At 46.0% G+C, this 120,876-nt stretch overlaps 1 protein-coding gene across 3 annotated transcripts; it reads right to left on the reverse strand.

Moving 5' to 3' along the window:
• Positions 1 to 33,444: 33,444 nt before the first annotated feature.
• nr1h3 (nuclear receptor subfamily 1, group H, member 3) lies at positions 33,445 to 109,993 on the reverse strand. Of its 3 annotated transcripts, none has more exons than XM_087996832.1 (11): positions 109,850 to 109,993; positions 96,310 to 96,508; positions 76,133 to 76,211; positions 73,758 to 73,971; positions 63,868 to 64,137; positions 60,345 to 60,400; positions 45,333 to 45,512; positions 42,166 to 42,265; positions 39,603 to 39,716; positions 37,782 to 37,876; positions 33,445 to 35,936 (listed from the first exon to the last, which is right to left on the reverse strand). In XM_087996832.1, exons 3-11 carry the CDS (start codon positions 76,142 to 76,144, stop codon positions 35,790 to 35,792), a joined length of 1,188 nt encoding a protein of 395 aa, XP_087852958.1. In that variant the 5' UTR covers positions 76,145 to 76,211; positions 96,310 to 96,508; positions 109,850 to 109,993; the 3' UTR covers positions 33,445 to 35,789. The 3 variants fall into 3 exon arrangements, with proteins under 3 accessions (XP_087852958.1, XP_043562251.2, XP_043562254.2); XM_043706316.2 differs by having other exon boundaries at positions 60,195 to 60,400; XM_043706319.2 differs by lacking the exon at positions 96,310 to 96,508 and having other exon boundaries at positions 60,195 to 60,400.
• Positions 109,994 to 120,876: the final 10,883 nt, after the last annotated feature.

Here is a 120,876-nt window from a genome sequence, read left to right on the forward strand (position 1 = left end):
TACCAGACACTGTGGAGTGAAACACCCTCACTCCCAAATACCAGGCACTGTGGAGTGAAACTCCCTCATTCCCAAACACCAGGCACTGTGGAGTGAAACTCCCTCACTCCCAAATATCAGGCACTGTGGAGTGAAACTCCCTCACTCCCAAATATCAGGCACTGTGGAGTAAAACTCCCTCATTCCCAAATACCAGGCACTGTGGAGTGAAACACTGTCACTCCCAAATACCAGGCACTGTGGAGTGAAACTCCCTCATTCCCAAACACCAGGCACTGTGGAGTGAAACACCCTCACTCCCAAATTCCAGGCACTGTGGAGTGAAACTCCCTCACTCCCAAATACCAGGCACTGTGGAGTGAAACACTGTCACTCCCAAACACCAGGCACTGTGGAGTGAAACTCCCTCATTCCCAAATATCAGGCACTGTGGAGTGGAACTCCCTCACTCCCAAATACCAGGCACTGTGGAGTGAAACTCCCTCACTCCCAAATATCAGGCACTGTGGAGTGAAACACTGTCACTCCCAAATACCAGGCACTGTGGAGTGAAACTCCCTCATTCCCAAACACCAGGCACTGTGGAGTGAAACACTGTCACTCCCAAATACCAGGCACTTTGGAGTGAAACTCCCTCACTCCCAAATACCAGGCACTGTGGAGTGAAACTCCCTCATTCCCAAACACCAGGCACTGTGGAGTGAAACTCCCTCATTCCCAAATACCAGACACTGTGGAGTAAACACTGTCACTCCCAAATACCAGGCACTGTGGAGTGAAACTCCCTCATTCCCAAATTCCAGGCACTGTGGAGTGAAACTCCCTCATTCCCAAATACCAGGCACTGTGCAGTGAAACTCCCTCACTCCCAAATACCAGGCACTGTGGAGTGAAACACCCTCGCTCCCAAATACCAGGGACTGTGGAGTGAAACTCCCTCATTCCCAAACACCAGGCACTGTGGAGTGAAACACCCTCGCTCCCAAATACCAGGGACTGTGGAGTGAAACGCTCTCATTCCCAAATACCAGACACTGTGGAGTGAAACATCCTCATTCCCAAATACCAGACACTGTGGAGTGAAACTCCCTCATTCCCAAATACAAGGGACTGTGGAGTGAAACACACTCATTCCCAAATACAAGGGACTGTGGAGTGAAACACACTCATTCCCAAATACAAGGGACTGTGGAGTGAAACACACTCATTCCCAAATACAAGGGACTGTGGAGTGAACCACCGTCACTCCCAAATACCAGGGACTGTGGAATGAAACTCCCTCACTCCCAAATACCAGGGACTGTGAAATGAAACACCCTCATTCCCAAATACCAGGGACTGTGGATTGAACCACCGTCACTCCCAAATACCAGGCACTGTGGATTGCAATGCGCTCTTTCCCAAATACCAGGCACTGTGGCGTGAAACGCCCTCGCTCCCAAATACCAGGCACTGTGGAGTGAAACGTCCTCATTCCCAAATACCAGGCACTGTGGAGTGAAACGTCCTCATTCCCAAATACCAGACACTGTGAGTGAAACACTCTCACTCCCAAATACCAGGCACTGTGGAGTGCAACGCGCTCTTTCCCAAATACTAGGCACTGTGGAGTGAAACGCCCTCGCTCCCAAATACCAGGCATTGCGGAGTGAAACGTCCTCATTCCCAAATACCAGACACTGTGAGTGAAACACTCTCACTCCCAAATACCAGGCACCGTGGAGTGCAACGTGCTCTTTCCCAAATACTAGGCACTGTGGCGTGAAACGCCCTCACTCCCAAATACCAGGGACTGTGGAGTGAAACGCCCTCATTCCCAAACACCAGGGACTGTGGAGTGAAACTCCCTCACTCCCAAATACCAGGCACTGCGGAGTGAAACTCCCTCACTCCCAAATATCAGGGACTGTGGAGTGAAACACCGTCACTCCCAAATACCAGGGACTGTGGAGTGAAACGCCCTCATTCCCAAACACCAGGGACTGTGGAGTGAAATGCCCTCATTCCCAAACACCAGGGACTGTGGAGTGAAATGCCCTCATTCCCAAACACCAGGGACTGTGGAGTGAAACATCATCGCTCCCAAATACCAGGCACTGTGGAGTGAAACTCCCTCGCTCCCAAATACCAGACACTGTGGAGTGAAACTCCCTCATTCCCAAACACCAGGGACTGTGGAGTGAAATGCCCTCATTCCCAAATACCAGGCACTGTGGAGTGAAACTCCCTCGCTCCCAAATACCAGGCACTGTGGAGTGTAACACTCTCACTCCCAAATTCCATGCACTGTGTAGTGAAACTCCCTCACTCCCAAATACCAGGGACTGTGGAGTGAAACATCCTCATTCCCAAATACCAGGCACCTTGGAGTGAAACATCGTCGCTTCCAAATTCCAGGCACTGTGGAGTGAAGCGTCATCACTCCCAAATACCAGGGACTGTGGAGTGAAACACTGTCACTCCCAAATACCAGGCAATGTGGAATGGAATACCCTCACTCCCAAATACCAGGCACTGAGGAGTGGAACGCCCTCACTCCCAAATACCAGGGACTGCGGAGTGAAACACCCTTGCTCCCAAATACCAGGAGAAAGTGAGGACTGCAGATGCTGGAGATCAGAGCTGAAAATGTGTTGCTGGAAAAGCACAGGTCAGGCAGCATCCAAGCAACAGGAGAATCGACGTTTCGGGCATGAGCCCTTCAATCGATGTTTCGGGCATGAGCCCTTCAATCGATGTTTCGGGCATGAGCCCTTCAATCGACGCGGGCTCATGCCCTCAACATCAATTCCCAATTACCAGGCACTGTGGAGCAAAACATCCTCACTCCCAAATACCTGGCACTGTGGAGTGAAACGCCCTAATCCCCAAATACCAGGTGGTGCTCCCTCAGTGCTGACCCTGTGACAGTGTGGTGCTCCCTCAGTGCTGACCCTCCGGCAGTGTGGTGCTCCCTCAGTGCTGACCCTGTGACAGTGTGGTGCTCCCTCAGTGCTGACCCTGTGACAGTGTGGTGCTCCCTCAGTGCTGACCCTGTGTCAGTGTGGTGCTCCCTCAGTGCTGACCCTGTGACAGTGTGGTGCTCCCTCAGTGCTGACCCTGTGACAGTGTGGTACTCCCTCAGTGCTGACCTTGTGATAGTGTGGTGCTCCCTCAGTGCTGACCCTGTGACAGTGTGGTACTCCCTCAGTGCTGACCCTGTGACAGTGTGGTGCTCCCTCAGTGCTGACCCTCTGACAGTGTGGCACTCCGCCAACTTCATATTGTTAGGCTGTGTCTCTTGGTTCTGGACACACCGGTCATTGGAACATCCTTCCCATGTTTACCCTATCTAATCCTTTTAGAACTTGAGTATATCACTGAACCGGCAGAGGATGAAACAAAGTGGAAGGACTGTTGTAGAGAGTAGGCATCCATCCTGCAAACCGAGAGCTCCTTCAAAAACACTAACATGCCCCCCTTTCCAAAGGGGAATAACATCCATGTACTTGCAAAACACAGAAGACTAGTAACAGCAGCAGGGGCATGGCCACCCAGCCCCTAGACCTCCTTCGTTTCCTCTTGGACTGTGTGGATGTCTCTAGTGTTGGACAAACATTTAGTAAGTTGCACAATGCTGACTAATGAGCTTCACCACCTTCAAGCTGTTCTGAAAGCTGAAGGTCATACACAAGCAGTCCCCTGTGCACAACTCTGCATCAGAAGGCTCCACAATGACCCAAAACTACATCTGCTTACAGCTCCCTTTTGTTTTGATGCAATAGTGCTCCCCAGTTCAATTCTTACATCTATATCCAGCTCTAACCCAGGATGAAAAGCTTTCAGCTTTGCTTTTTTTTTAAAATGTCACCTACACAAAAACCTATCCAGAGGGTACATCACACACAGTAGTGCATGGCTCCAATAACTGAGGGCATTGTAATATTCAAAGGACAGTGCAGTATTCTCCCCAATGACTGAGGCGGTAGTAATATTGAAAGGACAGTGCACATCCTGTTACAGGAATGCCCCTTAATGCAGCTGCAGTGTTCTTAGTTGAATTTCTGCAGACAGACGACAGGTAAACAGGACTGAGCCCAGCGATTGTGGAGTTGACCACCAGCAAATGTAGTGCCCTGGGCAGTAAAGAGAAAAGTGAGAAATCTTGGTAATGCTACATCATCTACACCCAGAGCAAACACTCTGAAGGGTATGACATATTTTCTTAATGTAAACCTCAGATCTTGTCTGGATCTGAACAGCGACATGCTGAAGTGGGAGGTCAGGCCGATCCACTGGCAGAGCCTCACTGGGCAGGTCCCTCTCACACCCTATCCACGAGAATCCACAACAATCAAACTGTCAGTCTTCTCTGCATAATTTAAACATAGCCCTACCTCTCGCAGAGAAATTGCCACCCTGAGTCTGTGCATCACTGTACACACGAGCTTCCCAAATAACTTCCCTCTCCAACAGTGCTGTCCTCCCCAGACCCAGAAAACCCCTTGATATGCACTCAGTCATCCTGCACTCCCCAACAATCCCTTTCAGTATGGTGTGAAATACATCCGTCAGGGTTCTGCCAGCCCAGAACATGCTTGCACACTACCACCCAGCAGAAACTAAATGCCCTCGAGTGTCAGTGGTCTGGACAGTGTCAGTCACTTCTCCTTCTCCCTCCTGTGTACTTCCAATTATCCAACTGTATAGTCCTTGTGTTACAGGCTCAAAAGGATGCTCAACTCTTAACTTGGAGATGCCGGTGTTGGACTGGGGTGTACAAAGTTAAAAATCACACAACACCAGGTTATAGTCCAACAGGTTTATTTGGAAGCACTAGCTTTTGAAGCACCGTTCCTTCATCAGCTGGTTGTGATGAAGGAGCGGCACTCCAAAAGCTAGTGCTTCCAAATAAACCTGGTGTTGTGTGATTTTCAACTCTTGATGAGATGTGTGGTTGACACAGATCTATTGGAGGCAGTCCAGAAAAGGTTCACTCCCCTGATCCCAGGTATAAAAGCAACTGTCTTCCAAAGAGAGGTTGGTAACGTACTCATTGGAATTTAGAAGAGAGAGAGAGATGACGTTATTGAAACATATACTAAGATTGTTGGGGGACTTTGCAGGGCTTCACAGAATCCCTACACCGTAGAAAGAGGCCATTTAGTCCATCGAGTCCACGCCTATCTTCTCAAGGACATTCAACCCAGACCCAAAATGGCTCCCTATCCCTATAATGCTGCATTTCCCATTGCTAATCCACATAGGGTAGCCATCCCTGGACGCTATGGACAATTTAGCCTGGCCAATCCACATAACATGCACATCTTCGGATTCTGGGAGGAAATCAGAGAACCCTGAGGAAACCCATGCAGAAACAGGGGGAATGTGCAAACTGCACACAGAGAGTCGCCCGAGGCTGGAATCAAACCCAGGTCGCTGGTGCAGTGAGGCAGCAGTGCTCGCCACTGAGCCAGCGTACCACCCAAGATGGATGCAGAGAGGTCCTCTCCACATGTGGGAAAATTTAGCATGTGAGGGCACAATCACAGAAAAAGGAATCGCACATTGAAGTCAGACATGAGAAGGAATTTCTCATCTCTGAAGGTTCAGACAAACAGATTTTCTTTCTTAATCAGTGAGCGAATCATAGGTTATGATGCAAAGTGGCAGAGCATTCTCAACAGGCTGAATGGCATAATTCTGCTCCTATGTCTTATATCTATCGGAAAGATGTTGTGAAACTTGAAAGGGTTCAGAAAATAGTTACAAGGATGTTGCCAGGGTTGGAGGATTTGAGCTATAGGGAGAGGCTGAACAGGCTGGGGCTGTTTACCCTGGAGCATTGGAGGCTGAGGGGTGACCTTATAGAGGTTTATAAAATCATGAGGGGCATGGAGAAGGTAAATAGACACAGTCTTTTCCCCGGGGTGGGGGAGTCCAGAACTAGAGGGCATAATTTTGGCATGAGGGGAAAAATTTAAAAGGGACCTAAGGGGTAACTTTTTCACACAGAAGGTGATACATGCATGGAATGAGGTGCTTGAGGGAGTGGTGGAGGCTGGTACAATTACAACATTTAAAAGGCATCTGGATGGGTATATGAATAGGAAGGTTTTGGAGGAATATGTACAAAACTCTGGTGTGGCCGCACTTGGAGTACTGTGTACAGATCTGGTTACAGGAAGGACGTAGAAGCATTAGAAAGTGTGCAGAGAAGATTCACCAGGATATTGTCTGGTATGGAGGGAAGGTCTTATGAGCAGAGGCTGAGGGATGTGAGGCTGATTTCGTTGGAGAGAAGAAAGTTAAGAGGTGACTTAATAGAGACATGCAAGATGATCAGTGGATTAGATAGGGTAGTCAGTGAGAGCCTTTTTCCTCGGATGGTGATAGCTAGCATGAGGGGACATAGCTTTAAACTGAGGGGTGATAGATGTAGGACAGATGTCAGAGGTAGTTTCTTTAGAGAGTAGTAGGGACGTGGAATGCCCTGCCTGCATCAGTAGTAGTAGTACAGGTAAAAGATCCTTTATCCAAACATCAAAAAACCAAAAAGCTCCAAAATCCGAAGGTTTTGTTGTGAAGTTTTTTTTCTCATTAACCCAAGTCAACACCCACTCGAGGGGTCAGTCAGATGTGACATGGGGGGAGTGTGGCCAAGCACCGACAGGCCTGGAGTTTCTCTGTGAACGACTCCAAGTCGACACCCATTTGATCCGTGTCACTTAGATGCAACATGCGGGGCGTGGCCAAGCACATTCTTAGTTAGAAGTCTACTTCGCCGATAAGATTTTTAAAAATCTTACCATTCAACTGTCACTATTCTGAAAGCCGAAAAATTCCGAATTCCGACATACAGCTGGGCCTGAGCATTTCAGATAAAGGATCTTCAACCTGTAGCAGGTTTCCATGTTACTTCAAGGGCATTGGATAAATATATGGATGATAATAGAATGAGGTTAAAAATCACACAACACCAGGTTATAGTCCAACAGGTTTAATTGGAAGCACTAGCTTTCGGAGCGTCGCTCCTTCATCAGGTGGTTGTGGAGTGAACAATTGTAAAATTGTAAGGTATTAAAATACCTTAATTGTCTGTTGTTGACAATCAAGGTATTGTTCAATGAATAATTTCAGTTACATCACACTGTAAACTTTTGCTATAAATTCTGTGTCTTACAATTGTGTACTCCACTACCACCTGATGAAGGAGTGACACTCCGAAAGCTAGTGCTTCCAATTAAACCTGTTGGACTATAACCTGGTGTTGTGTGATTATTAACTTTGTACACCCCAGTCTAACACTGGCATCTCTAGGTAATGGAATAGTGTAGGTTAGATGGGTTTCGGATTGGTTTCACAGGTCGGTGCAACATCAAGGGCCAAAGGGCCTGTACTGCATTTTATTGGGCTATGTTCTAAGTGCTGGCAAATGGGACTAGATTAGGTTAGGATATCTGGTCAGCATGGAAGGGTTGGACCAAAGGGTCTGTTTCTGTGCTGTACATCTCTATAGCTCTATAAGGTCTGAAGGCCCTGACACAGCCCTGAAGGCCTTGGCCAGTAACTCGGAAACCTGGTTGATATGAAAAATCATAGACCACAGTCTCCTACCCATTCGCAGTTCCATCTGCCCATCAAATCTACTCTGCCATTTGACCATGGCTGATATGTCCCTTGCTTCTTCCCCTAACCCTTGATCCCCTTACTAATCTCTGTCTTAAATACTCTGGGCCTCCACAGCCCTCTCCAGCAATGAGTTCGACAGATTAACCACTCTTTGAATGAAGAAACTCCTCCTCCCCATCTCAGTTCCAAAGGATCATCTTTTCACTCTGAGTCTGTGCCCTCAGGTCTAGTTTCTCCTTCAAATGGAAACATCTTTTCTACGACCACTCTATCAATGGCTCTCAGTAAGTTTCAGTCAGATTCTCCTCATCCTTCTGAACTCCAAGTAATCAACTGAGAATACAATCCTCATCAGGATACAAAATCCTGTAACCTGCCATTTAGCAGACACGTTTGCTGAGTCATCTTCCAATCAAACCCCAGTGTATCATCAGTGTCTGACTCAGTGACAAATACCATCACCTTCAGTCTTCGCCTTCAAGCTAAACATTTGGGAGCTGCTCTACAGAATGCCTACAGAAAGAGGCCATTTGCCCCATCCACATCAATCCTCTAAAGGGCATTCAACCCAGACCCAAACCTCCCGCTATCCTTGTCACCCAACATTTTCAATGGCTAACCCACCTAACCTACACATTCCTGCTAGAATGGGCAATTTAACATAGCTAACTCACCGAACCTGCACATCTTGGGATTGTGGGAGGAAACTCATGCAGACGCAGGGAGAATGTGCCAACTCCACACAGATTGTCACCCGAGGCTGGAATTGAACAGAGGCCCCTGGTGCTATGGGGCAGCAGTGCTAACCACTGAGCCACTATGCCACCCCAATAGCTGGAAGATGACCTGGTGATATGTGGAAGCTGTTCACAGCTCTCATGTCAAGGCTCTAACTAATGATGCAGCTGCAATATCTGACAAATTTAGGGCTCAATGTTAAAAATGACAGCTCATGATTAGAGCACAGCTCCTCACTGCCAGGCCTGTAATTCTGAGCAATGGTTACATCCTTCCTCCTACATCCAGAGCTCATCAAAAACAAAGGGTAAAGGCCGGCCTACTGCAAAGCCTGCAAGACCGCAGCACCTAGATCTCCCTGGTCGAATACTCTCCCTCCTTCGCTTGAATGGCGAGGGGCCTGATTCTACATGTTGTAGAGTGAATTCAGGCCACTGTCACCAAACACTGATGCAGGGGAGGACAGAAAGCAAAGTCCAACCGAGGGCAACTATCCAGATTATTGTTTGGGTGGGGGGTGATCAGAAACGTAGTGATCATTGCCTCCATCCCAAAGTTACACTATCAAAAATATATATTTGTTTTTAAAGGTCAAATTTAAGTGAGACACTCATTGTACTTAATCTACATCAATATATCTTATACTGTACTCACTGATATGAGATCCCCATAATTTATCCAAGGTACAATTTCAAATTGAAGCCAGTGAACAGCAATCAACACAAGGTCAAGTGAATTGTATTTATGCAGCCTCTTTACTGTTCTTTGAAAATCTCTACTTAGCCTCCAGAGTACAGACAGACTCCTTAGTGCAAGCATCTGCTGACAAAGCTGTTAATCTATTCTACAACAAAAACAGCTTAGCTTGCACAGAGGGAGTAAGAAGAAAATTGTCATCAGAACAGCAATTTACAGACTCCAACTACACCAGGAGGCAGAGACAAACTGGGTCAGCTATTGTTCATGTTCACGATACGACAGGCCCAGGCTTTATGTAAACAAAATCATTGTAATAAAGTAGATGTTCCATTTTCAATAGTTCTCAGTCAGCACATCCAAAGAGACACTGCCTGGAACCAGAGATACAGGGGTCAGGGGCCCATGGGACTCGTACAGAGGAAGTAAAGGTATCCTTACAGATATTTCCCTAATCAATCTGTTATTGCACACCTCTGAATTTGAAACCAGGCCAGCAGGCCCAGAGGCAGGGACATTACAACTGCCCCAGAACAGCATAACTCCATAATCAGGCATGGGACTCGGTTGAAGAGAAAATTAGTCATCCAGGATTTGGAGCAATGATGAGGGAAGAGTTTGTGGGTCATGATTTCAGCATCACAACTTCCCAGACCAGAACAGCTGGTCTCTCCCATTTCACCCCTCAAACTCACTCACAACTTGCCCACTTCTCACTCCATTTTCTCAAATACCCTCACTCTTTTGCTATCTCCTCTATATCACATTCACTTCCCTCATTTAATCACTCACTCCCACATTCAGTGCCCCACTGCCTCCCTCCCACACCAACCCATCCCTCGCTGTCTTCCCCATTTCCCTGCTAACTCTCATAAACCGTCTCTCATCCCCTACTACATTCCACCCTCTTCCCCCAACCGTGCCTGTCTCATCCACTCCCTCATTATACCACTCTCTATCTCAGAACTCACCCACTTATCTATCTCCTCCTTCCCTCTCTCAATTTCGCTACCCTGACCCTCCCCGACCCCCCTCCTCCCCCACCCTCCCTAATCCAGCCCCTCCTCCCCCATCCAGCCCGATCCCCCTCCTCCCCAATCCACCCCGACCCCCCTCCTCCCCCGCTCTCCCCAATCCACCCCGACCCCCCCTCCTCCCCAATCCACCCCGACTCCCCCACCCTCCCCAATCCACCCCGACTCCCCCACCCTCCCCAATCCACCCCGACTCCCCCACCCTCCCCAATCCACCCCGACCCCCTCCCCAATCCACCCCGACCCCCTCCCCCACCATCCCCCCTCCCTCACCGTCCCCCTCCTTCACCGTCCCCCCTCACCGTCCCCCTCCTTCACCGTCCCCCCTCACCGTCCCCCTCCTTCACCGTCCCCCCTCACCGTCCCCCTCCTTCACCGTCCCCCCTCCTCCTCCCCCTCCTTCACCGTCCCCCCTCCTCCTCCCCCTCCTTCACCGTCCCCCCTCCTCCTCCCCCTCCTTCACCGTCCCCCCTCCTCCTCCCCCTCCTTCACCGTCCCCCCTCCTCCTCCCCCTCCTTCACCGTCCCCCCTCCTCCTCCCCCTCCTTCACCGTCCCCCCTCCTCCTCCCCCTCCTTCACCGTCCCCCCTCCTCCTCCCCCTCCTTCACCGTCTCCCTCCTCCTCCCTACTCGCCATTCCCCCTCCTCTCCCTCCCTCACCGTCCCCCCCTCCTCTCCCTCCCTCACCGTCCCTCCCCTGCTCCCCCTCCTTCACCGTCCCCCCTCCTCCTCCCCCTCCTTCACCGTCCCCCCTCCTCCTCCCCCTCCTTCACCGTCCCCCCTCCTCCTCCCCCTCCTTCACCGTCCCCCCTCCTCCTCCCCCTCCTTCACCGTCTCCCTCCTCCTCCCTACTCGCCATTCCCCCTCCTCTCCCTCCCTCACCGTCCCCCCCCTCCTCTCCCTCCCTTACCGTCCCCCCCCTCCTCTCCCTCCCTCCCTCACCGTCCCCCCCCTCCTCTCCCTCCCTTACCGTCCCCCCCCTCCTCTCCCTCCCTCACCGTTCCCCCCCTCCTCTCCCTCCCTCACCGTCCCCCCCCTCCTCTACCTCCCTCCCTCACCGTTCCCCCCCTCCTCTCCCTCCCTCACCGTCCCCCCCCATCCACTCCCTCCCTCACCGTCCCCCCACCTCTCCCTCCCTCACCGTCCCCCCCCATCCACTCCCTCCCTCACCGTCCCCCCACCTCTCCCGCCCTCACCGTCCCCCCCACCTCTCCCTCACCGTCCCCTCTCCCCCTCCCCTCCCTCACCGTCCCCCCCCTCCCCCTCCCCCCCCTCACCGTCCCCCGTCCCCCCTCCCCCTCCCTCACCGTTCCCCCCTCCCCCTCCTCCACCGTCTCCCCCTCCCCCTCCCCCTCCCTCACCGTCTCCCCCTCCCCCTCCCCCTCCCTCACCATTCCCCCTCCCTCCCCCTCCCCCTCCCTCACCGTCTCCCCCTCCCTCACCGTCCCCCCTCCCCCTCCCCCTCCCCCTCCCCCTCCGTCCCCCCTCCCCCACCGTCCCCCCTCCCCCTCCGTCCCCCGTCCCCCCTCCCCCACCGTCCCCCCTCCCCCACCCCCTCCCCCACCGTCCCCCGTCCCCCCTCCCCCACCCCCACCCCCTCCCCCGTCCCCCCTCCCCCACCCCCACCCCCTCCCCCGTCCCCCCTCCCCCTCACCGTCCCCCACCCCCTCCCCCTCCCCCTCCCCCACCGTCCCCCCTCCCCCTCCCCCACCGTCCCCCCTCCCCCTCCCCCACCGTCCCCCCTCCCCCTCCCCCACCGTCCCCCCTCCCCCTCCCCCTCCCCCACCCCCTCCCCCTCCCCCACCGTTCCCCCTCCCCCACCGTCCCCCCTCCCCCACCCCCTCCACCTCCCCCACCGTCCCCCCACCCCCCCCTCCCCCACCGTCCCCCCTCCCCCTCCCCCACCGTCCCCCCTCCCCCCCTCCCCCACCGTCCCCCCTCCCCCTCCCCCACCGTCCCCCCTCCCCCCCTCCCCCTCCCCCACCGTCCCCCCACCGTCCCCCCTCCCCCTCCCCCACCGTCCCCCCTCCCCCCCCTCCCCCTCCCCCACCGTCCCCCCTCCCCCACCGTCCCCCCTCCCCTTCCCCCTCCCCCTCCCCCACCCTCCCCCACCGTCCCCCCTCCCCACCCTCCCCCACCCTCCACCCTCCCCCACCCTCCCCCACCCTCCACCCTCCCCCACCCCCCCCCACCCTCCCCCCTCCCCCACCCCCCCCACCCTCCCCCCTCCCCCACCCCCCCCTCCCCCACCCCCTCCCCCCTCCTCACCGTCCCCCCTCCCTCACCGTCCCCCCTCCCCCACCGTTCCCCCTCCCCCACCGTCCCCCCACCCCCTCCCCCACCGTTCCCCCACCGTCGCCCCCTCCCCCACCCTCCCCCCTCCCCCACCGTCCCCCCTCCCCCCCCTCCCCCACCGTCCCCCCCCTCCCCCACCGTCCCCCCTCCCCCACCCTCCCCCCCCCTCCCCCACCGTCCCCCCTCCCCCTCCCCCACCGTCCCCCCACCCCCTCCCCCACCGTCCCCCCACCCCCTCCCCCACCGTCCCCCCTCCCCCTCCCCCACCGTCCCCCCTCCCCCTCCCCCACCGTCCCCCCTCCCCCTCCCCCACCGTCCCCCCTCCCCCCCCTCCCCCACCGTCCCCCCTCCCCCCCCTCCCCCTCCCCCACCGTCCCCCCTCCCCCCCCCTCACCGTCCCCCCTCCCCCTCCCCCACCGTCCCCCCTCCCCCCTCCCCCACCCCCTCCCCTTCCCCCTCCCCCACCGTCGACCCTCCCCCACCCTCCCCCCTCACCGTCCCCCCCCCTCCCCCACCCCCTCCCCCACCCTCCCCCCTCCCCCACCCCCCTCCCCCACCCTCACCGTCCCCCCTCCCTCACCGTCCCCCCACCCCCTCACCCACCGTCCCCCCTCCCCCACCCTCCCCCCTCCCCCCCCCTCACCGTCCCCCCCTCCCCTCCCCCACCGTCCCCCCTCCCCCACCCTCCCCCCTCACCGTCCCCCCCCCTCCCCCTCCCCCACCCTTCCCCCTCACCGTCCCCCCCCTCCCCTCCCCCACCGTCCCCCCTCACCGTCCCCCCCTCCCCCTCACCCACCGTCCCCCCTCCCCCACCCTCCCCCCACCCCCTCCCCCACCGTCCCCCCTCACCGTCCCCCCCTCCCCCTCCCCCTCTCCCCCTCCCCCTCACCCTCCCCCTCTCCCCCTCCCCCTCACCGTCCCCCCCTCCCCCTCCCTCACCGTCCCCCCCTCCCCCTCCCCCACCGTCCCCCCTCACCGTCCCCCCCTCCCCCTCCCCCACCGTCCCCCCTCACCGTCCCCCCCTCCCCCACCGTCCCCCCTCACCGTCCCCCCCTCCCCCTCCCCCACCGTCCCCCCTCCCCGTCCCCCCCTCCCCCTCCCCCACCGTCCCCCCCTCCCCCTCCCCCACCGTCCCCCCTCACCGTCCCCCCCTCCCCCTCCCCCACCGTCCCCCCCTCACCGTCTCCCCCTCCCCCACCGTCCCCATCCTCCCTCACCGCCCGCCCCATCTCTCCTCCTCTTCTCCCCCTTTTTTCCCTTCCCTTCTGTGTGTCTGTGTGTGTATGTATATGTATATATGTGTGTGTCTCGGTCTGTGTCGGTGTGTGTCTCCCTGTTACTCACCGACATGTCCTCTTCACTCCAGTCCGGTTTGCGCAGCCGCAGTACAACTTCCGCACACACCCACAGTGCGCACGCGCGCCTCTGTTCACTGGTACGCATGCGTCAGTTTTCCAGCCCTTTCCCCCAGCCCTCCCTGTTCAGTGTATGTGCTCTCTCTCAGTGATGTTGGTGAGTGCATCACCATGACCTGTCAGGGAGATTGAGCACTTGGGTATAATTTGAACAGGGTTTCAGAAAATCAGGAATGAGGAGTGGGGGGCATGAATGAGTTGCAGGATTTTGATCCAGTGAAAGAAAAGAACTCATATATTTCCAAGTGTGTATTGAATGGCTTGGAAGGGAAGTGTTTCCATGTTTCTGCTGCTCCTGTCCTTCAAGATGGAAGTGGTCACAGGTTTGGAAGGTGCGAAGATTCTTTGGTGCATTTCTGCAGTGCATCATGTGGATGGTACACACAGCTGCCACTGAATGTCACTGAAGGGGCACCCATCCAGGCAAGTGTATAATATTCCAGCACACTCCTGACTTGTGCCTTGCACATACCAAAAAGGAAATTGCTGGGAAAACTCAGCAGATCTGACAGCATCTGTGGAGAGAAAGCAGAGTTAACGTTTTAGGTCCAGAGAGTAGTGAATCCATGGAATTCTCTGCTCAAGGAAGTAAGAGAGGCAGCTTCATTAAATATATTCAAGACACAGTTGGATGGATTTTTGCGTGGAAGGGCAATTAAGGGTTATGGGGATAATGCAGGGAGAAGGAGATGAGACAATGGATAGATCAGCGGTGATCTTAATGAATGGTGGAGCAGGCTCGACAGGCCAGATGGCCACATCAGTTTCTATTATTATAATACTATGGCCTCTCTTCTGCATTCTGCTTTCTCTCCACATTTGCTGCAGAGTTTTCCCAGCAATTTCTGTTTTTGTTTCTGATTTCCAGCATTCAGGTTCTTTGGTTTTTTTTTGTTTTATATCTTGAAGATGTTGGACAGGCTTTGGGGAATCAGTACCTGAATTAGACATTTCAGGATTCCTCTTCTCTGACCTGCTCTTGCATTCACTGTATTTGTCCGGCAAGTCCATATACAAAGAACAAAGAAAATTATAGCACAAAAACAGGTCCTTCGGCCCTCCAAGTCTACACCGATCCAAATCCTGTATCTAAACCTGTCACCTATATTATACGGATATGTACCCTCTGTTCCCTGCCCATTCATATATCGGACTAGATACTTCTTAAAAGATGCTATCATGCCCACCTCTACCACCTTCGCTGGCAACGTGTTCCAGGCACACATCACCCTCTTCATAAGGAACCTTCCATGCATATCTCCCTTAAATGTTTCCCCTCTCACCTTGAACTTGTGACCACTAATAATTGAGTCCCCCACTCTGGGAAAAAGCTTCTTTCTATCCACCCTGTCTATACCGCTTATGATTTTGTAGACCTCAATCGGGTCTTTCTAATGAAAATAATCCTAATCTACTCAACCTCTCTTCATAGCTCGTGCCCGCCATACCAGGCAACATCCTGGTAAACCTCCTCTGCACCCTCTCCAAAGCATCTGCATCCTTTTGGTAATGTGGTGGCCAGAACGGTGTGCAGTATTCCAAATGTGGCTGCACCAAAGTCCTGTACAACTGTAACACGACCTACCAACCCTTGCACTCAATACCCCGTCCGATGAAGGAAAGCATGCCATATACGTTTTTGACCACTCTATTGACCTACATTGCCACCGTCAGGGTACAATTGACCAAAACACCCAGATCTTTCTGTACATCAATTTTCCCCAGGGCTTTTCCATTTACTGTATAGTTTGCTCTTGAATTGGATCTTCCAAAATGCATCACCTTGCTTTTGCCCGGATTGAATTCCATCTGCCATTTCTCTATCTATATTCTGCTGCATTCTCTGACAGTCCCCGTCACTATGTTACTCCACCAATCTTAGTGTCATCTGCAAACTTGCTAATCAGACCACCTATACCTTCCTAAAGATCATTTATGTATATCACAAACAACAGTGGTCCTAACACAAATCCCTGAGGAACACCACTGGCCGCAGTTCTCCATTTTGAGAAACTCCCTTCCACTACTACTCTCTGTCTCTTGTTGCCCAGCCATTTTCTCTCGCCATCTAGCTCATACACCCAGACCCCATGCAACTTCACTTTCTCCATCAGCCTAGCATGGGAAACCTTATCAAATGCTTTACTGAAATCCATGTCACTTCCTCAACAAACTCTATTAAATTGGTAAGACATGATCTTCCCTGCACAAAACCACGCTGCTTTTCACTGATAAGCCCATTTTCTTTTAAATGTAAATAGATCCTATCCTTCAGTATCTTCTCCAGCAGCTTCCCTATCACCATCAGGCTCACCGGTCTGTAATTAGTTGGATTATCCCTGCTACCCTTTTTAAACAAGGGGACAACATTAGCAATTCTCCAGTCCTCCAGGACCTCACCCGTGTTCAAGGATGCTGCAAAGATATCTGTTAAAGCCCCAGTTATTTCCTCCCACCCTTCCCTCATTAACCTGGGATAAATCCCATTCGGACCTGGGGACTTGTCCACCTTAATGCCTTTCAGCATACCCAACATTTTCTCCCTCCTTATGCTGACTTGACCGATAGTAATCAAACATCTATCCCTAACCTCAAAGAATCAGCTCAGACACATTGTACTGAATGGCCAGTGTGATGTAATCAAGGGTTTGTGTGGGATATACTTACAGTTACAGCACCTGGAAGTGAACACAGTGAACCTCAGGAGATGGGAGAGATATTAACTGAATATTTTGCATTAGTTTATACTGTGGGAAAAGAAATAGAGGCTGGAGAACTCAGAAATAAATATTGGATGTTTTTAAAACAATTCACATTACAGAAGAGGAAATGCTGGAGGTCTTAGAAAATATAAAGGTCGAGAGGTCATGCTTTCGAAGTGAGAGGTGGAAAGTTTAAGGTGGATACACGTGGTATTTCACACAGAGGGTGGTGAGCGTTTGGAAAGCGTTGCCAGCAGTGGTGGCAGTGGCAGGCACGGTAGATTCATTTAAGATGCGTCTGGACAGATGCATGAGTAGATGGGGAGCAGAGGGATACAGATGCTTAGGAATTGACCGACAGGTTTACACAATACATTTGAATTGGCTCAGGCTTGGAGGGCCGAAGGGCCTGTTTCTGGGCTGTAAATTTTCTTTGTTCTTTGTTCTATAAATCTCTTGGACCTGAGGTAGTGTATCCCAAGACTTTGTGAGAATTTAGGAAGGAAATTGTGGGACCTTTTGCAGAAATATTTCTATCATCTATCAGTACGGTCCAGGTGCAGAATGAATGAAGAGTGGCAAATGTTGTGCGTTTGCTCAAGAAGGGATATAAGGAGAAACGTGGGAACTATAGACCTGTGAGTGCAACTTCGGTGGTGGGCAAGGTGTTGGAAGTGATTCTGATAGATAGGATTTATATGCATTTGGAGAGGCAAGGAATGATTAAGGATAGTCAGCATGGTTTTATGCGAGATAAATTGTGTCTCAAAAACTTGATTGGATTTTTTGACGAAGTAACCAAGAAGATTGATGAGGGCAGAGACATTGTTTACTTGGACTTTAGTAAAGCCTCTCACAAGATTCCACTTGGTAGACTAATTAGTAAAGTTAGATCACATTAGAATCAGGCTAAGCTTGCCAAGTGGTTACAAAATTGGCTTAACAGCAGAAGATAGAGAGTGATGGTGAAGTGTTATTTTTCAGACTGGACAACTGTGATCAGCAGTGTTCCACAATGATCGGTGCTGGGTCCAGTTTTGTTTGTCATTTTTATAAATAATTTGGATGAGCTTATAGAAGACATGGTTAGTAAGCTTGCAGATGATACCAAGATTGGTGATATAGTGAACAGTGAAGAAGGTTATCTAAGATTAGAAAGAGATCTTGATCAATTGAGTCAATGGGCTGAAGAATGGCAAATGGAGTTTAATTTGGATAAATGCAAGGTTTTGCATTTTGGTAAAACAAACAGAAACAAGACTTCTACAATTAAAAGTAAGGCATTAGGCAGTGTTGTAGAACAGAGAGGTCTAGGGGTCCAGGTCCATAATTCTTTTAAGTTTGCATTACATATAGATAGGGTAGTTTAAAAGGCTTTTAGCATGTTTGCTTTCATTGTTCAGACCTTTGAGTATAGGAATTGGGATATTATGTTGAGGTTGTAAAGGACATTGATGAAGACCTCTTTTGCAGGATTATGTCTAGTTCTGGTCATCCTGTTATAGAAGGATATTATTAAGCTGGAGAGTGTTCAGAAGAGACTTACCAGGATGCTACTGGGAATGGAGTATTTGAGTCATCGGGAGAGGCTGGATCGGGTGGGACGTTTCTCACTGGAGTACGAGGTTGAAGGGTGATCTCATAAAGTCCTGCAGCATGGAGACAGGCCCTTTGGCCCAAACAGATCCATGCTGACCAGAGTGTTCCTCCATGCTAACCCCATTTCCCTGCACTTGCTCATACCCTTCTAAACCTTTCCTCCCCATATCTTTGTCCAAATGCTTTTTGAATGATGTCAATATACCTGCCTCAACTGTTTCCTCTGGCAGCTCATTCCATATGTGCACCACCCTTTGTGTAAAAAAGTTGCTCCTCAGGTTCCTTTTTATTCTTTCCCCTCTAACCTTAAACTGATGCCCACTAGTCCTCGATTCCCCAACCCTGAGAAAAAGACTGAGTGCTTTCACCCTATCCATGCCTCTCAGGATCTTCTACACTCCTATAAGATCCCCCCTCAGTCTCCTACACTCGAAAGAAAGAAGTCCTAGCTTGTCCGACTTCTCCCAATAACTCAGTCCTTTGAGTCCTGGCAACATCCCTGTAAATTTCTTCTGCACTTTTTCCAGTTTAATAACATCCTTCCCATAGCAAGGTGACCAAAGCTGAACACAATATCCCAGTGTAGCCTCACCAACGTCCTGTACAACTGCAACATAACTTCCCAACTTGTATACTCAACACCCTGACTAATGAAGGGCAGTGTGTCAAAAGCCTTCTTCACAAACCCTGTCTACCTGTGACTCTCCTTTCAGAGAATGGTGCACTTGAACTCTAAGGGTCTCTCTGTTCCTTAAGGCCTTACCATTCACCATGACACTCCTGTTTTGATTTGATTTTCCAAAATGCAAGACCTCACACTTACCTACATTAAACTCTACTTGCCATTGCTCGGCCCAGCTGATCAAGGTCCTGCTGCAATTTCTGATAACCTTGCTCACTGCCCACGATACTGCCTATTTTAGTATCATCTGCAAACTTACTAACCATGCCTTGTACTTTCTCATCCAAATCATTGATATAGATTACTATCAGCAATGGGCCCAGCACCAACCCCTGAGGTACACCAGTAGCCACAGGCCTCCAGTCTGACAAGTATCCTTCCACTATTCCCCTCTGCTTCCTGCCATCAAACCAATCGTGTATCCAGTTTGCCAGCTCCCCCGGATTCCATGCAATCTAACCTTCTAGAACAGCCAATCATGTGGAACCTTATCAAGGAACTTACTGAAATCCATATAGACTACATTTACCTCCCTGCCCTTATCAAACCTCCTCATCACTTCATCAAAGAGCTCTAACAAATTTGTAAGGCATGATCTCCCATGCTGACTACTCCTAATCAAACCCTGCCTTTCAAAATGCAACCAAATCTTATGCATCAGAATCTTCTCAAGTAACTTACCCACCACAGATGTTGGGCTTACTGGTCTACAGTTGCCAGGTTTTTCTTTGCAGCCCTTTTTAAATAATGGCACAACATTCGCTACCCTCCAGTCCTCTGGGACCTCACCGTGGCTAATGATGCACATATATCAGCCAGGGACTCCACAATTTCTTCTCTAGCTTCTTGCAAGGCTCTTGGATATATCTGGTCATGACCAGGAGATTTACCCACCTTCATACATTCTAATACACCCAACACCTCCTCCACTGTGATATGGACTGCTCCCAAAATATCACCACTGACTCCCAAGTTCACATCTATCTCCACGATAAACACAGAAGAGAAATTTTCATTGAGGACCTTGCCCAACTCCTCCGGTTCCACACATACATGTCCGCTTTGGTCTTTGAGGGGTCCTATTCTCTCTCTCTCGTTATACTTTTGCCTTTAATATACATGAAGAATCCCTTCATAAAATAATGATGGGTATGGGTAAGGTGAATGGCAGTGTCTTTTTCCTAGAGTGGAGGATATGAAGACTGGGGCGTATTTTTAAGGTGAGAGGAGAAAGAATTTAAAAAGATATGAGAGGATTTTTTTTTTTACAGAGTGGTTCATGTGTGGGATGAACTTCCAAAGCAAGTGGTGGACTCAGCTAGTTACAACATTTAAAAGACATTTAGATAAGCAGATGAATAAGAAAGGTTTGGAGGGAGATGGGCCAAGTGCAGGCAGTTGGGACTAGTTTTGAGATTATGGTCAACAAGGACTCATTGGACTGAAGGGTATGTTTCCACACTGTGTGACTCTATGACATGATTCAAATGGAATAGTGGCTCTCATAGTTAATATAGAGAGCATACAGCTGGGAAACAACCACAGACTGATATATGATGCCAAGTGTCCTGCACCTTTATAGAACATAGAACATAGAAGAATACAGCGCAGTACAGGCCCTTTGGCCCTCGATGTTGCGCCGATCCAAGCCCACCTAACCTATACGAACCCACTATCCTCCATATACCTATCCAATGCCCGCTTAAATGCCCATAAAGAGGGAGAGTCCACCACTGCTGCTGGCAGGGCATTCCATGAACTTACGACTCGCTGAGTGAAGAACCTACCCCTAACTTCAGTCCTATATCTACCCCCCCCTTAATTTAAAGCTATGCCCCCTTGTAATACCCGACTCCATACGCGGGAAAAGGTTCACACTGTCAACCCTATCTAACCCCCTAATTATCTTGTACACCTCAATCAAGTCACCCCTAAACCTTCTTTTCTCTAATGAAAACAGCCCCAAGTGTCTCAGTCTATCCTCATACGATCTTCCTTCCATACCAGGCAACATCCTGGTAAACCTCCTCTGCACCCGTTCCAGTGCCTCCACATCCTTCCTATAGTATGGCGACCAAAACTGCACACAATATTCCAGATGCGGCCGCACCAGAGTTTTATACAACTGCATCATGACCTCAGGACTCCGGAACTCAATTCCTCTACCAATAAAAGCCAGTACGCCATATGCCTTCCTCACCGCACTATTTACCTGGGTGGCAACTTTCAGAGATCTGTGTACATGGACACCAAGATCCCTCTGCTCATCCACACTACCAAGTATCCGACCATTAGCCCAGTACCCCATCTTTTTGTTATTCTTCCCAAAGTGAATCACCTCACATTTAGCTACATTGAATTCCATTTGCCACCTTTCTGCCCAGCTCTGCAGCTTCTCTATATCCTGCTGTAACCTGCCACATCCTTCCTCACTGTCAACAACTCCTCCGACTTTCGTATCATCCGCAAACTTGCTCACCCAACCTTCTAACCCCTCTTCCAGGTCATTTATAAAAATGACAAACAGCAATGGTCCCAAAACAGATCCTTGCGGAACACCGCTAGTGACGGCACTCCATGAAGAAACTTTGCCATCAACTACTACCCTCTGTCTTCTTCCATCCAGCCAATTCCTAATCCAAACCTCCAACTCACCCTCAATGCCATATCTCCGTATTTTCTGCAGTAGCCTACCATGGGGAACCTTATCAAACGCCTTACTAAAATCCATATATACCACATCTACCGCTTTCCCCTCATCAACCTCCTTCGTCACCTTTTCAAAGAACTCAATAAGGTTTGTGAGGCACGACCTGCCCTTCACAAAACCATGCTGACTATCCTTGATCACATTATTCCTATCCAGATGTGCATAAATTCTATCCCTTACAATTCTCTCTAAGACTTTGCCCACAACAGAAGTGAGACTCACCGGCCTATAGTTACTAGGGTTATCCCTACTCCCCTTTTTGAACAAGGGAACCACATTTGCTATCCTCCAGTCTTCTGGCACTACTCCTGTAGACAAAGAGGACATAAAAATCAAGGCCAATGGCTCTGCAATCTTCTCCCTTGCTTCCCAGAGAATCCTAGGATAAATGCCATCAGGCCCAGGGGACTTATCTATTTTCACCTTTTCCAGGATTTCCAACACCTCTTCTCTCCATACCTCAAAGCCATCCATTCTACTTATTTGTGACTCAGTATTCACATCGACGACAATGCCCTGTTCCTGAGTAAATACTGAAGAAAAGTATTCATTCAGTGTCTCCCCAATCTCTTCCGCCTCCACACGCAACTTCCCACTACTATCCTTGACTGGACCTATTCCTACCCTAGTCATTCTTTTATTCCTAACATACCTATAGAAAGCCTTAGGGTTTTCCCTAATCCTACCAACTAAGGACCTTTCATGTCCCCTCCTTGCTGCTCTTAACTCTCTCTTCAGGTCCTTCCTGGCTACCCTATAACTCTCAATCGCCCCAATTGAACCTTCACGTCTCATCTTGAGATAGGCCGCCCTCTTCCATTTAACAAGGGATTCCAATTCCTTATTAAACCACGGCTCCCTCGCACGACCCTTTCCTCCCTGCCTGACAGGTACATAATTATCAAGGACACTCAATAGTTGCTCCTTGAACAAGCTCCACATATCATTTACACTCTTGCCTTGGAGTCTACTTTTCCAGGCCACACATCCTAAGTCATGCCTCACCGCATCATAATTTCCCTGACCCCAGCTATAACTCTTGCCCTGTAGTACACACTTATCCCTCTCCATCACGAGAGTAAAAATCACCGAATTATGGTCACTATCCCCAAAGTGCTCACCTACCTCTAATTCTAACACCTGGCCTGGTTCGTTACCCAGAACCAAATCCAGTATGGCCTCACCTCTTGTTGGCCTGTCTACATATTGTGTCAGGAAACTCTCCTGCACACATTGAACAAACACTGACCCATCTAACGAACTTGAGCTATAGCTTTCCCAATCAATATCAGGAAAGTTAAAGTCCCCCATAACCACCACCCTATTACTGTCACTCATCTCCTGAATCACCTTCCCTATCCTTTCTTCTACGTTTCTAGGACTATTGGGAGGCCTGTAAAAGACTCCTAACAGGGTGACCTCACCTTTCCTATTCCGAACCTCAGCCCAAACTACCTCAGATGGCAAGTCCTCATCCATCGTCCTTTCCACCACTGTAATACTATCTTTGACAAGCAATGCCACACCTCCCCCTCTTTTACCCCCACCTCTGACCCTACTAAAACATTTAAATCCTGGAACCTGCAACAGCCAATCCTGTCCCTGTTCTAGCCATGTCTCCGTAATAGCCACAACATCGAAGTCCCAGGTACCAACCCACGCTGCAAGTTCACCTACCTTATTTCGTATACTTCTTGCATTGAAGTATACACACTTCAAGCCACTTTCCTGTTTACAGACACCCTCCTTGGAAATTGATGCCATGTTCCTAACCTCCCTACACTCCAGGCCCTGCACCCTGAAGCTACCATCTGGGTTCCCATGCCCCTGCAGAGTTTCTGAGTTCTTTCTGAGCTTGGGTTGGTGAATGTTGGGGTGCCCATTCAGGATCAATCTGAAAATATTTTTAATGTGACACATAGACAGGATATGCCGTTCAGAATGCTGAATCCTCACGTCTGAAAGCAAGGGTCCCTCTGTAGTACACGGGCTGTCTTGGCATGAAGCCTCCAACTCTCCCAGTCCCACACACTGCTGGATAGCTGCCTTCTCAGTGTCTCTGCCAATCTTCCCATTTGGCAGTGAGGGATTGCTTAGACTCTGGTAAAAATCTGACTGCGTGGTAAAATAGCTATTTCGTCTTTCAAAATATTGTGGCCATAGGCTGAGAAATGATTGAATTGGTGTTTTCAATATCAAAAGGTACATGGGATGAAATTAAATCAATACATTATGGTTGTCATGTCTTATATGGAGGGTGGCAGCATTCTGCTGTGGGTGGTCAAATACCAACTTGCATCAATTGACCAATTAACAAAAGCGTTGCAGGGAAACCCCATGATCAGTGTCAAACATCATCAGACCCTTAACCACCATCCACAGCCCACGCTGGCATCATTTTGATAAAGCAGCCATCCCTGTTCTCCATATAAAAGCCTGTTTCAATTGCCAGCTCCCATCAGAAAAGTCTGAGGGAGGTACTCTTTCCAACATCTGAAATGGCCAAGAAGCCAAAGGATCCAGCAGCAAAATTGAATCCAGCATCTTAAAAGGATGGATCACTTTCCTTGAACCAAACTGGAGAGCTTGTATGAAATTAATGCAAATAGTGGTTGTAAGTGAGTGTGGATAGTGGGGTCACTCTGTGAGGTAGGTCTGTGTCTCCCTAGTTGATGTTTTGTAACCACTGGATGTGTGTGTATGTTCCACGTATGCCCATCCTCCTCTAAGTTTAGTTCATGTGAGAACACAAGCACAGCCATACAGATGTATGTTCTTATCCAAACATCACTGGAGGTCCACATTGAGAGCACTACAGCAGCATTTTGTACAGTTCAACCCACTGTCCAGTTAATGTTTGTAGAACATAAAATTAGCGATTTTTGAAAAGATTTGTAGTTCAGGTTGGGGTTCTCAATGTAAATTTGCTCGCTGAGCTGGAAGGTTTGTTCTCAGACGTTTCATCACCATACTAGGTAACATCTTCAGTGAGCCTCCAGTGAGGCACTGATGGTATGTCCCACTTTCCATTTATGTGTTTAGGTTTCTTTGGGTTGGTCATGTCATTTCCGGTTCCTTTTCTCAGAGGATGGTAAATGGGGTCCAAATCAAGTTCCGGTTGGAATGCCATGCTTCTAGGAATTCTCGTGTGTGACTCTGTTTGGCTTGTCCTAGGATGGATGTGCTGTCCTAGTCAAAGTCGTATCCTTCTCCATCTGAAATAAGGATACTAATGAGAGTGGGTCAGGTCTTTTTGTGACTAGTTTATGTTCATGTATCCTGGTGGCTAGTTTTCTGCCTGTTTGTCCAAAGCAATCATCCCAACACCCACAAATGAAGCTGCATTAGGACATTATTTGAACGAGCCACCACACACTGCAGCACTGAGGTACATGAATAGAAGAAGAGAAATACCTATACAGCATATTCAAGAAGAATGGGCACGGTGGCACAGTGGTTAGCACTGCTGCCACACAGCGCCTGAGACCCGGGTTCAATTCCCGCCTCAGGCGACTGACTGTGTGGAGTTTGCACGTTCTCCCCGTGTCTGCGTGGGTTTCCTCCGGGTGCTCCGGTTTCCTCCACAGTCCAAAGATGTGCAGGTCAGGTGAATTGGCCATGCTAAATTGCCCATAGTGTTAGGTAAGGGGTAAATGTAGGGATATGGGTGGGTTGGTGTGGACTTGTTGAGCCGAAGGGCCTGTTTCCACACTGTAATGTAATCTAAACACAGTCCGTCGATTCCTCAGCAACAAACCCAAACAAGCAGACAACGTGCCCAGAAACCCTAGCCACTTCACCCTGCATCAAAGACATCTCTGAAATGACTTCCAGACTACTCAGACCTCTTGGCATCATGATAGCCCACAAACCCATCGACACACTAAAACAGCGGCTAATGAACTTTAAAGACCCTATACAATCAACAAGCAAAATGAATGTCATTTACAAAATACCTTGCAAGGACCGTAACAAACACTACATCGGACAAACAGGCAGAAAACTAGCCACCAGGATAAATGAACATCAACTAGCCACAAGAAGACATGACCCACTACCACTAGTACTTAAAAATGTGTTGCTGGAAAAGCGTAGCAGGTCAGGCAGCATCAAAGGAACAGGAGAATCGACGTTTCGGGCACAAGCCCTTCTTCAGGAATGAGGAGGGTGTGCCAAGCAGGCTAAGATAAAAGGTAGGGAGGAGGGACTTGGGGGAGGGGCGTTGGGAATACAATAGGTGGGAGGAGGTTAAGGTGAGGGTAATAGGCCGGAGAGGGGGTGGGGGCAGAGAGGTCGGGAAGAAGATTGCAGGTCAAGAAGGCGGTGCTGAGTTCGAGGGTTGGGACTGAGAAAAGGTGGGGGGAGGGGAAATGAGGAAGCTGGAGAAATCTGCATTCATCCCTTGTGGTTGGAGGGTTCCTATGCGGAAGATGAGGCGCTCTTCCTCCAGGTGTCGTGTTGCCATGGTCTGGCGATGGAGGAGTCCAAGGACCTGCATGTCCTTGGTGGAGTGGGAGGGGGAGTTAAAGTGTTCAGCCACGGGGCGGTTGGGTTGGTTGGTGCGGGTGTCCCAGAGGTGTTCTCCACCCACACCAACCACGTTTCAGAGAACACCTCTGGAACACCTTGCAATCGATTCTCCTGTTCCTTTGATGCTGCCTGACCTGCTGCACTTTTCCAGCAATACGTTTTTAAGCTCTGATCTCCAGCATCTGCAGTCCTCACTTTCCACTACCACTAGTATCCTTACATACAAAAGAAAAAGGATACCACTGAGACTGGGACAACACACCCATCCCAGGACAAGCCAAACAGAGACATTAAGGAGAATTCCTTGAAGCATCGCATTCCAACCGGAACTCTATCAGTAAACACATCAACTTGGATCACGTTTACCACCCCCTGAGAAAAATAGCAGGAAATGACATCACTCACCCAAAGAAACTTAAACACATGATTAGAAATCGGAACACACCACCAGTGCTTTACCAGAGGCTCACAGATGATGTCACCTAGTATGGTGATGAAACGTCTGAAAATAAACCCTCCAGCTCAGCGAGCAAATTTTCATCCTGAACATAAGGCCTCAATACAGGCCAGAGTGTGCTAAGAGTGAAGGGGGTTCCAGCAATCCAAACAATCTCAATTCAGAGGTAGAAGTCCTGGAGTTGTCTGGAAAACAAGCTGATCACTCAATCTCAGAACATTGCAGTTAGCTTGGGACAGCACTGCACTAAGGACTGGTCAGTCATTATGATCTAAAACGAGAGCTTAATCATGTTGTAGTTTCCTTGCCAGGAACGATGCCAGTTGATGTGGCAAGAGAAGAGCTGGGAGATCCAAATGTATTCCATTAATAAATGACACCTGCCACCTCATTCCCCAGCATATGATTAGACACATAATGGCTTTGGCTTATGACCTGGTCAGTACCTCACTGATGAACAAAGATGACAAGGCTGTGAGAACGGAGACCTCTGACAATGCTGGAATAATCGCCTCAGGGTCATGAAGGCCACATCCAGACTCCTGGAAATCCAGAGACAAACTGAGATTGTGGCAGAGCTGCCTGAGGTATGGAGTAAGCATGGAGGCAATTAAGGCAACCATCCAAGCTTTGACTGTTACCTTGTCTCAGGTGAGTAAACACATCTTTCCTCCAATAGACCACCACAGAGAGGCAGGCTTGGAGACCAAACAGTGCAGGCCGGATGTTAGCATCAACCTTTGTATTTTTACTGGCACCAAGCCCATAATGTGGCAGTTGGCAGGGGAAAAAGTGGATTATACTCTTTGGACAACCCTCCAGTCCTGTTCCAGCCTTTGACCAGCAATCGGTCTGTTCATTAAAACAGTCGGCGTGACATTGGTCTGCTCAATTCCCCCCACCCCTCACCCAATCTAACCCGCCTCCCTCTGAACTAACTGCACCGTGTGCTTCGATCGAAGCCTGACTTTGTTATTAAGCCTGACAGTAAGGGTGGTGCTGCTGTAGTCTGGTGGACTGACCTCTACATTGCAAAGGCTGAGCGCCAGCTCTCAGATACCTCTTCTCTCCCCCCCTGGACCATCACTCCACCATGGCACATCCAGCCATTGGATCAACAATGGTAACTGATCTCATTTCATCTGGTGACCTCCCACCTACTGCCTCCAAGGTGATAGTCCCCCAGCCTTGCACAGCTCGCTTCTACCTCCTTTCGAAATCCACAAGCAGGACTGCCTGGGCAAACCCATTGTTTCAGCCTGCTATTGCCTTGACTTGGTCTTTTCTCCCCTGGTCCAGACCCTGCCCACTTAACATCCACGAGTCCTCTGACGCTTTATGTCAGTTTCGGAATTTCCAGTTTGTAGGCTCCAGCTGCCGCCTCTTTACCATAGACGTGCAATCCCTTTACATGTTCCATCCCCAACATGATGGTCTCAGGGTTCTCCTGAGAAAACAAAGGCAAGTCAAACAGTCAGGGCAGGCAGGATCAAAGCAGAGAACAAGGTAGGACCGATAAATTAAACTGCATTTATTTCAATGCAAGGGGCCTAACAGGGAAGGCAGATGAGCTCAGGGCATGGTTAGGAACATGGGACTGGGATATAGCAATTACAGAGTTGTGGCTCAGGGAATGGACAGGACTGGCAGCTTAATGTTCCAGGATACAAATGCTACAGGAAGGACAGAAAGGGAGGCAAGAGAGGAGGGGGAGTGGCATTTTTGATAAGGGACAGCATTACAGCTGTACTGAGGGAGGATATTCCTGGAAATACATCCAGGGAAGTTATTTGGATGGAACTGAGAGCTAAGAAGGGGATGATCACCTTATTGGGATTGTATTATAGACCCCCTAATAGTCAGAGGGAAATTAAGAAACAAATTTGTGAGGACATTTCGGTTATCTCTAAGAATAATAGAGTGGTTATGGTCAAGGATTTTAACTTTCCAAAAATAGACTGGGACTGCCATAGTGCTAAGGGGAATTTAAGTGTGTACAAGAAAATGTTCTGATTCAGTATGTGGATGGAACTATAAGAGAAGGTGCAAAACATGACCTACTCTTGGGAAATAAGGCAGGGTAGGTGACTGAGGTGTCAGTGGGGGAACACTTTGGGGCTAGCGACCATAATTCTATCAATTTTACAATAGTGATGGAAAAGGATAGACCAGATCTAAAAGTTGAAGGTCAAAATTGATGGAAGGCCAATTTTGACAGTACTTTATCTGTGAACATCTGACCATTAGGGGCAGATGTTCACAGATAAAGGGATGGCTGAAAAATGGAAAGCCTGCAGAAGTGAGATAATGAAAGTCCAGAGGCAGTATATTCCTGTCAGGGTGAAAGGAAAGGCTGGTAAATAGAGGGAAGACTGGTTGACTAGAGAAATTGAGGTTTTGAGAAATTGAGAAAAAGAAGGAAACATATGTCAGGTATAGACAGGAGAGATCGAGTAAATCCTTCCAAGTGTGTAAAGGCAGTAAAAGTATACTTAAGAGAGAAATCAGGAGGGCAAAAAGGGGACTTGAGATATCTTTGGCAAATAGGGTTAAGGAGAATCCAAAGGGGATTTATAAATACATTAAGGACAAAAGGGTAACTAGGGAGAGAATAGAGCCCCTCAAAGATCAGCAAGGCAGCCTACATGTGGAGCTGCAGGAGATGAGGTAGATACTAAATGAGTATTTTGCATCAATGTTTATTGTAGAGAAGGACATGGAAGATACAGAATGTGGGGAAATAGATGATGACATTTTGAAAAATGTCCATATCGCAGAGGAGGAAGTGCTAGATGTCTTGAAAGGCATAAAAGTGGATAAATCCCCCAGACCTGATCAGGTGTGCCCTTGAACTCTATGGGAAGCTAGAGAAGTGATTGCGGGGCCCCTTGCTGAGATATTTGTATCATCGATAGTCACAGGTGAGGTATCAGAAGACTGAAGGTTGGCTAACGTGGTACCACTGTTTAAGAAAGGTGGTAAGGACAAACCAGGGAACTATAGACCAGTGAGCCTGACGTCGGTGGTGGGTAAGTTGTTAGAGAGAATCCTGAGGGACAGGATTTGTATGTATTTGGAAAGGTAAAGACTGATTAGGGATAGTCAGCATGGCTTTGTGCGTGGGAAATTATGTCTCATGAACTTGATTGAGTTTTTTGAAGAAGTAACAAAGAGGATTGATGAGGGCAGATCCGTGGATATCATTTGTATGGACCTCATAAGCTGTTCGACAAGGTTCCCCATGGGAGACTGGTTTGTAAGGTGAGATCTCATTGAATACAGGGCAAACTAGCCATTTGGATACAGAACAGGCTCAAAGGTAGAAGACAGAGGGTGGTGGTGGAGGGTTGCTTTTCAGACTGGAGGCCTGTGACCAGTGGAGTGCCACAAGGATCGGTGCTGGGTCCTCTACTTTTCATCATTTATATAAATGATTTGGATGTGAACGTGGGAGGTATAGTTAGTAAGTTTGCAGATGACATCAAAATTGGAAGTGTAGTGGACCACGAAGAAGGTTACCTCAGAGTACAATGGGATCTTGGATTATTGGGCCAATGGGCCGAGGAGTGGCAGATGGAGTTTAATTTTGATAAAGCCGAGGTTCTACATTTTGGAAAAGCAAATCTTGGCAGGACTTATACACTTATTGGCAAAGGCCCTGGGGAGTGTTGCTGAACAAAGAGATCTTGGAGTGCAGGTTCATAGCTCCTTGAAAGTGGAGTCGCAGATAGATAGGATAGTGAAGAAGGCGTTTGGTATGCTTTCCTTTATTGTCAGAGTGTTGAGTACAGGAGTTGGAAGGTCATGTTGCGGCTATGCAGGACATTGGTTAGGCCACTTTTGGAATATTGTGTGCAATTCTAGTGTCCTTCCTATCAGAAAGATGTTGTGAAACTTGAAGGGGTTCAGAAAAGATTTACAAGGATGTTGCCAGAGTTGCAGGATTGGAACTATAGGGAGAGGCTGAACAGGCTGGAGCATTGGAGGCTGAGGGGTGACCTTATAGAGGTCATGACGGACATGGGAAGATTAATAGACAAAGTCTTTTCCCTGGGGTAGGGGAGTCCAGAACTAGAGGGCATAGGTTTCGGTTGAGAAGGGAAAGATATAAAAGGGAACTAAAGGAGAACTTTTTCATGCAGAAGGTGGTGCGTATATGGAATGAGCTGCCAGAGGAAATGGTGGAGGCTGGTACAATTGCAGCATTTAAAGGAATCTTGATGAATATATTAATAGGAAGGATTTAGAGGGATATGGACCAAGTGCTGGCAAATGGGTCTAGGTTAGGTTAGGATATCTGTTCAGTATGGATGAGTTGGACCGAAGGATTTGTTTCCACGCTGTGTAGCTCTATGACTCCTCCCTTCCCTTCCTCAGCTCTCTGTTTCCAGTTCTGGGAATAGGCTGGCCACTAATATCAATTAAAACCCACTGGCTCCTACAGCTTGCACCCTGTTTCCTGTAAAGAGGAGGTAACGTTGTACAGGACATTGGAATATTGTTTGCAATTTTGCTCTCCCTCCTCTTGGAAGGATGTTGTGAAAGTTGAAAGGGGTCAGAAAAGATTTACAAGGATGTTGCCAGAGTTGGAGGATTTGAGCTATAGGATGAGACTGAATAGGCTGGGGCTGTTTTCCCTGGAGCGACAGAGGCTGAGGAATGACCTTATAGAGGTTTAGAAAATCATGAGGGACATGGATAGGGTAAATAGACAAGGTCTTTTCTCTCAGGTGGGGGACTCCAGAATTAGAGGGCTTAGGTTTAGGGTGAGAGGGGAAGATATAAGAGAGACCTAAGGGGCAACTTCTTCACACAGAGGATGGTACGTGTATGGAATGAGCTGCCAGAGGAAGTGGTGGAGGCTGGTACAATTACAGCATTTAAAAGGCATCCAGATGGGTATATGAATAGGAAGGGTTTAGAGGGATATGGGCCAAGTGCTGGCTAATGGGACTAGATTAGGTTAGGATATCTGGTCGGCATGGACGAGTTGGACCGAAGGGTCTGTTTCTGTGCTGTACATCTCTATGACCCCTTTGCATTATCCCAATTCCTCTGTCTCCTTGACATCTATTCTGATGAAGCAACTTCAACAAGGGAGCCTCTGAAATGTTTACCTTCTTCCTCAACCAAGGATTCCACAGCACTATTGTTGACAGTGCTCTCAACGGGGTCCGACCCATCTCCCGCGCTTCCGCCCTCACCCCCTCTTTCCTCCTTCAACAGCAATAGGGTCTTCTATTATCCTTGCAGCTTCCACATCCAGAAGCTAATCAGCTCCCATTTTCATCACCTCCAGCAGGATGCCACCATCACACACATTTTTCCCTCCCTTCCCTTGTCTGCCTTCCCCAGGGACCGTTCCCTCCAGGAGACAATGGTCCACACTTCCTTCACTTCCAACACCCCTGCACAGCACCCTCCCCTGCAATTGCCCAAGGTGTAATACCTGCCCATTTACCTCCTCCCTCCTCAGTATCCAAGGGCCCAAACATACCTTTCAGGTGAAGCATCACTTTACCTGCACTTTACACAATCTCGACTACTGCATTCGCTGCTCACAATGTGGTTTCGTCTACATTGGGGAAATGAAGCGTAGACTGCGTTCTGCTCGCAACAAGTCCCTGAGCTTCCAGTTGCCTGCTACTTCAACATGAAGAAGGGCTCATGCCCGAAACGTCGATTCTCCTGTTCCCTGGATGCTGCCTGACCTGCTGCGCTTTTCCAGCAACACATTTCCAGCTCTGATCTCCAGCATCTGCAGACCTCACTTTCTCCTGCTACTTCAACACCTCCACATTGGTCAACATGTCTGTCTCAGGCCTGCTGCAGTGTTTCAGCAAACCTCAGCACATCTGAGTCATTTAGATGTACAGCACGGAAACAGACCCTTCGGCCCAACCTGTCCATGCTGACCAGATATCCCAACCCAATGTAGTCCCACCAGCCAGCACCCAGCCCATATCCCTCCAAACCCTTCCTATTCATACAATACCTCATTTTCTTTTTGGGGACCCTGCAGCCCTCCAGACTCAATATCGAGTTCAATAATTTTAGGGCCTGAACTCTCCCATGTTCTAGCCCCCAACCCCACACACCAGACTTTGTTATCATAAACTGAAAATGTGTTGCTGGAAACGCGCAGCAGGTCAGGCAGCATCCAGGGAACAGGAGAATCGACGTTTCGGGCATAAGCAATTCCTGAAGAAGGGCTTATGCCCGAAACGTCGATTCTCCTGTTCCCTGGATGCTGCCTGACCTGCTGCGTGTTTCCAGCAACACATTTTCAGCTCTGATCTCCAGCATCTGCAGACCTCACTTTCTCCTTTGTTATCATAAAGTCTGCCATTATACACGACCTATTGTTAGCCACTGATGGTCTCCATTAACAGCTATTCACCCTCCTAGACAGATCATTAACCACTCCTTTGTCTGTCTAACTGTTCTTCTCTCTCTTTGGACTCTCCACCTATCATTTATTCCTTACCCTCTCCCCTCAACCTATCTTCTGCATGTAAACCAACATTTTCCCAGCTACCGTCAGTCCTGGTGAACAATCACCCAACCAGAACATTCACTCTGATGTCTTTTCACAGGTGCTGCCAGATATGCTGATCTTTTCCAGAACATTCTGATTTTGTTTCTGATTCCCAGCATCTGCAGTTCTTTCAGTTTTTACCAGTCAAGGAGAATTCCTTTTAAAAAAAAAATTATTTCATGGGATGTGCACATTGCTGATTAAGCACACATTTGTTAGCTGTCCCTGACTGCCCTTGAACTGAGTGGCTCTGAGGCGACTTCCCCAGCTACAGGACATTACAGGATCAGAGTTTTGTATCAGCCATGAAACTAGCTTTCAAATCCACCATTGTGTAAACTCCATTGTTTAACTTCTTAAATTCATTTATGGAATGTGGGTATCACTGACATTGCCCATCCATAGTTGCCCTTGAGAAGGTGGCGGTGAGTTGCCGTCTTGAACTACTGCAGTCCAATTGGCCTGAGTTTACCCAGAATGCCATTCGGGAATTCCAGGCTTTTCACCCAACTGTGGAAAATGGTGTGGTGCCACTCCAAACTGACAGGCTAAAGGAGCATCCAGCAAGACAAGGGAACCAGTTAGCGACAGAGCCATTGTAAAATTTCCCCTACCCTGGGGAAAAAGACTGTGGCAATTCACATTATCTATGCCCCTCATGATTTTATAAACCTCTATAAGGTCACCTCTCAGTCTCCAGAGAACAAAGTCTCACTCGATCCAGCCTCTCCTTGTAACTCAAAGCTTCCGGTCTTGATAACATCTTTGTAAATCGATTTTGCGTCTTTCCAATTTAATAACATACTTCTTAGAGCATAATTGTACACATTACTGCAAATGTGACCCCATCAATGTTTTCTACAGCCGTAACATGACCCCTGTACTCAATGCTTGGACCGATGATGACACGGCACGGTGGCACAGTGGTTAGCACTGCTGCCTCACAGCGCCAGAGACCCGGGTTCAATTCCCGCCTCAGGTGACTGACTGTGTGGAGTTTGTACATTCTCCCCGTGTCTGCGTGGGTTTCCTCCGGGTGCTCCGGTTTCCTCCCACAATCCAAAAAGATGTGCAGGTCAGGTGAATTGGCCATGCTAAATTGCCCGTAGTGTTAGGTAGGGGGTAAATGTAGGGGTATGGGTGGGTTGTGCTTCGGCGGGGCGGTGTGGACTTGTTGGGCCGAAGGGCCTGTTTCCACACTGTAAGTAATCTAATATAATCTAATCTAAACTGTGCCAAATACCTTCTTCACCATCCTGTCTACTTGTGACAGCACTTTCAAGAAACGATGTACCTACACCACTAGGTCTTTCTGTTCGACAACACTCCTCGGAGCCCTACCATTAACTGTATCAGTCTTGCCCTTGTTTGTCTCACCAAAATGTAAAACCTCACAGTTGTCTGCATTAAACTCCACCTACCATTCCTTAACCTACTTGATAGGAACAACATGTATAGACATCTACTCCATCCACCACTGATATTCAGGAGTAGCAGCATGTACTATAAGTTGCACTGCAGAAAGTTATGTAAGTTCCTTAGGCAACTTTGACGCTGCCATGCAGAAGGACAAGTGTAGCAGATACATGGGAACACCACCACCTTCAGGTTCACCTTCAAGCCACTCACCATTGTGACTTGGAAATATATCGCTGTTTCTTCATTGTCACAGTGTCAAAATCCTGGAACTTCTCCCCTGAGAGCATTGTGGATATACCAACAGCACATGGACTTCAACAGTTCAAAAAGGCAGCTCACCACTATCTTTTCAAAGGCCCAGCCAACAATGTGAATACAAAATGTCAGAGACAGAGACACTGCAAAGCAGATAACCAATCAGAGATATTGTGAAACAGATACCAGTCAAAGATAGATTTTGTAAAACAGATACCAGTCAGACACAGTAAAGCACATACCAGTCAGAAACAGGGACACTGTGAAATAGATAACAAAGACAGAGGCACTATAAAAAGATACTAGGCAGAAACACTGTACTGGACAGCTGATTTGCAATGGGAAATGATTCCAACAACATGGTTTCAATTCCCCCACCTGATGAAGTTTCTGTGAAGGTCTCTCCCTCCAACATTATCTGAGGCATAGTGACCCACAAATTAAACCACCATCTCTTTATGTAATGAGACAGCAGCCCAATGATCCGGTTGGACTTTGGAAACTTTTAAACAGGTTTCAGTCAGAAACACTGTAAAACAGATAATCAGTCTGAGTGAGCTTTCCAGTTGGTTTTAGTGCATTATTATAAATCAATAGCTCCATATAAAGCTGGATTGTGGCACATTCTGACCTTGGTTAGTTGGTAGTATATCTCTTGGTAACACTGGCCCGCGCAACAGTCTCTCTGCTCCCTCACTGTCCTGCTGCTCACTGGCAAACATGAGCCTGGCTCTCAGTTTGGGGACTGTAGTTTTTGACAGGGAAATGGAGAGCCAGTTCCCCTATTCCTTTCACAAATTCTGGCCATCACTACATTCAAACAAGACTGTGCCTTAGAGATCTGTTCTGTGAACATGGACAGAGACAGTCAGCTACCATATGGTTAACACGTTAAAACAACAAAGCAATCGTAAAATGGAATCCTCCTAGATTTAACACAGGAAATCCCCTTAAAATGTCTCTAAACATGGGGTATTGCATTGACAATTGCAGTTGAAACTCTTAATAACTCTGTCCTTGTCTGCTCTCATTCCCACCAAAAGAAGTTCTCTCCAATTTGACAGTCTATCTGTTTCCGTGAGCTGGACTCTGCACGGAAAACTCCGGGGTCATTCATGCATGTCCCAGATTTCTGACAGGAGAGGAGGCAATTTTTTATCCTGAAGTCGTAATGCAAAGACTTGCTCGGAATGGACACTGCTCAGAGTCCGCAAAGAGACGAGCTTCATCAGCATGCGGGGGAACATCAACTGATCCTATAGAGAGAGAGACAGGAGGAAGAGGATATGTCAGTGCACCATTTAATTTGATTTGAACTCACTGGACAAAAGGCCTCATATTCGGGTAGACCTTATCTTAAAGATTTGGATATCATCATGAAATCAATATAGAAAATGCTGAAATTACCCAGGAGGCCAGGTAGTATCTGTGGAGAGAGAAATAGAGTCAACATTCCAGATTGTGACCTTTGAACAGTTCCCACAGGTCACAGGACTGAAACATGTACTCTTGTTACTCATTCCACAATTACCAGGCCTGATAATTTCCAAACTTTTCTGTTTTGATTTCAAACTTCCAGACTCCATAGGGTTTAGTGTTTGTTTTGTTATTGAAACACTGCACCAGGGTCAAAGGGAAAGTTATAGTGTCCCAGTAAATTTTAACAGGATCTTGATGCAAATTTGCTATCATTCGGGGAGAAATAGCAAAGTCAAGACAAAGCAGGGCACATGCAGTGGAGATTTGGGAACTCGTGAGGGGGTTAGAAGGGAAGGGTGAGCACCTTGCATAGAAACTGCAGTAGTCCCTTTGGGAAGTAAAATACTGTTGGGGAGCATTTTTCACTTTGCAATGCATCTTTAACAGCACTGATCAGATCTGACTGATTGTTGGCAAATGTTTCAGACCTTGTAAAGATAATCTGTTTCACTGTGTAGAACGTGAGAAAGGGTGGATTAAATTATGGAACTAGGAGATCAAACTCACAAATATTAGAAGTATGGGGCAGCATGGTGGCTCAGTGGTTAGCACTGCTGCCTCACAGCGCCAGGGACCGGACTGTGTGTGGAGTTTGCACATTCTCCCCGTGTCTGCGTGGGTTTCCTCCGGGTGCTCTGGTCTCCTCTCACAATCCAAAGATGTGCCGGTCAAGTGAATTGGCCATGCTTGATTGCCCATAGTGTTCAGGAGATGAGTAGGTTAGGTGCATTAGTGAGGGGTAATTAGTAGGGGAATGAGTCTGGGTGGGTTACTCTTTGGAGGGTCAATGTGGACTTGTTGGGCCAAATGGCCTGTTTCTACACTAAGAATTCATCCACAGGGATTCTAAGAATAAGGATGGGGAAAGTAAGTAAGCAAGCCATGATGTGGAGGTGCTGGTGTTGGACTGGTGTGGTCAAAGTTAAAAATCACACAACACCAGGTTATAGTCCAAAAGTTTATTTGGAAATACAAGCTTTTGGAAAGTAAGTGTAGGAATTAAATTTTCAGCAATGTGAAGGTCAGTTAAGAGTTTAAGAAAAGTGATGAGCACGAAATGAAGACTGGGAGTCCCCAGCAGGGAGTACATATTAGGTCCACATAATTCTACAAAATCTCCATTCTTACTTATTTGTACATGCTCATAAATACCAAGAGTGAAGATGGCGGCATCCCAGGGTGGGCGGGCACTTTATAAAGCCAAACAAAATTTAAATGGTTCACAAAAACCAGAAGAATTGCAGATGCTGTAAATCAGAAACAAAAACAGAAAATGCCAGAAAAGCTCAGCAGGTTTGGCAACATCTGTGAAGACAAATCAGTGTTAATGTTCCAGCTCCAGTGACTCTTCCTCTGAAAGGGTCACTCAACCTGAAACATTAACTCTGATTTCTGTCCACAAGTGATCCAGACCTGCTGAGCTTTTCCAGCAATTCCTGTTTTTGTTTAAATAGTTAATGTTAGCCTTCACCACACCCAAGTTCATGTGCACTTTGAAATATGCAGGGTTAGGGATTCTCTCAGCATTATAAGAAACAAATTTATTCTTCTAATGAATGCTGAAGAGAGATGAAATGGAGAGAAGAAAGCTGAACCCGGTGGCCAGGTCACTCATTACTCACAGTTGGTCTCTTGATCCGAGTGTAGGAATGAAGAGCTTCCACGTAAGGCTGTTGCAGCCTTTCCACCAGCTCATGGTCTTCAACATTTGGGCGGTCTGGGGAAAAACAATTCGATATCAGATGACTTCAGAACAGTATCATTAACTTAATGATACTGTGGGCGGCACGGTGGCACAGTGGTTAGCACTGCTGCCTCACCGCGCCAGAGACCCGGGTTCAATTCCCGCCTCAGGCCACTGACTGTGTGGAGTTTGCCCATTCTCCCCGTGTCTGTGTGGGTTTCCTCCGGATGCTCCGGTTTCCTCCCACAGTCCAAAGATGTACAGGTCAGGTGAATTAGCCATGCTAAATTGCCCGTAGTGTTAGGTAAGGGGTACATGTATGGGTATGGGTGGGTTGCGCTTTGGCGGGTCGGTGTGGACTTGTTGGGCCGAAGGGCCTGTTTCCACACTGTAAGTAATCTAATCTAATTTAACTATCAGCAGAATGGACACTCAGCACAAACACTTGGAACTGCAGCTGTGTCGATAATGTGAGACATAGCCAAATACACCCAGTTTTAATGAACTCATAGTGTCAAGGATTCTGAACCTAAGGGTAATAATCGCTTCAGTATTCCATCTCTCCAACCTCCACCACCAAATGCAACAAGGGCAGCAGGTACGTGGGGACACCACAACCTGCAAGTTTCCCTCTAAGGTATTCACCTTTCTGACTTAGAAATATATTGCTTCACCTTCAGTGTCACCTTGTCAAAATACTGGAGCTCCCACCCGAACAGCATTGTGAGCCAACCTACACACCAAAGGCTGTGATGGTTCAAGAAGGCAGCTCACCACCACATTCTCAAGGGCATTCAGAGTTGGGCAATAAATGCTGGCACAGTCAGAGATGACCACATCCTGTGCACAAATGAAAGAAACAAAACCAGCCAAAACCTTAGAAATTGCTAAGGTTTCCAAAAAGCCAACATTAGAAAGGACACAAGAGGAGTAGTCTAACTACGAATTATCTCCTAGAGTTAAAAATCTGATTGAAATTTGACCATCTGTTAGAATTGAGTCAGTTACATATTTGATCTCTTTTGTTACTGGTTGAACTATAAAGATAGAAAATGCACATGTAACAACCTTGCTTGAGCTTTTCCTTCTGAAACCTCTGTTAACAGTCAGAATATACAAACATGGAGCAGTTGTAGGCCATTCAGTCCTCAAGCCTGCTGCACCATTCAGTAAGATCGTGTGGATATACAGATGCAGTCTGCGGGGGATTTTCAACTGACCATCCAGGAGTAAAACTAGACTCACATTGCAACCATTTTGAATGCTTAGAAACCCAAATGAATTTTATTGTGATCAATTTCATTCAATAAAATATGCTTGAGGTGTTGATTCAGGCTTGGTATTCTGACAAGGAGTTAGTGTAAGATTGTACTGTCTGCATTTTTAGATCACAATGACGTCTTCCAAAAGAATGTAATCTGCCACATTATTTCACGATTTTGTTTATCTGTCACTTTCCATAGATTGTAGCTTATTTCACACTCCACTGGTGTTCATTCAATCCCATTAGCAAGTGTCAGTGCCTTTCTTCCTTCAGAGAACATGCAGTGCTGATCACGGGGAAATCCTGGCTTCAGTGTTTAAACAGTAAGACATATCTGCTTATCATTGTTGTAGAAGGGCCATTGAGCAATCATGTAGAATTCAATGGGAGAGATGAGTTCATTTTAGAGTTGTAGCGACATTAAAGAGCAATATAGACAGCAGGCAGTCAATGTGATAAGATTCTTTAATTGATCAAACGCTCAAGACAGTTTACCTGCTGAGAAGAGACTGATAGCAATGAGGAGAGCGTATTCTGCATCATCCAACTGGAGATCATTCATGCCCTTTGAAAACTCAAAGATGGGATTGATAAACTCAAACTGTAATCCTAGACAAAGAAGACATGGAGAAAGGAAATCATACAGAGTATTGGAAAAGGATCCCAGTGCACTGTATATCTGATCATCACACTGAGATCATAATGAGAACCTATAAGACATAGGAGCAGAAATTAGGCCATTCAGCCCATTGACTCTGCTCCACCATTCAATCATGGCTGATAAGTTTCTCAACCCCATTCTGCTGCTTTCTCCCTGTAACCCTTGATCCCCTTGATACTCAAGGACATATCTACCCCAGTCATAAATATACTCAATGACCTGGCCTCCACAGCCTTCTGTGGCAATGAATTCCATAGATTCCCCACTCACTAGCTGAAGAAGTTTCTCCTTATCTCCGTTCTAAAAGGTCTTCCCTTTATTCTCAGGCTGTGTGCTCGGGTCCTAGTCTCTCCTGCCAATGGAAACATCTTCCCAACATCTACTCTGTCCAGGCCATTCAGTATTCTGTATGTTTCAATTAGATCCCCTCGCCCCCATCCTTCTAAACTCCATTGAGTATACACCCAGAGTCCTCAAACATTCCTCATATGTTAAGCTTTTTATTCCTGGCACCATTCTTGTGAACCTCCTCTGAACATGCTCCAGGGCCAGTACATCCTTCCTGAGATATGGGGCCCAGAACTGCTTACAATAATCCAAATGTGGTCTGACCAGAGCCTTAGAGAGGCTCAGAAGTACATCTCTGCTTTTATATTCAAGTTCTCTCAAAATAAATGCCATCATTGCATTTGCCTTCCTAACTACTGACTCAACCTGCAAGTTTACCTTGAGAAAATCCTGGACAGAATTCCCAAGTCTCTTTGCACTTCTGACTTCTGAATTTTCTCCCCATTTAGAAAACAGTCCTCTATTCTTCCTACCAAATTGCATGATCTCACAATTTGCCATCTACCACTTCTTTGCCCACCCTCCTAACCTGTCCAAAGCTTTCTGCAGTCTCCCCGCCTCTTCAATGCTACCTATCTTTGTATCATTTGCAAACTTAGCCAGAATGCCTTCACTTCCTTCATCTAGATCATTAATGTATAAAGTGAAAAGTTGTGGTCCCAACACTGAGCTTTGTGGAACACCACTTGTCATCCCAGTCCACTCTCTATCCAGGAGAAAGTGAGAATGACAGATGCTGAGGATCAGAATGGAAGAGTGTGGTGTTGGAAAAGGAATCCTGATGAAGAGCTTTAGATTAGATTAGATTAGATTACAGTGTGGAAACAGGCCCTTCGGCCCAACAAGTCCACACTGACCCGCCGAAGCGAAACCCACCCATACCCCTACATTTACCCCTTACCTAACACTACGGGCAATTTAGTATGGCCAATTCACCTAACCTGCACATCTTTGGACTGTGGGAGGAAACCGGAGCACCCGGAGGAAACCCACGCAGACACGGGGAGAACGTGCAAACTCCACACAGTCAGTCGCCTGAGTCGGGAATTGAACCCGGGTCTCTGGCGCTGCGAGGCAGCAGTGCTAACCACTGTGCCACCGTGCCGCCCACGATGCTCGAAACATTGACTCACCTACACCTTGGATGCTGCCTGACCGGCTGTGCTTTTTCAGCACAACACTCTTCCATTCTGCAACGAATCAGCATTCAAGGATCAGAATGGGATCTCAGTCCACTATATATCCAACCATAACAAAGGAATCCAGAATGGGATCCCAATCCACTCTATATCCAATCATCACACAGGGTTCAGAATGGGATCTCAATCCACTCTATATCCAATCATCACACAGGGCTTTTTAGATTAGATTCCCCACAGTGTGGAAGCAGCCCTTCGACCCAACAAGTCCACACCAACCCTCCAAAGGGTAACCCACCCAGTCCCATTTCCAATGGTTCAGAATTGGATCCCAATCCATTCTATATCCAAACATTATACAGGGATCAGAATGGAATCCCAGTCTACTGTATATCAAACTATAATACAGAGAGGTTTGACCATAGAGCTGGTTGGAAGACTTCCATCCACTATTACTCATAAAATCTGAGACAGCTCCTTTATATTCAGTGAGAGTCCCTTTGAACCGAGCACTAGGTCAAGCTGCCAAGAAGGGGATTGCTGAAAAGTTTCTTATCTCATGACAACTCTCATTAATATCATGTTGTTAATGACAGGCTCTGGAACCTCTTGCCAGGCTTCGAATGATGTGCCAAATTTCTTTAACCAAAAGATTCAGAGAGCACACGAAAGTGTTGTTTGATTAGTCTTGCTTCCTGCTTTACTCGAGATGACGCTGTTTATAAAATTTGTACAACTGATTTTTGCAAGTCACGATTGAATCTGCCACCACTGCACTTTGCAGGCAGTGTATAAGAGAAAGTCACTTGCTGACATGGCATTGGAGGTTTCTGCAGTCAATATGGCCCCTACAATGGTACAATATTGTAACAGCACAACCAGGGAAAATGATCAGACAAATGTCACCCACCCGCCCTGGCAAAGTCCTCTTTGTTGTAACTGAAATCTTTCAGAAAGGTGATGCCCTGGATCTCTGGATCATACCTTCGAGATGTTTCCAACAGCATGATCTTAATAAGAGCAGAAAAAATAAATCACAAAACAAGTTCTAAGCTCAGACACAGATTTACCACCTGACATTAGTGGTGACTGTCATAAACACAGTATTGGGACAAAATGGCAAAGCAGCATGAAAATGTCTCCACAATCAGTCAGAATCTCAGTGTTAAACACAGAACAGTACGATATAACGTTGTGGTAATCTCAACGTTAAACATAGGACAATATGTCAGAATTCAGTGAGAATCTAGGTGCTAAACACGGGGCATTATATCTGGATTTAGTGATAATACTAAATGTCAGTATTCAATAATAATCCCAATGTTAAATACAGGAGAGTGTGATATGATTCAGTGATAATCCCAATATTAAACACAGGACAGTGTGATATGATTCAGTGATAATATCAGTGTTCAACACAGGACAGTGTGATATGATTCAGTGATAATCCCAGTGTTAAACACAGGACAGTGTGATATGATTCAGTGATAATCCCAGTGTTAAACACAGGACAGTGTGATATGATTCAGTGATAATATCAGTGTTAAACACAGGACAGTGTGATATGATTCAGTAATAATCCCAGTGTTAAACACAGGACAGTGTGATATGATTCAGTAATAATCCCAATATTAAACACAGGACAATTTGATATGATTCAGTGATAATCCCAGTGTTAAACACAGGACAGTGTGATATGATTCAGTAATAATATCAGTGTTAAACACAGGACAGTGTGATATGATTCAGTGATAATATCAGTGTTCAACACAGGACAATGTGATACGATTCAGTAATAATCCCAGTGTTAAACACAGGACAGTGTGATATGATTCAGTGATAATCCCAGTGTTAAACACAGGACAGTGTGATATGATTCAGTGATAATATCAGTGTTAAACACAGGACAGTGTGATATGATTCAGTAATAATCCCAATATTAAACACAGGACAATTTGATATGATTCAGTGATAATCCCAGTGTTAAACACAGGACAGTGTGATATGATTCAGTGATAATATCAGTGTTAAACACAGGACAGTGTGATACGATTCAGTAATAATCCCAATGTTAAACACAGGACAGTGTGATATGATTCAGTGATAATCCCAGTGTTAAACACAGGACAGTGTGATATGATTCAGTGATAATATCAGTATTAAACACAGGACAGTGTGATATAATTCAGTGATAATCCCAGTGTTAAACTCAGGACAGTGTGATATGATTCAGTGATAATATCAGTGTTCAACACAGGACAATGTGATACGATTCAGTAATAATCCCAGTGTTAAACACAGGACAGTGTGATATGATTCAGTGATAATATCAGTGTTCAACACAGGACAATGTGATATGATTCAGTGATAATCCCAGTGTTAAACACAGGACAGTGTGATATGATTCAGTGATAATCCCAGTGTTAAACACAGGACAGTGTGATATGATTCAGTGATAATCCCAGTGTTAAACACAGGACAGTGTGATATGATTCAGTGATAATCCCAGTGTTAAACACAGGACAGTGTGATATGATTCAGTAATAATCCCAGTGTTAAACACAGGACAGTGTGATACGATTCAGAAATAATCCCAATATTAAACACAGGACAGTGTGATATGATTCAATAATAATCCCAGTGTTAAACACAGGACAGTGTGATATGATTCAATAATAATCCCAATATTAAACACAGGACAGTGTGATATGATTCAATAATAATCCCAGTGTTAAACACAGGACAGTGTGATATGATTCAATAATAATCCCAATATTAAACACAGGACAGTGTGATATGATTCAATAATAATCCCAGTGTTAAACACAGGACAGTGTGATATGATTCAATAATAATCCCAATATTAAACACAGGACAGTGTGATATGATTCAATAATAATCCCAGTGTTAAACACAGGACAGTGTGATATGATTCAATAATAATCCCAGTGTTAAACACAGGACAGTGTGATATGATTCAATAATAATCCCAATATTAAACACAGGACAGTGTGATATGATTCAATAATAATCCCAATATTAAACACAGGACAGTGTGATATGATTCAATAATAATCCCAATATTAAACACAGGACAGTGTGATATGATTCAGAAATAATCCCAGTGTTAAACACAGGACAGTGTGATATGATTCAATAATAATCCCAGTGTTAAACACAGGACAGTGTGATATGATTCAATAATAATCCCAGTGTTAAACACAGGACAGTGTGATATGATTCAGTGATAATCCCAATATTAAACACAGGACAGTGTGATATGATTCAATAATAATCCCAGTGTTAAACACAGGACAGTGTGATATGATTCAGTGATAATATCGATGTTAAACACAGGACAGTGTGATATGAGTCAGTGATAATCCGAGTGTTAAACACAGGATAATGTGATATGATTCGGTGATAATCCCAATATTAAACACAGGACAGTGTGATATGATTCAATAATAATCCCAATATTAAACACAGGACAGTGTGATATGATTCAATAATAATCCCAATATTAAACACAGGACAGTGTGATATGATTCAATAATAATCCCAGTGTTAAACACAGGACAGTGTGATATGATTCAATAATAATCCCAGTGTTAAACACAGGACAGTGTGATATGATTCAGTGATAATATCGATGTTAAACACAGGACAGTGTGATATGAGTCAGTGATAATCCGAGTGTTAAACACAGGATAATGTGATATGATTCGGTGATAATCCCAATATTAAACACAGGACAGTGTGATACGATTCAGTAATAATCCCAGTGTTAAACACAGGACAGTGTGATACGATTCAGTAATAATCCCAGTGTTAAACACAGGACAGTGTGATACGATTCAGTAATAATCCCAGTGTTAAACACAGAACAATGTGATACGATTCAGTAATAATCCCAATATTAAACACAGGACAGTGTGATATCATTCAGTGCTAAATAATCTCACTGTTAAACACAGGACCTTTTGCTATATCCTACGCCGATCAGAAAGTTTCTTGGTAAAGTATGAGCATGTTCAAGCAGCAGCTGCTGTAAAGCCACTGGAACTGGAAGCTTACCTCAATAGTAGAAGTCTTCAGCAGAGCAATCTGGTCTTCACGGGTGAGGTCCAGGAACCCTGGCAGCTGTTTTGCAAAGTCAACTATTTCCTGAACAGAGATGATTGCCAGCTCAGTGAAGTGTGCAAATCTCTGCTGCCTCATCTCTCGATTGTGCATATCAATGCTCTGTGGCCATGGCTATATGGGACAAAGGATGTAAAAAATTGCTGAACACTTCAGAAGGCCAAATAACATTAAACAACAAGCCGACCAATAAGGTTCAGCCTTAGACCAGTTCTAAACTAGGAAAAATGAAAATCAAATGCAAAACTGAATCCTGAACTGAATGGGGGCTATTTGTCAATGAGTTGAAATCGGATCTGGCCCAGCTGGACTTGAATCTAAAATTGACAGGTAAAACCGTAAGTAAGCAATAGGAGACTCTCAAGGAAAAGGTGATGCATGTCGAGACCAGAGAGGAAGGGACTCCACTCAGCAATGTCCTTTGGCTTCAAACATACATTGCCCCTTTGGTCCGTACTAGGCCCTCTTCTTTCCCTAGTTATCGTTTTCTTCTTAATAAAAGCAAATTACTGCGGATGCTGGAATCTGAAACCAAAAGAGAAAATGCTGGAAAATCTCGGCAGGTCTGGCAGCATCTGTAAGGAGAAAAAAGAGCTGACGTTTCGAGTCTAACTGACCCTTTGTCAAAGCTTGATATACTTGTAGACTGTTTTGGGATTTTCCATAATCTTGCCTGCCAGTGTTTTCTCATGCTCCCTCTTTGCTCTCCAAATTCCTTTCTTGCGTTGTCCCTGCATTTCCTATACTCCTCTAGGGTCACCATTGCTTTGCCCTTGTAACCATTATACGTCTCTCTTTTCCTTTTTATTCGGTCAAAGTATTCCTGGAAATCCAGGATTCTTTTGGCTTATTGCTCCTAATTTCACCCTAAAGGGAAGATGTTGAGCCTGTAACCCCCACCCCCAATACTGTTTTGAATGTATCCTATTGTTCTGCTGTAGCTATACCTTTAAGTAGCTGTTTCCAGTCTATTTTAGCCAGATCCTGCCTTATTTTATTAAATTCTGCCTTACCCCAATCCAAAACCCTCAGACTGTCTTTCTCCTTGTCCAAAACAAACTTAAACATACAGTGTTGCTGTTCCTATCACTAAAATGCTCCCCCAGTGCTAGCTCAAATGCCTGTCCAGCTTCAATCCCCAGAATAGGTCCAGCAATTCACCATCCCTTAAAGGAACCCCCAAGTGTTGACGTAAAAAGATCTGTACAGAACATAAATCTGTATATCAGGAGAACAGGCTCTTCGGCCTACCATTTCTGTGCCAACCACAGTGCCATTGTAAACAAATCCCATATAACTGCACAGTGTACCTCTGTTCCCTGTTTGTCTGTCTAAATGGCTCTTAAAAGTTGCTATTCTATCAGCTTGTACCAACTCCCATGGCAGAATTTTTCAGGCACTACCACCCTCTGTGTAACAAGCTTTCCCCTCTCACCTTAAACCTATGCCCCCTAGTGTTTGACATTTTCACCCTGGGAAGAAGACTCTGACTATCCACCCGATCAATACTTCTCATAATTTTACACACTACTATCAGGTCCCCCCTCAGCCTCCGACACTCTAGTGAAAACAATCCAAGTTTGTGTAAGCTCTGCTGATTGCTAATACACTCCAGTCAGGCAACACTCTAATAAACCTGTTTTGCACTCTCTCCAAAGCCCCCAAGTCCTTCCTGACTAAAGTTTTGTAGAGTTGCAGCATGATTTGTCAACTTTCATACTCAATGCTGCAACCAATGAAGATAAGCATGCCTTATGCCTTCTTTATCATCTTATCCAATTACATTGCCACTTTCAGGGAACTATGGACTTGCAACCAGAGTTTGCTTTACATATCAATGCTCCTGAGGGTCTTGTCATTTACTGTACACTTCCTCTTGCATGTGACCTTCCAAAATACATCACCTCACATTTATCTGGATTAAATTCCATCTGCCATTTCTTTAGCCAACTTTACAATTGATCTATATGCTGCTGTATCCTTTGACAACCTTCCTCATTATCCACAACTCCACCGACATTTGTGTCGTCTCGAACTTACCAATTAGATCTTATTTCCATTTTCATCCAAATCATTTATATCTATTCCAAACGGGCGGCACGGTGGCACAGTGGTTTCGGATTCAATTCCTGCCTCAGGCGACTGACTGTGTGGAGTTTGCACATTCTCCCCGTGTCTGCGTGGGTTTCCTCCGGGTGCTCCGGTTTCCTCCCACAGTCCAAAAATGTGCAGGTTAGGTGAATTGGCCATCTAAATTGCCCGTAGTATTATGTGCAGGGGTAAATGTAGGGGAATGGGTCTGGGTAGGTGCGCTTCGGTGGGTCGGTGTGGACTTGTTGGGCCAAAGGGCCTTTTTCCACGCTGTAAGTAATCTAATCTAATCAAACAACAGAGGTCTCAATACTGATCCTAACGGAACAAAACTGGTCACAGATCTCCAGTCAGAAAAGCACATTGTCACAACTACTATCTGTCTTCTGTGACCAAGTCAATTTTGTATCCAAATTACCAGTTCACTATGGATCCCACATGACCTTATCTTCCAGGATCAGCCTGCCATGAAGGACCTTGTCAACTACTTTTCTAAAGTCCATGTGGACAACATCCACTGCCCTACATGCATCAATCACCTTTGTCACTTGCTCAAAAAACTCAATAAAAATTGTGAGACAAGACTTTCTCCACACAAAGCCATGTTAACTACCCTTAATAAGTCCACTGTTTTCCAAATGTGCGTATACGTTTCAAAATGTCTGTCCTCTCTGTCACCTTTATGCTATCATTATGGCAACTTATATTGGAGGTGTTGAAATCCCCTAATACATTTACATTGTTAATTTTACATGCCTGAGTGAATTGATTACACATCTGCTCCTCAATTGCCTGCTGACTGTCTGGGAGCCAGGTAATTAAGAAGGTAAATGGAATATTGTCCTTCATTGCTCGAGGGATGGAGTTTAAAAACAAGGAGGTTATGCTGCAGCCATATAGGGTGCTGGTGAGGCTACACCTTAAGCACTTAGAGGGTGCCATAGTGGCTCAGTGGTTAGCACTCCTGCCTCACGGTGCAAGGGACCTGGGTTCAATTCCACCCTCGGGTGACTGCCTGTATGGAGTTTGCACATTCTCTCCATGTCTGCGTGGGTTTCAACTGGGTGCTCAGGTTTCCTCCCATGGTCCAAAGATGTGCAGGTTAGGCAGATTGGCCATGCTAAATTGCCCATAGTGTTCAGGGCTGAGTCGGTGAGGTGGTTTGGTCATGGGAAATACAGGGGTAGGGAGATGGGTCTGGGTGGGATGCTGTTCCGTGTGGACCTGTTGGGCCAAATGGCCTCTTTCCACACCGTAGTGATTCTATGGTTCTACTGTGTACTGCTTTGGTCTCCTTATTTGACTAAGGATGAATTGGCACTGAAGAGGGGGAGAGGAGATTTACTGGGTTGATTCCAGAATTGAGAGGGTTAGCTGATGAGGAAAGATTAACTAGATTGGGACTATACTCACTGGAATTTAGAAGAACGAGGGGGTATTTTACAGAAACATATAAAATTATGAAGAGAATAGATAAGATAGAAGCAGGGAGGTTGTTTCTATTGGTGGGTGAAACTAGACCTAGGGGACATAGCCTCAAAATAAATGGAGCAGATTTTGGACTGAGTTGAGGAGCAACTTCATCTCCCAAAGGATTGTGAATCTGTGGAATTCCTTACTCAGTGAAGCAGTTGAGGCAACCTTGGTGAATGTTTTTAAGACAAAGATAGATAGGTTTTTGAACAGTAAAGAAATAAAAGGTTATGGTGAGCGGGCAGGTGAGTGAAGCTGAACCCACGAAAAGATCAGCCATGACTTTAATGAATGGCAGAGCAGGCTCGTTGAATTAGATGGCCTACTCCTGCTGCTATTTCCTATATTCATACGTAGATCTCTATGATCCTATAACTACGATTTTTGTGAGAAAATCTAGAACTAGGGGTCAGAGTTTAAGAATAAGCGGTCAACATTTTTAAATAACTCTTCAGAGGCCAGCATCCCGTCACCAATCATTTTTTATTTACAAGTGCATCGCCTTTTGCCTCACTGGGTCACAAATTCAGTCTCTCAATATCTTTGACATTCACTATTTTATGTCAGCCAGCTCTCCCTGATTGGACCAGATTAACAGCCCCAATCAGGGAAATCATATTCTGTGAGGTCCAACTGATTGATGTCATTGCAATCACTACAGTTTAAGACAGACTGTTTTTCTCTGAGAGGTTCTGAGCCTTCCTGAAAAGGCACAGGACGCAGAAACTTTAAGAATGTTTAAGGCGGAGGTAGACAGATTCCTGATTCCCAAGTGAATGAAAGATTATTGGGGATATATAGGAATGTGGAGTTGAGGTTAAAATCAAATCAGCAATAATTTTATTGAATGGGAGAGTAGGCTTGAAGGGCCTACACTTGTTCCTTGTTAGTACATTCATAACATGTTTATTGACACCCAGTTTATGTTCGGCCAGCTCCTGACCTCATTACAGGCTCGGTTCAAACATGGACAAAAGAACCAAACTCAAGAGAGGTGGTGAGGGTGAGTGCCTTTGACTGACTGTCCTTGAGCAGTGAGATTAAAAGGAGCAGCAAGCAGTGGGGAGGTCCCAGAAACAAACAGGTGAATCTGTGATGGACCCAGGAGCAGCAGCAGTGAGACAAAAATGAGCAGCGAGGTTAGAAGAGTCCCAGAAGCGGAGAGGCTGATGGGGGAGGTTCTGAGGAAACATAAACTTTGATATCTCTTCACAGATGCTGCCAGATCTGCTGAATTTTTCCAGCAACTTCTGTTTTTAAGACTGACGCGGGTGGGGCGGGGAGCTGTTTGGGATTTGGAGGCAGTAAGGTTAAAAGGAGCAGCAAGTGTGGAGATGTCCCAGAAGCAGACAGGGAAACTATGGGACTCAGGTGTGAAGGCAGTGAGATCAAAGAGAAAGTATAAACAAAGTTCCACATTCTAATTAGTTAAGATATATCTGGGGTGCTCAGGTCCGTGATTTACACATCCCGCACTGTGGAGGAAATCCTGCCGTTCTGAAAGACCAATGTGCAGGAGGAACCTCCAACTAGAGCAACCCGAGCTCCAGGTTTTGGAAACTGAGCACCAGCTGGGGGGCGGGGGCGGGGGGGGGGTGCACAACATTGTATTCATGAGGCTGAGAAATGTTTAGATAGCACATTTCAGGACGTGGCCACCCTGCAGGTTAAGGAAGGTCAGGCAGAAAGGGATTGGGTGACTGCCAAACAGAGGGGTCAGGACTGGGCAGGTAGTGAAGGAATTCCTGAGCGCTGTTTGCTTACAAACTGTTTTTGCGACCTGGGAAAACAATGAGAGTGATGGTTCATCTGTGGATACCAACCAGAGCCAAGGCCACTGTGGGCAGTCAGATGCTCAGGAGGGGAGGAAGAAGTGTTAAAAGGTAATAATGGTAGGGGATTTACAATGGTTTCACAGAACATAGGACATAGAACAATACAGCACAGTTCAGGCCCTTCGGCCCATGATGTTATGCTGAGCATTTATCTTAATCTAAGATCAACCTAACCTACACACCCCTCAATTTAACTTTGATTTCTCTTCACAGATGCTGCCAGATCTGCTGAATTTTTCCAACTGCACTTGGTCCAACAGTCGTTTAAATGTCCCTAATGTATCTGACTCCATTACCCCTGCTGGCAGTGCATTCCATACAATCACCACTCTCTGTGTAAAGAATCTACCTCTGCCATCTCCCCTAAACCTTCCTCCAATCACCTTAAAATTCTGACCCCTCATGACAGCCATTTCTGTCCTGGAGAAAGGTCTCTGGCTATCTACTCTATCTATGCCTCTCATTACCTTGTACATCTCTATCAAGTCACCTCTCTTCCCCCTTCTCTCCAGTGTGAAAAGCCCAGCTCACTCAACCTTTCTTCACAAGATAAGCCCTCCAATCCAGGCAGCATCCTGGTAAATCTCCTCTGCACCCTCTCTAAAGCATCTACATCCTTCCTATAATGAGGCGACCACAACTGGACACAATATTCCAGGTGTGGTCTAACCAGGGTTTCATAGAGCTGCAGCAATACCTCACGGCTCTTAAACTCAATCCTCCCGTTAATGAAAGCCAAAACACTATATGCCTTCTTAACAATCCTATCAATTTGTGTGGGAACTTTGAGAGATCTTTGTATGTGGGCCCCAAGATCCCACTGTTCCTGCACACTGCCAAGAATCCTGCCTTTAACCCTGTATTCAGCATTCAAATTCAACCTTCCAAAACGAATCACTTCACGTTTATGCAGGTTGAACTCCATCTGTCACTTCTCAGCCCGGCTCTGCATCCTGTTAACGTCTTGATGTCGCCTGAAACAGCCCTCAACACTATCTACAACACCACTGACCTTTGTGTTAATGAGGCACCCTTCCACTTCTTCATCCAAGTCATTTATAAAAACCACAAAGAGCAGAGGCCCATGAACAGATCCCGGTGGGACACCACTGGTCACTGACCACCAGGCAAAATACTTTCCATCCACTACCACCCACTGTCTTCTTTCGGCCAGCCAATTCTGTTTCCAGACAGCCAAATTTTCCTATATCCCATACTTCCTAACTTTCTGAATGAGCCTACCATGGGGAACCTTCTCAAATGCCTTACTGAAATGCATATACATCACATCGACTGCTCGACCTTCATCAACTTGTCTCATCACATCCTCACAGAACTCAATAAGGCTGGTGAGGCATGACTTTAACTAAACTATGTTTTTACAAATAGTCATAAATCCTATCTTTCAGAATCCTTTCCAGTACCTTGCTTACCACAAACGTAAGACTGACTGGTCTGTAATTCCCAGGTATTTCCCTATTCCCTTTCTTGAACAGAGGAACCAACATTCGCCTCCCTTCAACCATCCGGTACAACTCCCGTGGAGAGTGAAGATGCAAACATCATCGCCAGAGGCACAGCAATTTCATTCCTCGCTTCCCGTAGTAACCTTGGATATATTGGGTCTGGCCCTGGGGTCTTATCTATCTTGATGCTTCCCAGAATATCCAACACATTGACTTTCTTAATATCAATCTGTGTTCAAGCCTATTAACCTGTTCCACAGCATTTTCACTATCAACAAGGTCCCACTCTCCAGTGAATACTGAAGCAAAACACTCATTTAGGGCTTCCCCTACCTCTTCAGACTCCAGACACAAGTTCCCTCCACTATCCCAGATCAGCCCTACCCTCTCTTTGATCATTCTCTTATTCCTCATGTAAGTGGAGAGTGCCTTTGGGTTTTCCCTAATCCTTCCTGCCAAGGCTTTCTCGTGACCCCTGCTAGCTCTCCTTAGTCTATTTTTGAGTTCTTTCCTAGCTCTCCTGTAATCCTCTAAAGCTGTGCCAGATCCTTGTTTCCTTAACCTTGAGTAAGCTTCCTTCTTCCTCTTGATGAGAAGCTCCTCTTCTCTCGGCATCCAAGGCTCCTTCACCTTACCATTCCTCGCCTGTCTCAGTGTTCCTTAAACAGCCTCCACATTTCTGTTGTGCATTTATTGTAGAACAATTGTTCCCATAAACATTAACAATTAAATGAACAATTAACAGTAACCTTCCCATACTGTCAGTTCTTATCTCTTTCCATGGCTATGGTAAAGGTGAGGCAGTTGTGGTCACTGTCACAGAAATGCTCTCCCACCGAAAGATCTGACACCTGGCCTGGTTCGTTGCCTAGCACCAAATCCAATATGGCCTCCCCCAGTTGGCCTATCTACATATCAAGTCAGGAACCATTCCTGGACACACCTGACAAAATTGTCTCCATCCAGACCATCTGCACTAAGGAGTATCCAATCCATATTGGGGAAGTTGAAGTCACCCACAACAATAACTCTGTTCATCTGCACCTTTCGAAGATCTGCTGCCCAGTCTGTTCTTCTATCACTCTGCTGCTATTGGGGGGGTCTGTAGAAAGCCCCCAATAAAGGGACTGCTCCTTTCCTGTTGCTGCCTTCCACCCATACTGACTCAGTAGACAAACCTTCCTCTCCTCTGACCTGTATGTCTGGTTCCCATCCCCCTGTCAAACTAGTTTAAACCCTCCCAAAGTGCTCTCGCAAATCTCCCACCCAGGACATTGGTGCCCCTCCAGTTTAAGTGCAGCCCGTCTTAAGGTACAGGTCCCACCTTCCCCAGAAGGTACCCCAATGGTCTACATATCTGAAGCCCTTCCCCCTGCACCAGCCCAGTAGCCACATGTTTAGCTACACTCACTCCCTGTTCCTCACCTCGCTAGCATGTGGCACCAGTGATAACCTTGAAATTACTACTCTGCTCCTCGTGCTTTTTAGCTTCCAACCTGACTCCCTGAAAGCACTTTTTAGATCCTCATCCCTTTTCCTAGCTATGTCATTGATGGCAATGTGCACCACAACTTCTGAATGCTCACCCTCCCCCTTCAGCATCCTGTAGACTCGATCAGAGACATCCCGAACCCTGGCACCTGGGAGGCAACATACCTTCCTGGAGTCCCATTCGTGACCACAGAATCTCCTGTCCATTCCTCTAAGTACAGAGTCTTCTACCACTAGCTCTTTTCTAATCTCCCCACTTCCCTTCTGAGCCCGGAGCTGAGCTCAGTGCCTGAGACCTGGCCACTATGGCTTTCCCAAATAGGTCATTCCCCCACAACAGTATCCAAAATGGTATACTTATTATTGAGGGGAACAGTCGCAGGGGATCCCTGCACTATCTGCCTGTTCCCTTTTCGTCCTCTGACTATAACCCATCTATCTTTTTCCTGTACCTGAGATGAGACTACCTCCCTATAACTCCTCTCTATTACCCCCTCTGCCTCTCGAATGATCCGAAGTTCATCCAGTTCCAGTTCCAGTTCCCTAACACAGTTCCGAGGAGCTGGAGTTGGGTGCACTTCCCACACAGTGTCAGTGGGGACACTAGTGGTGACCCTTACCTCCCACATCCTACAGGAGGCGCATGCAACTGCCCTAACTGTCCATTCCCACTGTTCTGAATTCCCAAAGAGACTATTGAAAAAAATGGTAATCTTACCAGATCGGCACAAGGAACCTTCTTTTTTGGTTAAAGAAGAAGGATGGGTGGGAGCCAGAACCTAAGTAGTGTTTTGGGTAAAGCAACCATCCAAATATATTACCTGACCTCCTCAGCAGTCCCGTGTCCTTTTCATGGTCATCATTAGACTCTTAATTCCAGATTTGTATTGCACTCAAATGCCATCATCTGCCTTGATGGGACTTGAACCCAGATCCCCAGAACATTACTTGGGTCTTTGGTTAATACTCTAGCACTAATATCACGAGGCCATTGCCTCCCCCAGTGTGCAGTGTTGCCTCAGCACTGTCCCTCCAATAGCACCGAGCATTCAGCGCTCCCTCTGACAGTGCACTGCTACTAGTATTCTGGTGACACACAGGACATCCAAAGATCAATTGGTCAGAGTGGGTGACAGTTTGGGAGGTTTAGTGAATCAAGGGACTATTGCAGAACAGGAGAAAGTGAGGTCTGCAGATGCTGGAGATCAGAGCTGAAAATGTGTTGCTGGAAAAGCGCAGTAGGTCAGGCAGCATCTAAGGAACGGGAGAATCGACGTTTCGGGCATGAGCCCTTTGATTCATTCCTGAAGAAGGGCTCATGCCCGAAACGTCGATTCTCCTGTTCCTTGGATGCTGCCTGACCTGCTGCGCTTTTCCAGCAACACATTTTCGACTATTGCAGAACATGCAGGAGAAGTCACTTGTATGTCTAACCATTGGTTGAATGTTCACAATGAAGTGAGTTAATAGGTTGCAGAGTAGGCTGGGGAGGAAGAAAGCACAGTGCAAGTTGGGATTGATGCCTGAATCTAAATGCAGTCAGAAAGAAGGGAAGACCTCCAATATGGCCCAATGGAGATCTCTCAGTCATAGTCTAATGGACATAAAAATGCACATGGAGGACGCGGTTTAGGTAATAAAGATAAGGAGCAGTCTTTGAACAGAACTGGGAACAGAAATCCTCATGATTGTAATGATGGTGGCTGACTGTCCCTAATACGTCCATTCTCCTTCAAATGTAAGGAAACTTTGTCCTTGAGAACCTCCTCCAATAATTTCCCAACCTGAGGTAAGGCTCACAGGCCTGTAATTTCCTGGCTTATCCCTGTTGCCCTTCTTGAACACAGGAACAACATTGGCTATTCTCCAGTCTTCTGGGATCTCACCTGGGGCTAAAAGGGATACAAAGATCTATGTCAAGGCCTCAGAAATCTCCACCCTTATCTCCTTCACTATCCTGGGATAGATCCTATCAGGCCGTAGGAATAATCTACCTTAATGTTTTTCAAGACACCGAACACCTCATCCTTCTTAATATTGCCCTGCTTTAGAGTATGAACAAACCCCTCTCTAAACTTAGTTAGCATCCATGTCTTTCTCCTTGGTGAATATCAATGCAAAGTACTCATTAAGGACCCACCCACTTCTTCTGGTTCCACACATAAATTACTTTCTTTATACTTGAGTTGATCTACCCTATCCATTGTTACCCTCTAGCTCCTAATATACCTATAAAATGCTGTGGGGTTCTCCTTAATCCTAATTTCGAAGGGCATTTTATAGTGTCTTTTTGTCCTCCTTGTTTCTTTTTAAGTTATTTTCTGCTTCCTTTATACTCCTCAATTATACAACCTTACTTACTACCCACCAAAATCAGATTTCTCATTCTTGTTCTATTCCTAACAAATGACAACAACAAGAGTAAGTACTCTATCTTCCTCCTGACACAACTTACTCAGACTCAGAATCTGGTTCCTGAGCAGCCAAGACTATGCTGCTTTTTGAGTCGTAGCGTCACCTCTGGAGTTCTGCCCCTAGATTCAGCTCTGCTCCCACTCTAACTGCCCTCAGTCCCACTTCTGACTGCCCTCAGTCCCACCCTGACTGCCCTCAGTCCCACCCTGACTGACCTCAGTCCCACCCTGACTGACTCCAGTCCCACTTCTGACTGACCTCAGTCCTGCTTTGACCAAACCCACTCTCCAAGTATTTGTCTGATGACTCCTGCCACTGTTCACTCCCAGGTTTGCTCTCCTGTGTTGTGTTCACACTGCCACCACCTCTTGATGGAGATGGTCATTGCCTGGCATGTACAATCATCGCTGAACATCCCCACCTCTGACCTTGTGATGGAGGAAACAGCTGAAGATGGTTGGGTTTAAGACACTATCCTGAAGAATTCCTGCAGAGATGTCCTGGACCTGAGATGACTGACGAACATAAATCATAACCACAATCCTACATGACAAGTATGACTAAAACTAGCAGAGAGTTTTCCCCCTAATTCCCATTGATTTCAAGTTTTAGAGTCACAGAGTCATACGGCTTGAAAACAGACCCTTTGGTCCAAGCTTTCCAATTCATAAACGTATCCAAACGTCATTACTTCTGGCAGTTCATTCCCCTGTGTAAAAAAGTTGGCCCATGTCCTTTTTAAAACTTTTTCCTCTGACCTTAAACATCTGCCCCTTTTCTCAGAGAAAGGACCTTTGCTATTCACCTTATGATTTTAAACTTCTATTCGGGTCCCCCTTATCCTCCTCTGCTCCAGTGAGAAAAGTCCCAGCTTATTTCATTCCCAGCAACATCCTGGTAAATCTTTTCTGAAACTTCTCCGGTTTAATAATACTCTTCCTATAACAGGGAGACCAGAACCGCACACAATACTCCAGAAGAGGCCTCACCAACATTGTGTACAACCTCAACATGTTGTCCCAACTGCTATACTTAAAGGTCTGAACAAAGAAGGCAAGCGTGCTAAATACCTACTTCACCACTCTGTCTACTCTAAATACCTACTCCACTACTCTGTCTACTCTAAATACCTACTCCACCACTCTGTCTACTCTAAATACCTACTTCACCACTCTGTCTACTCTAAATACCTACTCCACCACTCTGTCTATTCTAAATACCTACTTCACCACTCTGTCTACTCTAAATACCTACTCCACCACTCTGTCTACTCTAAATACCTACTTCACCACTCTGTCTACTCTAAATGCCTACTCCACCACTCTGTCTACTCTAAATACCTACTTCACCACTCTGTCTACTCTAAATACCTACTTCACCACTCTGTCTACTCTAAATACCTACTCCACCACTCTGTCTACTCTAAATACCTACTCCACCACTCTGTCTACTCTAAATACCTACTTCACCACTCTGTCTACTCTAAATACCTACTCCACCACTCTGTATACTCTAAATACCTACTCCACCACTCTGTCTACTCTAAATACCTACTTCACCACTCTGTCTACTCTAAATACCTACTTCACCTCTCTGCCTAATCTAAATACCTACTCCACCACTCTGTCTACTCTAAATACCTACTTCACCACTCTGTCTAATCTAAATACCTACTCCACCACTCTGTCTACTCTAAATACCTACTTCACCACTCTGTCTACTCTAAATACCTACTCCACCACTCTGTCTACTCTAAATACCTACTCCACCACTCTGTCTACTCTAAATACCTACTTCACCACTCTGTCTAATCTAAATACCTACTCCACCACTCTGTCTACTCTAAATACCTACTTCACCACTCTGTCTACTCTAAATACCTACTTCACCACTCTGTCTACTCTAAATGCCTACTCCACCACTCTGTCTACTCTAAATACCTACTTCACCACTCTGTCTAATCTAAATACTAACTCCACCACTCTGTCTACTCTAAATACCTACGTCACCACTCTGTTTACTCTAAATACCTACTCCACCACTCTGTCTACTCTAAATACCTACTTCACCACTCTGTCTACTCTAAATACCTACTTCACCACTCTGTCTACTCTAAATACCTACTTCACCACTCTGTCTACTCTAAATACCTACTCCACCACTCTGTCTACTCTAAATACCTACTTCACCACTCTGTCTACTCTAAATACCTACTCCACCACTCTGTCTACTCTAAATACCTACTCCACCACTCTGTCTACTCTAAATACCTACTTCACCACTCTGTCTACTCTAAATACCTACTCCACCACTCTGTCTACTCTAAATACCTACTTCACCACTCTGTCTACTCTAAATACCTACTCCACCACTCTGTCTACTCTAAATACCTACTCCACCACTCTGTCTACTCTAAATACCTACTTCACCACTCTGTCTACTCTAAATACCTACTTCACCACTCTGTCTACTCTAAATACCTACTCCACCACTCTGTCTACTCTAAATACCTACTTCACCACTCTGTCTATTCTAAATTCCTACTCCACCACTCTGTCTAATCTAAATACCTACTCCACCACTCTGTCTACTCTAAATACCTACTTCACCACTCTGTCTACTCTAAATACCTACTCCACCACTCTGTCTACTCTAAATACCTACTTCACCACTCTGTCTACTCTAAATACCTACTTCGCCACTCTGTCTACTCTAAATGCCTACTTTACCACTCTGTCAAATTTCAAAAACTTATGTCCCTGAAAACTTAGGTCTTTCTATCTACAACCTACCCAGGCCCGACCATTAATTGTATAAGTCCTGCCCTTGTTGGTTTTACCAAAATGTAATCCCGTGCATTTATCCAAATCTAAGCTGTTCCTATGATGGGACTGTTGAATGGGGTGGTGAACAGTGTCGCAGGAGCTACATTCTGTTTCTACCCCCCGTGTGTCCCTGTCCCGAGAGTGTTTGATGGAGGACAGTATAAAGTGCCACACTTGTTGAATGTAGCCTTGATGTCAAGGGCTGTCACTCTCACCTCAAATATCGAATTCAACTCTTTTGACCATGTTTGAACCAAGGCTGTAATGAAGTCAAGGAGCTGAGTGGCCCTGGTGGAACCCAAACTGGGCGTCACTGAGCAGGTTATTGCTGAGCAGTTGCTGCTTGACAGCACTGTTGATGACACCTTCCACACTTTACTGAGGGTTGAGAGTCGGCTGATGGGGCAGTTATTAGCCAGTTTGGATTTGGCCTGCTTCAATTTTCCACATTGTCAGATAGATGCCAAATTTGTAGATTAAGATGAATTAATTAATCAAGTTTAAAGGATGGAATGGGGTGAGATTAGTTGGTGTCAATGTACACTATCTGAAAAGTGAGAGGAAGCAAAAGGTTTCCTTGAACAAATGGTGGAGACAAAGAAAATTAAAAAAAAAATACATGGATTGATGCAACTCATCAGTTGTCTGACCGTTTTACCAAAACAAATGGCTGGAAGAATAGAATTGTTCCGAGCTCTATAGGAAGGAAGGTTGCCAGTGCAGTATTTTGTACAGCGTATGGAGATTTCAAATTCATTTATGGTTCTGGGTTTAAGGGATGTGTGCTTGTCATCATAGAACCCCTACAGTATGGAAACAGGCCATTTGGCCCAACAACAACACTAACCCTCTGAAGACTAACCCACCCAGACCCATTCCCCTCCCCTAAATTTACCCCTGACTAGTGCATCTAACCTACACATCCCTGAACACTCTGGGCAATTTAACGTGGCCAATTCACCTAACCTGCACAGCTTTGGACTGTGGAGAAAACCCACACAGACACAGGGAGAATATGCAACTCCACACAGACAGTTGCCCGAGGCTGGAATTGAACCTGGGTCCCTGGCACTTGAGGCGACAGTGCTAACCACTGAGCCACCATGCCGTAATATCTAACTTTACACATAAAGGCCAATAGAAAAAGTGTGAAAAATCGCTGCATTCTATTCTTGACCAATGAGTGCCCTGAACACTTACGGTCACTTTCAGTCGGTCACTGAATGAACGCTTGTTACACTGCTGTTGAGCAGCAACCAGCTTTCTGATCATCTCAATTTGGGCAATATCAAGTCTTGGTATTCCCCAGCCAGACAGTGGGCTTGAGGTCACCCTCACAGTTTTTGTCACCTCTTCTTCCAGCTTCTTCATTTTCTTCAGTCGGATTTGTTCTTCTGAGAGGACACCTGTAACACACAAGAGTCTTAGCTGAGAATCATACATTATTTTCAGTCAATTAATTCCAGCACAGTCACCCAATATTAAATACAGTGCTCCTGCCCCACTGAACTCATCTCTACCTACCTCGACACTGTCCTATCCCCCCCTAGTCCAGGAACTCTCCACATACGTTCGAGACACCACCCACACTCCCACTTCCTTCAGACCAAAGGGGTAGCCATGGGCACACGTATGGGCCCCAGCTATGCCTGTCTCTTTGTTGGCTACGTAGAACAGTTGATCTTCCGTAATTACACCGGCACCACTCCCCACCTCTTCCTCCGCTACATTGATGACTCCATTGGCGCCACCTCGTGCTCCCGCGAGGAGGTTGAGCAATTCATCAACTTCACCAACACATTCCACCCTGACCTTAAATTTACCTGGACCATCTCTGACACCTCCCTCCCCTTCCTGGACCTCTCCATCTCCATTAATGACGACCGACTTGACACTGACATTTTTTACAAACCCACCGACTCCCACAGCTACCTGGATTACACCTCTTCCCACCCTATCTCTTGCAAAAATGCCATCCCGTATTCCCAATTCCTCCACCTCTGCCGTATCTGCTCCCAGGAGGACCAGTTCCACCATAGGACACACCAGATGGCCTCCTTCTTTAGAGACCGCAATTTCCCTTCCCACGTGGTTAAAGATGCCCTCCAACGCATCTCGTCCACATCCCGCACCTCCGCCCTCAGACCCCACCCCTCCAACCGTAACAAGGACAGAACGCCCCTGGTGCTCACCTTCCACCCTACAAACCTCGGCATAAACCAAATCATCCACCGACATTTCTGCCACCTCCAAAAAGACCCCACCACCAGGGATATATTTCCCTCCCCACCCCTTTCCACCTTCCGCAAAGACCGTTCCCTCCGTGACTACCTGGTCTGGTCCACACCCCCCTACGACCCACCCTCCCATCCTGGCACTTTCCCCTGCCACCGCAGGAAGTGTAAAACCTGTGCCCACACCTCCTCCCTCACCTCTATCCAAGGCCCTAAAGGAGCCTTCCACATCTATCAAAGTTTTACCTGCACATCCACCAATATCATTTATTGTATCCGTTGCTCCCGATGCGGTCTCCTCTACATTGGGGAGACTGGACGCCCCCCAGCAGAGCGCTTTACGGAACATCTCCGAGACACCCACACCGATCAACCAAACCACCCCGTGGCCCAACATTTCAACTCCCCCTCCCACTCTGCCGAGGACATGGAGGTCCTGGGCCTCCTTCACCGCCGCTCCCTCACCACCAGACGCCTGGAGGAAGAACGCCTCATCTTCCGCCTCGGAACACTTCAACCCCAGGGCATCAATGTGGACTTCAACAGCTTCCTCATTTCCCCTTCCCCCACCTCATCCTAGTCTCAAACTTCCAGCCTGCACTGTCCCCTTGACCTGTCCGGACTTGTCCGACCTGCCTAGCTCCTTTTCCACCTATCCACTCCACCCTCTCCTTCCTGACCTATCACCTTCATCTCCTCCCCCACTCACCTATTGTACTCTATGCTACTTTCTCCCCACCCCCACCCTCCTCTAGCTCATCTCTCCATGCTTCAGGCTCACTGCCTTTATTCCTGATGAAGGGCTTTTGCCCGAAACGTCGATTTTGCCTGTCCTCGGATGCTGCCTGAACTGCTGTGCTCTTCCAGCACCACTGATCCAGAATCTGGTTTCCAGCATCTGCAGTCATTGTTTTTACCCAATATTAAATACAGTCAGCCACTAATCTCAGTTTAGTCACACAGTACAAAATGCAGTCTCTCATTAATCTCAGAACAGTCACACTCCCTCATGTTTCACAGACCCTCACCCTGAGAGAGGTATCTGTATGCTCACTGGTGTCTCCCAGTCTCCTCTCTCTCAGACAGATATCTGTACACTGACTGGTATCTGTCAGCCCCCACTTTCTCTCATGAAGTGGAGTCCTAGGTTGACCGGATAGTGAAGAAGGTGTTTGGTATGCTTGCCTTTATTGGTCAGTGCATTGAGTATAGGAGTTGGGAGGTCATGTTGCAGCTTTACAGGACATTGATTAGGCTAGTTTTGGAATATTGCGTGTAATTCTGGTCTCCCTGTCGTTGCAAGGATGGTGTGAAACTTGAAAGGGTTCAGAAAAGATTTACAAGGGTGATGCCAAGGTTGGAGGGTTTGAGCTATGGCTTGGAAAAGGTGGATGCTAGGAAATTGTTTCAGTTAAACGAGGAGACTAGGACCCGTGGACACAGCCTTAGAATTAGAGGGGGTCATTTCAGAACAGAAATGCGGAGACGTTTCTTCAGCCAGAGAGTGGTGGGCCTGTGGAATTCATTGCCACGGAGTGCAGTGGAAGCCGGGACGCTAAATGTCTTCAAGGCCGAGATTGATAGATTCTTGTTGTCTCGAGGAATTAAGGGCTACGGGGAGAACGCTGGTAAGTGGAGCTGAAATGCGCATCAGCCATGATTGAATGGCGGAGTGGACTCGATGGGCCGAATGGCCTTACTTCCACTCCTATGTCTTATGGTCTTATGGTCTATAGGGAGAGGCTGACTAGGCTGGGGCTGTTTTTCCTGTAGCATCGGAGGCTGAGGGGTGACCTTATAAAGATTGAGAAGATCGTGAGGGGATGGATAGGGTAAATAGGTTTTTTTTTATAATAGGTCTTCTCCCCAGGGTGGTGGAGTCAAAATCTAGATGGCATGGGTTTAAAGTGAGAGGGGAAAGATTTACAAGGGAACCAAGGGGAAACTTTTTCACGCAGAGGGTGATGTGTGTGTGGAATGAGCTGCCAGAGGAAGTGGTGGAGGCTGATACAGTTCCAACACATGAAAGGCATCTAGATGGGTACATGAATAGGAACAGTTGAGAGGGATATGGGTCAAATGGCACCAGATTTATTTAGGATATCTGGTTGGCATGGAAACTTGGACCGAAAGCTCTGTTTCCATGCTGTCCAGCTCTATGATTCTATGACTTGTGCCTCTCAGAACCCTCTCTCTCTCTCGGGGAGATATCTGTATACCGACTGCTGTCTCTCAGTCCCCTGTCTCTCAGTGAGATATCTGTGCACTGACTGGTATCTTTCAGACCCTCTCTCTCGAAGGGAAATATCTGTACACTGAGTGGTGTCTCTCAGTCCCCCGGTCTCTCAGTGATATTTGTGCACTGAGTGGCATCTTTCAGTCCCCTCTCTCGGTACAGTGACTGGTATCTTTAAGTGCCCCATCTCATAGTGAGGTATCTGTGCACTGACTGGTTAGATGCTCACTGATTGATGTCTGTGTTGTTTCTCCTAGGAGAAAGTGAGGACTGCAGATGCTGGAGATCAGAGCTGAAAAATGTGTTGCTGGAAAAGCGCAGCAGGTCAGGCAGCATCCAAGGAGCAGGAGAATCGACGTTTCCTGCTCCATAGATTGCTCCTGTTCATTTTTCACTGACTTACATTGCTCCAACATCCCTGCCTGTCGACACTTGCGTAGTCGGCACTGTTGGCATTTTCTGCGCATGTACATGTCCATCTGGCACTCTCCATTGTTCTTGCAGGAATACTGGGCACTCTTGATCACACTACGTCTGAAGAAACCCTTGCAGCCCTCACAGCTGAGCACATTGTAGTGGAAGCCAGACGCTTTGTCTCCGCACACACTACACACTTCGTTCCCCAGCATCTTCGGAGCCGGACCCTTCTTACGTTTTGCTCGATGTTGCTCACCTGAGAGAAAATACATTGAACAGGAGGGGCAGTAAGTGAGCAGGTTAGACACTAAGTAAGACAGGCAGTCGGTGAATAGGTTACACACCGAGTCAGAAATGCTGTCAAGGAACAGGTTCCACAACATGTAGGAAGGGCAGTCAGTGAACAGGTTATGCACTCAATAAGACAGGCAGTCAGTGAACAGGTTGTACACACAGAACAAATAGTAAGCATGCAGGTCTAGCAAATAACTGGAAAGCAAATAAAATGTTGGAAGGAGAATACAGTAGAAAGATAGGGATGCCTCGTTCCTACTGTACAATGCATTGCTGAGACTGCACGAAGAGTACAGAGTTCAGTTTTAGTCTTCTCACTGAAGAAGCGATATTCTAGCACTGGAGGTAATTCAAAGACGCTTCACTCAGTTGATTGCTAGGCTGAAGGGACTTTTGTGATGAGGAAAGGTTAAGTGGTTTTGCCTGCACTTATTGGAGGTTTGAAAAATGTGAAATACCGAATGAGAAATATTCTAACAGGGTTGGCAGCATGGATGCTGAAGGAATGCTTTTCTTTGTGGGAAATTGAGGAAGAAGGGTGCACAGTTTAAAAATAGAGGTTCTCCGCTTTAAGATGAGTAACAAAAAGATGGGGTACTGGGCTAATGGTCGGATACTTGGTAGTGTGGATGAGCAGAGGGATCTTGATGTCCATGTACACAGATCTTTGAAAGTTGCCACCCAGGTAAATAGTGCGGTGAAGAAGGCATATGGCGTACTGGCTTTTATTGGTAGAGGAATTGAGTTCCGGAGTCCTGAGGTCATGTTGCAGTTGTATAAGACTCTGGTGCGGCCACATCTGGAGTATTGTGTGCAGTTTTGGTGGCCATACTATAGGAAGGATGTGGAAGCACTGGAACCGGTGCAGAGGAGGTTTACCAGGATGTTGCCTGATATGGTAGGAAGATCGTATGAGGAAAGGCTGAGGCACTTGGGGTTGTTTTCATTGGAGAAAAGAAGGTTTGGGGTGACTTGATAGAGGTGTACAAGATGATTAGGGATTTAGATAAGGTCGACAGTGAGAATCTTTTTCCACGTATGGAGTCAGCTATTACAAGGGGGCATAGCTTTAAATTAAGGGGGGGTAGGTATAGGACAGATGTTAGGGGTAGGTTCTTTACTCAGCGAGTCGTGAGTTCATGGAATGCCCTGCCAGTAGCAGTGGTGGACTCTCCCTCATTATGGGCATTTAAGCGGGCATTGGATAGGCATATGGAGGATAGTGGGCTAGTGTAGGTTAGGTGGGCTTGGATCGGCGCAACATCGAGGGCCGAAGGGCCTGTACTGCGCTGTATTCTTCTATGTTCTATGTTCTATGAAGTTGTGAAATTTCCTTTCTCAGGGGGCCATTGGCCTTTGAAATTCCATTCCCCTGCAACCACTGAATCTGTCAATGCTGAGTTATCACAAGGGATTCGAGGATTAGGGAAGGACAGAAAGGAAAGCGAGTTATAGGTCACAAACAGAGCAGCCAGGATCAGATTGAATTTTCAATAAGGTTTAAGGGACTGAGTGGCCTACAGATGCTTGCAGTCTTCAGTTCTTCTCTAATACATGATAGTTTCTCTCTGACCAATGGGGAGTTTTCTTTCTCTCTCTCGCTCTCACTATAATCAATGGGGGGGCTCTCTCTCTCTCTTACTCTCTCACTATGATCAATGGGGGTGCTCTCTCTCTCTCACTATAATCAATGGGGGGGCTCTCTCTCACTATGATCAATGGGGGTGCTCTCTCTCTCTCACTATAATCAATGGGGGGGCTCTTTCTCTCTCTTACTCTCTCACTATGATCAATGGGGGTGCTCTCTCTCTCTCACTATAATCAATGGGGGCAATGGGGGGCTCTCTCTCTCTCTTACTCTCTCACTATGATCAATGGGGGTGCTCTCTCTCTCTCTCTCTCGTGCTCTCACTATGATCAATGGGGAGCTCTCTCTCTCTCTCGCTCTCACTATAATCAATGGGGGGGCTCTCTCTCTCTCTTACTCTCTCACTATGATCAATGGGGGTGCTCTCTCTCTCTCACTATAATCAATGGGGGGGGCTCTCTCTCTCTCTCTTACTCTCTCACTATGATCAATGGGGGTGCTCTCTCTCTCGCTCTCTCACTATGATCAATGGGGAGCTCTCTCTCTCTCGCTCTCACTATAATCAATGGGGGGCTCTCTCTCTCTCTTACTCTCTCACTATAATCAATGGGGGTGCTCTCTCTCTCTCGCTCTCTCACTATGATCAATGGGGGTGCTCTCTCTCTCTCTCGCTCTCTCACTATGATCAATGGGGAGCTTCTACCACCTCCTCTGGCAACGCGTTCCAGTCACTCACCACTCTGTGTGAAAAACCTGCCTCACACATCTCTTTTAAACATTCCCCACCTCGCATCTTGAACCTGTGCCCCTTAATAATTGATCTCTCCATCCTGGGAAAAAGCTTCATACTTCCCACTCTATCCATGCCATCCACAAACTTCTAAACTTCTATCAGGTCACACCCCTCAACTTCCTGCATTCCAGTGAAGACAGACCCACTCTATCTCACTTTTCTTCAGAGCTAAAATCCCCCACACTAAGCAATATCCTGGTAAACCTTTTCTGTACCCTCTACAAAGCATCCGCATCTTTCTGGTGGTGTGGTGACCAGAACTGTATGCAATATTCCAAATGTGGCCTAAATAAAGTTCTACAAAGTGTAACCTGTCTGTCCTTATATTCAATGCCCCTTCCAATGAATGCAAGTATGATATATACGCCTTTTCTATTACCTTAACTACCTGCACTGCCACTTTCAGTGATCAGTGGACCGACATACCCAAGACCCTCTCATATCAATACTCCGAAGGGTCCTGCCATTCTCTGAACTTGACCTTCCAAAGTGCATCACCTCACATTTGTCCAGATTAAACTCCATCTGCCGTGTTCTGCCCATGCCTCCAACTGATCTATATCCTGTAGTATCCTCTGACAATCATCCTGCTATACCACCAATCTTTGTATCATCTGCAAACGTACTAATTAGACCAATTACATTTTCTTCCAAAACACTTATGGAGACCACGGACAGCAGTACTGATCCTGTGGATCACCATGAGTCACAAGTTCCCATTCTGAAAAACATCTATCCTTTGTCTCCTATGATTAAGCTAATTCTGTACCCACCTTGCCAGCTCACCCCAATACTATGTGACTTCACCTTTTGTACCAATCTGCCATGAGGGACCTTGTCAAAGGCTTTACTGAAGTTCATGTCGACAACAACTGCTTTTCGGCTAGGCAGATGGAGATCAGAGTCAAGATTAGAGTGGTGCTGGAAAAGCATGGCAGGTCAGGCAGCCTCCAAGGAACAGGAAAATCGACATTTCGGGCAGAAGCCCCTCATCAGGAACGAGGAGCAGGAAAATCGAAATTTTGGGCAAAAGCCCTTCATCAGGAAATTTTTCCCTCATCAATCATCTTTGGCACCTCCTCAAAAAACTCTATCAAGCTAGTGAGGCACGACTTCCCCTGCGCAAAACCATACTGTCTATCACGAATGCCCTTTTGCTTCTAAATGCATAAAGATCTTGTCCCTGAGAACCTTTTCCAATAATTTCCCTGCCACCAACATGAGGCTCACAGGCCTGTAATTTCCAGAATTATTCCTGTTACCCTTTTTAACAATGGGACAACATTGGCAATTCTCCAGTTCTCTGGGACCTCACCTGTGGCCAAAGAGGATACAAAGATCTCCGTCAATGATCCAGTAATCTCTCGTCTTGCCACCCTCAATATTCTGGGATAAATCCGATCAGGAGAGTGGGGATTATCTACATTTATACTATTTAAGACATACAACACCTCTTCCTTTTTAATGGCAACATGGCTTAGAACCTTGACACTCCCTGCCATGAGATCATCCTCCACCAATTCCTTCTTTTCGGTGAATACTGACACAAAGTATTCATTTCAGACCTCACCTACCTCTTTATGGCTCCATAAATAGATTCCCTCCTTTGATCTTGAGTGGGCCTAACTTTTCCCTAGCTACTCTCTTGCTTTTTATATATGTGTAAAAAGCCTTAGGATTCTCCTTAATCCTGTTTGCTAATGACTTTTCATGACTCCTTTTAGCCCTTCTCATTCCTTGTTTAAGTTCTTTCCTACTCTTGTGATATACTTCAAGGGCTTCATCAATTCCCATCCTCCTAGACCCATGTACGCTTCCTTTTTATTTTTGACCAAGGTCATAACCTCCCTGGTCATCTAAGGTTCACGTAAGTTACCATACCTATCCTTCATTATCGTAGGAACATGTCACATCTGAACGCTTATCAACTGCCATTTGAAAAAAATACATGTCTGATGTAAATTTCCTTTCAAACAGCTGCCTCCGATCAATATTCTCCCATTCCTGTCTAATATTGTTGAAGTTCGCCTTTGACACCTTCACTTGAGGACTACTGTTATCCCTATCCATGTGCATCATAAAACTCATGGTATTATGGTCACTACTCCCGAAGTGGTCTCCTGCCGAAACTTCACTCACCTGGCCAGGCTCATTTCCCAACACCAGGTCCATTATGACCCCTTCCCTGGTTGGACTGTTTACACATTGCTGAAGAGGGTGGTGCTGGAAAAGCACAGCCGGTCAGGCAGCATCCAAGGAGCTGGAGAATCGACGTTTCAAGCATTAGCCCTTCATCAGGAATGAGGATGAAGGGCTTATGCCCAAAACGTCGATTCTCCTGCTCCTTGGATGCTGCCTGACCTGCTGTGTTTCTCCAGCACCACACTCTTCAGCTCTGATCTCCAGAATCTGTAGTCCTCACATTCTCCTAGTGTTTACAGAACCCTCCTGAATAGTCCTTACAATTTCTGCCCCTTCCTGAAGAAGGATTATACCCGAAATGTTGACTTCTGCACCTCCTGATGCTGTCTCGCTTGCTGTGTTCCTCCAGCCTCCTGCTTGTCTACTTTGGAATCCAGCATCTGCAGTTTTTTTTGTCTCCATCCAAGCCCCGAGCACAAATTGAGTCCCAGTCAATGCAGGGAAAGTTAAAATCTCCCACCAGAACAACCCTGCTGTATTTTACATCATCCCAAAATCTTTCGACATATTCTCTCCTCTCTCTCTCCTGCTGGCTGTTGGGAGGCCTGTAGTAGACCCTCAGCAGTGTGGTTTCACCTTTCCTATTCCTGAGTTCTATGTATATTGCCTTGCTGCACAAATCCTCTGATGTATCCTCCCCCAGTACAGCTATGAGATACTCCTTTACCAATAATGAAACTCCCCCCATTCCTTTTACGTCCCTTTCTATCACACCTGAAATATCTGAATCCTGGGGCATTCAGCTGCCAGTTCTGTCCCTCCTTCAGCCAAATCTCCGTAATCCCAATAATGTCGTAGTCCCAAGCACTAACCAAAACTCTGAGTTCATCTACCCTGGCTATTATACTTCTCGCATTGAAACACAAGTATTTCAGACCATCTCCCCTGCTCTGTTCAGCACGGTTTCCCTGCCTGTTCTTGTTTTTAGTCATTTTTGCCTTGGTTTTTACCTCTCCCTCAATTTCTGCATCTACTACCCTACTCCTCTGGTTCCCATCCCTCTGCCGCATTAGTTTAAACCCTCCCCGAACCACTCTACCAAGTCTCAGTTGGTACCCCAAGAACATCAGTCCCCGTCCTGCCCAGGTGTAAGCCATCCTGTTTGTACAGGTCCCACCTCCCCCAAGACCGATCCCAATGCCCCCAAAATCTGAAACCCTCCCCCCATACTATCCTTTCAGCCACGTGTTCATCCTATATATCCTGCTGTTTTTGCTCTGACTAGCTCGTAGCACTGGTAGTAATCCTGAGATAATTACTGTTGAGGTCCTACATTTCAACTTTCTTCCTGGTTCTCACTATTCTGCCTTTTGGATTTCATCCTTTTTTTTAACCGATGTCATTGGTACCAACATGTTCCACAACCAGTGGTTGTTTGCCTTTCCCCTCCAGAATGTCCTACAAGCGCTCCAAGATATCCAGGACCCTAGCACCAGGGAGGCAACACACTATACTGGACTGTTGTTTGTGTCATAGAAACACCTATCTATTCCCCTCACAACTGAATCTCCGGTACAAAGAACAAAGAAAATTTGCAGCCCAGGAACAGGCCCTTCAGCCCTCCAAGCCTGACCCGATCCAAATCCACTGTCTAAACCTATCGCCCAATTCCTAAGCATCTGTATCCCTCTGCTCCCCACCTACTCATGCATCTGTCCAGACGCACCTTAAATGAATCTATCGTGCCTGCCTCTACCATCTCTGCTGGCAACGTGTTCCAGGCACCTACCACCCTCTATGTAAAGTGTAAAGTACTTGCCGTGTATATCCCCCTTAAACTTTTCATCTCTCACCTTGAATGCGTGACCTCTCGTTATTGAATCCCTCACCCAGGGATTCAATAACGGGCTTATCTCTATCTACCCTGTCTATATCTTTCATGATTTTGTAGACCTCATTCGGGTCCTCCCTCAATCTCCTTGTTTCTAATGAAAACAATCCTAACCTACTCAACCTCTCTTCATAGCTAGCACTTTCCATACGCCAACATCCTCGTAAACCTTCTCTGCACCCTCTCCAAAGCGTCCACATCCTTTTGGTAATGTGGCGACCAGAACTGTACACAGTATTCTAAATGCGGCTGAACCAAAGCCTTGTACAATTTTAACTTGACCTGCCATCATTCATACTCAATACCCCGTCCAATGAAGGCTAGCATACCATATGCCTTCTTGACCATTCTATCCACCTGTGCAATGGACCTGAACTCTCAGATCTCTCTGCTTATCAACATTTCTCAAGGCTCTTCCTTTTATAGTATATTTCACTCTAGAATTAGACTTTCCAAAATGCATCACCTCACATTTGCCTGGATTGAACTCCATCTGCCACTTCTCTGCCCAACTCTACAGTCTATCTATATCCTCCTGTATTCTTTGACAGTCCCTCATGCTTTCCATCGCCAGACCACAACAACACGACGGTTGGAGGAAGAGCGCCTCATCTTCTGCCTGGGAACCCTCCAACCACAAGGGATGAACTCGGATTTCACCAGTTTCCTCATTTCCCCTCCCCCCACCTTGTCTCAGTCAAATCCATCGAACTCAGCACCGCCTTCCTAACCTGCAATCTTCTTCCTGACCTCTCCGCCCCCACCCCAGTCTGACCTATCACCCTCACCTTGACCTCTTTCCACCTATCGCATTTCCGACGCCCCTCCCCCAAGTCCCTCCTCCCTACCTTTTATCTTAGCCTGCTGGACACACTTTCCTCATTCCTGAAGAAGAGCTTATGCCCGAAACGTCGATTCTCCTGTTCCCTGGATGCTGCCTGACCTGCTGCGCTTTTCCAGCAACACATTTTCAGCTCTGATCGCCAGCATCTGCAGACCTCACTTTCTCCTTTCTGCTGCTCCACCAATCTTTGTGTCATCTGCAAACGTACTGATCAGACCAACAGTGCCCTCTTCCAGATCATTTATGTATATCACAAACAACAGTGGCCCCAATACTGATCCCTGTGGAACACTACTGGTCACCTTTTTCCATTTCGAGAAACTCCCTTCAATTACTACTCTCTGTTTCCTGTTGCTCAACCAGTTCTTTATCCACCTAGCTAGAACACCCTGCATACCATGAGACTTCACTTTCTCCATTAGTTTACCATGGGGAACCTTATTAAACACCTTACTAAAGGTAACTATAGCATTTCTATGCCTATCTTTCACACCCTTTGCAGCAGAGCCAACCATGGTGCCGTGAATGTGGCGGCTGCTGTTATCCTCTGAGAGGCCATTCCCCTCAACAGTATCCAAAACAGTGTATCTGTTTTTCAGGGGAGTAGCCACAGGAGATTCCTGCACTGCCTGCTTAGCGTTCCCTTCATGCCTGTGGAGTCTGTGTCTGCAGTGTGACCACCTCTCTATATATGCTATCAACGATAGTGTCCATCTCGCGAATGCTCCAAAGTATCCCCAGATGCTGCTCCAATGGAGAGCTCTCTCTCTCTCTGATCAATGGGGAGCTCTCTCTCTCTGATCAATGGAGAGCTTTCTCTCTCTGATCAATGGAGAGCTTTCTCTCTCTGATCAATGGAGAGCTTTCTCTCTCTGATCAATGGGGAGATCGCTCTCTCTCTCTCTGTCTCTGATCAATATGGAGCTCTTTCTCTCTCTCTGTCTGTTTGCTGAGCTCTATTTGATCTCGCCTGTAGGTGGCAGATGTTGCCTGCAACATCATGTTTAAGTTCCTGAAATTGTTATATGACTCAGTGGTGCTTAATCCCTGTTGCACTAATACAAATCAGTAAATCCTGTCAGGTTAACCCTTTCTCTACCTGAAAACATCCTCAGCTTGACTACCTGTACCAGTCCCACTTGTATATGTCAGTCAGCAGGCCATCTGAATTATGATGCATAGGGATACCAAAAATATGGATTCAATTCCCACATTGGCTGAAGTTCCCATAAATGACTCTTCATTTCAACCTCTGCCTCATCTGAGGTGTGGTGACCCTAAGTTATAGAGTCATAGAGATGTACAGCATGGACAGACCCTTCAGTCCAACCCATCCATGCCGACCAGATATCCCAACCCAATCTAGTCCCACCTGCCAGCACCCGGCCCATTTCCCTTCAAACCCTTCCAATTCATATACCCATCCAAATACCTCTTAAATGTTGCAATTGTACCAGCCTCCACCACTTCCTCTGGCAGCTCATTCCATACACGTACCACCCTCTGCGTGAAAAAGTTGCCCCTTACGTCTATTTTTATATCTTTCCCCTCTCACCCTAAACCTATGCCCTCCAGTTCTGCACTCCCCGACCCCAGGGAAAAGACTTTGCCTATTTACCCTATCCATGCCCCATCTGTCTTTGAGGGCTATGGTGTCTTAACTTTATATCACCTCTCCCTTGGAAATACATCCCTAATCTTTCCCTCTCACAAATCCACTAGACTCCTCTTGACCTATCTACTAACCACCACATCCCTACAAGAACTATCCCCTAACCCCTTCCTTCCTAACCATCTGCAAGTTCCTCTCCAAGCCACTCACCATCCTGACCTGGAAACATAATACCATTCCTTTCGTGTTGCTAGGTCAAAATAGGCAAAAGTGAGGATTGGAGATGTCAGAGATTAGAATCAAAAGTGTGGTGCTCGAAAAGCACAGCAGGTCAGGTAGCATCCGAGGAGCAGGAAAATCGACGTTGGCTTCCTGGCTTACCCTATGCACATGTTCCTCTCGCACACCCACTAACTTTTACTGACTGTCATTATCTTTCCCCTTGAAATGAGGACGGTGTGAAAGTGTAACTGACCCTCTTTTTTTTATCTCCCTTCCCTTGCTCTCACCAACCATTCCCCATACAATCCCTTGCTGCAAACTCAGAATCACAGAATTATTATGGTGCCTCTTGCTTCCTCCTCCGAGTCCGCAGTATTCTGAGCTTCTCCATCTCCAGTGCCTTTTGCTTTGCCACCTGTTTGCTCTGTTAGCCACTGTGTGAAGACCGACTCATTCACGCTTCATTCTAGTCAAGCAAAGGTTTCCTCACCCAGGCTCTGGTTGGCATGAGAGAAGAGCGCAGACTCTATTTTCACATCGTCAGCCCAGTAGCTGTGAGTTGCTTTGTCCTGATATCCAGCAGGATTGAGTTGAACTCTTGCTCTCACTGCAGGGTCTCTGGCAGACTGAAGACTGCTGTCAGGATGATCCCTGTTTGACCCGGACACTTGTCCTCGATATGTGCAGAAACAGTCTACTTTCTCCTGCAAGGCATGTTTAGGAGGGTATTGGCACATGTTATTTTTACGAAGAAATAGAGCAGGAAATGAGTAGCAAAACTGTTTCACATAGTAAGATGTGCAGATCTGAAAGACGGTGAAAGCAGCTTCAAAAACTTCAAAGGGAATTTGATAAATGCTGTTATAAGAGGAATTTGCATAGTTATAGGGAGATATCCAAGGCGGAAATTAACTGAATGATTCTACCAAAATGCCTGCACAGTGCCAAGTATACTGTATTATCCCAAGATTCCAACATAGTTTCATGTGCTCCCTTGCATTGTTAATGAGTTAATCCTAATTATTTAATATGCTACTCATATCCATGCATATCATCACAGGAAGTGATGCTTCATCACATGATTTGGTCAGACAGAACAGGAAGATGTGTGCTAACAAAGCTCCTGTTTCATGTAACACTGCAAAAGACTCATTTAATTCAGTCGAATAATGAGTGAATCAATCACATTCATATTTCACCTGCCTCTAAAGAATTTCACAAACATTCGCAGCCAGTGTAGTCTCTATTATTGTGATGGCCTTTGTAGAATAGAGTTACTGTAGCTGTCTTTGACCTGGTCAATTACTACCAGGCTATGTTTACATCTTTTGAAAGTGAAGTCACTGCTCCATTTCAGATAAAGTTAAAAATAGATTTATTTGAAAGCTTTCATAGTGTCATACAACTGATGCGATATATTGAACAAACCTAGATTGCTGTTAAGGCTTTCATCTTTTAGAATTAGTTGCAAGTTTTGAGTCATTAATATGTAAATCCCAGAACTTCTCTCAAGACTTTAGATTAGATTAGATTACATTACAGTGTGGAAACAGGCCCTTCGGCCCAACAAGTCCACACCGGCCCGCCGAAGCGCAACCCACCCATACCCCTACATTTACCCCTTACCTAACACTACGGGCAATTTAGCATGGCCAATTCACCTGACCTGCACATCTTTGGACTGTGGGAGGAAACCGGAGCACCCGGAGGAAACCCACGCAGACACGGGGAGAATGTGCAAACTCCACACAGTCAGTCGCCTGAGTCGGGAATTGAACCCGGGTCTCTGGCGCTGTGAGGCAGCAGTGCTAACCACTGTGCCACCGTGCCGCCCATAGGTTTGTTCAATATATAACATCAATTGTATGACTCTATGATCTTTTGGTATAAATTCTGTGTCCTATGATCCTACTCCACTAGCTACCTGAGGAAGGAGCAGTGCTCCGAAAGCTAGTGCTTCCAAATAAACCTGTTGGACTATAACCTGGTGTTGTGTGATTTTTAACTTTGTTTCCCCAGTCCAACACCGGCACCTCCACAACATTTTTAGATGTATACTGCAGTTCTTTTTGCATGGGAACATCCCACAAACAATAATGTGTTGGAAGATGACATGGTTCACTACATTCACTCTCTCGGACATTGATGACACTGACTGTCCAGAAGTCGATCATACTTGCTGTCCCCGACACTGGTCACACTCACTCTCTCCTAATTCCACGCCACTCCCAAACACTGTCCAGGTCACACTCTCCCAGATGCCATGCTTGTCTGAAGTTTTCCTTTGGCATAAACGAGGGATTTAAAACCATTGAGCTGAACAGTTTAGTGCATTGGATTCACATAAAGTAGTGAAGAGGACCTGTATTTGCCAACAATGTCCCAGCATGATAGAAAAGTCAGAACTACCAAGAAGGTAAGGCAATGTATGCAGATTCATTCTGAGCAAAATGTTGCTATTATTTTAACATTGACCAAAAATTTATGTTTGGGGAAACGATTCTTTGGCACTTCGTAGAAATCTCTAGAAAGAAGTTCTCAGTTCTGCTAACCCATGCATTTGTTCCCAAGTGCAAACAGGGTGACCGTTCACTGAGGTTTGAGTACTTGTCAGTTTGTTGTTGGCGGTCCAAGTCTACTTCTGAAATTTGAAATAGGACCACCACCGTAAACAAATAGCAGAGAAAGAAAACCTAAGGTTTATAAAACCAGGTCTCTCTCTGGGATCTGACTTGTCTGGTATTACCAACAGCTTGGATTAGAGTGAGTCTCAACATTCTATATTCTCAGCAGAATAAGTGTCTTGGTATTATCGCCCTAAAAAAAATGAGCTGCGGGGTTTAAGTGGAGGGCCGTTTGTCTTACCATAATCAACATCAGTGATAGACACCGTGGACATTGTTCTCACAGCACCACCTTGTCATAACGGAACGACCCCCCCTGCCTGCAACAAAAAGCAACCAAGAGTTAAACACAAAGAGCTCAGACACCAATGAAGGGAAACAGAGGGGAAGGGAGAGATTAAAAATTGCCAATGTCAAATATTCGTTCTTCATTGCTTAGTTCTCGTGGCCTCAATGGCTTTTGTCCCAAGCGTTTTCACTACAAAAATGGACCATTTGACACATTGTGTTCTCGGTGGCTCCTTTGATTAATAATCCAAAATTAACTTTACTGCAGCACACTCACCAGACATCTGTGTATCAATCTCAACCTAATCTGAATGTCACACTCTCTTCCTACAGCCCTGTGTCAATCTCAAACTAATCTGACACCCCTCCCCCTCCCCTTTCCTCACAACGTGAACTAATCCAAATGGCCTGCTCTCTTCCTGTATCCATGTCTCGATCCCCAAACCAACCCCACTGCCATGCACTCACCCATGGCCCTACGTCAATCTTCAAACTAATCCCACTGCCCAACACCCCTCCCCCCTCATTCTCCCCATAACCCTGTATCATTCACAGACTAATGCGAACTCTCCCTCTACATAACCCAGTATCAATGCCTAAACTAATCCCCCTGCCCCTCTCTCCCCATAGCCCTTGATCAATCCCAAACTAATCTCACTGCCCTGCTCCTCCCCATAGACATTTTTCAATCCCCAAACCAATCCCACTACCCCCACTGCCTCCCTCTACCTCTTTTCAATCCCAATCCCAGGCTAACTCCACTGTGCCACTCTTTCTCATAGCCCTGTATCAAACTAATCCCACAGACCTTTGACAAGGTTCTGCATGGTGAACTGGTTAGTAAAGTTAGTTCACATGGGATTCAGGGAGAGCTTGCCAATTGGATACAAAAGTGGCTTGATGATAGGAGACAGAAGGTGGTGGTGAAGGGCTGTTTTTCGGACTGGAGGCCTGTGACCAGCGATGTTTTGCAGGGATCACTGTTGAGTCCACCGTTGTTTGTCATTTATATAATGGTTTTGAATGAGAATATAGGAAGTATGGTTAGTACGTTTGTGGATGACACTAAAATTGGTGGTATGATATTGCAGCTGTACAGGACATTGGTGTGGCCACTTTTGGAGTACAGTGTCCAGATCTGGTCGCCCTGCGATAGGAAGGATATTATTAAATTGGAGAGGGTGTAGCAAAGATTTACCAGGATGTTAGTCGGACTGGATGGTTTGAGTTATAAGGTGAGGCTAGATAAGCTCAGTGGGACAGCCTAGTGGCTCAGTGGTTAGCACTGCTCTCTCACAACACCAGGGACCTGGGTTTGATTCCACCCTTGGGCGACTGTCAATGTGGAGTTTGCACATTCTCTCCATGTCTGCGCGGGTTTCCTTCAAGTTTTCCGCTTTCCGTTTTCCTCCCACATTCCAAAGATGTGCAGGTTAGGTGGATTGGCCATGATAAATTGTCCATAGTGTTGAGGGATGCGTAGGTGAGGTGGGTTACTCATGGTAAATGTAGGGTTACAGGTTACAGGGATAAGGTCGGTGGGGGGGGTGGTCTGGTTGGAATGCTCTTTGGAGGGCAGTGCAGAGTTAATCTGGACTGTAGTGATTGTATAATTTAAACTGGGGACATTTTTCCACTGGAGCGTACGAAAGTGACCTTGTAGAGACTTATAAAAACGTGAGGGGCGTAGATAAGGTGATAGCAAAGAACATAATTTTAAGGTGAGAGGAGAAAGATTTAAAAGGGACCTGAGGGGCAACTTTATCACACATAGTGTAGTTTGTATATGGAATGAATTGCCAGAGGAAGTAGTAGATGCAGATACAGTTATAACATTTAAAAGACATTTGGACAGGTAGATGAATAGGAAAGATTTAGAAGGATATGGGCCAAATGCATGCAAATGGGACGAGTTTAGTTTGGGAAACCTGGTCAGCATGGATGAGTTGGATTGAATGTCTGTTTCCATGCTTGACGACTGTATGATAATGGCTCTACCCAGAGTCTAAACATTACCAGGAAGAGACATGAAGTCAAATCGTTTCATCTTGCACTCATTAGGACTAGGTGCGAGAAACCAAACTGAGAAAGGAACAATTTCTGTAGCATGAAAAGAGGGTGCTGACTGGTGTACCAAAGCAGCAACTGTTAGCTGTTTATTTTAGCAGATTAAACTCACACCGGAAAGGTAGACTCCGACTGGTCCACACTTTGTTATGGGAATGCCGCAGAGATTGACAGTCTCCAAAACCCTTTCTTGAATGAACCCACCGATAAATTCCTTTTGCCTACCAAGAACAGGTGTGCATATATAGGAGCTGCAAGGATGCACAAGTGACTCTGTGAGCCTGGCTGATAATCTAAATCATATCTAACGGCAGGGATGACTGAGACAGGAAAATGGAGGAGTGGCACGGTGGCTGAATGGTTAGCACTGCTGCCTCACAGAGCCAGGGACAGGGATTCGATTCCAGCCTCGGGCGACTGGCTGTGTGGAGTTTGCACGTTCTCCCCGTGTCTGCGTGGGTTTCCTCCGGGTGCTCCGGTTTCCTCCCACAGTCCAAAGATGTGCAGGTCAGGTGAATTGGCCATGCTAAATTGCCCACAGTGTTCAGGAATGCGTAGGTTAGGTGCATTAGTCAGGGGTAGATGTACAGTAATGGACAATGCATTTGGGTGGGATACTCTTCGGAGGGTCGGTGTGGACTTGATGGGCCAAAGGGCCTGTTTCCACACTGTAGGGATTCTAATTCTAATGTATATTAATAAATTCACAGAGGAAATGCAAGGAGCTGGAGTAACTGGACATATTTAGAATAATAGAGTGGCAGGAGAATTGAGAACTCAGCTAACAGCAAGGCAAAAATAGAATTCATACAGTGAAAGATAAAAGATAATAAAGGGTCAAACACATGAAGCAGTCATATCTCCAGTGTGGCTGACAGTGGAAGGGAGTTGAAGGGACAAAGATGCAGATAAATTATGGAATTGAACCGAATAATAATTGCAGAGATATTATTTAATATTAATTGAACAGTAAAGGGGATAAAGAAATGGAGTTCCAACAAATTATACAGAATTCCTCTCCAACCCAGTGTGTAGAAAGCACAACAAGGGAGTATTCATTATCGGAGTTAGTAAGGGGGAATAACAAGAACAGATACAACTACCTCCCTAATAGTATTGTCGGTCTATCTTCAGCACATAGACTACAGTGGTTCAGGAAGGCAGGGCAACTAGGGATGGGTAACACATGCTGGCCCAGCCAGTGATGCCCACATCCCATGATCATGATCATTACAAGATAATCAGAGGGGCTAGATAGGCTGGACAGTGAGAGCCTTTTTGCTCGGATGGTGATGGCTTGCACAAGGGGATATAGATTTAAATTGAGGTGGGATAGATATAGGACAGGTATCAGAGGTGGTTTCTATACTCAGAGAGTAGTAAGGCTGTGGAATGCACTGTCTGCAACAGTAGGAGACTCACCAACTTTAAGGGCATTTAAATGGTCATTAGATAAATATGTGGGTGAGAATGGAAGAGTGTAGGTTAGTTGAGCTTCAGATTGGTTTCACAGGTCAGCACAGCACCGAGAACTGAAGGGCCCATACTGCGCTGTAATGTTCTATGTTCTATGAGTGAATTAAAAGAAAAGTAAAAATAGGGATGATACAGAATGTAATATTATATCATATTGTAGATATAATGTAGAAGGACATAAGTATGGTGAATTGATTCAGTCAAAGCTGATTTTGAAGGGCTGAAAATCAAACTTGAGTAGGTGGGTACTGATGTCCCACAGACACCAACACTGGGAACACTGCTATTCAGGATTTCCAAACATGATTTAGACTTTGGAAACAAAAATAATTTTTAAATTTGTGAATAGGATCTGGGGGTCAATACCGAGGAGGACTGCAACAAATTACAGCATTATAATAATTTGTGGGCGGCACGGTGGCACAGTGGTTAGCACTGCTGCCTCACAGCGCCAGAGACACGGGTTCAATTCCCGCTTCAGGCGACTGACTGTGTGGAGTTTGCACGTTCTCCCCGTGTCTGCGTGGGTTTCCTCCGGGTGCTCCGGTTTCCTCCCACTGTCCAAAGATGTGCAGGTCAGGTGAATTGGCCATGCTAAATTGCCCATAGTGTTAGGTAAGGGGTAAATGTAGGGGTATGGGGTGGGTTTCGCTTCGGCGGGTTGGTGTGGACCTGTTGGGTCGAAGGGCCTGTTTCCACACTGTAAGTAATCTAATCTAATCTAATCTAATAAATTATAGTAAATTTACAGAATGAGCAAATAATAAGCAAGTGAAGTTCAAAACTGATGAATTCGAGGTTGTATATTTCACAAAGAAGAGCAGAGGAGTCACTTATTTCTTGGAGAGTGTGAATCTAACTGGGGTAAGGAACAAAGGGATCCCGGAGTATAGACACACCAATCACTATGTCTGGTTCCACAAGTTAGAAAGATCATTAAGAAATGAACCAAACATTTGGCTTTATTTACTGGGGGGATAGAATTCTCCACGGCAACTAGGGATGGGTAACACATGCTTGTAAAGGTTGCAAGTTATTCAAAGCCTGCATTAAATCTTGCTTAGATCACACTTAGTACACTGCATGCTATCGATGTCACCATGTTATGAAGAGGATATTGAAGCACTGGAGTTGGCGAAGTGAAGATCTTAGGATGATCCCAGATATCAGGAAAGGTTCAACATTGACAACAGAAGCTGAGGAGTGAACTAATAGAATTCTTGGAAGCAACTAGAGCTTTTGTTGGAGTTGATACAGTGAGAGCACCTCCTTTGTGAGGATGAGCAGAACGTAGAGACCATCAATGTAAGGTAGTCACCAAGAAATCAAATCAGGAATTCAATAGAAACCTCTTCACACAGAGAGTGGTGAGGATGTGCAACTCATCCCACAGGATTTAAAGTTTGATTCACTTTGAAGTGAATCGTGTGGACGTATTTAAGGGTAAGTGTCACATAGCGTCTGAAAGAGATGGAGGAGCAGAGGGCTACAATAGCGGATTTAGATAAGAGTGGGTGGGAATTGTGAACACTGCCACCAACTCAGTAGGCTGAATGGCAAATTTCTGTGCTCTACATCCTATATCATTTCACTTTGAGTTCAGTGTGGAGACAAGATATTATCTCTACAGGTGGAAACAGGTCCTTTGGCCCAACAAGTCCACACTGACCCTCTGAGAGTAACCCCACCCAGACCCATTCCCCCAGCCTATTATCCTATATTTACCCCCGTTTAATGCATCCAACCAACACATGCCTGAACACTATGGGCAATTTAGCATGACCAATTCACCTACGCTGCACATCTTTGGTTTGTGGACGGAAACCAGAACAGCCGTAGGAAACCCACGCAGACACGGGGAGAATGTGCACAGACGATCACCTGAGGCTGGAATCGAACCAGAGTCCCTGGCGCTGTGAGGCAGCAGCGCTAAACATTGAGCCACCGTGCCGCCCCATATTATGAGGTACAGTATCATGTTTCATGAACAAAGCCCTGGAATGGAAGTGCATTTCTAAGCAAATTCTTCTGTATCGCAGTGGCACTGTATTCTATACTCTGTTCTGCCACCTGATGCACGTTGTATGGTACAATCTGCCTGTACAGCATAAAGAACAATACTTTTCACTGCACTCAGTATGTGACAACAATAAATCAAATTAATCACGAGGCGATTTTAAAAAATTCATTCACAGAATGTGCTTGTCACTGACTACATCAGCATTTATTGCCCATCTCTAATTGCCCGGAGAGAAATTAAGAGTCAATCATATTGCTGTGGGTCTGGAGTTGCATGCAGGCCTGACCAAGTAATGATGGCAGTTTCTTTCTCTAAAGGATATTAGTAAACCAGATGGGTTTTTCCTGACAATCAATTCATGGTCATCATCAGACTCTTAATGCCAGATTCTAGATTAGAGTGGTGCTGGAAAAGCACAGTAGTTCAGGCAGCATCCGAGGAGCAGTAAAATCGACGTTTTGGGCAAAAGCCCTTCATCAGGAATACAGGCAGAGAGCCTGAAGGGTGGAGAGATAAGTGAGAGGAGGGTGGGGGTGGGGAAAAAGTAGCATAGAAAGTAAGTGAGTGGGGGAGGGGATGAAGGTGATAGGTCGGGGGGAGGGGAGGGTGGAGTGGATAGGTGGAAAAGCAGATAGGCCGGTAGGACAGGTCATGGGGACAGTGGAAGTTTGGAACTGGGATGAGGTGGGGGAAGGGGAAATGAGGAGTTGCAGTGGGAGAGGGACTCCCTGAAATTCTTGTAGAGAGAGGAGGAAAACTTCTTCAAGGCTTCTGAGTGCCAGATGTTTATTGAGTTCAAATTCCACCATCTGCTACGACAGGACTCAAACCCAAATCCCCAGAACATTACCTAGGTCTCTGGACTAACAGTCCACCGATAAGACCACAAGGGCATCTCCTCCCCTCAATTTGCTGGCAAGGCCAGCATTTATTTCCTTCTGGATTCAACATGATTTTGTACAGTCAGAGTTGTTAAAACAAAGAAATCCCAGATCAAGGACTGTCATCTATGTCCTGCATCACATCAGTACTAAGGGAACAGCACACTGACAGAGGGTCAGTACTGAGGGAATGCTGCACTTTCAGAGGGTCAGTACTGAGGGGAGTGCCGAATTATCACAGGGTCAGTACTGAGGGAGTGCCGAATTATCACAGGGTCAGTACTGAGGGAGTGCCGAATTATCACAGGGTCATTACTGAGGGAGTGCCGGACTGCTGGTGGGTGTGCCCTTCTGGATGAGGGTAAATGATTCTATGATTCTATTGGAAGATGAATGAAAAGTTCACCTGTTGTCTGAGACAATATTTATCTTTGAACTAACCTTGATTAAATAGAACGTTTGTTTACCAGCAGGTTGCTGTTCGTATTAACATGCAGTGTATGAATTAGATGCTGCAGCAGTGACTACATTTCTAACAGGAACTCATTGGTTGTGCTTCACTTTAGGCTATCCTGAGGTCTGGGAAGATGCTAAGCAAATCAAAGTTTTATCTTCCCTTTCACCAGCATTGCATTTTGTCAGTAATGACTGGTGCTCAGCTCCTTCAGAGCTACATCAATCTAGCATTCTCAACTGAAATTGTCATTAGACGATAAACTTTAATGGCAGATCTTCCACATAAAGTAGCTCTGCCTTTCTAACTCTACATGTGGGTGTATTCCTGTCAGTCACAAAAATGTATTTACAAGACTGACCTGGGTACAGGGCAATATGCAAAGGAAGAGAAATATTCAATAGGAACACCAAAAAACGCTGAGTCAAAAAGCTTCAGTCAGCTTTTCAAAGATCAGGGCGTTTGCTAAAGTCACTCATTAAACTTCTCCTTTCTGAATTTTACACATCGATCTGAGTCTCCAGCCTGTCTATCACACTGTAAGAATGTCCTGACTCGTATGTTTGTGAGAGTCAGTACAGGCAGACTCAGCAGCCAGCAGCAGAAATGAAACCGTACATCTGAGTGTTTGTTTCATATCCACCCATCACCTGACCCCTGACCTGCTGGCCCCCTTGTTCTGAGGGTCCCAAGTTCACTTTCTCACTAACTTTTATTTCACTTTCCATAATTTTGCCAGAATACAAGAGACTCAAACATTCAGTATTTTCCGGGAATGAAAGTATGGTGCTCTGATCAGTGCTATTTGGTCCTGCCGTGTTCGGGATTGCACTTTCAGTCTGGGCTCAGGAACCCTGAAGCACTTCCAGCTCCTGTTCCCATGCTGAGCCATACTATCTGTGACATTGCACCATTCACAAATGCAAAAGCATTGATTGCTCCATAGGCAATTTCACGACTACAGAGGATGATTTCAGAAGATAAAGTTCATGACTGGACTTGCCACAGCCTGGAGGAATGGAGCCACATGGAGCTCAAATGGCCAGCGCTGAGCTGGGCGGGCGTTCAGGGGTGACCCCGGCTTTCTCCAAAGCCTCCTTTGAGGATGCTGTCTCTGAGAGGACAGATACACTCTTCCATTCATCCAGATGCACAAATGCTTCCAGGGTCTTGCTGTTACCTGCTGCACTGGCTCGCCAGAAATTAAGCCCTGTTATTCCAAAGAGCCATCACAAAAAGTTAAACGTTTCTAAAATTTCCCAATTTTTCCTCTCTCTTAGAAACAGCTTGACAGAAAGCTTGGAATGGGTTTCTATACTTAACAAGCATGACCATTTATTACAAGTAAATAGACTCTAGCTACAGGTAAACAATTGTGATATCACAGAACAGGAGTAGGCCATCTGACCCCTCAAGCCTGCCCCCACCATTCAATAACATTACGGCTCATTATTTTTTGTGGATTCACCTCCACCTATCGCCCATTCAACATAATGCTGAATTTCTTTCCTGTTGAAAAACCTTTCTATCTTTGCCTTAAAAACATTCAACGAGATTGCCTTAACTGCTTTACTGGGCAGGCAATTTCAGAGAACAGGTTTGTCCTCAACTTGGTCCTAAATCTGCTCCCCCTTATTTTGAGGCTACGCCCCCTAGTTCTAGTTTCACCCGCCAGTGGAAACAACCTCCTTGCTTCTATCTTATCTATTCCCTTCATAACTTTATATGAGTCTATAAGATTCACCATCATTCTTCTAAATTCCAATTAAATAGTCCCAGTATACTCAGTCTCTCCACATAAGCCAACCCTTTTAACATAGTGAATCAACATAGCAAATCTCCTCTGCACCCCTTCAATGCCAGTACATCCTTATTCAAGGAAGGAGACCAAAACTGTACACATTACTACTCTCTCCCCACCCCCACCCTCCCCTAGCTTATCTTTCCACGCTTCAGGCTCTCTGCCTTTATTCCTGATGAAGGGCTTTTGCCCGAAACGTTGATTTTGCCTGTCCTCGGATGCTGCCTGAATTGCTGTGCTCTTCCAGCACCACTGATCCAGAATCCAGGTGTGGCCTCACCAGCGCCCTGTACAGATGCAACGTAGCCTCCCTGTTTTTGAACGCCACCCCTCCAGCAATGAAGGACAATATTCCATTTCCCTTCTTAATTACCTGCTGCACTTGCAAACCAGCTTTTTCTAATTTAACTCCATAAATTATAAGCTCCCCCTTTATACAGAACAAACAGACAGAGGGAAAGGCTGGGAAGGCAGTTCAATCATTCCTGAGATGATTCTTGACTGGGCAGAATGTTGCTTTTTGGTTTTCCTTATCTAGAATTTCTATTGATTGTGAGACACACAGGGTGGCTGGCTCACTTATCAGTTAAAAATCACAGCTTATACAAACTGCTGGGGGCCTAATGTGGCACTATGGTAAGATCCTAACCTCTAAGCCAGGACGCCTGGGTTCAAGACTGACCTGCTCCAGAGTCATGTCGTAAGATCTCTGAACATGTTGGTTGCTACTTAAAATGAAGATTGTTTACACCTATGATTTAGTGGGGGATCTTGTAGTACAATAATAGTGTCCCTACCTCTGAGCCAGGATGCCTGATTTAAGTTCCAACTGATTCAGAGTTGTATGATAGCATCTCTGAACAGGTTGATTAGAAAACGAATACATAAACTGTTGAATAAAAGATAAACTGGTTTTCTTCAGGCAGAGAACAGAGAGAGCTCCTGAGCTGGTGGAAGTCTGTATCTTGTTGGCAGTTCCAAGCTGTTCATCCATCTCTGACTGATCACATAATTGTTAATAAGCAGAAAGCCTATGCTATGGATAATAGGTGGGTTGTCCACAGACCAATCTATATGTATCTGTACATAACCCACTCAGCTCCAGTTCATCTGCAACCACAATTTAACCAATACTTGAACAAGCAGCTGTGTAAACACTGCTTACAATGAGTAATCGGTCACTTGCTTTCAAAACATCCAACAGCCTTCGGTTTTTCTACTTTTTTGCCCACAATTAGAAATACAGGAAAATAAAAACACAAGGTCTTTACACCAACCAAACCCAGAAAACATATGTAAAGGCAGCCACAGTGGACGTCATTTGAAAGATGGCAGGGGCCAGGTGAGGAACAATAGTGTAGAATGTGCTTCAATAATCTGTGGAGGTCTGGAAAGGTGAGTGATACTCATGTGACAGGCATCTGGGTGCCCACAAACTGAACAAACTCAAAACTCTTTTGTCCTTAATAGCATGAGGTCAAACAGCCAATGAAACATCAGTAACTCTCACTCAATGAATAGGAAGGGTTTGGAGGGATATGGGCCGGGTGCTGGCAGGTGGGACTAGATTGGGTTAGGATATCTGGTCGGCATGGACGGGTTGGACCGAAGGGTCTGTTTCCGTGCTGTACATCTCTATGACTCTATGTCTGTATGAATAGTGGAGCAGACTCAAAAGGCGGAATGGCCTACTCCTGCTCCTATTGTCTATGTTTTCTTTGTTACCTAAGATACTCATGGTCAGTTTAATACAGGAATGTGTTAGCAGATGGTTTTAGTTGAAGCACCTCACTGTATCAATGCCCAGATACTGGATGGGCCAAGTGTTCCCTCCTCAAAAAGTAAACAATATCTCATAGCAGCCCCTCACAGAGGCTGGATGTGGATCTGAAGAGATGCAGTACCTGAGACTCTTTGAAAGAATCATGACAGACCTCACGTGGCCAGCTGGACATTCAGTGAGTGGGAGTCTTTTCTGTTGAGGAATTCCATTGGCTGCTGTTTTGCTGCCTTCATGCATGTGTGAGTACAATCAATGGTTTCCGGGTTCTGTGGGAATCCAATGATGGCAGCAAAACCCTCTGTGCTTGTGCTCAGGACATTCATTTCTGAGATAGGAACACTACATGACGGTAGGGTGTGTTGTTGACTGAGGAGTGAGGACAGCATGGATTCATATAAAATCAGTGCCACTGTGACCTTGATAGCTACAACTATAGGGCTGCCATGGTGGGGGGCGCGGGGTGGGGGTGGGGTTGCTGCCCGGCATCAGCTCATTGCCGTTTTCTTCCGGATTGGGAAGGTTAATCTACTGAAACTCCCCTTGTTACTCTTTCCATTGTCAGAGTCACACAGACGTACACCACGGAAACAGACGCTTCCGTTCAACTTGTCCATGACAACCAGCTATCCTAAATTCATCTAGTCCCATTTGCCAGCATTTGGCCGATATCCGTACAATCCATTCTATTCATGTATCTATCCAGATTCCTTTTAAATGTTGTAATTGTACCAACTCGCACCAATTCCTCTGGCAACTCTTTTCAATCATGCACCACCCTCAACGTGAAAAAGTTGTCCCTTGGCATCTTTCCCCTCTCACCTTAAACCTATGCCCTCTCGTTTTAGACTCACGGTGGGGAAAATACCTTGGCTATTCACCCTATCCATGGGCCTCATTATTTTATAAACCTCGACAAGGTCACCCCAAGGCTCCAGGGAAAATAGCCCCAACATATTCAGCCTCCTCCCTGAGCTCAAACGCTCCAAACCTAGCAATAATCTGCTAGACCTTTTCTGCAACCTTTCAGGTTGAGCAACATCTTTCCTATAGCAGGGAGACCAGAATTAAACACAGTATTCCAAAAGTGGCCTCACCAATGTCCTGTGCAGCCACAACATGATTCACAAATCTCATCTCAACTCCTCTGCCAACTGCCAATCATTCATCAGGGTTTCCTCTATCTGCATTCTACTACCTAAATTATGCCAACAGCTTCACATCATCCTTGAACTGCTCATTCACAAGGACAGAATTCCGAACACCAGTTAGTACTGGTTGGATAACTTGGGTCTTTCTCCCATTTCCTGCAGCAACTGAACCAATGCCATCATTGGCATGCATGATTTACCCTCGTGCTCCCAGCAACTGCTCCATCTGGACATGTCCTGGAATCTCCATTTACCCCCACCTCTCAATTGAAAATTTCAATTCCCACTCATTGTTCATGAGCCCCACCAGGAACTTGCCACTGTGTGATGTGGAAGCGTGTGGGCCATCAGCACAACCACTCCCATGCCATCCCATTAAAGATGATGTTGCATTCTAAAGATTTCAGAATTCAATCTTGCCATCCCATATTTTCAATGTGTGCCTGTCCTTTGGTAAAAGACCAGGCCAAAATTGATTCGCTGCAATATTGCATTAGAGCAGAATCACAAAAGTTTTCCAATGCAGAGGGAGTCTATGCCTGCAATGGCTCTATTATCTAGTGCCAATCTCCTGCCTTATCTTCATATACCATTACTATCCAAAAAACAACCAATACCCTCTCGAGTTCCTGAAATGAACCTGTTTCACCACATTTCCCGGTAGTATATTCCATAACCTAACTTCTCATTGTGTGCAAATGTTTTTTTTCTCACATCAACCAGTTTCTTTTCCCCATCACTTTAAATGTACGCCCTCTCATTTTTGTTTATTCTACAAGTGGGAACAGTTTCTCCTCATCTACCCTATGCTGCCCACTCATGATTTTGGCAACCTCAATCAGCTCCCCTCTTCTGTCCAGGCAGAACAGTCCCAACTTCTTCAATCTAACCTTCTAACAGATATTCCTCATACCTGCAATATTCTTATAAAGCACTTCTGCACTTTCTCCACTGCATTTGCATCTTTTCCAGCATGTGGCGCCCACACACACAATACTGAAGCTGAGGTCTAACAAGTTATATTGCAATTTGTAAGATTCTGAGCGGATCTGACAGGGTGGATACTGAGAGGATGGTGCCGCCTGTTGGAGAACATAGAACATTACAGCACAGGAACAAGCCCTTTGTCCCATCAACTCTGTGCTGACCATGATGCTATTATAAACTAGACACATCTCTGCACATGTTCCAATCCTTCTTTGCCTGTTCATGTATTTGTCTAAATGCCCCTTATACATTGCTACTGTATCTGCTTCTATCTCCTTACCCGGCAGTGCATTCCAGGTAGCAACATTCCAAGTCTCTCCTAATCTTATATACTTCCATCAGGTTTTCCCTCAGCCTCTGACACTTCAGTGAAAAACAATCCAAGTTTGCCCAAAAGACAAACAGAAATTGCTGGAAAAACTAAGTAGACCTGGCAACATTTGAGGAGAAAAAGCAGAGTTAATATTTCGGGTCCAGTGACCCTTCTTCACAAGTTTGTATTATAGCTAATTCAATCCTATACAGGCAATATTGTGGTAAACCTCTTCTGCAACCTCTCCAAAGCCTCCACATCCTTCCTATAATGTCATGACCAGAACTGCACACAATACTTCAAACATGGCCAAGTTAAAGTTTTACACAGCTGCAACATCACTTGCCAAGCTTTTCACTGAATGTCCCGACCAATGAAGACAAGTATACCATACACCTTCTTTACCACCTTATACACTTGTGTTGCTACTTTCAGGGAGCTATAGACTTAGACCCCCAAGATCCCTCTGTATACCAATGCTCCTAATGGTCTGGCCAATTACAGAATGCTTTCCTTTTGTATTTGACCTGCCAAAATGCATTACCTCACACTTGTGTGGATTAAATACTGTCATTTCTCTGCCCAACTTTCCACCTGGTCTGTAAGCTGCTGTATCTTTTGAAATCCTTCCTCACTATCTACAGCTCCACCAATTTCCATGTCATCTGCAAACTTACAAATTGGACCACCTACATTTTCATCCAAATTATTTATATATATTACAAACTACAGAGGTCCCAGCCCTGATTCTTGCACAATACCACTGGTCACAGGTTTCCAGTCAGAAAAACTGTCCTCTGTCCTCCACAACTGTCCTCCACAACTGTCCTCTGTCTTGCACAACCAAGCTAATTTTGTATAAAATTTACCAACTCACCATGGATCCCAGATGACTTAGTCTTCTGGACCTGCCTACCATGATAGACGTCAAAAATTTTAATAAAGCCCATGTAGACAACATCCACTGCCCCCCCACCCCATCAATCATCTTTGATACTTCCTCAAAAAACTCAATCAATTTTGTGAGACAAGACCTCCTCCGTATCAAGCCCATGCTGACTGTTCCGAGTAAGTCAATTCTACTCCAAATGTGAGTAAATCCTGTACCTAAGAATCTTCTCCAATAATTTCCCTACCCTGATGCCAGGGGCTTAGATGAGGCATAATTTATTATGTGCATCGAGGAGGGTTTCTTGAAACAAATATGTAAATCGTCCAACCAGGGAAGGGACTATATTGGGGAATGAGCCTGTTCAGATAATCAAAGTTTCAGTGGGGAAACATTTTATGAACAGTGATGATAATTCAGTAAGTTTTAAGGTAGTAAGGGAAAAATATAAGACTGGTCTTGGGTGAAAGTGTAAATTGGGGCAAGACTGAATACAACAGCATTCAGCAGGAACTGGAAAATTTGGATTGCAGCTGTTTGTAGACAAATCCACATCTGATATGTAAGAGTCCTAAAAGCTAGTTGACCAGAGCTCAGGACCAGCATGTTCCTGTGAGAATGAAACATGAGGATGGCAAGATTCGGGAACCTTGGATGATGAGGCATGTGGAAAGGTTAATCAAAAAGAAAAAGGAAGCAGATAGAAGGCTTCGGAAACAGAAATCTGTAATTCCTCGATTATCCCTGTTGCCTTTCTTAAATAAAGTAACAACATCCTGTCTTCTGGGATCTTGCCTGTGGCCAAAGAAGATACAAAGACCTCTGTCAAGATCCCAGCAATCTTTTCCCTTGCCTCCTTTAATACCCTGGGGTAAATCCCATCAAGCCTTGGGGACATATCTATCAAAATGTTTTTCAAGAAATCCAACATCATCACCTCTTAATATCAACATGCCCCAGATGATCAACAAACCCCTCTCTAAGATTACCGTCATCCATATCTTTCTCCTTAGTGAAGACTGATGTGAAGTATTCATTAAGGACCTCACTCACTTCCTCTGACTCCACATATAAATTCTTCACTTTGTCCTTGAGTGGACCTATCTTTTCCTAGTTACCCTCTTGCTCCTAATACACATATAAAATGCCTTGGGACTTTACGCAATCCTACTTGCCAGTTCATGGCACCCAAAACAGAAATTGCTAGAAAAGCTCAGCAGGTCTGGCAGCATCTGTGGAAAAAACTCAAGAGTTAACATTTCAGGTCCAGTGACCTTTCTTCAGAACTGATGGTAGCTCAGAAAAAGTTGATTTTCATTGAGAAGATAGGGTGGGGTAATGGGTTAAGAATAAATGATAGGTGGAGATGAAACCCATATAGAGGAGAACAAACTGGTTGGACAAAGGAGTGGATAATATCATTTTCATGGCCCATTTTAGCCCTCCTAATTTCTCTTTAAGTTCTTTTCTGCTTCTTTTATACTTCGCAATGGCCTTCTTTGATTTCTGTTTCCAAAGCCTTACATCTGCTTTCTTTTTCTTTTTGATTAACCTTTCACATGCCTCATCATCCAAGGTTCCCGAATCTTGCCATCCTCATGTTTCATTCTCACAAGAACGTGTTGGTCCTGAGCTCTGGTCAACTGGCTTTTAAGACTCTTACATGTCAGATATGGATTTATCTTCAAACAGCTGCAATCCAAGTTTTCCCAGTTCCTGTTTAATACTGTTGTATTCAGTCTTGCCCCAATTTACACTTTCACTCAAGACCCACCTTATATTTTTCCATAACTACCTTAGAACTTATTGAATTATGATCACCGTTCCTAAAATGTTTCCCCACTGAAACTTTGATTATCTGAACAGGTTCATTCCCCAATACAGTCCCTTCCCTGGTTGGACTATTTACATATTTGTTTCAAGAGACCCTCCTCGATGCACATAATAAATTCTGCCTCATTTAAGCTGCTGGCACTAAGGGAGTCCCAGTCAGTATTGGGGAAATTAGAAGTACCCACTAGTGGGTGGCACGGTGGCACAGTGGTTAGCACTGCTGCCTCACAGCGCCTGAGACCCGGGTTCAATTCCCGCCTCAGGCGACTGACTGTGTGGAGTTTGCACGTTCTCCCCGTGTCTGCGTGGGTTTCCTCCGGGTGCTCCGGTTTCCTCCCACAGTCCAAAGATGTGCAGGGTCAGGTGAATTGGCCATGCTAAATTGCCCGTAGTGTTAGGTAAGGGGTAAATGTAGGGGTATGGGTGGATTTCGCTTCGGCGGGTCGGTGTGGACTTGTTGGGCCGAAGGGCCTGTTTCCACACTGTAGTGTAATCTAATCTAATGTAATCTAATCAATAACCTTGTGGTTATTACATCTTTCCATGATCTGCCTACATATCTGTTCCTCTATCTCCTGCTGGCTATTGGGAGGCCTACAGTCCAACCTCACCATAGTGATTGCACCTTTCTTATTCCTGAGTGCTACCCACATTGCCTCACTGAGAGCCCCCCAAGATGCCCCCTGTTTGTACAGCTGTGACATTCTCTTTAATCAGCTATGCAACTTCCCCATCCATTTTACTTTCTTCTCTATCATATCTGAAACATTTCAACCCTGGAACATTGAGCTGCCAGTTCTGTCTTTCTCTCAATCAAGTTTCTGTAATGGCTACAACATAGTTCCATGTACTAATCCAGGCTCTTAGCTCACCTGTCTTATCTGGTATGTTCCTACGAGTTTTGAACTAGTGGGCACTGTGAGACAAAATGAGAGGTAGAATTTTCTGGAGAATTTACAAAATCTTGTGGGGAACTATATTGGTGGGAAGCAAAAATTCAGCTTCCCAACGGCAGGTCAAAGTTTTGGTGTTGAGTTATACAGTCATAGAGTCATAGAGATGTACAGCATGGAAACAGACCCTTCAGTCCAACCCATCCATATCGACCAGATATCCCAACCCAATCTAGTCCCACCTGCCAGCGCCCGGCCCATATCCCTCCAAACCCTTCCTATTCATATACCCATCCAGATGCCTTTTAAATGTTGCAAGTGTACCAGCCTCCACCACTTCCTCTGGCAGCTCACTCCATACACGTGCCACCCTCTGCATGAAAATGGTGCCTAGATGGGTTGGGTTTCTCCACCTTGGAATCTGTTTTACATTCATTAGCATGTCATGAATGCTGAGTAATATCCCAGACCATTAAAGTTAGGCACGAGCTGGTTCACTAATAATAGGAAACGTGTTCACAAAGTGAGTGAAGCTTGACCAGGCCAAGAAACCTGCCCAAGTGAAGTAGTCACACTGGCTGATGTACACAAACCTGGCTGTGGCAGGCAAGAAGGGTTCAGCTTAAAAGGGGGACTTTGTGGTCGTGTCCTTGTCCCATGCAAACCTTTGGTGCAAACTGATTGTAATGTGTATTCTTCAAATTGTGATAAAAGGTCAGTCATCTGATGGTGTGTGTATGCACAGTGAAAATGTGAGCTCTGATGGTTGTGTGAGTAGCAGTGCTAGTGTGGTACCAGTAAACTTACATCAGCAGCTGTAATGAACTGAGAGATATTGATTGTACCTGAAGCATATCATGGAGATGCCTAACACCATGTCGTAGCTCTCCACAGTGGTAACCTTACAGTGCTAAATAACACTTGTAGGAGCATGAGGCATCAAGTGGATAATGATACACACCCTGGCAGAGATAGCAGTTCATTCATCATCATGGGGCAATATAGCCAGGCTCGATTGAGCCAACCATAGCTGCTGACCTCCCCTCTGCCTTTATCAGCTGGGATGATCTCCTGTTAGCACCCACAGAAAAGAGAATTTCCCTTCTCTCTAGGATAGCCTTCAGTAGATCCTCTAGGGACACCTCGTTAAAACATGATGCCACTTATTAATCTGGAATCTGACATCTCCTGGGGTGAGCAGTGATGATGATCAGCGATACGTGGGCGGCCACGGTGGCACAGTGGTTAGCACTGCTGCCTCACAGCGCCAGAGACCCAGGTTCAATTCCCGCCTCAGGCGACTGACTGTGTGGAGTTTGCACGTTCTCCCCGTGTCTGCGTGGGTTTCCTCCGGGTGCTCCGGTTTCCTCCCACAGTCCAAAGATGTGCCGGTCAGGTGAATTGGCCACGCTAAATTGCCCGTAGTGTTAGGTAAGGGGTAAATGTAGGGGTATGGGTGGGTTGCGCTTCGGCGGGGCGGTGTGGACTTGTTGGGCCGAAGGGCCTGTTCCCACACTGTAAGTAATCGAATCCTGGGTTGCAGAGAGTGAACTACTGTTCCTATAAAAGATGGCGCACAAATGTTGCAGCCCAAAATGTGTTGGTCTTCCTCAGAAATTCCTGCCAAAAATACCTGGCAATTGCCTGCACGTGAATGTCCAGTAAACTGAAAAGAACATAACGCTGTGGGAAAAGTCACACCAACCCCCCCAGCATAAGTCTCTCCTGCAGTTATACCCTGCTCAACACTGAGTCTCAAAAAAGTGAAGATTCCACCAAGGAGTCTCCTGTTTGAAACAGAGATGAGCACAAACAGTTTTACTCTTAGAGGGTTATTAATCTTTGAAAAATTTTCACCCAAACTGTATTAAGAGGTTGGCTCATCAATCATACTCTAAGGCTGGGTTAAATAGATTTTTGATCAAACCAGAAATCAAGACTTGAACGGAACGATCAGCCGTTGAATAATCGAGCAGCATCAATGGGCCGAATGATCTACTCCTGCTCTGATTACATGTGAACCGATGAGAACAGAAATGAGTGAAGAGCCTTTGTTTGTAGCTTTCAGTAGGATGGCAGTACACATTCCCAGTAACTGGGCTTGCTAGCCAACATTGCAGCCTTCTGTCATGTTTGAGTCAGCATCATGATGTAGCACTGGAAAAACAACTGTATCCTCTGTGTGTGGAAATAAAACTTAATTGTAAATGTAAAGTTACATGTGGACTCTATTATTGAATGTTCTGAATGCACTGTAGCCGAAACACTAAGGATTGTGCCTGTCAGCTCTGTCACAATTTAACAACTTAAAAATTGTCTGCATTTTTTTCAACAGACTGTCCTCAAAAGAAGCCAAGGGATCTGCTCAGTTCAAGAACCAAGCAACATTGTGCTGCTGGGTCATTTCGGAGTGAAATATCGCACATTCCCAATTTGAAGTCACAGGTTGCAAGTCAAGTTCAAATTAGTCCAGCTGAATTGTGATCCAGGTCCCAGGGCTAACTGGTGTATGGGAGTGGGCGTGTTCAACAACAGCGTTTGGTGTACATGGTATTACCGTGAACGATTTGGTAAATGCAGATTCGCGAATGGATCTGTCGAATTTTAGCAATGGGTGCAAATGACTTTGGGAGATTTCCTAAAGTTTGAGAGTTGGTGTTGGTGTTGGTGGATAGAGATTTGGGAATGGACATGTAACATGTTAATCAGAAGCTTATCTTTCACTCATGTTGAAAGATTAACATTTAGAAAGGGCACCACCTCAACTTCATGCCAGTATAACTAACATTAAGCTGGGGGGGGGGGGTTAACAATTAAGTAACTTAAATATAAAGGGAGAACAGACATAATCGGCGTGAAATGTGTTGTGTGTCAGAGAAGTCGATAAACTTGAATGTAAGGAATAAATGTCTTGAATTGGATTCTGCCAACAAGATTGATCCAAACTGACACGTCACTTTGATATTTCCTTCTCAGCCCACCTGCCCAAAGTATGATGTACCTTCTTTGCTTTGCTCAGTTCGAGCTGTGCAGGAAAGTGACTCCCCATCTCAATGATGAATTTTATCTGGGCAATGAGAGAAAAGGAAGCAAATCTCAAACGCTCTACATTTCAGATTTCTTTGAGAGAGAGAAAAAAAAAGGCAGTCCCTGAAAGGGTTAATGCTTGCAGCTTTAAGTCACCACTACATACGCAACCCCGTCACCACCATCCCCCGCCCCGACCCCCCCCCCCCACCCCCCCCACCACCACCGCCAAAATCCCCACTACCCTCTGCTCCATATATTCACCTCATGAGAATGTTTGAGTAAAACCTGCTTCAATGGTAGCTCTGGAAATGTCAATGACCTGGTGTGAGCCTTTCAGCTTCAATTCTATGGTTGTCCTGCAATAACAGAATTTAACTTCCTTTCAAGTCAAGCAGCAAGACTCCAAAATCAACAGAAAATACAACAGCAATGCAGATCACTTCATGAAAGACTTGTCTTGTTAGCTATATGAAGCTGCCCACTTTCCCTCTCCCTTCTCTCTATGGGGCTCCTTCCTTCTCATTCCCAGGGAATTCCGATTACTGCTTTACTTACCGTGTTGAGGTTTCCTGCCTCGCTGATGTCCTGGCTGAATTCGATGGGTCTCTGGATGAATTGCGGTGTAACCCTTTGCAGGCTCTTGCCTGTCCTTCCCCTCTTGCCCTCTCTCTGGTTTCTGTTGGGCAGTTGACAGTGAGCAGGGCTGCTGACTCCTGGGTGACTTGTGGTCAGACTGTGACACCGAGCTCATTCTCTGTTGGAGGGCGGAGTGTACACCAATTAGATGTTTACAGCAGATAACCAGCATCCAACTCACGTTCAAGGCTGTAGCCTAGCCTTGGTCCAATCAGCAGTGGGTTACCACAGGTCAAATCTCAGCACGCAGAAGTTCAGCCAATGCTTAGCTTGCATCTGACTTACTTTCTCTCTTTCTCTCTCTCTCTCCCCTCCCCCCCCCCCACTTTTCTTCTCCTGCCCCTCACTTTTTGTTTTTTTTTAATGTATCTCATTTACTTTCTCTCTATCTACATTTTTTCTATACTGCCACTCTCTCCCTCGCCTACCTTCTTGCCCCCTCCCTCCCTCCCTCTATCTGTATCTGTTTCACTGCATGCCTGTTTGTCTCTCCCTCAAAAAGACTTGCATTTATATAACAACTTCACAACTACTAGACATGTCAAAATGCAATAGAGACAAAAAAAAATTGAGATTTACTCACAGTTATAATGTAAGAGAAACCATGCGACAGGGAGCAAACTCCCACAAGGTGGAATGTGATATTGAGCAGATAATCTGTTCTTTGTGATGGTGATTGAAGGATAAATGTATTGGCCAGGGCACCAGCTTCTTCAAAATAGTGCTGGTGGACATTTTCGGCTCACCCAAGCGGGCAGATTGGGACTCAATATCACATCCCATTCAAGAGCTAACTCCTCTGACAGTGAACACCTTGATTTTTGAGCTTAAGTCTCTGGGTCAGTGCTTTCCAATCATTGTTCCACTGTGACCTTCTATCAAGGCTTGACAAGTATCACAGTGCCTCAGTGAACCTTTGAGAGCAACGTGCAGGCAACTGGGGCAGCAGGAGCCTGTTAGAGAGGATCGCAGCTGCTATAGCTTGGGCCCTGTCACAGCCATCGCTGCCTCAGAACACATGAGCCCAAAATATCAGCCCCCCCCACCCCAAACTGGTGGGACTTAAATCAAAATCTTCAGGCTCAAAGACAAAAGTATTTCCAACTGAGGGATGATGGCCCTCAGTGAACAAAGAGTCCTGAATCTTTTGTTGGTTGTCTGAGGCACAGCCGAACCGGTCCAAAACTACACATAACAAGTACTGAAATATCATTCTATATCACCCATTACGTCTGTAGATATCCCTCTCTTTCTGTCTTCCTCTCTCTTTCTCACTCCCTGTCCCTCTCTCTGTTATTCTACCTCTGTTAGCTCTGCCTTCCTGTGAACGAAATACTGATTAATTCTGCTGAATTATTAGTTTGTGAATGGACTCAGTATTACACAGAGCGCGACAGGAAGCTGGGGGCCAGAAGAACAGCCACAGAACTGAAACTATCTGACACAGTAAGACTGCAGCAGAAATGGTTAGGGACCACTGGCACTGACCCTGCCCCACCCAGCCCTTACTAAATAGGGTGGTGTGGAGGGGAAGTGATAACTGATAGAGTTGAACTCTTTCCAAACATCACTTTATAACAAACTAGTCTGAATTTGAGGAGCAATGGGTTAGTGTCTTTTTTTGTGGTGTAGATCTCGATGACTCTCAACACCCCACTAACCTGCCTCTCCCCAAAAACCCCTCTCTGAGACACTCTACCATGAATGCTTACCAAACAAATTCCATGATTCTGCCTGAGGACTTCCTCTGAGGAAGTGAGATGTTCAGCACCACCCCAAACCCCCCACTCATCTCTCCAACATAGCCCACACTTAGACCTTGCTGCAAGACATTGCTATGACCCACCCTTTCTATATTCGCATAGCATGGAAAGAGACACTTCTGTCCAACTAGTCCATGCCAACCATGTTCCCAAACTAAACTAGTCCCATCTGCTGTGCTTGACCCATATCCCTCCAAATCTTTCCAATTCATGAACTTATCCAAATGGCTTTTAAATGTTGTTACTGTACCTGCATTCATCACTTTTTCAGACAGTTTATTCCATACATTGAACACTTTCTGCTTAAAACTGTTACCCCTCTTTAAATCTCACCTTAAAAATATGCCCCCTAGTTTTGAACTCCACCAGCCGAGGGAAAAGATCCTTGTTATTAATCTTATCTATGCGTCTCATGATTTTATAAACCTCAATAAGGTCACTGCTCAACCTCATGGGCTCCAGTGAAAAACGTTCCAGTCTATTTTTATATCTTAAACCTTCCATTCCTGACAACATCCTGGTAAATGTTTTCTGAACCTTCTCCAGTTTAATAATATCCTTCCTATAACAGGGTGAACAGAACTGCACATGAATCTCAACATGATATTCCAACTCCTATACTCAAACTTCTGAGGAATAAAGACAAGCATGCTAAACACCTTCTTAACCATCCTGTCTACCAATAATTCAGAGAATTATAGAGGTGAACCCCTTGGTCTCTCTGCTCTACAACACCACCCAAGGCTATACCATTACTTGTATAAGTCCTGTCCTTCTTTGTTTTACCAAAGTGCAATACCTCACATTTATCCAAATTAAATTCCATCGGCCACTCCTCAGACCATTGACCCAATTGATCAAGATCTATTTGTAGGGGAAAGTGTCCATGGAAGACCAGGAGGAACAACTTGAAGACGAGTAGGACAATTGGAAGACCAGGAGGACAGGCAGAAGATCAGAAGGCACAGCCAGATGGTGGGATCGGGGAGCAGCTAGACAAACAGGAGGTCAATCAGTGGTGAGCTGGCAAAACGTCAAAGGTGGAAATGTGTTGCTGGAAAAGCGCAGCAGGTCAGGCAGCATCCAGGGAACAGGAGAATCGAGGTTTCGGGCATGAGCCCTTCTTCAGGAAGTCAAAGGGACCAGTGAGACGTTGCAGATAGTCAAGCTGCCAAGGATGCAGCCAGGTAGGAAGAGGCAGAAACAACAGATGCACTATTTCCAGTTCCGTCCCAGTGCAGTGTGCGCACTCAATAATAATGTCAATGGGACTCATTTACTTTTCATGCATGTTGGTGGAGATTCTCTGATGCACAACACGTAAAGGGAAAATAATTAAAGAATTCTGAGAAAGAGCAAGTGGAGCAAAGAGCTAAGTTTAATTCGATTTTCATACCGAAAGACGCAACGGAGCAAGTGACTAATTCCAAACTGTATCCTACAATGAGGAGGAAGTCAGGACTGCAGATGCTGAAGATCAGAGTCGAGAGTGTGGTACTGGAAAAGCACAGCAGGTCAGGCAGCATCCGAGGAGCAGGAGAATCGATGTTTTGGGGATAAGCCCTTCCTCAGGAATTCTGATGAAGGGCTTTTGCCCGAACCATTGGTTTTTCTGCTCCTCGGATGCTACCTGACCTGCTGTGCTTTTTCAGCACCATACTCTCGACTCTGTATCCTACAATGATTATTTCTTGGTTATGTTTGTTGGTGTTTGTGTTTCTTGATTGTGTTTGTTGGTGAGAGATCTTTGGGTGGTTTAGCAGGGCAAAGAGCAACTGTGAATGGCTATGCTCCTCTGAACATGTGACTTCAGCTTTACCAATAAGAATTGTGATTTCTTGAACCCAACACCTTCCCTTCTCCTAAACAAGAGGGCAAAGCAAAATATAATTGTTGAATTGGACAGTCAAGGAGAACTGCTTTGATGTCAGAAGCGGTGAGGACATGCTCCTTTCTCACATCAGATTCACTGGAGCCTTGGTTCGTACTTGACCAGGTGTAGCATGGGTCTGTGACATCAATAGGAATCCTACATATAGTAATACTTACTTTTAGTTGTAAGAATTGATTAATATCACTACTTGCTCATGCACCCACCATGAAGCAAGACTCTAATCTATTGAACTGAAACTAAGGCTCCCTTTGACTGTGCCCATCAAACACTTCCAGAACATGGACAGCACGGAGTTAGATATGGAGTAAAGTGCCCTCTACAATGTCCCTTTCAAACACTGTCAGGATAGCTACAAGACAGGTTTAGATCAGAAAGAATTTCTTCACTCAGAGTTGTGAACATGTTGCTGTTGGGGGCCAGTTTGTTACATATATTCAAGAGGGAGCTGGGTATGGCCCTTGCAGCTAAAGGGATCAAGGGGTAAGGAGAGAAAGTGGGAATGGGATACTGAAATTGCATGCTCAGCCATGATCATATTGAATGGTAGTGGAGGCTCAAAGAGACGAATGGCGTACCCCTGCACCGATTTTCTGTGTTGCTACATTTCTATGTACAGCATGGGGTTAGATACATAGTAAACGGGACCCACAGCTTCCCGACCCACAGACCACAATCAGTGAACAGCGCCTCCTCTACAATAACCCTCAACACTGGCGCCCCTCAGGGACGTGTTCTCAGCCTCCCACTGTACTCCCTGTCCACCCACCACTGGGTAGCCAGATTCCGAACAAACGCCATCTCCAAGTTTGCTAATATCATCACCATGGTAGGATGGATATCAAACAATGATGAGTCAGAATACAGGAAGGATATAGAATGCTTGGTGTCTTGATGCAACTTCTCTCTCAAGCAAAACAAATCAAGTGAACATTGACTTCAGGAAGAAAGGAGGAGGATACACTCCTCTCTACATCAATGGAGCTGAGGTGGAGAGGGTCAACAGTGTGAAGTTTCTTGGAGTGATGATAACCGACAATCTGTCCTGGACCTCCCACGGTCATGCAACAGTCAAGAAGGCACAGCAATGCCTCTTCTTACTCAGGTGGTTTAGGAAACTCGGCACATCCATCAGGATCCTGACCAACTTTTACAGATGCACCATAAATAACGCACTATCCCAATCACAGGACCTGGTAACTGCTCTGCCCAAGACTGTAAAAAACTACAGAAGGTTGTGTGCACAGCTCAGACCATCATGGAAGCTAATCCTCCATCCCTGGACTCCATTTACACTTCTTGAGGTGGCAGAAAAGCTGTCAACATCATCAAGGAACCTTCCCACCTTGGTAATGCTCTCTTCAGGCAGAAGATACAGAAGCTGGAACACACCCACTAACGGGTTCAAGAACAGCTTCTTCCTTGCTGTTCTTAGACGGACGAATGGACCTCTCTAACTTCGAATAATGTCGCATGTTGGTCTTGCTTTGCATACCTCCTGTGCAGCTGTAATTTTCTATACCTCACTCTGTCTAAGCACCCTATGATCTGAACGTGCTTGTTTGCTATGATCTGCCTGTACTGCTTGCAAAACAAAGGTTTTCACTGTACTTAGGTACACATGACTACAATAAATCAAATTAAATCAAATAAAGCTCCCTCTACTTTTTTTTAAACTGTCCCACTAAACACTCTCAAGACAGGGACAGCGCTGGGTTAGATCCAGAGTAAAGCTCCCTCTACTCTTTTTTACTTAAAGTTTACTCTTACTTTTAAAATGAAAGTAAAGCTTCCTTGACAGGGTCCCCACCAAAGACTTCCAGGACAGTTTCAGCACAGGGTTAGATACAGGGTAAAGCATCTTTTATACCGTTCCCAACGAACACCCCGAGAACAGCGTGAAGACCTTGTCTTTTATATTTTTCCTGTATTTCTAGTTGCGAGCAGAAATGATAAAAGAACAGCTGGCATTCGTTGTAACATTTGTACAAGCAGTGGTGAAATGGTGGTTGCAGATGAACTGGAACTGAAGAGGTTGTGTACAAATGTAACTTTGAAGTTATTCTGTACTGTTTCCATACTGAAGGGAATCTAATCTAATCCCATTTTTTTCTTTTTCTGTGTATATAAGGATAAGTTTATAGGGCCATGAGAATTTTAATTAGAACAGTTATGTGGCGATGGTTCTCAATTGTTCACCCGTACCTGGAGTCTAATTCCTTGAAATAGTAATTTTTGTTAAGCACAGAAATCTGCTCTGCAGTACGGCTGGGGATGAGATACACCTAAAAGCTGTCTCTATTGTTTTAAACTGAAAGTAAAACTCCCTTTACATTATTTCCATCAAACTCTCCTCAACATGGTTACTGCGATGATTTAAATACAGAGTCAAGCTCACTGTCCCCATCAAATATATTCACATCAAATAATATACAAAGTAAAGGAGCTCTATGCTCTCCAAATCAAACTCTTCCAGAGCAGGTATACAACAGAGCTAGATACACAATAAAGTACCATCTGTACTGTCTATATCCGCCACTCCCATGGCAGGTAGAGCATAAAATTAGATACTGTGTAAATCCGCCTCTACTGTACTCATCAAACAAACCCAACTCTAGGGTACAGCACAGGGTTAGGTACAGAATAAAGCTTCATCTACACTTTCTGTATTGAATACTCACAGGACAGGAAGAGCAAAGAGTTAGAATCAGAGAAGAATCCCCTCTATAGTTTTTGTCCCTGCGGCTAAGGAAAAGTACACTGCCTTGGGAGACAATCCATTGACTAATTCAGGTATGGATGGTGTTTCTTAGAGAAGAGTTTCAATAGGTTGTGTGAGTACTTATTAGAGGGCTGAAGAACAAGAAAAGACCTTGCTGAAACAGATAAGATATTTGGGGGTTTAACAGGGTAAATGCTGAGAAGATGTTTCGACATTGGGAGAGTCTAGGACCAGAGAGCATAGACTCAGGTTAGCAGTCACTCATTTAAGATGGAAGTAAGGAGGAATTTCTTCTCTCAGAGGGTAGTGAATCTATGGAATTCATTACCATCAAAAGTGGACTGTGTCATTAAGTATATTCAGAGCTGAAAACATTAGATTTTTAATCAGTAAGGGGCTCTTGAGTTATGGAAGAAGCACTGGCAGCAGCAAGGGTACAGAATGTATTCTGGCAGGGGGATTTCAATATTCAGAACCAGGGGTGGCTCAGTAACAGCTCCAATAATTGAGCTGGTCATTTCCTAAAGCACATTGCTGCTACACTGGGTCTGTCATCGAGAGGGAAAACCATACTTGACCTAATCGACACTATGAAGAATATCCTCCATCATGTAGTGTAGCAAGATCACCATGCCAGTGGGACAGATTGCGAACATGTTTAACAACTCAAGACTGGGCATCCATGAGGAAATGTGCGCGATCAATAGCAGCAGAATCCAACACAGTCTGCAAACTCATAGCCTGGCATATTCCCCAATCTACCATTACCATGAAGCCAGCGGGTCAACCCTGCTTCAATGAAGAGTGCTGGGGGCGCATGCCAGGAGCAACATCAGGCATACCTAAAACTGAGGTGTCAACTTGAAGTTACAAGACAGAACTACTTCTGTGCCAAACAACATAATCGACGATTCCACAATAAATGGATCAGATCTAAGCTCTACTATCCTGTAGCATCTGGTTGGTGGTGGACAATTAAACAATACACTGGAGGAGGAGGCTTAACAAACTCCCTGTTTTCAATTGTAGGAGAGTCCAGCACAACAGTGCAAATGTTAAGGCAAAAGCATTTGCAACAATCTTCAACCAGAACTGCCAAGTGGATGATCCATCTTGGCTTCCTCCAGTAGTCTCCAGGATTACAGTTGCCACTCTTCAGTCAATTCAATTCACTCTATGTGATGTCAAGAAATGAATGGAAGCACTGGATAATGCAAAGACTCTGGGGCCTGACAGCATTCAATCAATTATACAGAAGATATGCCGCAGAACGTTTGCTCCCCGATGGAAACAGTTCCAGTGCAGCAACAATACCCAGCACCCACCCAACAATGTGGAAAATTGCCCATGTATGTCCTGTACATAATGGGGATCAAGGGAAACTCTCTGTTGGTTGAAGTCATATCTGGCACAAAAAAGGATGGTCATGGTTATTGGTAATTAGTCATCTCAGCTCCAGGACATCTCTGCAGGAGTTTCTCAGGGGAGTGTGCTAGGCCCAACTATCTTCAGCTGCTTCATCATGGACCTTCCCTCCATCACAAGGTCAGAAATGGAGATGTTTGCCAATGATTGCACAATGTTCAGGACCATTAGTGACTTCTCAGATATTGAGACAGCCAATGTCCAAATGCAGCATGACCTAGACAATATCCAGACTGGGGCTGAAAAGTGGTAAACTTTTATGTCACACAGATGCCAGGCAATAACCGTCTCCAATAGGAGTTAATATAACCATTACCCATAACATTCAATAGTGTTATGATCACTGAATCCACCATTACCAACATCCTGGGTGTTAACATTGACCAAAAACTCACCTGGACTAGCTATATATACATACCATAGCTTCAACAGCAAATCAGAATCTAGGACTCTTTTAGTGCATAACTCATCTTCTGACTCACAAAACATGTCCACGAGTTACAACGCATAAGTCAGGAGTGTGATGGGATATCACTTGCCTGGATGGGTGCAGCTCCAACAAGACCCAAGAAGCTTGAGACCATCTAGAATGAAACAGCTCACTTAACTGGCACCACATTCACACACTCCATCATTGATGCTCAGTAGCAGTAGAGTGTACCTTCAATAAATGCACAAAGGAAAATGACCAAAGCTCCAGCGACATCACCTTCAAAACTTGTGACCACTTCCATCTAGAAGGCCAACAGCAGCAGATATATGGGACACCAACATCTGCAGGTTTCCCTCTGTGCCAGTCACCACAGTGATATATTTCCAAGTCAGGATGGTGCATGTCTCAGAGGGGAACTTGCAGTTGGTGGTATTCCCATGTATCTACTGCCCATGTACCTCTGGATAGGGGATGTCATGGGTTTGGAACGTGCTTGCTAAGGAGCCTTTGGGAATTCCTTTGGCTTTCATATACTGCTGCTACTGAGTGTCGGTGGTTGACGGAGTAGTTGTTTGTGGAGGGAGTGCCAATCAAGCATTGTCCCAGATGGTGCCATGCTCGAGTGTTGTTGGAACTGCACTCGTCCAGCCAAATGGAGAGTATTCCATTATACCCCTGACTTGTGCCTTGTGAACAGGCTTTGTACACACTGTAGGATTCCTAGGATCTGATCTGCTTCAAAGCATTTATACAAATGACAAAAAGCAGTGGACCCAGCACTGATCCTTGTGGCATACTGTTGGTCACAGACCTCCAGTCTGAAAAGCAACCCTTCACCACCACCCTGTGACTCTTACCTTTAAGCCAGTACTGTATCTAAATGGTTAGTTCTGTCCATATTCCATGCAAACTAAGCTTGCTAACTAGACTGCCATGTGGGATATTGTCGAATGCCTTACTTAGGTCCAAATAGATCATGTCCACCACTCTGCCTTCATCAATCCTCTTTGTTATGTCTTCAATAAACTCAATTTAGTTAGTAAGACACAATTTCCCACCCACAAAGTCATGTTGACTACCCCTAATCACTCCTTGACTCTCCACATACATGCGAATCCTGTCCCTCAGAATCCCCTCCAACAACTTGCCCACCACTGAGGCTCACTGGTCTATAGTTCCCTGGCTTTTCCTTACCACCTTTCTTAAATAATGGCACTGATATGCTGGGCTTTCCCATCAATGAGCATGGGGATCATTGTGGAATTTTCTCCTCCAGTGGGTTGTTTAATTGTCCACTAGCATTCATGATTGGATGTGGTAATATTGCAGAACTTAGCTCTGACCCATCGGTTGTAGGTTGTTTGCTCTGTCAACCACTTGCTGCTTGGTAGCTTCACCTGCTTGACACCTCATTTTTAGGTATACCTGGTGTTGCTCCTGACATGACCTCCCGCAATCTTCATTGAATCAGAATTGGGGGTGACCATATAGAGTGTATAAAATCATGAGGGGCATGGATACGGTAAATAGAAAAGGTCTTTTCCCTGGGTTGGGGGAGTCCAGCACTAGAGGGCAGAGGTTTATGGTGAGAGGGTAAAAACTTTAAAAGGGACTGATGGGGCAACTTTTTCACACAGAGGGTGGTGCATGTAAGGAATGAGCTGCCAGAGGAAGTGGTGGAGGCTTGTACAATTGCAGCATTTAAAAGGCATCTGGTGGGTATATAAATAGAAAGGATTTAGAGGGATATGGACCAAGTTCTGGCAAATGGGACTAGATTAGGTTAGGATACCTGGTCGGCATGGATGAGATGGACCAAAGGGTCTGTTTCAGTACTGTACATCTCGATGACTTCTATGACCCTCTGGCTTGATGATCATGGCAGAGTGTAGAATATGCCTGGCCATAAGTTTGTTAATTGCATTTCCATACCATTCTGCTGCTACCAACGTGCACCTTATAGACATCGTCTTAAGTTGCTAGATGTATTCAAAATCTATTGTAGTTATCGCAATGAAAATGTCACACAACATCTCAGTTCATCTCCCAAGGTCTGCACATTGGTCTTGCTTATTGGTATTGTAATGGACAGGTACATCCACTGCTGTTCAACGTGCAAAAGCACTGATTCCTCAGCTCATGAGTAATGGTAATTGCCGGGAGTTATCCTTGCCCTTGAAACCTTACGGGGTACTGAGTCAATGTTGAGACCTCCCAGGGTAATTCCCTCTTGACAGCCTAGCACTGCGGTGCCAACTCTGCTGGGTCTGTCCTGCCAATGTGATAGCTGTGGATTGTCTTATAAGGTCTAATTCTGTGAGTGTGACTACGTCAGGCAGTTGCTTGATCAGTCTGTGGGACAGCTCTCCCAATTTTGGCACTATCTCCAGCTGTTGATAAGAAGGACTTTGCAGGGTCAACAGAGCAGTGTTTGCTGTAGTTTTTGCTGCAATTTGTCCCATTTTATTCTCTTAAGACTGTCGTGGTTTGGTACCACTGAATGGCTTGCTAGGCTGTTGTCAAGGGCTGTAGGTCTGGAGTTACATGTAGATTGGCAATTTTAATTCCCTAAGGGACATTAGTGAACTGGATAGATATTTATGACAATCAACAACTGTATTAGCCTCTTTATTTCACATATTTATTGAGTTTAAATTCTACCATCGATTCAAATCATTGTCAACAGAATACTAGCTGTCCAGCATCAATGCCAGTATTAGGCCATAGGTTGTATCTTTACTGTTCTTAATCCAGCTCCCTCACGCTCTCACTCAGCACCCCTCTCTCCCAGCTCACTGTGTCACTGACTGTATCATGACTGAAGTTAATCCAATTTCCACACAGTGTCACTCAGTTAGCCCTTTTCTCCTCAGCGTCCTGTTGCCACTCCCCCCAACACCCTGTGTTACTGACTGTATCTCTTCTAATGTTAATTCAGTTTCCTCACACTGTCACTCATTAACCAACCTCTCCTTAATGACCTATTATTGACTGTAACCTCTCCGCCCCTCCAGTGCCATGTCTGACTGACTGTATCTCCGCTGATGCCAAATTGAACTTCCTCACAGTGTCACTCAATAACCCCTCTTCTGCCTCAGCATCCTATGTCACTGACTGCAGTTCCGCAATGTTCATCCAGGTCCCTCATACTGTTACTTGATAGCGCCACTTCATCCAATTCCTTCTGATACTGACTGTGTCTCGACTGTTGTTAATCCAGCTCCCTCTCCCTGTCACTCAGTAACCTCTCTGTCCTAACATCCTGTGTTACTGACTGGTTCTCCATTGTTAATTCAGTTTCCACACACTCCCATTCAGTGACCGCTCTCCCAACAATGCCGTGTATCTCTACTGATGTTAACCCAACTCCCTCACACTATCAGTCAGCAACTCTTCTCCCCCAGCCTCTGTATTATTGATTGTATCTCTACTAATGTTAATCAAATATCCTTACACTGTCATTCCATAATCCCTCACCCTCTAATATTAACTGTAACCTCTCTTCCACTAGCATCCTTTGTTATTAATTGTATCTCCACTGGTGCTAATCCAACTCCCTTACAATGTCACTCAATAACTCCTCTCCTTCCATAGCATCTTGCATCAGGTACTATCCAGGTATTCTGTCAGCTCCATTCAGGTATCCCCACCTCCCCTCACCCCACTCCCTCCCACAACCATCCTTCTAAACTCCACTGAGTACAGACCAAGACTCCTCAACCACTCCTCATACAGCAAGCCTTCATCCCTGAGATCGTTCTTGTAAACCTCTTCTGGATTCCCTCTAATGCCAGCACGTATTTCCTTAGATAAGGGGCCCAAAACTGCTCACAATATTCCAAATATAGTCTGACCAGAGCATCATACAGCCAGAGCAGTGCATCCCTACTCTCGTAGACTAGCGCTCTTGAAACAAATGCTAACATGCCTTCGTAACTACCAAGTGAACCTGCATGTTAACTTTAAGAAAATCCTGAACTAGGACTTCCAGTTCCCTTTGTGCTTCAGATTTCCAAAGCCTTCCCCATTTAGAAAATAGTCTACACCTGTAGTCTTCCTTCCTTCCTAATCTCATGCTTTCCCAAATTGTATTCCATCTGCCACTTCTTTGCCAACCCTCCTAGTCTGGCCAGAACTTCTGCAGGCTCCGTGCTTCCTCAGCACTACGTGCCCCTCCACCTACCTTTGTATCATCGGCAAATGTAGCAGAAATGGCCTTTGTCCAGATCGTTAATGTTTAATGTGAATAGTTGTGGTCCTAACATTAACCTCTGCAGAACTCCATGAATCACCAGCTGCTATTCTGTTAAAGACCCCTTTATTCCTACTCTCTGCCTTCTGACAGTCAGCCAATCCTCTGTCCGTGTAGTACCTTGTCCCTAACACCAAGTGCTCTTATCTTATTTAGTAGCATCCTGTGCTTCACTTTGTCAAACATTCATTGTTACTAATTGTATTTCCCCTTAATCCAACTTCATCATCCTGTAGCTCAGAAGCCCCTTTGACAGCAGCACTCTGTTTTACTTACTGTAACTCTACGGATATTAAACAAGCTCCCTAACCTTGTCACTCAGTAGCCCATCTCCCCCCAGCAACCTGTGTTACCGACTATATCCCTCCTGATGTTAAGTCAGCTCCCTCACACTATCAGTCTGTAAGCCCTCTCTCCCCAGCAGTGTTGCCAGTGTTAACCCAGCACTCTCATACTGTGTGACAGTAATTCCTCCCTCCCAGCAATCTGTATGACTAACTGTATCTTTACTGATGTTAATCCAGCTCTTTCACACTCCTCTCAGTAATCCCTCCCTCTCAGTGCTCTGTATAACTAACTGTATCACAAATGATGTTAATCCAACTTCCTCATACTATAACTCAGTAAACTCTTTTCCCCAGTTCCCCCTGTTACTGACATTATTGTTATTGACATTAATCAATCTCCCTCACATTGTCATGCAGTAATCTATCAGATGGCCAGTGGCAAACTGCTTTGTCCTGGTCATTTGTGTTAATTTGAGACTTGCGAGTGGGTGAGGTTGGCCTCTAAGGGCTGGTGGCCACACTGCATCCCACTTTTACATAAACAGAGAGTAGATACACCAGAGGCAGTGCTGTATGATGCAGCATGGGGCCTCAGAACTTAGAGCTTCACTATATCAGGAAGTTTAATCTTCACTTGTGGGCACAGCACTAAATTCATGTACTGACCCTCACTTCAGATAACTGACCTGTCAGTGTACACTGATGCCTCTTGCGCTGTCAGATGTCTGACCAACCAACTTCAACTGCCATCATGTGACCAGAAGGATGTTTGCAGGCTACTAGACGACAATTCTGAGCAGATGAGAAAGGGCCCAAGTTTTCCAGTGACTATCTGCCTGACACTGATGTAATGTAACGCTGCTCTCACTGAGTCCCTGTCACATGCCACAGCTCTCTCTACCAGTGCCAAGCTCCACCCCGAGCCTTTGTCCTTGGTACCAATTCACATACACACACAGTCCACTCTGCCTCTGTATTTGGCCAGCCGCCAGTGAAACAGCAGGCAGGGGGCAAGGCAAAGCTCAGCAGCAGGAGAAGGGTGCAGAGGCAAGAACTGAATTCCTTCCACTGAACAGGAAACGGTGAATGCCTCATGGACCTGGAACTCAACTTTTTGTTTTAACAGCTGACAGTAAATACTTTCAGCAAATCTTGGATCTCTGTGAGATAACACAGAACAGAATTAATTATTAATCACACTTCATGACACAACACTTCTGTGCAATACACTATGCGTCCGGACACCCACCTTCATATAAAGCAATTGAACATACTTCAGATACCATGTCTTTGAAAATTTCTGTGATTTTGATTGTCAACTGAATTGAGAAAATAACTTTTTTTATAGTGTATCATAGGGAGATACTATCAAGGCACATCAATATGTGAATGTTCCAGACAAAAAAATATTGTATGAACACACATCCCCCTGGAACAGAGACTTAAACCCACAAACAGATCCTTCATGCACACACTTTCACACTCAGCCATTCTATTGCTCTGATTGTCAAACTTGGCACACGCACACACTCACCTTCATACAAAGTGACTCAATATACTTTAAATACTATGTCTTTTAATATTTCTGTGATTTTGATTATAGACTAAAATGGGAAAATAACTTTTAAAACCAAGGATTGCTGGAAGATTGCTGCATGATTTGAAAGCAAACAGCCTGGCACTTATTATAAGCACTGTTTACACAGCAGCTTGTTCAAGCAGGAACTGAAGTGCAGTTCACAGAGAAGCTAGGGCTGAGTGGGTGTGTACAAGTGGGGCTTTCAATGGCAACTAGAAGCTCTATGGACCAGTGACCAGTTATCAATAACGTAGGCCTTCCACCTGCTAAAATCTATCAGATTGATTCTCGGGTAAATGAACAGCTTGGGGCTGTGAACAAGAAACTGAGAAGCCTTCAGAAGCTCAGGAGCTCTCTCTGTCTTCTGCAGTAAAAGCCAATTCAATCCTGAAATATACCAGTTTATCTTTAGGTCAGCAGTTGCAATAAACTGTGACTTTTAAGTGATAAGTCAGAGACATTTTTACAAGTGAACCAGCCACCCTGGGCCTCTTTGAAACCAGTGGATGCATCCAGAGTAGGAAGATGAATAAGTAGTGCTCTGATCAGCACAAGAATCTCAGCAACTCCATAAACAGGTACACTGAATAGCCTTCTCAGTGTTTCCCTCTGTTCGTAATACTCATGTATTTCTTCTTGTCCGTGTATGTGAATAAGGGGGAGCGCCCACAATGAACTGCCTAACATTGACACAATTCTGGTGTGAGGAGTGCACTGGAAATCAAGATTCTTCTTGTGCACTTCCTCAGTGGATCTCACCCTGCTGCTTCCCCTGTGGAGGCTGTGCAGCCATTGCTGAAAGTTGATGAACTTGCTAAAGCTCTAGTTTCTGTCGTCTCCTTCTCCCAGTCATTCTCAGCAGGAACAAGGCTACATGAACGGCAGGCGTGGCTTCTGACATTTTAGCTTCATGAGAAAATAATCAGTGGGAAGCTCAGAGAGATGACATAGTATTATTGAGGGGATGCCTGAGGCCTCACATCCTGAACAATCAAGCTGCATGTTATGTTCTGCCTTCGCACAGGATAACAAAGGGGCTTCCCAAGGAGATCATACTCATGCCTTATTCAGGAGCTCTGAGCAAATGTATGTTAGATAACCAGTGGACTCCTCCCCATCAAACCTCCTTTCTATATCACTGCACATCTTTCCAGACTTCATTTTCTGTGTAAGAGAAGATGCTGATCATTGTCTTCCAGTACTTGTTCTTGACTGTCATTACCAATTGGGAAAATCAGGATGAACTGTTAGACTCCTTGTTATAATAAGACTAGTTGGACTTACATGAGAAGAGGCATTTCATTGGCACAGTGAAATGCTCATTATTGCTTCAGGTCATACCTTGTTAGCTACATTCTTTGACAATTATTGATCTCCACATGAAGTATGGCTTGAAAGCAGATGGACAACATTACTTATTCAGTAAAGGCACAATTCTTGCAATTGCCCCTTGAATTGCCTTAAAGTGAATGTGGCAAATAGTGTTCCCATAAAAGAAAACAGTAATTTCCTCTCCTGCTTGGCATTTTGTCAGCTTACTGCACTGTTGGCTTTTGGTCTGCGATGGTGAGATGCAGTTCCAGTTTAATGTTTATGGGAGTGATTTACAAAACCCACCTATAACACACAAATATCCCCCCATTCTTCTTGTTTCCTTTTATGTTGCTGTTCCTCTGACCCCAATGACCCTTCAGCCTCCCTCAGTTTTGATTAAGCCCCACACAAAGATTTTTGTGCATTTTACCCCCACAGCTCAAGGTTTAAAGATCTGTATCCCTTCCCATGTAGAGGCCAGACATGGCTTGTTTGAACTGAATCCCCTTACCCTCTCCCCTCCAACCTTTGAGATCTCCCAGACCCCTCCAAATCAGTATGAGGTCCCACCTACTCTCTCCAACTGCATTCTAACACTATCAGGCTTCCAGCATCCCCAGAATTGAGTCGCCTGTTTTTCTCAAGATTCCATGAACTGCCTTCAGATAAGCGCCCGGACCAGCATTGACCAATCTCTACGACCGAACTTGGCCAATTCCAGCTATAAAATAGCTGGAATGATTCCTTACTGACCACACTCAATCCTGGGACTGACAATCTCCACAGCTGACTGATATGCTTGTAATCCCCAGACCTAGTGCATTTTGACCCACAGGACCGAGTGTGTCACTATCCCTGTCCATAAGGAACCCTTGTAGAACCAAGTGCATGACTGATTGTGGCCATCCTTGCTGGATTAAGTGAGATCAGACCAGATAAAAACAATGACTGCAGATGCTGGAAACCAGATTCTGGATCAGTGGTGCTGGAAGAGCACAGCAGTTCAGGCAGCATCCGAGGACAGGCAAAATCGACGTTTCGGGCAAAAGCCCTTCATCAGGAACAAAGGCAGAGAGCCTGAAGCGTGGAGAGATAAGCTAGAGGAGGGTGGGGGTGGGGAGAGAGTGGCATAGAGTACAATAGATCAGTGGGGAAGGAGATGAAGGTGATAGGTCAGGGAGGAGAGGGTGGAGTGGATAGGTGGAAAAGGAGCTGGGCAGGTCGGACAAGTCCGGACAGGTCAGGGGATCGAGTTGCTGGAGGTTAGAAGCTAGGATGAGGTGGGGGAAGGGGAAATGAGGAAACTGTTGAAATCCACATTGATGCCCTGGGGTTGAAGTGTTCCGAGGCGGAAGATGAGGCGTTCTTCCTCCAGGCGTCTGGTGGTGAGGGAGCGGCGGTGGAGGAGGCCCAGCACCTCCATATCCTCGGCAGAGTGGGAGGGGAGTTGAAATGTTGAGCCACTGGGTGATTTGGTTGATTGGTGCGGGTGTCTCGGAGATGTTCCCTAAAGCGCTCTGCTAGGAGGCGCCCAGTCTCCCCAATGTAGAGGAGACTGCATCGGGAGCAACGGATACAATAGATGATATTAGTGGATGTGCAGGTAAAACTTTGATGGATGTGGAAAGCTCCTTTGGGGCCTTGGATAGAGGTGAGGGAGGAGATGTGGGCGCAGGTTTTACAGTTCCTGCGGTGGCAGGGGAAAGTGCCAGGATGGGAGGGTGGGTCGTAGGGGGGCGTGGACCTGACCAGGTAGTCACGGAGGGAGCGGATTTTGCGGAAGGCGGAGAGGGGTGGGGAGGGAAATATATCCCTGGTGGTGGGGTCTGTTTGGAGGTGGCGGAAATGTCGGCGGATGATTTGGTTTATGCGAAGGTTGGTAGGGTGGAAGGTGAGCACTAGGGGCGTTCTGTCCTTGTTGCGGTTGGAGGGGTTGGGTCTGAGGGCGGGGGTGCGGGATGTGGATGAGATGCGTTGGAGGGCATCTTTAACCACGTGGGAAGGGAAATTGCGGTCTCTAAAGAAGGAGGCCATCTGGTGTGTTCTGTGGTGGAACCACTCCTCCTGGGAGCAGATACGGCGGAGGCGGAGGAATTGGGAATACGGGATGGCATTTTTGCAAGAGGTAGGGTGGGAAGAGGTGTAATCCAGGTAGCTGTGGGAGTCGGTGGGTTTGTAGAAGATGTCAGTGTCAAGTTGGTCGTCACTGATGGAGATGGAGAGGTCCAGGAAGGGGAGGGAGGTGTCAGAGATGGTCCAGGTAAATTTAAGGTCAGGGTGGAATGTGTTGGTGAAGTTGATGAATTGCTCAACCTCCTCGCGGGAGCACGAGGTGGCGCCAATGCAGTCATCAATGTAGCGGAGGAAGAGGTGGGGAGTGGTGCCGGTGTAATTACGGAAGATCAACTGCTCTACGTCGCCAACAAAGAGACAGGCATAGCTGGGGCCCATACGTGTGCCCATGGCTACCCCTTTGGTCTGGAGGAAGTGGGAGGATTCAAAGGAGAAATTGTTAAGGGTGAGGACCAGTTCGGCCAAACGAATGAGAGTGTCGGTGGAGGGGTACTGTTGGGAACGTCTGGAGAGGAAAAAACGGAGGGCTTGGAGGCCCTGGTCATGGCGGATGGAGGTGTAGAGGGATTGGATATCCATGGTGAAGATGAGGCGTTGGGGGCCGGGGAAACGGAAGTCTTCTTCAGGAAGGGCTTATGCCCGAAACGTCGATTCTCCTGCTCCTTGGATGCTGCCTGACCTGCTGCGCTTTTCCAGCAACACGTTTTCAGCTCTGATCTCCAGCATCTGCAGTCCTCACTTTCTCCTCGAAGAACTTGATGAGAGCAAGGACATGTGCAGGAGAGCTTGGATGACAAAGGTTAGAATGTGGGAAACTAGCCTGAAGAGTGTTGAACAGATAAATGTTGGCATGAACAAGGTTTTCAGCAGCTGAATAGTTGAGCTGCGGCAAAATCAGGTGAGAATAGAAGTAGAAATCAGTGGATTCAGTGGAGGCAGGAATAAGAGATGAGAAGCTCATCTTGTGGTCAAATATCATAGAACCCTTACAGTGTGAAAACAGGCACTTCAGCCCAACAAGTCCACACTGATCCTCCAAAGAGTAACTTACCCAGACCTATTCCCCAACATTGTTGGCCTTGTTGGTAAGGGAGGATATTCAGTCCCTTGCGCGGGGGGACCTAGAGTCAGGGGATGTAGTATCAGTGTGGATAGAGCTACGAAATACTAAGGGTAAAAAGACCCTCTTGGGAGTCATCGACAGGCCCCCAAACAGTAGTCTGGATGTCGGATGTAAGTTGAATCAGGAGCTGAAATTGGCCTGTCGCAAAGATGTTACTCCAGTTGTTATGGGGGATTTTAACATGAGGTAGACTGGGAGAATCAGGATGGTATTGGACCTCAAGAAAGAGACTTTGTGGAGTGCCTCAGGAGATGGATTCTTAGAGCAGCTGGTGCTGGAGCCGACCAGGGAGAAGGCAATTCTGGATCTGGTATTGTGTAACGAACCAGAATTGGTCAGAGACCTCGAAGTGAAGGAGCCATTGAGAAGTAGTGACCATAATACATTAAGCTTCAATCTGCAATTTGAGAGGGAGAGGGTACAGTCGGAAGTGACAGTACTTCTGTTGAATAAAGGGAACTATGGAGCTATGAGGGAGGAGCTGGCTAAAGTTCAATGGTGCAATACCTTAGCAGGGATGACCGTGGAGGAACAATGGCGGATATTTCCGTGTATAATGCAGAAGATGCAGGATCAGTTCATTCCTAAAAGGAAGAAAGATCCCAGGAGGAGGCATGGGCGGCCGTGGCTGACGAGGGAAGTTAAGAAACATATAAAGTTAAAAGAGAAAAAGTATAACATAGCAAAGATAAGTGGGAAAACTGAGGACTGGGAAGCTTTTAAAGAACAACAGAGGATTACTAAGAAGGAAATACGCAAAGGAAAAATGAGGTACGAAGGTAAACTGGTCAATAATATAAAGGAGGATAGTAAAAGCTTTTTTAGGTATGTGGAAGGCAAAAAAATGGTTAGGACTAAAATTGGGCCCTTGAAGACAGAAACAGGGGAATATATTACAGAGAACAAAGAAATGGCAGAAGAATTAAATGGGTACTTCAGATCTGTGTTCACTGGGGAAGACACAAGCAATCTCCCTGAGGTAACAGTGGCTGAAGGACCTGAACTTAAGGGAATTTATATTTGCCAGGATTTGGTGTTGGAGAGACTGTTAGGTCTGAAGGTTGATAAGTCTCCGGGGCCTGATGGTCTACATCCCAGGGTACTGAAGGAGGTGGCTCGGGAAATCGTGGATGCGTTGGTGATTATTTTCCAGAGTTCGATAGATTCGGGGTTGGTTCCTGAGGATTGGAGGGTGGCTAATGTTATACCACTTTTTAAGAAAGGTGGGAGAGAGAAAGCAGGAAATTATAGACCAGTTAGTCTGACCTCAGTGGTGGGAAAGATGCTGGAGTCTATTATAAAGGATGAAATTACGGCACATCTGGATAGTAGTAACAGGATAGGACAGAGTCAGCATGGATTTATGAAGGGGAAATCATGCTTGACTAATCTTCTTGAATTTTTTGAGGATGTAACTCTGAAGATGGACGAGGGAGATCCAGTAGATGTAGTGTACCTGGACTTTCAGAAAGCTTTTGATAAAGTCCCACACAGGAGGTTAGTGAGTAAAATTAGGGCGCATGGTATTGGGGGCAAACTACTAGATTGGATTGAAAATTGGTTGGCTGATAGGAAACAAAGGGTAGTGATAAACGGCTCCATTTCGGAATGGCAGGCAGTGACCAGTGGGGTACCGCAGGGATCCGTGCCGGGACCGCAGCTTTTTACAATATATGTTAATGATATAGAAGATGTCTTGAAGCTAAAAATGGGAGAACGCTTGCCAATAATGAAAGGTTAAACGGTAAATGGAACAGCATCTGAAGAAAGTAAATGGTTCATTTTATCAGCTGACATGGCACTGGGAGAGGAAATCAATGTTCATCAATTGAATGTGATTAGGATTGAGCAAGCTAGGGGTGGGTCATTAAGAAGATGTGGCCACAAAAGCCAGAGAAAGATATCAAGTTCAGGGAAGATTAGGGCTTTCAAATTAACGTCTGGTTCTTTTTTAAGTATTATAATTGAATCTTGATCCACCATCCTTTCATTTCGTGAATTTCACATGTAAAATCTTGTGGATTGTTTTGCCAAATAACTTAAATCTTTATCCTTTGGTTACCTAGTATATCGAGGAGAAAGTGAGGTCTGCAGATGCTGGAGATCAAAGTTGAAACTTTATTGCTGGAACAGCACAGCAGGTCAGGCAGCATCCAGGGAACAGGAGATTCGACGTTTCGGGCACAGGCCCTTCTTCAGGAATGAGCAGAGAGTGTTCAGCAGGAGAAGATAAAAGGTAGGGAGGAGGGACTTGGAGGAGGGGCGTTGGAAATGTGATAGGTGGAAAGAGGTCAAGGTGAGGGTGATAGGTCGGAGTAGGATGGAGGCGGAGAGGTCAAGAAGAAGACTGCAGGTCAGGAAGGCGGTGCCGGGCTGGAGGGATTCGGCTGAGACAAGGTGGGGGGAGGGGGGATGAAGAAACTGGTGAAGTCCAAGTTCATCCCCTGTGGTTGGAGGGTTCCCAGTCGGAAGATAAGACGCTCCTCCTCCGACCGTCGGGTTGTTGTGGTTTGGCGGTGGATGAGTCCAATGACCTGCATATCCTCGGTGGAGTGGGAGGGGGAGTTGAAATGCTGTGCTACAGGGTGGTTGGGTTGGTTCGTCCGGGTGGCCCAGAGGTGCTCTCTGAATCGCTCCGCAAGTAGGCGGCCTGTCTCCCCAATATAGAGGAGGCCACACCGGCTGCAGCGGATGCAGTAGATGATGTGGGTGGAGGTGCAGGTGAATCTGTGGCGGATATGGAAGTTTCCTTTGGGGCCTTGGAGAGAAGTGAGGGGGGAGGTGTGGGCGCAAGTGTTGCACCTCCTGCGGTTGCAAGGGAAGGTGCCGGGAGTGGAGGTTGGGTCGGTGGGGGGTGTGGATCTGATAAGGGAGTCGCGGAGGGAGTGGTCTCTACGGAAAGCTGATAGGGGAGGGGAGGGAAATATATCCTTGGTGCTGGGGTCTGTTTGGAGGTGGCGGAAGTGACGGCGGATGATGCGCTGTACATGGAGATTGGTGGGGTGGTAGGTGAGGACCAGTGGGGTTCTGTCCTGGTGGCGGTTGGAGGGGCGGGGCTCAAGGGCGGAGGAGCGGGAAGTGGAGGAGATGCGGTGGAGGGCACCGTCGACCACGTCGGGGGGGAAATTGCGGTCCTTGAAGGAGGAGGCCATCTGTGTTGTACGGATTTTGAACTGGTCCTCCTGGGAGCAGATATATCAGCATTCTATTAAAATCTTTCATGATTTTGAACAGTTCAATTAAATCTCAACTTAACCTTCTCTATTCAAATAACAATCTCATCTTCTCCAACTAATCAGAGTTCCACAACCTGATTTTTATTAATGTATGTCATATCCAGGCGCGATATCCCTATACATACATTAAGCTTTACAACTGTGCAGTAGTCACACTGACATTACATCTGTTTGCCACATCTCTGAATGGCAGTGTGGCTGACAGTGCAGGTAAATGGCCTTTAAGAACACACCTAAAACCTTTTTGTTAAAGTGACAGAGAGCCTTTACAAAGACATGTTATGATGGAAAATGTTGACAACAAAGTTTTTCTTCCATTCAGGGGATGGTGGTAAACTACATTCTTGAACTACTTGTAGTTCTTATAGAGTCATAGAGATGTACAGCATGAAACAGCCCCTTTGGTCCAACTCCTCCATGCCAACTAAATATCCTAAATTAAATTACCCATTTGCCAGCATTTGGCCCATCTCCCTCTAAATCCTTCCTATTTATTAACACAGTATTCCAAAAGTAGCCGAACCAATGTCCTGTACAGCTGTAACATGACCTCCCAACTCCTGTACTCAATGCACAGACCAATAAAGGCAAGCATGCCAAATGCCTTCTTCACTGTCCTATCCACCTGCGACTCCACTTTCAAGGAACTCTGAAGCTAGGCTCCAAGGGCTCTTTATTTGGCAACTGTCCCCAGGACCTTAACATTATAAGTTCTGCCCTGATTTGCCCTACCAAGATCCAGCACTTCACATTTATCTAGATTAAACTCCATCTGCCACTCCTCAGCCCATCTCATCTGAGATAATCTTCTTCACTGTCCAGTACACCACCAATTTTGGTGTCATCTGCAAATTTACTAACCATACTTCCTATAGTCACGTTATATAAGTGACAAAAAATAGTGGCCCTAGCACTGATCCCCTTTGTGGTGTTCAGATACCTACATTGCTAATAGAGAGGGAGTTCTGTAGTCTTGATTCAGAAACAGTGAAGGAACGGCGATATATTTCCAAGTAAAGACAATGCATCGTTTGGAGCGGAATGTACATGTGCTGGTGTTGCTATTTATCTGCTGCCTTTTTCCTTGAGAGAAAAACCACACATGTATCATTTTTATCTGCAAGTGTGCATGTAGCCGTCATGTTATAAGCAGCATCCATGTATGTGGCCCTGGTTAAAATTCATAATTATGCAAATGAGAGCAGTATTGTGCACGTAGCATCTTACAACAATGCTGTTTTCAAACATGGTCAAAATAATTCTTTTGGTGTCATGTCTAATGTGCAAAGGGTGTCTCCTGGATTTATTACTGTATCTTCTTAGTCATGAAGCAATACTCTGAGTTGCCTTCTGCCCAGAAAAGGGTGGGTACAAACTGATGACTTTGGCAATTCAGACATAACGATGCAGGCAATATTCATGTCCAATCCCAGGTCAAGGGATGAGACTGTAATGGATACTGGACATTGCCAGGAGACTCCACCTCTTCAACCTTCCGAACCTGCCAAATAGAAATTCTAGTTGAAGTACTCATCCCTCAATCTTCAATTTGCAATCTTTCAAGGAATCTCATAGACTCTTGATCACTGTGCTTCTTTCAATTGTTGTGCAGCATCTATATAAGGCGATGTAGGCCAACAGGATTTACTCATTGCTCAAAGGAGCACTCACTGAGAATTTCATTATATGCTCACAAAGCTTCCAAATATTCATCAATGGATGGAAGGGGTGGTGGTGTGACCATTTGGGGAATCATAGGATAATTTCAGGATAGAATGAGTCTGTTTGGCTGATAGGATCTGTGCCAACTTTCTGCAACAGACATTCAGCTAATTCCACATCCCACAACAATTCCCCCAGAGTTTTGTCTCTTCAGATAATGATCCAATTCAATTTTGAAAACCTAGACTGACGTTGCCTCCTCCAGTGAGGTCCAGATCCTAACCATTTGCTGTGTGAAATAGTTTTTCATCATATTATCTCAGCTCCCTGTACCCTCTTAATTCTGTGTTCTCTGGTTGTCAATCCTTTCATTAACAGGAGTGGCTTCTATCAACTCTGACCAGACCCCTCTTGACTTTGTGATTTGGAGGTGCCGGTGTTGGACTGGGGTGTACAAAGTTAAAAATCACACAACACCAGGTTATTATCCAACAGGTTTAATTGGAAGCACACTAGCTTTCGGAGCACCGCTCCATCATCAGGTGGTTGTCAACCACTTGAAGGAGTCACGCTCCAAAGGTTAGTGCTTCCAATTAAACCTGTTGGACTATAACCTCTTGACTTTGGAAGCCTTGACCAGTTCTCCCCCTAATCTCTCAAAGAGCTGTCTAGTTTTACTAATTTGTCTTTGTAACAGAAATCTTTCATCCCTGGAAACTTTTCCAG

Source organism: Chiloscyllium plagiosum, unplaced genomic scaffold (genome assembly GCF_037043375.1).
Source record: "Chiloscyllium plagiosum isolate Xiang-an unplaced genomic scaffold, Cpla_swu_hap1 HiC_scaffold_18, whole genome shotgun sequence".
NCBI lineage: Eukaryota > Metazoa > Chordata > Chondrichthyes > Orectolobiformes > Hemiscylliidae > Chiloscyllium > Chiloscyllium plagiosum.

Excerpts from the sequence above, each read along its gene's own strand:
- nr1h3 (XM_043706319.2), bottom strand. Across the intron at positions 39,717-42,165 it reads AGAGGACTTTGCCAGGGCGG|GATTACAGTTTGAGTTTATC; the intron begins GTGGGTGACATT and ends TTCTTTGTCTAG. Across the intron at positions 37,877-39,602 it reads TATCAGTCTCTTCTCAGCAG|ACCGCCCAAATGTTGAAGAC; the intron begins GTAAACTGTCTT and ends GTTTTTCCCCAG.